Source organism: Oncorhynchus kisutch, linkage group LG2, assembly GCF_002021735.2.
Source record: "Oncorhynchus kisutch isolate 150728-3 linkage group LG2, Okis_V2, whole genome shotgun sequence".
NCBI classification, from domain to species: Eukaryota; Metazoa; Chordata; class Actinopteri; order Salmoniformes; family Salmonidae; genus Oncorhynchus; species Oncorhynchus kisutch.
In genome coordinates, this window is record NC_034175.2 from 39,394,787 (window position 1) to 39,526,593 (window position 131,807).

Below are 131,807 nucleotides of genomic sequence, written 5' to 3' on the forward strand. Positions count from 1 at the left end.
AGAAATTCTTCCCTCTCTAAAGGGCAGCCATTCTGTTCACCTGCACACTGTGGTACAAACCCACTGTGAGGGCACAGTGCCTGGCATAATGCCAACGTCAACTGAGGTGACCCATACAGGCACCAACACAACCAGGATTTGAATTTGGAGAAGGCCTTGTGTGCACTTTTCAATCGCAAGGAGAAATAAGGTCACACAAGGACAAGGGGAGGGGAGTAGGCTGAGCTTTCACAGGCATTCATGGTATTCTATACAAACACAGAACACAATATTACAAATATACACATTATAGTACAGATAAAATGTGCAGATGTCATATAAAAAACACTAAAACCAGTGGTTTATTTGAGTTGGAATCTGCTGGAACAGGATCTGGCACCTCTCAAATGTGACCTCTAATAGCATGATTTACACTGAACAAAAATATACAGGCAACATGTAAAGTTGGTCCCATGTTTCATGAGCTGAAATAAAACTATCATAAATGTCCCATGTGTACAAATAGCTTCTCAAATGCACAAATGTGTTTACAATCCGGTTAGTGAGCATTTCTCCTTTGCCAAGATAATCCATCCACTTAACAGGTGTGGCTTATCAAAAAGCTGATTAAAGCCCTAGTGAAGAGGTCCCTACGTAATCACGTAATATAGCCTAGGCTAACTAGCAGTCTCCCTAGTCTACTGTTAATTCTGCATTTGAAAGGTGAGATTGCCTTTTCTTATCATTTTTTTAAGAAGGCTATCTAGTTTAATGACCTTTTTCAAGTCCAGAAATCCACAGAAAGATGAAACATTAACCCGAAACAAGCCAAAGAATTGCCAGATCCAGAGAGGAGTGAGAGGCAAGCTGCTCCTGATGGAGATGCCTTAGCTAACAGCGCTTCTAATGCTGCCAGTTCAGTATCACCACGGCACCGCCACTTGCTATTAGGCCTACTAGCTAGTCAGACTTGGCGGGAACTGGAGACAAGAAGGATAGTGCATCCACCAATGAAGTCCCCGGACCTGGTGCAATTTGGACGGAGGCTCAGTTTTGAGAACAAGCAAAAACTATAACCCTTGGCCTATCATGCAAAATTCGAGGCTGGGCTGTACAACATGCAAAAAGGCAGGGAGCTTGGGTCCAGAAAAGGCTGGGGGGGAGGAAACTCGCAACAGAGTGGGTGGAATGTACACTAACCTCCAATATTACAAGAAAAGAAAGAGCCCTCAGAATGAAAGTTGAACATGCCCGAACCAAGGCCCATTTAGCGGCAGCAAGCATTGTACAAGGCTAAAGAGGACACCTTATCTTCTTATGGCTGGGGGCAGTATTGAGTAGCTTGGATGAATAAGGGGCCCAGAGTAAACGGCCTGCTACTTAGTCCCAGAAGCTAAGATATGCATATTATTAGTATATTTGGATAGAAAACACTCTGGCATTTCTAAAACTGTTTGAATGATGTCTGTGAGTATAACAGAACTTATATGGCAGGCAAAAACCTGAGAAAAAATCCAACCAGGAAGTGGGAAGTCTGAGGTTTGTAGTTTTTCAACTCATTCCCTATTGATGATACAGTGGGATATTGGTCATGTTGCACTTCCTAAGGCTTCTACTGTGAAGGAGGGGGGAATGAGAGGGTAATGAGTCAGAGGTCTGCCAGAGAGCCATGAGCTGGTGACGCTCGTTCACGTGACAGCGAGCTCTGTTCCATTGCATTTCTACAGACAAAGGAATTCTCCGGTTGGAACATTGAAGATTTATGTTAAAAACATCCTAAAGATTGATTCTATACTACGTTTGACATGTTTCTACGACCTGTAATGTAACTTTTTGGACTTTTCATCCGTACTCTCCGCTGGACGTGCACGCTAACAAAAGGAGGTATTTGGACATAAATGAACTTTATCGAACAAATCAAACATTTATTGTGGAACGGGGATTCCCGGGAGTGCATTCTGATGAAGATCATCAAAAGTCGGGTCAAAGGTCATCAAAGGTAAGTGAATATTTCTAATGCTATTTCTGACTTCTGTTGACTACACAACAAAAGTGGTATCTGTTTGGCTTGTTTTGGTCTCCGAGCGCCGTACTCAGATTATTGCATGGTTTGCTTTTTCGGTAAAGCTTTTTTCAAATCTGACACAGCGGTTGCATTAGGGAGAAGTTTATCTAAAGTTCCATGTATAACACTTGTATTTTCATCAACATTTATGATGAGTATTTCTGTAAATTGATGTGGCTCTCTGCAAAATCACCGGATGTTTTTGGAACTACTGAACATAACGCGCCAATGTATACTGAGAATTATTTGTAATAAATATGAACTTTATCGAACAAAACATACATGTATTGTGTAACATGAAGTCCTATGAGTGTCATCTGATGAAGATCATCAAAGGTTAGTGATTAATTTATCTATATTTCTGCTTTTTGTGACTCCTCTCTTTGGCTGGAAAAATGGCTGTGTTTTTCTGTGAATAGGCACTCACCTAACATAATCGTTTGTGGTGCTTTCGCTGTAAAGCCTATTTGTAAAGCCTATTTGAAATCAAACTGTGGTGTATCTTTAAAATGGTGGAAAATACTTGTATGTTTGAGGAATTTTAATTATGAGATTTGTTTGAATTTGGCGCCCTGCACTTTCACTGGCTGTTGTCATAACGATCCCGTTAGCGGGATCTCAGCAATAATAAGTTAAAAAGGGCAATTCGCCTTTTTTTCAACCTCATATTCATTATCTCCAGCACCAAAGCAGGGTCTACATATGTGACCGACCAGCTCAAATCGGTCTTATATCAAATTTGAAGTTTTTTATTTATTTTTTACATTGGATAAAAGCAGAGATTCAGAGCTACAAAATGGTGTATCATACACTACAGTTGAGGAACAAAGGGAAAGTAATGTTGCTCTGAAAGTTGATACACTTTTGAGAAAATTTCCTTTGAATGTTTTGGTACTACTACTGGAGAGCAGTTCTTTATCTGCACCCATTCAGCATCGTGTACACCCTCTTAAGCTTTAGCCCCACCCATCTATTTAAGGGTTGATTAGAGTGTTCTGTACTAACAGCAGCAGTCAAGCACCCAAGCTAACCTGCTAGCAACTTCCAGACACAAATGAGAGAACGGCTCACTGAACATTACTCGTCCAAGCAGAGCTGGTTAGGCTGTTATGTTATCCAGAGCGTTGGTGACTACAACTGTGCTGTCAGATTGTCCATTCGTAAATTCAGAGCGTTTCGCCAGAGCGAACACTGGCCGATGAGTAGGGTTGATCCGAACGGTCTGACCTCACAACGGCAGTCAAGCATCCAAGCTAACTGGCTAACATTGGCTAGCTTGCTAGCTACTTCCAGACAAAAATGTGAGAACACCCCACTCTGACCATATTCCTCACCCTAGCAGAGCTGGTTAGGCTGTTTTCATGTTATCCAGAGCGTTAGTGACTGTAACTGTGTTGCTGGCAACAATTGAATAACGCTTTTTTGCCGACGCTTACTGACACTGCAATATTCAATGGGTGTTGAGCATTCGTATATTCATCAGTTATTCTGTGCTCTGGCACACTCAAACAAGAGAGTCTTTTTGATTAGACATGTAGCTAGCTAGCTAGGTAAACAATGAACTATAATCCCAACTCATGACGTTACTACCCTGCATGAATCTGCAGGTAGCTAACCAACCAGGTTCAATGTTAGCTAGCTAACATTAGGCTATAACTAGTCAAGCAAATGGCTCTGAGATACGAATAATAAGATCATACACGTAACGTTAGCTAGCGAGCTAGCTAACATTAGCTAGCTAGCTAACAGTACAAATTTACCAGCTAGTACGCCTATCAACAGTTGTTGGTGACATTCTATTGAAATGGATACTTGCATAGTGGAGTCCTTTGTTAAGACATGTCATACACGTAACATTAGCAAGCGAGCCAGCCAGCTAACGTTAGCTAGCTAACAGAACACTTTAACTTGAAATAAAACCACTTTCTGTCAAAATTAGAAACGTGTAATATCTGAAAATGTAGCTAGCTGGACTATCTTACCTGTATACATCATGGATGGACGGGTCTCCTGTCGGATGCCATGGTTGCCCTTAGTTTGAAGATATAATCCGGAGACAGATGTTTTCTCCATCTCCTTAGCTATCATACTCGAATTCCACTGATTTCAAAACTTGTGCCTCCAGAAAGTAGAGAGCATACACGTAACGTTAGCTAGCGAGCCAGCCAACTAATGTTAGCTAGCTAACAGTACACTTTAACTTGACATTAGGTTTATGCAGTTATACTATGTGATACATTTTAAAAAAGCCATGTTAAACAGGTTTACCTAGACATACTGACCAGCTCAAATAGACAGAAGCGTATTATATGGCAGACCAATCCAAACTCATCTCTCGGCATGTCCAGCCCACTCATTATTTCAGCCAATCATGGCCAGTGGAAGGTTGCTTACTTTTTCTGCGGCTAAACCAACTGGGCTCGTAATTTAACAATTGTACTCGTATTTACAGATGGCATACATGTTTGTTATTAAGGCACATGAACGTTCACATGTTTGAAAAGGCATTTCTGCCAAAAAAAACATTTTTTTTTTTTTTTAAAGTGACATACGCCTAGTTTCCTGAAACGGGTCACAAATGTGAAAACTGCGTGTTTCTATGACTTGTGGTTAAAAGGGTCCTAAAAAGCGCTTCTCTGTGACATCAAAGGGTCGGATTAAAAGTAAGAAAAAACAGTGATTTTCAAATCCTGCAATGAGTTTCTAGCCAGAGGGTATTTTCTTGCTCCCACATCACTGCGAATCTCATAATGTTTGAATATCACTGTTTATAAAATGTTTAAACTTTTGATGATCTCATCAGGTATAATCAATCAATCCAATTTATTTATAAAGCCCTTTTCTACATCAGCCGATGTCACAAAGTGCTGTACAGTAATCCAGCATAAAATCCCAAACAGCAAGCAAATGGCTAGGAAAAACTCCCTAGAAAGGCCAGAACCTAGGAAGAAACCTAGTGATCGAACTGGGTGGCCAGTCCTCTTCTGGCTGTGCCGGGTGGAGATTATAACAGAACATGGCCAAGATATTCAAACGTTCATAGATGACCAGCAGGGTCAAATAATAATAATCACAGTGGTTGTAGAGGGTGCAACAGGTCAGCACCTCAGGAGTAAATGTCAGTTGGCTTTTCATAGCCGAGCATTCAGAGGTTGAGACAGCAGGTGTGGTAAAGAGAGAGAGAGAGAGAGAGAGAGAGAGAGAGAGAGAGAGTGTGTGTGTGTGAGTGTCAAAAACAGCAGGTCCGGGACAAGGTAGCCGTCGCATTTTATCTTACTATGTATTTTCTACAAAACGCAGAAATGCATGCAGACACTGGTATTGTACTGGAGAAAATTAAAATGAGGTTGAAAAGTGGTGGAGTTGTCCTTTAACAGAGGTCATACTTAACACTCAAAATAAAAAAAATTGGCACTACAGCCAGAGTTTTCCGAACAGCTTACAAAGGAGGCTAAACGTCACAGGCCCGCTCATGGCTTTAAGCAAGAAATCAACTGTCAGGAGTTAAATGGACTTGACATGGGGAGAATTCTCCATTCCAACAACGCTGGCTGCAACACACAGCAACATATTTAATCCGAAATGAAGCGAAAACTATTTGAAAGAATAGTACAGGGTACTCCCAAAATCAGCTTAATGCTGGATGAGGCTACTGGTTTGAATAAGAAAAGTGCCTTGATTGTAAATATTTGACTTCAGCTGGCAAATATGGACATACCTGCAAAAAAATGTTTTGACCTTGTAGAACTGGATGATTTATCTGCAGAGGGATTAGTCCATAATGTGTTATCTGCATTAGAGGGTGTGAAGTTGACTGAGAACTTTCGATCCAAAACGCTCATTGGAATAATGTATGATGGTGTGCCTGTCATGCTGGGACGCAAGAGTGAAGTAGCAACCAAGCGCCAGGCAATGTGGTAAAAGAGATGGGAGCGATCAATCATTTTAAAATAGTGATGAACAAACTATACGCACTTTATAGCGTATCTAACAAAAAACAAATGTAGCTGAGGAAGTGCGTAGATAGTTTAGACATTCAGCTGTGAAACTTGGCAGGATCTTGGACTCTAGATGGGTGGCATCCAGTTTTAGAACTGTAGATACTGTTTGGAAGCATTTCAACACAGCAGCTGAGGATGCCTCCCGCGACAGCGTGACTCGTCAGAGCTATAGTGACCTTGCTATGCTCATATCCTTGCATACGTTTGTTAACAATCTAGGCCTTGTGTAATGTACTTCAAGAACTGAGTTGTCACTCGAGCTGCAAAAGAGAAACTGCACCATTATTAATACACACAAGGATGTCTTCAGAGAGACACGGGTGGTCAGTGCAATGGCACAGCAGCCAGGCTGACACACAACTCAGCAAGACAGGGACTCAGGAGAACTCTTTCCAAGGTGTCAAACTGAATGGGGGAGACCCAGCAAAAGAGTCCTTAATCAAAGGGAGTTTTTTGAGAGCTTGGCGAGGAACTTGGATGCTAGAATGTTCTCTCAAGGACAGGCAGTGGACAATACAGGACATAGCCAGTTCATCGAGGAGCTGAAGGTACTTTGTATGGGGAAACAGAGATAGAATCTCTCTGCCAGCGGTTTGATGCGGGCCTACAGACAGTACAGGGACACCAAAGGTAAAGGAGACATTCCAGATGGATTGAAAGAGTGGTTTGTGACAGTTAGCACCATCCCCAATGCAGAATGCGAGCTGGGATTTTCTCGAATTAACCTGATATGCACCTCACTGCACACCACCAGAAACTGTGGATAGATGGGAGCATTCGCGCAAAACTGAAAGCGCAAACCACCGCAATTAACCAGGGCAAAAAGACTGGGAATATGGGAGAATACAAACAGTGTAGTTATTTCCACCGCAAAGCAATCAAGCAGGTTAAATGTCGGAATAGGGACAAAGTTGACTCCCAGTTCAACAGCTCAGTCATCAGAAGTATGTAGCAGGGTCTACAGACAATCACGGATTATAAAAGGAAAACCAGCCACGTCATGGACACCGACATCTTGCTTCGGGACAGTCTGAACACCTTCTTTTCTCGCTTTGAGGATAATACAGTGCCACCGACGTGGCCCGCTATCAAGGACTGTAGGCTCTCCTTTTCCATGGCCGACGTGAGTAAGACATTTAAGCGTGTTAGCCCTGTTAGCCCAGACGGCATCCCTAGCCACGTCCTCAGAGCATGTGCAGACCAGCTGGCCGGTGTGTTTACGGACATATTCAATCTCTCCCTATTACGGTCTGCTGTCCCCACATGCTTCAAGATGGCCAACATTGTCACTGTACCTAAGAAAGAAAAGGTAATTGAACTAAATGACTATCATCCCGTAGCACTCACCTCTGTCATCATGAAGTGCTTTGAGAGAAAAGTCAAGGATCATATCACCTCCACCTTACCGGTCACCCTAGACCCACTTCAATTGTCTTACCGCCCCAATAGATCCACAGACGATGCAATCGCCACCACACTGCCTTGTCTCATCTGGACAAGAGGCATACCTACCTATGTAAGAATGCTGTTCATTGACTATAGCTCAGCATTCAACACCACAGTACCCTCCAAGCTCATCATAAAGCTCAAGGCCCTGGGTCTGAACCCCGCCCTGTGCAACTGGGTCCTGGACTTCCTGACCGGTTGCCCCAGGTGGTGAAGGTAGGAAACAACAGAAATTTGTAAACTGGGTGGTTTCTTCCCTAAATGCTAATTGACTGACAGCCACGGTATATCAGACCGTATAACACGGGTATGATTATCATTTTTTTACTGCACTTATTACGTTGGTAACTAGTTTTTAATAGCAATAAGGCACCTCGGGGGTTTGTGGTATATGAACAATATACCACGGCTAAGGACTGTATCCAGGCACTCCACGTTGCGTTGTACAGCACATACCGCACACCCTCTGGCCTTATTGCTTAATTATATGAAGTTGGGGCATGTAAAGCTCAGAGCTGAGTATGTGGGCATATGCGTATGGTGAGTGTTCTGCAGTGACGTCTAAAATGCTTGGAATTAATCAGCACCTTGGAGAGCGCTGTCCATTTCAGTACCATTGTACTGAGTGTATTCAGGTAAAAACTATGATCCCATATTAACGTCACTTGTTAAATCCACTTCAATCAGTGTAAATGAAATGGAGGAGACAGGTTAAAGAAGGATTTTTAAGCCTTGAGACAATTGAGACATGGATTGTGTATGTGTGCCATTCACTGAAGGGCAAGACCAGATTTAAGCGCCTTTGAATGGGGTATGGTAGTAGGTGCCAGGAGCGCCGGTTTGTGTCAAGAACTACAACGCTGCTGGGTTTTTCACACTTAACAGTTTCCCATGTGTCTCAAGAATGGTCCAATACCCAAAGCATATCCAGCCAACTTGACACAAATGTGGGAAGCATTTGGGGGGGGGGCCAACTCAAGAATGAGTCCTTAATGTTTTTTACACTCAGTGTGTAGTAGGCTACCTGGCTGTTTCATTTGTCTTCTGTGCTGTTATGCTGGTTGCCATTTTTTCCCCCTCATAAATTCTGGTATTTTGATGTGTGTTCGGTTGCTGTTGTAAGGCAGGTCCTCACAAGACATCACCGGCAACAACGTCGCCTATGGGCACAATCCCACTGTCGCTGGACCAGACAAGACTGGCAAAAAGTGCTCTTCACTGACGGGTTGCGGTTTTGTCTCACCAGGGGTGATGGTCGGATTCGCATTCGCGTTTATCGTCGAAGGAATGAGCGTTACACCGAGGCCTGTACTCTGGAGCGGGATCGATTTGGAGGTGGAGGGTCCGTCATGGTCTGGGGTGGTGTGTCACAGCATCATTGGACTGAGTTTGTTGTCATTGCAGGCACTCTCAACGCTGTGCGTTACATGGAAGACATCCTCCTCCCTCACGTGGTACCCTTCCTGCAGGCTCATCCTGACATGACCTTCCAGCATGACAATGCCACCAGCCATACTACAGACAGGAATGTCAGTGTTTTGCCATGGCCAGCAAAGAGCCCGGATCTCAATCCTATTGAGCACGTCTGGGACCTGTTGGATCGGAGGGTGAGGGCTAGAGCCATTCCCCCCCAGAAATGTCCGGGAACTTGCAGGTGCCTTGGTGGAAGAGTGGGGTAACTTCTCACAGCAAGAACAGGCACACCTGGTGCAGTCCATGAGGAGGAGATGCACTGCAGTAGTTAATGCAGCTGGTGGCCACACCAGATATTGACTGTTACTTTTGATTTTGACCCCCCCCCCCCCCCCTTTGTTCAGGGACACAATATTCTATTTCAGTTAGTCACATGTCTGTGGGACTTGTTCAGTTTCTCTCTCAATTGTTGAATCTTGTTATGTTCATACAAATATTTACACATGTTAAGTTTGCTGAAAATAAACGCAGTTGACAGTGAGATGACGTTCCTTTTCTTGCCGAGTTTATATGGTGTGTTTCTGCAGTGACACTGAACAAAAATATAAACGCAACATGCAACAATTCAAGATTTTCCTGAGTTACAGTTCATATAAGGAAATCAGTCAATTGAAATAAATTAATTAGGCCCTAGACATATAGATATAGATATAACATTACTGGGAATACATATATGCATCTGTTGATCACAGTTACCTTAACTTAAGTAGGGGCATGGATCAGAAAATCAGTCAGTATCTGGTGTGACCACCATTTGCCTCATGCAGCACAACACATTTCCTTTCGCATCAGGCTGTTTATTGTGGACTGTGGAATGTTGTCTCAATACTCTTCAATGGCGACGTTCGAAGTTGCTAGATATTGGTGGGAACTGGAACACGCCGTCATACATGGTGATCCAGAGCATCCCAAAAATGCTCAATTGGTGACGTGTCTGGTGAGTGTGCAGGCCATGGAAGAACTGGGACATTTTCAGCTTCCAGAAATTGTTTACAGATCCTTGCATTATCATAATGAAACATGAGGTGATAGCAGCGGATAAATGCACGGCAATGGGCCTCAGGATTTCATCAATGTATTTCTGTGCATTCAAATTGCAATCAATAAAATGTTTTTTTTGTCCGTAGCTTATGCCTGCCGATACGATAACCCCGCCACCACCATGGAGCTCTCTGTGTACAACGTTGACGTCAGCAAACATCTCGCCCACACAATGACCATCAGCACCGGGCCAGTAGCCATCAAAGGTGAGCATTGAAGTCGGTTACGACACTGAACTGTAGTCAGGTCAAGATCCTGGCGAGGACGGCAAGCATGCAGATGAGCTTCCCTGAGACGGTTTCTGACATTTTGTACAAAAATTCTTTGGTTGCGCAAACCCACAGTTTCATCAGCTGTCCGGATGGCTGGTCTCAGATGATCCCGCAGGTGAAGAAGCCGGATGTGGAGGTCCTGGACTGGCGTGGTTACAAGTGGTCTGCGGTTATGAGGCCGGTTGGACATACTGCCAAACTCTCTAAAATGATGTTGGTGGAGGCTCATGGTAGAGAAATTAACATTAAATTCTCTGCCAACAGCTCTGGTGGACATTCCTGCAGTCAACATGCCAATTGCAGTCAGCATGCTCCCTAAAAAACTGGAGACATCTGTGGCATTGTATTGTGTTACAAAACGGCACATTTTAGAGTGGCCTTTTATTGTCCCCAGCTAAAGGTGCACCTGAGTAATGATTATGCTGTTTAATCAGCTTATTGGTATGCACAGCTATACGGAGCTCTCTGCATTGTTACACAATTTGGATGCGCCGCAATTGCGTCACACCCTCCATACAGAGCTTCCGACCACATTTTCGGATCAAGCATAAATTGGATTTTAAATCAGCACCGGAGAGCGCTGTCCATTTCAGCACAACTATATAGTAGGCTACCTAGCTGTTTGAGCTGCAATGTTGTGTTTGACACTTTTTTTCATGCGATCCAGTACCTCAGAACCCCCGGTTCACCCCCCACTCACGATCAATTTTGCCACCTCACGATTTACAAAAAAAGCCCAGATAAAAGAATACCGGTACACACATATTGACCAAAAAGAGAAACATTGGAACGCTATAAAAAAGCTAATACAAATGGTAAATCTGTGGCCTTTGAATCTTAACTTGAATTTTCCCCTTCCGTAATTGATGGCAAGGGATTACAACTACGACTCATAATAATGGGTTGGATCTATTTAGCGCTTTTCACCAGGGGGAATTTGGTCCCAAGTCAGCACCTAGACAAGATTCTTGTGAGAAAACAAAAATCCCTTCATCAACTCTAACATGTTGCGTATGGTGGAAGCATTTTGGAGGAACATTTGATGTTTTCTGTCTCACCCACCGCTAATCCAATACTGACATAGCAACTCTGTCAGAAATAATTGACCATAATCCTGTTACTCCAGCTCTTATGTTTGACATTTCTAAATGATTTGTGAACTATGACATTAATGATCCAATGGGCCCAACCTTTGTTAAATCGAATTGGACAATCCTTGAGACCTTTAAACAGCTTGAATCAAACAATAATAAAGGCCTATTTTCTCTCGGAAGGAACGGGTGGGCTGTAAACTGTACCGTCTTATTTACCAGCTAAAGAAGGTAAGTTGGATGAAAGTACCATACTAGGAGAACGAGCGAGAAATATTCTAGTGCTTAAATCCTTTTTAACAAGCCAATGAACTTTCACTGCTTGTTCAACTGCAACACCAGGACCAGGGAAATGCTGACATTTTTCTTTCCTCTAAAGCAATTTATCCTCGCAATGTCATCATCATAAGTGTTAATAAGGGGATTTGCTAAAAATGTCAGCTTGTGCAAAGAAAAGTCATGTTTCTTCAAGCTAATTACTGTCTGGAAACCCTCAAAAGGTTCAACAGTTTGTTTTGCTCAAACAAATTATTTGCATCCGCTCTTGTCTATCGCTTAGCTAGGTAACATGGAGAGGGTCGATCTCCTCACCAAACAGCCAAACAAAAGGTGTTCCTTAGGGATCAGTGCTGGGTCCCCTAATGTTGTGAAGGTTTTATTTGTCTTTATTTGTCTTTTTCAACTCAAGATTACATTTGTCAATTTACCTATCACAATGGAGCGATCTATTAATTTCATATTCTACCCTACCTGGAGTGAGTCGGATTTGAAACCCGTTGGCCACAAGCCTGGGATCAGAGAAGGCCACTCCACTCATCTCAGGACTTCCCTTCTCCATGTTCCAGAGAACCTGAGTACACCCACTCGGAAACTAGAAAAACACAAGAGCATATTAATCAAGGATACCAAATCTGTACCTGATACCAAATGGGACATTGTAGTACTTTTTTCAATGAATCTCACAATAATCCAAAAATGAATTATTATGTAATTATAGAAAAACTACACAGTTTTATTTATAAGTATATCAGGTAAATAGCAAACTGTAAAATGAAGTGTAACCAGATACATAAGGGGTGCTACATAATGACCAGATTATAGAATGCGCCATGAAATCGCTCTGAACTTATGAGCTGAGAACAAGATCGTGTCAATGTTCCCCTTTTTTCTGTCAGGTGAGAAATTGGAGTGATATGTCACCCATCTGTTAACTGTATAGGGTTCTTCAGGATCGCTGTGGGAAGTATATTATTCTGCAGAAGTCTCCTAAACAGCAAGGCCTCCTCCACCCGAAGCAGATTTAACAACATGAGCTTTCTACCAAATAAAATGACCCAGGCGCTTTGAGAGGGAGGCCAAGCCGTTTACAAGCCTGAGGCCCCGAAGTCTTGGGACGCTCTGGGACGAAAGGCGATTAAGCCGCTGCCTGAGGGCAACCACACTGAACGGCAGGGGTTGTGAGGGCTTGGGCCTGGGGCTTCTCTTCTTCTGGAGTTGGGAGGAGAAGAGCTGGTCCAGGACCGGCTGGTTAGAAGGCAGGTCCTTGTGTTTCTAGCCCTGGGGCCGACTCAGCGGGGAGCCCAGACTGAGCCCCCTCTCGGGCTCTCTCACACCTCGATCTGAGGCCAGCTTGGTCTGGAGGTCATAGCGTTCCAGGTGTTTCTTTGCCTTATCTTCATACCTGCAAGGACCAGAAACCCTTTAGCCAATTAAGAAATGGTAGCCTGAAAAAAAGGAAAAACAAGTACTCGCTGAAATATTGTCTTTTTTTTTTTTTTACAGCAGCTGCAGCAGAGGTCAGAACAAATGTTTCTGAGGCAGCCTTCATCAGCGTTTGGAGAACTATAGACATCCACCCATATTTATAGTGGACGTCACATTGTAGTACTGCTTTTTTCAGAATTATTATTTATATACATGTTCTACTGTTTTCCCACAAAATAAAAAGAAACAAAGAAAACTGCACATTTCTCAAGGGAAGCAACCTAACACGAGTTCTTCATTAAGGCCTCTAGGGCTCTCTGTTTTGTAAGACATGGATATAATATGCCTCTCTCTGTAACAGTCATTTGTATCTATTACCTCCCCTCTTATGTGGCTGTACAACTTGGAACGTCAGTTTGCACGCGTCTGACCGCATTAAAGTGCCTGGCTACAGGGGGCTTCTCGTCACCAGTTCTGATGTTGCACTTGTGCTCTGTAATACAAACGTTCAATTCCCTCTTAGACTTTCCAACATAATAATAGCCACATGAGCACTTGACAGTAAATGGACCACACGTTTTGTTTTCATTCCCGTATGAGGGTGAAGAAAGAAAACACCATTGGCCATTGCATTACAGTTCACACAATTATGACATCACAGTTCACACAATTATGACAGAAAATTGCCAGGAGGGAGGGTATACAGAAAATGTTGAAGGGGTACATATTAATCTGCTCTTACCAGGCCGTCCCTTAGGTTTCTAGCACGCTTAAAAGCGAATCGAGGGATAGTCTGAAAAGCCCGACCAACAGAGGGGTCCGTAGAGAGAACATGCCAATGCTATTTAATGGAAGATTTAACAGCCAGAGACATAGGGGAATAAGTAATAGGGCTGTCCCCAACTAAAAACAAAATCTTGGTCGACCGAAAGTCTGTTCTTTCGACAAATACCTAGCTGTCTGGCTGGACTGTAAACTCTCCTTCCAGACTCATAAGCATCTCCAATCCAAAATCCAGAATTGGCTTCCTATTTCGCAACAAAGCCTCCTTCACTCACGCTGCCAAACATACCCTCGTAAAAGTGACCATCCTACTGATCCTCAACTTCAGGCAATGTCACTTACAAAATAGCCTCTAACACTCTACTCAGCAAACTGGATGCAGTCTATCACAGTGCCATCCGTTTTGTCAACAAAGCCCCATATACCACCCACCACTACGACCTGTATGCTCTCGTCGTCTGGCCCTCGCTATATATTTGTGGCCAGACCCACTGGCTCCAGGTCTTCTATAATTGTTTGCTAGGTAAAGCTCCGCCTTATCTCAGCTCACAGATCACCATAACAACACCCACCCGTAGCACGCGCTCCAGCAGGTATATCTCACTGGTCATCCCCAAAGCCAACACCTCCTTTGGCCACCTTAAATTCCAGTTCTCTGCTGCCAATGACTGGAACGAATTGCAAAAATTGCTGAAGTTGGAGACTTATATCTCCCTCACTAACTTTAAGCGTCAGCTATCGAAGCAGCTTACCGATCTCTGCAGCTGTACACAGCCCATCTGTAAATACCCCATCCAACTACCTACCTCATCCCCATATTGATTTATTAACTTTCTTTTGTTCCTCTTTTGCACACCAGTATTTCTACTTGCACATCATTTGCAGATTTATCACTCCAGTGTTAATTTGCTAAATTGTAATTACTTTGCTACTATGGCCTATTTTTGCCTTACCTCCTTACTCCATTTGCACACATTGTATATACATTTTTCTTTTGTGTTATTGGTTAAAAAAGGTGAAAAAAATAACAAAAATTATAATAATCGTTTGGTCAAAATATTTAAACGTGTATTTTTCCATATACACAACCTATATGTTTAATAAAATCAACTATATATGCATTGAGCTTGTCTGATGCTATAGAGATTGTAGAGGAATACAAATACCTGGGTGTTCTCTTGGACAATAAGCTTCAGTGGAGTAAATGTACAGACCTGATCGACAAAGAGTCAACAGAGACTGTACTTTCTCAAAAAGCTGGGATCTTTTAATGTTGACTGTACTAACTCTGTTTTTACAAATCTTTCATTGAGAGTATTTTAACTTTTTGTATTGTTTGTTGGTTTGGCAATGCCACTGTCAGGCAGAGAAACATGCTGAGAAGGATTATTACCACAGCAAGCAAGGTGCTTGGAGTCAAACAGACAGGCCTGGATGAGATCTTTTAAGGTCAGGGCCTTCCGCAAGGACCACAAAATCATTTTAGACCCAAGCCACCCCCTGTACCCGGCCTTTGAACTACTTCCCACTCAGCGCAGGTATAGGGCACCCTTCAGCATGAAAAACAGAACAAGACAATAATTTGTGCCAGGCGTGATATCCCTCCTAAATAGCTTGGGCTAATGTTCCTATCGACCCAGTAAGGCCAGCAGGCTAGTCTCTTGTTATTGGTATGTACTGTTGTGGAAGCTGTATTGTCAATTTGTTTTGTATTTAAACACTGCAACAAAATGTCCCCATGTGGACAATAAAGTCAATAAAGTTAAGCTCACTGTTCGATGAAATAAGACACTAATGACTCAAGAGGGAGCCAGAGATAAAGATCAAATAAAAAATTTAAAAAAAAACTTAACCTGTGCAGAACATCCTCCTCCCGCTCCTACTGGCTTTCACAGATTCTGCCGTTATACTCCTGAAGTTGCCGGTGGAATGGCAATTTGTCTGACCATTTCTACCGATCTGGCGTGCCAGTTATGATTTTCATATGGAACAGTTTCGTTTCATTTCTAATAACGTCTTTGTATCTCCAAATCATTGTCATGTGGTTAATCAAAATGCTATCAATCTAAAAAGTAATTTCTATTGCCATTGCCAACTACTGTATGTAAAAATAGCCTATAAAGCCAACAAATAAAAACATTGCAGCCTTCAGGTAGAAAATATCCTGATAAAAATAAATATCCTATAAATCACATTGGCTACGCATGGCCTGTCTGCAACAAACTTGAAACACTGTATCAACTATTAACTTGGGTCTGACCTGAAGCTCCTTGCAACATTTTATAAAATATTCTGGGCCCTCAGTTTCCTGCGCCAGTGAGCTCGGGACAGACTGTAACAAGTGCGCTGAGAGTCGGGAAACAAGTTCAGGGAGTGAGTGTTTTAATAAAAAAACAGACCATAATACAAAGCAAGAAACACTAACAGCACACAGACAAGAAACCTAGAGAGTTCTCATCTATATTATTCATAGCAGTCTATTTACCACCACAACCCGATGCTGGCACTGAGACCGCACTCAACCAACTCTGTAAATGTCACGTTCTGACCTTAGTTCCTTTGTTATGTCTTTGTTTTAGTATGGTCAGGGCGTGAGTTGGGCGGGTTTGTCTATGTTCCGCTTTCTATGTTGTGTTTTGCGTTTGGCCTGGTATGGTTCTCAATCAGAGGCAGGTGTCGTTAGTTGTCTCTGATTGAGAATCATACTTAGGTAGCCTTTTCCCACTTGTGTTTCGTGGGTGTTCATTTTCTGTGTCTGTGTGTTCCACACGGAACTGTTTCGGTTGGTTATTTCACGTGTCGTTTATTGTTTTGTTTTATTGTTCGCTTGTTTTAATAAAGTGCATGAACACGTACCACGCTGCGCATTGGTCCTCTGATCCTTACTACTCCTCGGAGGAGAAGGAGGAGGAATACAGCCGTTACAAAAGGCCATAATCAAACAAGAAAATGCTCATCCAGAAGCGGCGATCCTAGTGGCCGGGGACTTTAACGCAGGCAAATTGAAATCCGTTTTACCTCATTTCTACCAGCATGTCACATCTGCAACCAGAGGGGGAAAAAACTCTAGATCACCTTTTCTCCACATACAGATGCATACAAAGCTCTTCCCCGCCCTCCATTTGGCAAATCTGACCATAATTATATCCTCCTGGTTCCTGCTTACAAGCGAAAACTAAAACAGGAAGTACCAGTGACTCGCTCAATACAGAACTGGTCAGATGATGCAGATGCTACAGAACTGTTTTGCTTGCACAGACTGGAATATGTTCCGGGATTCATCCAATGGCATTGAGGAGTATACCACCTCAGTCACCGGCTTCATCAATAAGTGCATTGATGACATCTTCCCCACAGTGAACGTACGCACATATCCCAACCATAAGCCATGGATTACAGGAAACATCCGCATCGAGATAAAGGCTAGAGCTGCTGCTTTCAAGGAGTGGGACACTAATCTGGGCGCGTATAAGAAATCCCTCAGATGAACCAACAAAAAGGCAAAGCGTCATCCAGACGGATTACAAGGATGTGTACTCAAAGCATGCGCAGACCAACTGGCAAGTGTCTTCACTGACATTTTCAACCTCTCCCAGACTGAGTCTGTAATACCTACATGTTTCAAGCAGACCACCATAGCCCCTGTGCCCAAGGAAGCGAAGGTAACCTGCCTAAATGATTAACGCCCCATGAAGTGATTTGAAAGGCTGGTCATGGCTCACATCAACCAGCATCCTCCCGGATACCCTACACCCACTTCAATTCGCATACTGCCCCAACAGATCCACAGATGACGGAATCTCAATCGCACTCCACACTGCCTTTTCCCGTCTGGACAAAAGGAACACCTATGTGAGAATGCTGTTCATTGACTACAGCTCAGCATTCAACACCATAGTGCCCACGAAGCTCATCACTAAGGACCCTGGGACGCAACACCTCCCTCTGCAACTGGATCCTGGACATCCTGATGGGCCGCCCCCAGGTGCTAAGGGTAGGCAACAACACGTCTGCTATGCTGATCCTCAACACTGGGCCCCCTCAGGGTTGTGTACTTAGTCCCCTCCTGTAATCCCTGTACACCCACGACTGTGTGGCCAAACTACTCCAACACCATCATTAAGGTTGCTGACGACACAAGTGGTAGGCCTGATCACCGACAACGATGAGACCGCCAATAGGAAGGAGGTCAGAGACCTGGCAGTGTGGTACCAGGACAACAACCTCTCCCTCAATGTGAGCAAGACAAAGGAGCTAATCGTGGACTACAAGAACAGGCCCCCATTAACAGCGACGGGACTGTTGTGGAGCGAGTTTCAAATTCCTTGGTGTCCACATCACCAACGAACTGTCATGGTCCAAACAAGCCAAGACAGTCGAAGAGGGCACGACAACACCTTTTCCCCCTCAGGAGATAGAAAAGATTTGGCATGGGTCCCCAAATCCTCAGTTCTACAGCTGCACCATCGAGAGCATCCTGACCGGTTGCATCACTGCCTGGTATGGCAACTGCTCGGCATCTGACTGTAAGGCGCTACAGAGGGTAGTGCGTATGGCCCAGTACATCACTAGGGCCAAGGTTCCTGCCATCCAGGACCTACACTACCGTTCAAAAGTTTGGGGTCACTTAGAAATGTCCTTGTTTTTGAAAGAAAAGCATTATTTGTCCATTTAAAATAACATCAAATTGATTAAATACAGTGTAGACATTGTTAATACATTTCAAAAAACAGTTTTTAATTTGTCATTATGGGGTATTGTGTGTAGATGGATTAAATTGTTTGTTTTCTCATCAATTTTAGAATAAGCCTGTAATGTAACAAAAAGTGGAGTTCTGAATACTTCCCGAATACGCTGTAAAGTTACTGCATGATTGTAGCGGGTTTACTAACGCATTAGATCTCTTAGCTATTTTGACTATGACGTTACTTTGGCTAATATGGTGACAACGATGTAGGCTGTGTGTAGCAGTTATTGTTTGGCTTAGAAAGGTTTTTTCACCTGGTACACATACAGCTGATGTGTTGTGCATTAAAGTCCACAAACAAAGGGAAAAGATCAGAGGAGGAGAGCGCGGATGTGACAAAGAATACAACGTGGCTGTTATGAATGTGAACTGTGTTTACGTGTGACCATGGGTGTATTCATTTTGCCGATTATGTTGAAAAACATTTAAGTGGAAGCAATAGAAACACAGACAAGAAACCTAGAGAGTTCTCATCTATATTATTCATAGCAGTCTATTTACCACCACAACCCGATGCTGGCACTGAGACCGCACTCAACCAACTCTGTAAATGTCACGTTCTGACCTTAGTTCCTTTGTTATGTCTTTGTTTTAGTATGGTCAGGGCGTGAGTTGGGCGGGTTTGTCTATGTTCCGCTTTCTATGTTGTGTTTTGCGTTTGGCCTGGTATGGTTCTCAATCAGAGGCAGGTGTCGTTAGTTGTCTCTGATTGAGAATCATACTTAGGTAGCCTTTTCCCACTTGTGTTTCGTGGGTGTTCATTTTCTGTGTCTGTGTGTTCCACACGGAACTGTTTCGGTTGGTTATTTCACGTGTCGTTTATTGTTTTGTTTTATTGTTCGCTTGTTTTAATAAAGTGCATGAACACGTACCACGCTGCGCATTGGTCCTCTGATCCTTACTACTCCTCGGAGGAGAAGGAGGAGGAATACAGCCGTTACAAAAGGCCATAATCAAACAAGAAAATGCTCATCCAGAAGCGGCGATCCTAGTGGCCGGGGACTTTAACGCAGGCAAATTGAAATCCGTTTTACCTCATTTCTACCAGCATGTCACATCTGCAACCAGAGGGGGAAAAAACTCTAGATCACCTTTTCTCCACATACAGATGCATACAAAGCTCTTCCCCGCCCTCCATTTGGCAAATCTGACCATCATTATATCCTCCTGGTTCCTGCTTACAAGCGAAAACTAAAACAGGAAGTACCAGTGACTCGCTCAATACAGAACTGGTCAGATGATGCAGATGCTACAGAACTGTTTTGCTTGCACAGACTGGAATATGTTCCGGGATTCATCCAATGGCATTGAGGAGTATACCACCTCAGTCACCGGCTTCATCAATAAGTGCATTGATGACATCTTCCCCACAGTGAACGTACGCACATATCCCAACCATAAGCCATGGATTACAGGAAACATCCGCATCGAGATAAAGGCTAGAGCTGCTGCTTTCAAGGAGTGGGACACTAATCTGGGCGCGTATAAGAAATCCCTCAGATGAACCAACAAAAAGGCAAAGCGTCATCCAGACGGATTACAAGGATGTGTACTCAAAGCATGCGCAGACCAACTGGCAAGTGTCTTCACTGACATTTTCAACCTCTCCCAGACTGAGTCTGTAATACCTACATGTTTCAAGCAGACCACCATAGCCCCTGTGCCCAAGGAAGCGAAGGTAACCTGCCTAAATGATTAACGCCCCATGAAGTGATTTGAAAGGCTGGTCATGGCTCACATCAACCAGCATCCTCCCGGATACCCTACACCCACTTCAATTCGCATACTGCCCCAACAGATCCACAGATGACGGAATCTCAATCGCACTCCACACTGCCTTTTCCCGTCTGGACAAAAGGAACACCTATGTGAGAATGCTGTTCATTGACTACAGCTCAGCATTCAACACCATAGTGCCCACGAAGCTCATCACTAAGGACCCTGGGACGCAACACCTCCCTCTGCAACTGGATCCTGGACATCCTGATGGGCCGCCCCCAGGTGCTAAGGGTAGGCAACAACACGTCTGCTATGCTGATCCTCAACACTGGGCCCCCTCAGGGTTGTGTACTTAGTCCCCTCCTGTAATCCCTGTACACCCACGACTGTGTGGCCAAACTACTCCAACACCATCATTAAGGTTGCTGACGACACAAGTGGTAGGCCTGATCACCGACAACGATGAGACCGCCAATAGGAAGGAGGTCAGAGACCTGGCAGTGTGGTACCAGGACAACAACCTCTCCCTCAATGTGAGCAAGACAAAGGAGCTAATCGTGGACTACAAGAACAGGCCCCCATTAACAGCGACGGGACTGTTGTGGAGCGAGTTTCAAATTCCTTGGTGTCCACATCACCAACGAACTGTCATGGTCCAAACAAGCCAAGACAGTCGAAGAGGGCACGACAACACCTTTTCCCCCTCAGGAGATAGAAAAGATTTGGCATGGGTCCCCAAATCCTCAGTTCTACAGCTGCACCATCGAGAGCATCCTGACCGGTTGCATCACTGCCTGGTATGGCAACTGCTCGGCATCTGACTGTAAGGCGCTACAGAGGGTAGTGCGTATGGCCCAGTACATCACTAGGGCCAAGGTTCCTGCCATCCAGGACCTACACTACCGTTCAAAAGTTTGGGGTCACTTAGAAATGTCCTTGTTTTTGAAAGAAAAGCATTATTTGTCCATTTAAAATAACATCAAATTGATTAAATACAGTGTAGACATTGTTAATACATTTCAAAAAACAGTTTTTAATTTGTCATTATGGGGTATTGTGTGTAGATGGATTAAATTGTTTGTTTTCTCATCAATTTTAGAATAAGCCTGTAATGTAACAAAAAGTGGAGTTCTGAATACTTCCCGAATACGCTGTAAAGTTACTGCATGATTGTAGCGGGTTTACTAACGCATTAGATCTCTTAGCTATTTTGACTATGACGTTACTTTGGCTAATATGGTGACAACGATGTAGGCTGTGTGTAGCAGTTATTGTTTGGCTTAGAAAGGTTTTTTCACCTGGTACACATACAGCTGATGTGTTGTGCATTAAAGTCCACAAACAAAGGGAAAAGATCAGAGGAGGAGAGCGCGGATGTGACAAAGAATACAACGTGGCTGTTATGAATGTGAACTGTGTTTACGTGTGACCATGGGTGTATTCATTTTGCCGATTATGTTGAAAAACATTTAAGTGGAAGCAATAGAAACTCTCGTTTGCAACTGTTGGACTATTATAGCCTAGATCAGGTAGATGCAGGCAAGGCGGTATTGAATGTGTCGCTGTCTGTCCACTTAATGTTCTCTCGACCTGTGCACCTATGTTGTAATCTTTCGTTCATAGACTAGGTTGTAGCAACCTCATGATGGGTACAGGGAAAATTAGAGTATCATATAGTAGCCTAAACCTATCAATGTTACATTGAACTGGGTGAAGGGAATATGAATGACAGTCATCCAATATGCTGTAATAGAAATAAGGTCATGCTCATAAACAAATACAATTGTCCTCCCTCATCTGAAACGGCACAGACTGCCATTGATTGAATTTAGTCTTCAAGATCAAATCCAACTTTATTTGTCCCATGTGCCGAATACAACAAGTATAGTAGACCTTACCGTGAAGTGCTTACTTACAAGTCCTTAACCAACAGTGCAGTTCAAGAAAGAGTTAAGAAAATATTTACCAGATAAACTAAAACAAAAACACAAAATAACAATAACGAGGCTATATACAGGGGGTACAGGTTTGTCGAGGTAATTTGTACATGTAGGTAGGGGTAAAGTGACTATGCATAGATAAAATAGTGAGTAGCAGCAGTGTATAAAACTAACGGAGGGGAGGGGGTCTCAATGGAAATAGTCCGGTGGCCATTTGATTAATTGGAGCCTTTTGGTCCTACTATAAACTTGGTGCTCCAGTACCGCTTGCCGTGTGGTAGCAGAGAAAACAGTCTATGACTTGGGTGACTAACCCCACCTAGTATATACACTACCATTCAAAAGTTTGGGGACACTTAGGAACATACTTGTTTTTGAAAAATCGCATTTATTTGTGCATTAAAATAACATCAAATTGTTCAGAAATACAGTGTAGACATTGTTAATGTTGTAAATGACTATTGTAGCTGGAAACGGCAGATTTTTAATGGAATATCTACATAGGCGTACAGAGGCCCATTATCAGCAACAATCACTCCTGTGTTCCAATGGCATGTTGTGTTAGCTAATCCTTGCAATTATGTTAGAACAGCTGAAAACTGTTGATCTGATTTAAAGAAGCTAGTTGAGTATCTGGAGCATCAGCAGTTGTGGGTTCGATTACAGGCTCAAAATGGCCAGAAACAAAGAACTTTCTTCTGATACTCGTCAGTCTATTCTTGTTCTGAGAAATGAAGGCTATTCCATGCCAGAAACTGAAGATCTTGTAAAACACGTTGTACTACTCCTTTCACAGAACAGAGCAATCTGGCCCTAACCAGAATAGGAGTGGGAGGCCCCGGTGCACAACTGAGCAAGAGGACAAGTACATTAGTGTCTAGTTTGAGAAACAGACGCCTCGAAAGTCCTGAACTGGCAGCTTCTTTAAATAGTACTGGCAAAACACCAGTCTCAATGTCAACAGTGAAGAGGTGACTCCGGGATGCTGGCTTTCAATACTTCGCACCTTTGGCAGCGATTACAGCCTTAAGTCTTCTTGGGTATGACGCTACAAGCCTGGCACACCTGTATTTGGGGAGCTTCAACCATTCCTCTCTGCAGATCCTCTCAAGCTCTGTCAGGTTGGATGGGGAGCGTTGCTGCACAGCTGTCTCTCCAGGGATGTTTGTTCGGGTTCAAGTCCAGGCTCTGGCTGGGCCACTCAAGGACATTCAGAGACTTGTCCCGAAGCCACTCCTGCGTTGTCTTTTCTGTGTGCTTAGGGTCGTTCTGTTAGAAGGTGAACCTTCTCCACAGGTGAAGGTCCTGAGCGCTCTGGAGCAGGTTTTCATCAAGGATCTCTCTATACTTTGCTCCGTTCATCTTTCCCTCGATCCTGACTAGTCTCCCAGTCCCTGCTGCTGAAAAACGTCTCCACCACCATGCGTCACCATGGTGCCAGGTTTCCTCCAGAATTGATGCTTGGCATTGAGGCCAAAGAGTTCAATCTTGGTTTCATCAGCCCAGAAAATGTTGTTTCTCATGGTCTGAGAGCCTTTAGGCAAATTTCAAGCGGGCTTTCATGTGCCTTTTAATGTGGAGTGGCTTCCATCTGGCCACTACCATAAAGGCCCGATTGGTGGAGTGCTGCTGAGATGGTTGTCCTTCTGGAAGGTTCTCCCATCTCCACAGAGGAACTCTGGAACTCTGTCAGAGTGAGCATCAGGTTCTTGGTCACCTCCCAAAGGCCTTCTCCCCCGATTGCTGAGTTTGGCCGTGTGGCAAGCTCTAGGAAGAGTCTTGGTGGTTTCAAACTTCTTTCATTTAAGAAGGATGGAGGAATCTGTGTTCTTGGGGACCTTCAATGCAACAGAAATATTTTGGTACCCTTCCCCAGATCTGTGCCTCAACACAAGCCTGTCTTTGAGCTATACAGACAATTCCTTCAACCTCATGGCTTGGTTTATGCTCTGATATGCACTATCAACTGTGAGACCTTATATAGACAGGTGTGCGCCTTTCCAAATCAAGTCCAATCAATTTAATTTACCACAGGTGGAGACCAATCAAGTTGTAGAAACATCAAACATCAAGGATGATCAATGGAAACAGGATGCACCTGAGCTCAATTTCGAGTCTCATAGCAAAGGGTCTGAATACTTTTGTAAATAAGGAATTACTATTTTATTATTTTTAAAAGTAAAACAAAAATGTTCACTTTGTATTTATGGGGTATTGTGTGTAGATTAAGGACTTTTTATTTAATCCTTTGTAGAATAATGCTGTAATGTAACAATGTGGGGAAAAGGCATGTTTTATTTTTAACAAGAAAATCTTAACAAGAACATTTTCTTAACAAGAAAATTTCCCAGGACATCGACATTTCTTATATGGGCAGAAAGCATAAATTCTTGTTAACTTAATCAAACTGCACTGTTGAATTTACAGTAGCTATTACAGTGAAAAATACCATGCTATTGTTTGAGGAGAGTGCACAAAAAAACGTTTATCACGGCAACTGGTTTGATACTGTACATTCACCTCAAAGGTAAATAATGTACTTCCATTCAGTAATCTTGCACTGATTTGTCATCCTGAGGGTCGCAGAGATAAAATGTAGCATAGTTTTGTTTATAAAAAACAATTGTTATATTCAAATGTAGGAACTGGGTTCTAAAGTTTGAACCCCTGTTGTTTCTAAGTCTATGGAAGGGGGTGAGAACCATGAGCCTCCTAGGTTTTGTATTGAAGTCAATGCACCCAGAGGAGGACGGAAGCTAGCTATCCTCCGGCTACACAATGGTTCTACTCTACAGAGTGCTGTTGAGGCTACTGTAGACCTTCATTGCAAAACAGTGTTTTAATAAATTATTTGGGAGATGTGAATATATTTAGTATAGATTTATCTAAAAATAATATTTTAAATGTGTTAAAAAAATATGAAATTCACTGAGGATGGCACTCCCCTTCCTCCTTTGAAGAGCCACCAATGAAAACCATATAGCATCAGATTGACGAGGTGAAAAAACGGATTGTTTGACTATTATTTAGATACTTAAAATATTACCTGAGAAACCACAGGCTCAATCTACAAATTACCTGGCTCCATCTGCACCTTTGTTTAAGAAACTCAATATCTTGTCTATTTATGACATTAATGTACAACAATTATGTACTTTCATCTACAAATACTCCTTCCTCCCAGACTGTTTACATAAACCATTCAATGGACTATTCCAGGTTAATTCTGAAATCCATCTATTGACCACCAGACACTGTGATAACCTTCACCCTCCCCACTGCCGCACCTCACATTGTATCAGATAGAGAATTGACTGAGGTACCATACTCTGGAATTCTTATCTTCACATTGTCAAATCACCGTCATCCCTCAGTAACTACAAGCTTAAACTGGGGGTCAGCCTGATGAACCAAACTACCCAATTTGATTATGTATACTGAGTATATTTTGTACAATTATAATGAATATGCTTTGTTTAACTGTCTGAACAAACTTTTCTTTGTATATATATTTGTGGTGTGGTTTTCATAAGCCCTTTTGCACTTTCAACCTCAACTGCACACCGTTTTTACCAGTTTTTCATCAGTTAGTTTTGTATTTGATTTTTCTTTAGTGCGAATAAATAAAACCTACTTGTTTCCATACTCAAATGGTGAAACACTAAATGTGATGTTCTTTGTTCGACTGTACATGCATGAAACGAACATTATGGAAAACATGCCTCACACTAAGTCATAGTTAGTAGTAGAATAATGTATTGGCAAGAATTTGGCACCGTCAACTTTAAGAAGGTTCCTAAGAAAGTTCCGCCAGACACAAGTCAGTATTCGACGCCCATCCGTGTCTAAGGACGACGGGAGATGACGGGGAAACCGGACACTAGGGATTCATTTCACCTTACTCACTTCGAAATTTGACGTTTGGAACAACTTGGCAATTTGACGTTTGAGAAACATGGATGAACGTCTAATTCTGACGTGAGACTGTGAGAGCTTGTTGGGAAAGTTAGCCTAATCATTTAAACCACCTAAATATATTTCCTTTACATTTAGTATTTGAAACTCAAACATGAATTCCCATCTGCTTTTTCTATAATGCTGCAGAATCTGTATCATTCTCCATACCTTATATTCCAATGCATCAAACATTAGGGGCGGCAGGTAGCCTAGTGGTTCGGTTGCAAGATCGAATCCCCGAGCTGACAAGGTAAAAATCTGTCGTTCTGCCCCTGAACAAGGCAGTTAACCCACTGTTCCTAGGCCATCATTGAAAATAAGAATCTGTTCTCAACTGACTTGCCAAATTAAATAAATGTAAAATAAAATAAAAAAAGTTACACATGCCCACCATGGTGTTGGGTAGCTGCTGACATTTGAGAACTCATCTAGTTTAGAAATCAAACTCTGGTCATGTTATTGCAGAGCACATTGTATACATTTTTTGCCCAGCTGGTTTTAGAGAAGATTGTAATTGTAAGGTAGCTGTAATGTTCGTTTTTAAACCTCCATTCTAGCATACACGACACACACATTTTTCAATCGACATGCTTTTTATTTGGGTTTCTATGCCAATTATATAACTGAAATGTTTCTTTAAGCTAGTTACTTAAAATTGTATAAATATAACCATGCCAACACATGATTCAAACATGTAATTCACCAACAGAGAGGGAACTAATGACACACTGGCTTCGTCAGCAGGCAATTTTACATTTACAGTAGCTTGCTAGGCTAATCAAACTAACATTAGCCAGCCTCAATAAATTGGTTAAGTGGTCAATGGAGTTAGTGCTTCATATGATCAAGACAATGTTCATTGCAAGCTGTATTTTTCAAGTGCACTCAAACAGATATGGATCTTATTTCAGTCATTACACACAGACAGCAGCTCGAGTTTTCATGCGAGGCTGTGTTTCAATGACTGTATATCTGCGTTTACATCTTAGATGGAAGCCGGCCATTGGCTGCCTTCATCACGAGGGGTATGTACAGGAGTTCTGATTGGTTCCAATTTTGGCAAATGTGCCTGTGCAGACAGTGTTGAAATGTACTTTTTATGAAAATGTGCAAGACTTGAAGGTGCCAACAAATTTTATAGTCTTTATAACAATGTTTCACTGATATACCAAAAAAAATCTGCTCCCTCGAAGGAGATCAATCAACTTCACGTTTTTCGGCTTTCTGCCCACCACCTAGAATATTGAGGCATTCCATAATGGATGCCTCAGAAGAATCTGCAGAATTTTCTGGCAAAATAAAAACCACCAAAGACGAACTCTACAGGAAGACCAAAAGCCAGATTATCACATACCAAAATCAATATAAGAAGAATGTGTTTGCTTGGCCATGTTTTCCGGATGGAGCAGGATAGCATCCCAAAATTTGCCCTATGGTGGACCGCCAGGGAAAAGAGAACCTGGAAGACCTAAAACTACTTGGAGCAGAACTGTGACGGACGAGCTGGCCAAGATGAACCTCTCGTGGGGGCGAGGCACAACACGTGGCCAAGGACAGAGAGTGGCTGAAGGAACTCATTGTAGCCTTATGTCCCATAGAGGAAGAAGGAGTAAGTAAGTATAATGTAGATTGTCAATCAATGAAGCCCAAAAGGTTGTAATACTACAATAACATAATATTGCTGCTAATGCCTCTGGACCTTTCATCAGAGGGCAATGAGACGAAATCCCAGGTGTGCCACTGCTGCTATGTCCTAGAGGTAAGGTCAACTAAATTACACTCATAAAAAGCCTGCTTTGGTGTAAGGGGGTAAAGGCATATGCTTCAATGTAAATGATTATTTTGGTATTATGGCACGGCATCCACACATGCAACTGACCTGTGTTACTAGAGTTCACGCGAGAGTGATAACGATTCCTAGAAGTGGCGTGCCCCTTAACTGTGGCGTCGAAAAAGGAGCCAAATATTTGCCTCGTCTTATTTCACGTTTAAGACAGCGGTAACACAAGGTGGGATTCTAAACAGATGTCTTTTTCCATACACTCGTCCATACCTTACATAAGTTCCACACGTAGGCTAGCGCTGAGACACATTTTCCGTCCTTTTAATGACTTTAAACTGGTATGCAGTGATCCACGATAATTGGGTGGAGTGCTTTCGGTAGAGGGTAATGATGCTATTCCATGATGCTGGTTGAGTTGTTCAGTCTCAGTGGATGTAGATCAGAAGATGATGCCATGTATGATTTGCTTTACTGGCATGTGAATGTACATCTGGATGTTGTTAGAAAAGAAAAGGAAAGGGGGATACCTAGTCAGTCCGTTGTACAACTGAAGGCATTCAACTGAATTGTGTCTTCCGCTTTTAACCCAACCCCTCTGAATCAGAGGTGCGGGGGGCTGACTTAATCGACATTCACGTCTTCGGCGACCCGGGGAACAGTGGGTTAACTGACTTGCTCGGGGGCAGAGCAATAGATTTTTACCTTGTCAGCTCTGGGATTCGATTTTTACCGAAAGTCCCTAATGGCAGTACGACGTGCATTGCATATCTTTAATATGGTAGCAGGTAGCCTAGTGGTTAGAGCGTTGGACTAGTAACCGAAAGGTTGCAAGATCGAATCCCAGAGCTGACAATCTGTCGTTCTGCCTCTGAACAAGGCAGTTAACCCACTGTTCCTAGGCCGTCATTGAAAATAAGAATTTGTTCTTAACTGACTTGCCTAGTTAAATAAAGGTAAAAAAAATTAAAATGTCCAATTTAAAACAATTCTTCACTAGTAGGGAAGCACAAAGGTGAGTGACCTCTCTCGTGCTGAATCATGAGTCACGCAGACCCACAATGTGCTGTACTATACAGATACCACTGAAAATCATGGTTGTTGAAAGGCAATTAAGGGTCACAAAATGTAAGGTTTGTGTAACTTCCTAAAGTTTCACATTTTCTTATAAAATGTTCAATTGCATTTTCGTTCTCCTACATCTTATTTTTAATTAAGCAAAATACCCTACTTATTCATAATTTATATACTGAGCAAAAATATAAATGCAACATGTAAAGTGTTGGTCCCATGTTTAACGAGCTGAAATAAAAGATCCCAAACGCAGCAAAGGCTTATTTCTATGTTGTGCACAAATGTGTTTACATCCCTGTTAGTGAGCATTTCTCCTTTGCCAATCCATCCACCTGACAGGTGTGGCATATCAAGAAGCTGATTAAACAGCATGATCATTAAACAGGTGTACCTTGCACTGGGGGCAATAAAAGGAGACTCTAAAATGTGCAGTTTTGTCACACAATCCAATGCCACAGAAGGTGCAATTGGCAAGCTAAATGCAGGAATGTCCACGAGCTATTGCCAGAGAATTGAATGTTCATTTCTCTACCATAAGCCGCCTCCAACATCATTTAAAAGAATTTGTCAGTACAGACCTCCACATCCAGCTTCTTCACCTGCGGGATCGTCTGAGACCAGCCACCCGGACAGCTGACGACACTGAGGAGTATTTCTGTCTTTAATAAAGCACTTTTATGGGGAAAACCCATTCTGATTGGCTGGGCCTGGCAACCAAGTGGGTGGGCCTATGGCTGGGCCTTGCCCAATCATGTGAGACCCATAGATTAGGGCCTAATGAATTTATTTCAAATCGTTGAAATTGTTGCGTTTATATATTTGTTCAGTATAATTCAAGAAATGTGGCCCATCTTATGTAATTGCTGATTTCCCTTACAACATCTTGATTACGAACAAGCCGCACCAGACGGGCAAGACAAAGGAGAGGGTTAGTGTGTGTCCACATACAGAATATTAAATTTATTAACCGTCTGACCAGCAAAATACCTTTGAGTGCTCAAGATGCATGGCATACTTTGGAAAAAGGAGATATTTCATGCAGAATACCTGTTTAACAGTGGAAAATATTGACCATGTAACCTAGTAATCAGATGCAGTCTGGAAAATATAAACATAGCTCATATTAACAATTCTGTCTGGGTAGCAACATGAATAAGCCAAGCAAAATTTCCAGGGCCATATTTTACACATGCAAGTGACAGGTCAATCTTTCTTTTTTTTTGCCTTGCTAATAATAACAAATGGAAACTGCTTCGAAGGTGAAGTCTGGAAACTCACTTCTTTCGGTCCTCCTCCCCCAGGTTTTTCCATCTCTCCTGCACGGCAGAGGTGATGTCCTGGAGGCTTGCTGCGGGCTTCTCCTGGAGAACCTCTGCCCGGGTCTCCCTCTCAAACAGGCAGCGGGGGACAGGGGGGGGGGGTCCTCATGGTACGGCTACTGATCAGGTTGTAGGCCTTCAGTGACGCACGTTTCTCCGTTATAGCGTTGGACACCTTTTTGCCAGGGCTGCTCTGATCCTTGGCCTGGACCAGGCCCAGGTCACTGCTGCATCCGGTGGGCAGGTGGACCTTGACGGACTGCAGTGGCTCTCCTGTGGAGGGGTCCGTCAGAGCCGTGCCTCGGCTCCAACTCACTGCTGATAACTGCTCAACGTTTTGGTCAGGACCTTGGTCACGGCGGTTGAGCCTCTCCAGGTCTTTGGCTGGGCCTGGATTTGTTATCTCGCTGCAGGTCAAAGCAATTTCATCTTCCAATAGTGGAAAAGTCAAAGTCCCCTGGGATTTGGTTGACTATCCCGTCTTCAGAGGAAGAGGAGGAGCTAGTGTTTACTGTCTGGTCACCAGCCACTACCCTGGATGGAGAGCCATCACTGCAGCCAAATGGCGCTTTGTCCACCGTGACACTGTGCTCCATAAGACTGTCCTCTACGTCAGCGTTTCCCCTACAGTTGCCCAGTGATGGGCAACTGTAGGCATCTTCTCCAGTGACTGGTGGAGCCTCAGCAGGAGACCCCGAACCAGGGCTATATAAGGAAACCAACAGTGTCTCCAATGCTGCCAGCACAGCCTCCTAACAGTCACAGTCTCTGTGAGAAATAATGTAACACACTAATGCCCATGCTGTTCACTTTCCCTTCTTTACAGGCAGTGGCTGTGCACACAGGTAACTGCACATTTAGTTAATGTGGTTAATTACAGCACTGGTCAGCTCCTCCTATTTCAAATGGTGGTGGCTAAGGAACTGATTGGCAACTTATTGTTTACTGTCAGCGCTTTCTATTTTTTTATCACAGAAAATCAATCAAGTTCTTTTGAGGAGAGAAACGAGATAGTTGGACAAAGGGTAAAGGGACAGTAACGTTAGCTAGCCAAAGCAAGTGAATGGATTCCTTGCTGTACCGTAGAAGCTACATGTAGGGAAATCATACATTTGCTAACTGGATCTTGCATCGCATATATGCAGCTGAATCGGTCAGAAAGCTGAGAAGGATAAATTGACTGGAAACTAGTTCTGCAGCTACTGTCCGTTTTTATACATCTTTTGAACATCCTCAATCATATTTAGTTTCCCCTAAGTGTTGTATTCTTTCAACCAAAGATCATAGAAAGAGAGTGGTAGTGTGGAACATGAATCTGTCCGCAAGGAAATTGAGAAAAAAAAAGGAGAAAACGGAAACCCTGTTCTGCTGCAGAATCTGGGTCTTCTTGGGGGGTCAGGTTGATGCCTACAGTGGATGCGGGAACAGCGATGTTGAGCATCATAGTGGGATAACGGCTGCAGGCAGAGTCTGCCGGGTACTTGAGCCAGGTAGTGCTGCCGGACCACCTGATGGTCAAGCAGAGAGAACGTATCAGAACTGCAGCGGTGATCCTATGGGCAATGCTTCACAGTGACAGTGTTGTAAGCATTTACATAACAAAGTGACTTCATCAATGACAGAGAGAGCTACATTTGGGATAACAGACAGGCCTATGTGAGGACAAAGTGATACTTGAGAGGACCACAATGGAAATAAGCCTGCGTTGCTGTCTTCAGCTGGAGCGGCATCACATATGTATTTTTAATCTTCAGGTAAATAAAACACTGTTTTTATTTTTTTTTATGTATAATTATAAATGTCTTCCTTGGACGACTTGTGTGAACGTAGGGTAAACGAAGAGTGAATGTAACACGTGAATACTCCCTGTACAACTAAGAGAACAAATATCCACATCTAAAATACTTTTGTCCAAGCAATTTGAGAAGCTATTGTTTGTTGAACACCTCTATCATATTTGGCAGCATATTTCCTTCACCCAAACCACAACAAACATCTGAGACGCATGTACATTTCATGAACACAAAAAGCATGTTTTTAACTTCATGATATTTTTCTGGTGGAAAAGGTCGATCATTCAAAGATAGATGTTTTGCTGGGGTTACCGGAGCTTGATAAAGAGCCATCCATACCAGGTTTGGGAAAGAATCCATCTATCACAATCTGTTAAAATAAATCAAATCAACATAATAACTGGGGAACCATTTCAGTGAAAAACAAAATGATATTTTCTATATTTGTCTTTTCGGTCCCACTTCATTCCAAGTGGCTCTGCCTATTAACATGCATAGTACACAGGCAGGTAGAATGTTATGTAGACATTTTTACATAGCTACTGTAGTTACAAACGTGCTTTTTACATCATTTGTAACAATATGTAGCTATCCACACTGTACTTACAAGGCATCTGTCATTTAAACACCATGTAAAAATACAGAATGCTAAAGGTATAGTTCACCCAAATTTCAAAATTACTTATTTGTTTCCTTCTATGGACAAGGAGAGACAATTCTCTATGCTTTCATTGTTTACCTAGGCACTGCACTGTCACCAACCGCTTACAATAATGTTTTCTTACCAAAAACCAGACACCCAATATTAACGTGTTTAAAATTTCACAGCCAAACCATGTTCACTTCAAACCAAGTTATTGAAATATACAAACTCATGGACTTTGAGATTTTAGAAAGTACACTATCAAATCGATTCATGTCGGATCCTCAAGGGTTTTAAATCTTAAAAGGATTCACGCTTGCTTTTCTCCCCAACACAAACACATCACACGCTGTAGACACTTTGAAAAAGTTTGAACAACCAATGACATCTAAATGCTGTTGCCTTCTAAAACTCGAAGAAAACAGTTTACGTTGACAAGTGTTGGTGAAAAGAGAAACTGCTCCAAATTACTTAATTAGCTAATCTCTCACTGCATGACTCGGGCAAACAATTCTAAAATAAACAAGCTTCGCAGTTGACGAGCATCAGGGTCATACAACTGGAGTTTTTTAAACCCTCTAATTACTGCCATTGAGACCTTGATAATAGCTGTGTACATTACATATACTTTGCCATTACAACATTTGTCAATTACTGTGATACAGTTGGTCCTGCCTGCTGACTGCCTGGCCATGAATGAGCCCTATTATTCCCATTCTGAGTTGTGTAGAGGCATCTGGGCCTCATTGGCAGCAGTGTTCACTGCCACAGGACCCTGTTCTGGTAATTAGAAAAGCAGCACAGAAAAACTGACCAAGGTTCACTGTCAATAAATTTAAAGCTAAGTCTCTTAAACTCTCGATTTGTCCACTCAATCAAGGAGTGATTACGAGTATGGACTTTTTCCCCCCCAATAATATTTTTTATACAAAATTTGTTAAACAATTCTATCTTGCCTAAAGTGATAAAATACTTCAGAAAGATAATAGGCACGAGAAGAAAAGGAAAATAATAAAACAAACCAAGTCAGAACTCTGAGGCTTGTGAAATCTGAAAGAAGATCTACCTAAATCTGCAAAACAGAGGTCCTTAGGTTTGACACAAAGTCCTAAGATTGATGCAAACGTTTCTCAGGTGACATGAGCAATAGGCCGAGGCTGTGTTCCCCAGTCTGTCTGCACACGTCTTCATTTGTCACACCCATGAGCCCGGAACTGGAACACATCTCGGCTTGGCGTCCTACCTGATGACTGATCATCTTTTCCTGGCTAATGACTGATTATTCAAGCAGATCTCTCACCGCATAAATTAAGAGGGTGGGACATTCTAAGAATTGTTGAGAGAAAAGTACAATAAATTGGTACACAAAAACATTTCCTTATCTGGCAAATGATGTTCATGAGCCAGACCTTTGGCTAATATTATATAACAGGCAAGAGAGGAACAAATTGCAAAGCAATCACTGTGGCTGGGCTATATATAGTGCTGTACCACAAAACCAAGCACTATCCTCACACATGGAAGAAGTAGTTCCAGGGACACATAGCTTTGTTTTAGGATTGACACACTGATCATTTTAATGAGCAAATCAAAACTTCTCATAACTTTTAAAACACATAGTAAATGGAAAGCCAGTTCATTGATGCAACACTGTTTGAGGTTTTGCGGGTACATGTGGTTTCCTCTCGTTCAGCTCATTATCTACTCATTAGGTCAGGTTATGAGAGAACCAATGGCACCTTTGCTCAAAAGGGCATGGTTGTGGGTTGACACGTTGCCAAAATAAGTGTAACATTTTGTTCCACAAGGGGCATGGCTCCTCCATCAACTTGCCAGAGTTGTGTGTGGAATCTTTGAACTGGATTCCGTGATCGCTAAGCTTCGGCCAGAGAAGGGGGAGGCAATAAGTGTTCTTTCATTGCTACAGGGAGTAGAGGACAAAGGCCAAAGGTCCTTGTCATAACTGGGCTCCAGAGTCCTGCTGCAAAATAACAACAAAGGAAACGGGGGAAAAGGGACTTGCGCTCCATATCTGTCAGGCCACATTAGCCGGGAGATGCACGGCAGGTAGCAGCCACACAACGCCTACCGTGACCAAGCAGAAACTTAACGCTCCACAGCCAACTCAATTACCAGCAGCAAAGCAAATCTCTCTCGCACAGAAGGAGAAAAGGGCATGGACATAGCTGCCCAACAGCCAGCCAACATCACATACTGGCTTGAAATCAAGAGTTCTTGATGCAGCCATTTTACAAGCTTGCTGTCTAGTATTTCTCTTGGGTTTTTCACTTTGCAGTCAGTCACACAGACTGTGGTGGACCAGTTTGTTTTGCAGCTCAACCACCACCTTCCAGAGAAAGGTTCATGCAGACTGTGGAACACACCCAGGGTATGGGGAGAGGGTCTCTGGGACCCCTGGTGTTGGCCAAGACTGGAGGGCAGTGGGAGGACGAGTGGCTGGGTGCCAGTGCAGCCGTGCTATGTCTCTCTATGACGCTAGGCCATCCACATGCACCACGGGCCACAAATTAGACACACCCTATCTTTAATGGTGCCCAGTTTTGCATCACTCATTGTACTCCTGGTTAGGAGAAAATGCCAATCTCAGGGCACTTATTGTAAAGTAAAACAGTGTGACATGTACTTTTGTGAGATATGGAAGTCTGAATTGAATCAGTAAAATAGAAATTGGTGTCATTGAGCACTGCAGGAAAGGACAGAACTGCAAGAGCAGCAATATTTAAGTCAAGCTTCGTGTGGACACCTCCAAGAACAGCTGCCATCAATGTAATAGTCTGCATCATTTCCAATCGCCATAAAAAAAGATTATGTCAACATATATATTTTTATATATTTTCCTTTATTATTTTACCTTAACCCTACTACCCCTCCCCTAACTGGAGTAAACTTATGGACATCTGCACCTAGGCTTCTACTTGCAGCTTATACATACTATATACACTTTATAGACACGGTATAGTTCACAATAGTTATCTTTTGTTTGTATTTAGTCTCATCCTTCAGCTACCCTCAACCTCTCCCATCTATCTCTGAAGACCACCCAGTTTTGATTTTTATTTGCCATATATATTTAAACTGTACTGTTTCACAAAAGTTCTGGACCTCCATGCATTTTACAGACACAGTATATTTTAAATGATTTATGTTCTTTCTAGTTCCAACCTTCAGCTCCACTCAACCACTCCCATCTATCTCTGAACACCATCCAGTTTCGATTTCTTTTTGAAATATGTTTTTCAACTGTGCTGTTTCACAAAAGTTCAAAAGTGAACCTGCGACCAAAGACAAGCTACATGTGGACAGTATCAAAACAAATGATCTAACGTTTGTCTCTTCGCAGGCAAAACCTGCAATAAAATACAAATCGTTGTGCTTCACTTATTTAGCATTGTTACGTGACATTTCTGCGGTATAAGAGTGTTGTTTTATCTCTGATGACTGGTTTGGATGGACCAGGGCCATGGCTGAGTGATGCTGGTGTTTGACTGACCTCTGGTTGTTCTTGTTGATGGTGGACTGAAAAGCAGGTGGGCCACAGCGTTGGGCCCCAGCGTAGCCATGAGAGCAATCCTGTGATCGGACACCTTGGCCTTCTGCCACACCACCACCTGCAACAACACGCAGCAGCTTATTTTCAGTCCGCCTAAAAAAAGACCACCTGCCGGATCTCGCATTCAAAACAGCAGACCCTGATGACCAATCAAAGCCTCTTCTCTAGCACTTCCCGTACCTGTGTGGATTGCTCGGAGAGAGGTTCAACAATAGTCCTACTCGCACGGGACTTGCATTACTATAGAACGTAGGTTATGTAATTATTAACCCCCAGTATGTCTGTTTTTCCCAGAGGATGATTCGGACGGGATTCGTTTTCACCAAACTGCCCCCTGTAATTATTTTTTCCCCCATTATGACGGAAGCCTGGAGGCTGTTCTAGGCATGAGGATATTTCAACTTGTCTAAAGATAGCCTAATAATGGCTTTCAGTTGGGAGAATGTCAAAATAACATCAATAAGAACCGTGAACTAACTGCGTGCAGACATTTAATTAACTGACGTTTTTGGCAATTTATCAATTCATTGGCACAATATCATCCGCTTCATCTTTAAAAAGAGTAAAAAGCTGATGAGACAAAACAGATCATTAATCTGTAGGGTATGTGCATAGCATTACATTTTAAGCATCCATTTGTTCCCATGTTCTAACCCAAACTGCAAGCAGCACCTGCTAAACACAGTAATACCCCTAAGTATTATCAGAGGACCTTGGAGTCTGCATGCCAAAAAAAACAGTAGGTTATTCTGGCTGGAATTATCACTCTCCTGTCACGTGAAAATGATTGACATGGCATATTCGCACGGGTGTGGTGTTTTGTGCTGTGCACATAATTACATTACCCGACCTCCCCCAGTAAAACTAATCCCGTCCGAATAGGGCTTATGTGTCATCTGTTCTAAAAAGGCCTAAACCAGACCAGAGGGGTTTGGGGATGACTAGAGAACAAGCTACTGTCACAAACTGTGAGAGCAGTTCGACTGAATAAACGGACCGTACTTCACACCATTCCCAAATCAGCATGTTGTCCGAACATATTATTCAACCCACTGGATCAATGTACACTACATAATGAAAGCAGATACACAGTGACCACAAGGTTACACAATCTTCCTCATCTCTGTGCAACCTCCACCGAGGCTTGGAATCCTCTACTTTTCCTTCATGTCCGATATATGTGAGAGAAAATTAGTCCAACACTAAATGAGAACACATATTTTCACACCCACGGGTGGGCTTGTCGTTGACGTGTCCACCAGCGAGTATATCTCCTGGGTGTTGATTTCTGAAAGTATGCTGTCCGCAGCAGCACACGTCTCCGCTATGAAATATGCAATTTGGTGACTGTAAACGGATCACACACAGCACTTGGAGAAGCCATGAAACCCAACACAGGCCGAAGTGCAAAGTTCGGGATACAGATATGCCTCCCATGTGCTGATGCCATGAAATGGGGGCACGCTCCTCCCTTGATGATGTCAGAGTGATTTCAGTGAAAAGTATACAGTGGTGTTATACCTCTGACCCCTTCCCTTAATGTTTCACTCCAAGTGGCCACTGACTGAAACTGAATCTGGGGTTAAGTCTGCAGCCCAGTGTTCTACAGCTTTCTCTGACGGTCTTCCTTTCTTCCATAACTCAGCTCCAAAGGCATCCACAGTTCACTAAATATGACTACGGGAGGGAGTGGGTTCAGGTCATGGGAAATTGCGCATCTTTTCACTGGCACCACAAAATAATCTCTGTCGTCTGGACAGCGTGCCCGGCAAGAACTAAATGGATTCCTGCACAGCATAAACATGTCAAATTCCCACACAAATGTGGTATACTAATTGGTGTGCTATTAAGTGAGAACCTGTGTAAAAAGAACTTGAATTCTCAAGATACTGCAGTGACAGCATAAGCAATGTGTTACTAGTTTTAAAAAAAACTATAATTCCTTATTTCTCTGCAATACTTTGTCTCCCATTTTATCTCCTGGAAAGTTGTGATAAATGATGGAAAAACGACATCTTTACATCGATGCCATATCTAATGAGACTTTACTTCGACAAGCAGAAACCTAGGCGAAATCACACATTTTCCACAAAATCAATCTCATTCACAAAATAAACCCACCTGTGCTCAATATATGGACATTTTTTGGGTGAAAAGAAGGTAAACGCCCAAGAAATGTTGGAGGAAGGCTTTTTGACATAGATATGAGTTGTGTGGCGTGTTAAATACACTGGAACTACTCCAATGCCATATAACTTTTGAAAGACATGGCCCATTGATGAAGCTCTAACTAATAGCTGAGAGCAGTGGCAGTGTTCGAGAGAATGAAAGAGGCGTATGACTAAAGAAAAATGTTTGCTTCACGTTTAAGCCCTATCAACGACAACACTAAAGTATTAAATCATTGATGGCATTAATGACGCTTAAGCAGTGATTAATGGAGTTGGAATGCGGGGATTGGGTTTCACCCACGGAAATGCAGACAGATGAGGACACCTTGTGGTAAGAAGTGTTATTGTGTGCAAAAAGATTAATAAACAGTGAGAACGAAGTTGTACCTTACTGTGAGTGAGGGTGAGTCTCGGCTCTGGTTTTACAGTGGCATACGCCATGAGAAGGTCCTGCACCTTCTTCTGCTCCTCCTTGCACTTTTTCATGTTGGCGCAATACTGCCTCCTCAGTGGGAGATTCTTAAAAAAAGCTTCAGTGCACAGACTGTGGTACCTGAAAAGACATCAAAGCCCATGTCTACCTATAAAATGTTTCTCTGTGACGTATACATGATAAATACCATCAGAAACTGACTCCAATTTCAGTAAAAACCTTTCCCTGGGTGAGGGCTTCTGGGAAACGACCCTGCCCGTGAGGTCAAGCGTGTACTGGGTGCCGACGTCGTCCTCGGCAGTCTTTGTCTTGACAGCTACCTGGTGGGAGACCACGGGGAAAATCTATCACAGCTGCTTATTACCACTTTGGACTTTTTCAAGCAGAATTTAGTGTAAAAGAGAGCTGCTTCTGACCTCTGCCACAGCGCATATGGAGCCCTGGGCCTTTCCTCTGAAGCCATATGTCTCCAGGCGCTCCAGGCCATCGTGGCTGCAGATTTTAGAGGGGTAGTATTTCACAGCCATCACAGCAGTATTAGCAGCTTTTATGCCTGAGCCATTGTCTATGATTTCTATTTGATCCAGACCATAATTCTCCTAAGACACATGAAATACATAAAATAGAGAATGTTCAGTATTGTCCCTTCAAAGAGCCTTGAAAGCAGATTAGATTTTTTTTGTGTGTCATATTAACAGCTATGTGTTCTAAGTTCTTAAAGCCTCTTTTGTGGATTGATCTGATTATTATATACACTGAGTGTACAAAACATTAAGAACACCTGCTCTTTCCATGAAAGACTGACCAGGTGAATGCTATAATCCCTTACTGATGTCACTTGTTAAATCCACTTCAGTGTAGATGAAGGGGAGGAGATAGGTTAAAGAAGGATTTTTAAGCCTTGAGACATGGGTTGAGTGTGTGTGTGGGGGGGGGGGGGGTGTTCCTATTAGGAAGGTGTTCCTAATGTTTGGTATACTCAGTGTATGTTAGTGTCCACTCCAGCTCCGTTTCCAATTGAATGAGGTGTAAGTACAAGAAATTATAAATTGGGCTTCAAATAAATTGGGCTCCCCAGTGGCACAGCGGTCTAAGGCACTGCATCTCAGTGCTAGAGGCATCACTACAGACCGTGGTTTGATCCCGGGCTGTATCACAACCAGCCGTGATCGGGAGTCCCATAGGGTGGCGCACCATTGGCCCAGAATTGTGCGGGTTAGTGGAGGGGTAGGCCGTCATTGCCTAGTTAAATGAAGGTTAAATAAATACAAAATAAAAAACATTTGCTTCCTTCCATACAGGCAGGTTTATGTGCTAGAGATACTTGGAGGTCGTTTGATATTGATCATGTGGTGTTCAGTTCCGGGAAAATGTTTTCCTCTTGATAAGTGGATTTGCTTTCCTCTTGGCAATATAGGAGAAGTGTTGGAAATATTAGTCCAATCAAAAAGCTTCACTATGTCCTCAGAGGCTGGCTGTGCTGCCTGAAAGGATTACCGCTGACAGCTCATTAAGAAATGGCTCTGAAGTGGGCAAAGAGTGCACTCATGAGAGAGAACTCAAGTATTCCCCCATGCCAAGAAAAACAAATTCACAGAGAGAGCAGGTGAGCCGAGCCCACTCGAAATGGGAAAATATCTGAGGAATTCAGATGACATGACCATATGAGTACACTATAACCATTTCTGACAGCATTGGGAGTTGGAGAGGGTGTGTGTATAGTTACATACATTTTATCAGGACATGTTTAACAGGATACCTTTAAGTAGGCCTAATTCCAACCAGGGAAAACAAGTACAATAGCTATGTGCTTTACAATGTGACAATTTCAACATGCCATGAGTGATTTGCATGTGCTTCACTGGCCACACTAAAGAGTGAACACACATTTTTTTTTTTACCAGTTTAATGTAAATTCTCAAGGCACCAGCACCAGGAGTTCCTTCACCACGTTTACCAAAGAGGTGATGACCTCACAGTTGGACAGAATGTGCACAGTTTCTGCAGGCAGCGGTTTCATGATTAGCTACTGTTTATGGACACCTGCAATATGGAGAAAGAAAACGTTGATGTGACATTGTTGTGCAATGAGCTGTCATTCACAACTGGAGGTTCTAGTCTGGAGTGTCCGGTTAAATTGTGGTTGAGGGCATTTTTAAACTCTCTAAAATTGTTCAATGAGTGAGAAATAGATGTCATTGTTGCAATAGTTTGTGAGTGGGCAACATATACTATCATCTTAAATGGGCATGTTTCATTATTTTGCCATATTAAAATAAAGTACATTGTGCTAATTTACCTAATGTGGACAGTTTGTGATACTACCTTACACAAGCTTGCATTTTCACCCATAAAATTGAGTGGAATTACACATCCTTTTTATCTCAGATTGGTGGTTTTAGTATAAAAGTTTAGTCATTACGATGACATAAGACTGATTGCTTCAAACGGTTCAATATCTTTGGTTTTGCACGTCACGCGCGCTGGGCTGTGCAGGATTTAGAACGCGGAGTTAATAAAATTGCCAGGAAATGACACAGAATATTGGGGGTGGCCACACACCAATACATGGATTTGACAGTCAATATTTCACTTAAATTATCCAACAGAAAAAGTGTTTTGTTCTCTTTTCCATGGTGGCAGCCTCCCGAAATCAACATCCGACATGGCAAAATATAGATATAAGCCTTCTACAGGTCATGAGTGACGTGCATGTGCTTCACTGGCCACACTAAAGGGTGAAATACCAACCATCTATAGGTAATTTCTACCATGTATAGGTTATTTACTTACTTAACGAACCATGTATATATTATTCCAAGTTTCCGTGTGGTCTTTGACTAGTGTTAGTTTAAACAGCGCTACACCCCAAACGTTTTACCCTGTATTCAGCGTGATATCCATAGAAGTTATTAAAGTGTTGCGTTTAAACGTACAGCTTTGGCGACCCACTTGAATCAAAAGGTAGCTAAGCTGTTCGATACAAATTGTCCTCTAACCAGTGACATCAAATTGTATTTGTCACTTGTGCCGAATACAAGTGTAGACTTCACCGTGAAATGCTTAATTACGAGCCCTTTCCCAATAATGCAGTTAAAAAGTACTAACATTAACAAATAGATAAATATTTTTTTAAATAACACAATACCTATATACAAGGAGTACCGGTACGAATCAGTGTACTGGGGTACGAGGTAGTTGGGGTGATTGATTGCGGTAATATACACATTCCCAGATTCCATGTATTTTTTTCCAGCTCTGTTAGACCGTGGAACCTCATCTCCCCCTCTCCCGCAATTGATTTCAACGTGATATCGATGTGTGATTGACAAATAAATGTTGCGTTTCTCTTCCCATTTTGGCGAACCCCTACTCAAAATACATCTAACTGATTGTCTGCAGGTTATGTTCCCCATTCATAGACTGGTTTTGCGCCTATTGACGGTAGAATCTTCTGACCAGTTTTGTTAGGAGTCGCGATACTTGCTCTAAACATTAAAACGCATCGCTTGCGGTAGGTTACGTTTTTTGGAAACATAAGAAACGCATCTTTCATATCAGCGAGGAATAATTTTCAAAAAACGAATGGTTAAATTACTACACACCTTTATTGTGTTAGTGTTCCCACACCGCCAACATCGCTTGTTTACTGAAGACAGATGGAAGACATTGGCAGCTATTTTGCGAGCAACGAACATCTGTGTAAGCGTAACATGGGAGGATGTCTAGCTTGTGGATCTGTGCAAAACTGCGACAGTAAGTTTATTTTTTTTAAGAGTCCATGTTGATACGAGAGATAAACGGCATATCACCATGTTTCGAAAACCGGGTTGAAAGTGATGATTGTTTACTTTTCTAAACGTTAAAACGCACCGCGTCGGAATTGTAGTGGAGTCAAAATATGGGCGGATGTAACCGCTGAAAATCTTACATTGTTGTGTTAGTTTCAACAGCGTATTACCCGATTTCCCCTCTAATCGATAGTTTTATTACCACTTGTCAAAACAGGGTTTGTTTCTGCATACTGGATATTGATTTGGATACGTTACAACTGTGTTTTGTCATTGGGCTACTTATCAAAATGTCTAGTCAACAGGAAGCAGCGACGAAAAAATAATTGATGTTAAAAAACAACATTTAACTTAAGTTTTAGGAATATGAATTAAACTTAATTTCTAATGGTATTTAATCAGGTAAAAACGGCCGCCGGAGTTCAAAAACTGCTACGATGAATTTACTTGTATAATATACCAGAAATCTCCAAAACATGCCTAGGCTGAGTAGGGTTTAATTAGTTAATTAACTAACGTTACAGCTAACGTTAGTTATAACCTTACCTGCCAATCATTAACTCTTGAAACGAAGAACACATTTACAATACATTATGAATAGTGATTCACTGGTGAGCTGTGTAGTTATTAAACAATATTTATTTGAATTGACAAGGTTATTGCATTTTGCATGATAGCTGTCTCCTCTGCACTTCTTCTTCGGTTGAGTTTGATGGCGGTTGGCATCCAATATGGTGCATTACCGCCCCCAACTGAACTATAGTATAAATTAATTACACTTTGTGATACCAAAGGGAAAATTTTAATATTTTTAATTACCCTACCAACTAACAATACACACATTAAAACCCACCACCATATTCCACTACTTTAACCCGATCTGATCCTACCCCAGGCCATGATCTGACAAGATCACACTACCACTCAACACACCCTGTAACTCTACTGAAGTCAAATCTCGTACCCCCAAATACTTCTCTGTAAGCTGCCACCACAACATCTATTTTCTGTGAAGTACGTTTCCTTTCTGTGATCCAGATAACCGTTGCTATGAACGCTAAGAAGACAACCTTACTGAAACATACACTGTACCACTTATTGGCTTATTCCTCTGTTCTGGCACAGATCTACTCTTCACAGAGATCCTCTCAGAATCCCTCACCCTTAATCCACCCTCCTACATTCTTCACTGCCTCAGCATACGACATCTTCTGCACTACTCTGACCCTGGCCACCTCAATATGCCTCTCTTGCAAAGGACACCTCCGATGCCCAGCAAAATGGGCACCCCTACAGTTGACAACTTTTTCCACCAAAACGACACATTCTTCTGTCCCATGTCCTCCTGCACACTTCCCACATTTTGGAATCTCCATCCTACACACTGCTGTGACATTCCCATAAACATGACACCAATAACAGTGTATTCAGCACAAAAGCTCTAACAGCATAACTTATATATATATATATATATATATATATATCCTAACATTACTTTGTCAGGTAAAGACTCTCAATTAAAGATCAAAAGAACAGACTGTCACCTCTGTTTCACCACGCTCCCCACCGGATCTGTGTCGCACCGAACAGCAGGCGTCACAAACACCATGAATCTTCAACTTAAATTGCTCCACCTCCACACTTAACCCTACCCCAGAAATCACTCCTTTCAATGGTGCCCTGTACCTAAGCGCAAAGCAAGATACAGGTCTTTCCCCAAGTTGTGTCGCACGGAGCACCTGCTCGCTCTGATCTGAAGAAACACAAACATACATCACAAGTCCACTTTGGGTTACCTTCACCGACTCAAAGGCACCCACCATCTTTTCCACCCAACATGAAACCACCCTTAGATCTGCCGAAAGGCCTGGTTCCACCCTCTTCAAAAATCTCACTTCCATTGGACCAAACTTATCTTTATCATAACCATGTCCATCAATGCAAGGCACTGAGCTCCTCACAACACCTTCCACCCCTTCTATTTCACCTCCAGGGGCCTGTTGCACAAAACTAGGATAAGGGATTAAGCCAGGATATCTTGGTGATCCTGGCTCAATTGATCCGTAATCCGGTTGCACTAAAGATGGATAGGGGGCAGGAGGATATGTTATGGTATAAATTACCATGGAGATTTATTCTGTGGAGCTAGCCTGCTCCAGACCAGGCTAAATTCCAGGATCTATTTAATCTCATCCCTAATGTCAGTCAGCAGTCACCACAAATGGAAACCAATAGTTATTTCACTGCTCACTATACATAGTTATCACATAACTAGACCCACTGTTATTATTTAAACATTTGTGATCATTAATTTCAATGATTTTGGATAAAAAATGATTTTTAGATGATGTTGCTATCATTAGATAATTTACAGTTTCCCATAGACTATAAGGCTATATATAAAATGATAGAATATTAGGGCCACAGAGTGGGAAAAAAACACAAGTCATAATATTGTAACCAGTTGTTTTAAAGGAGGACAGTTGTTAAAATGACAGATGTGGGGCATTTCGTGAAATTGTACTTCAGTATGGTTTCATAAACAAAGACATGCTGATGTGCCAGAATATTAAGTATCACATTGTCATAAGTATCAAAACAATATGTAGCTTTTCTGCAGAAAGAACCAGCCTCATAAATTTATGACTTTATCCTTTTTCTTCAGTGTGGCCCTAGTACTGTCATAAACAAATACACATTCCATATGAATATAAAAACACAATGTGTAACATTATGTTCCTTTATTGAATAAGGACAAAACAAAGCAGGTAAACCATCAGCTCCTTTCGAAACTGAAGTCACAGTGACTCTACAAGATGGAAAGCACAGAATCCAAGCATATTATACAAAATGATACATACACATTCAAAGGTCTGTATATAACACACCCTGCATGTCTGCACACTAAAATAAATGCAGGACAAATCCATACACATCAACTGAACAGACAAATGAATGGATGCAGTAGCCTCCCTGCAGCCTTGTATTACACACAGTATACCGCACAAACATCATAAGAGGCCAAATTCGTCAAAAAACGAACCCAAAAAACCAAATTCCTCTGCCACCGCAGGACATATTTAACCAAAATTGAAAGCACACATACTAACTAAAATAATTCAACACATATTGGTCCCTCAGCAGCCGACCACTGTCGTCATCAGGGAAGATTGCCGGATTGTCCCAGTCCATGGCTGGTGGCACTCTGGGGGCCCTCTCCTTCCTCAGGCAGGCCACATTGTGGAGGACAGCACAAGCCACAGTAATATCACATGCCCTAACAGGGCTGACCCTTAATTTGTGAAGGCAGTGAAAGCGTGCCTTCAGGAGGCCAAAGGTCATTTCAACTCTGGCCCTGGTCCTGGCATGGGCATGGTTGTAGGCCTGCTGTGCTTCCTGGGGGTCTGTGAAAGGTGTCAGGAGAAAAGGCTGGCAGCCATACCCCCTGTCTCCCAGCAACACACCAGAGAATTCACCTGTCAACACAAAATCTCATCATTACTACCTCATAAACACAGTGATATTCTTGACACAGCCATGATGGTTATAAATAGGGGTTGTGTGGCTTACCTTGTGATAGGCACTGATAGATTTCAGAGGCCCGAAAGATTCTGGAGTCATGGACTGAGCCAGGCCATTTTGCCACAACATTGCTGATCACACAGTCAGCATTGCAGACCATCTAAAATCATAAGATGAGGAATATTACACCAATCAATGCACATCACTGGCAATGCAGAGTGTTCGTCAATGGACAATATCAAAAAGTTATGTTCACCTGAACATTAATGCTGTGAAAGGATTTCCTATTCACAAAATCGGCCTCATGGGCACCTGAGGGGGCTTTTATCCTTATGTGTGTGCAGTCCACTGCACCAATGACATTGGGGAAACCTGTCACACAAAGTAATGAGTATCCTACTATGTGTTAACAGTTGTCCTGTAATTTGTAGATCCTCTTACCTGCAATCCTATAGAACTCCTCTTTGATGTCACAGAGTCTTCTGTGGCCAGGGAAGGAGATGAAGACATCTGCTAATGCTTTGATAGCCAGACACACACTCCTTATTGTGCGGCAAATTGTGGCCTTGTTCAGCTGTTCTGCATCCCCCACTGAGTACAGGAAGGCTCCACTAGCAAAAAAGCGCAAGGCCACACAAACCATTTGCTCCACACTCAGTGCATGGCTCCGTGCAGTGCGGTGCTTAATCCTGGGACCCAGTAGTCTGCATAGATACCTGATGCCATCTGCAGAAAACCTGTATCTTTCATATAGATGGTCATCAGGGAAGGCCAGTGGGTCCAACCGGTCCCTGAAGACCCTTTCTCGCCTGAAGGCTCTCCTCAGCACAAGTGCTTCTTCATCCACCACATCTCGCACGAATGGGCATGCCATTGTCAGAGCAGAAAGGAACACACAATTTTGGGCCTTCATATAGGCTAGTGGCCACACCTGGTGCTGGGGGGGTGGGCAAAAGAGGGCGATGCCTTATAACGATGACTTGGTTGTACTGATTGCTGGGAAAATAAAAAAAACCTTAGAAAGATGCCACCGTCCTGTGTGCTCACAATAAGAGCTCATATGTCATGGCTCACTTGACTTTACGAGAATATACCTCATTTTTATTTTGAGCTGTGTCATCTTCTTGGAGCTGGGGGAGGAAAGAAAAATAATGATTAATACATTTGTGTTACAGTTAGCATACAGTGTACATTGAAGGCATATCTCACCTCCCTCTCAAGTTTTTTTATTTCAAGGTCCAGTTTCCTAATTGTCCTCTTTTTTATTTCGAACTCCAGTGCAAGATTTTCCATCTTTTTCTTCTTGTACTGAATGTCTATGTCTGCCAGTTCTATTTGGCGCCGGAGGTGGTTGCCATACAACTTTCTGATAGCTTGTGAGCTCTGTGAACACAATACAATTAGCGCAGCTGGAATTTGGCAGGATGTGGTGTCCTTTTATTAATACGCACTGTTGCCAGGCTGGTTTTCCCACTGTATAGCATCTGGGTCCTGTAAAAGAAATTAGATTTTTTGATTTTGATGAGGACTCCTCACCATTGTAGAGTAAATAGTACTTTCACAGTCTTAACATGATACCTCATGCCTTCTGGAATCCAGAGAGATGGTCTCCTCCTCATCATCGTCTCCATCATGTGCTGTTGCTGCTGCACTGGGGCCTTCACCCTATCACATTTAATCGGATTCATATTGAAGCTAGTAGACAAGACATGCCAGGCCTACAGTATGCCTTTGATGGAGTACTCACTGGATCAGCATCGTCTGGTGCTTGTGCTGGTGGCTCTAACAGGAACACAGTGCTGCCAGACACTGCAAGGCAATAGGTAAACCAAAGTCAGACAGTCCAAATTGATTCAATATGAATGTGGTTGTATCCCATGTAGAGATGGAAGGACATACCTTGAATGAAGCGGGTGGCATCTTGGGAGGAACCTATGCTCGTCTCTTTCCCCCCAGGGATCCCCTCTAAGACGGGCCTGCCTTTATTTAGCTCCGAGGCCATGTCCTCTGCTGGGGTAAGGTCAGCCTTTGGTGACCCACCACCCGTGCCTTGTCTGTGGGTATTCTTTTTCACTGCTAAAACAGTACAGACAATGTGTGAGCAGGCACCTTCTGGGTACAATATATGCTTGTGCTTTGTTAAATATTAGTCAGGGACCATACCATTCTGCAGAATGTTCTTGTATTTGATTTTGACCTGCTGCCATGTCCGTTTTGGCCCGTTCATGTTTAATCCACACACACACACACACACACACACACACACTTAATGGAGTCACACTGCAAAAAATTACTTGGTATTTTTGTCTTGTTTTCAGTAAAAATATCAAAAAATTTATCATAGCTTTATACAGTGTGATGGAGTTACTTTACACAATTTCACTCATATCTGCAGTGCATTTCAATAAAAAATTTAACCGTTTCATAATTACAGTACAACTGCATTTTTGGAGATGTGAATTAAATATTTGAATTGTAATTGTGATGTTTCAGCGGAGCGGTGAGTGTGTAATTGTGCACTACTTACGCATTCAGGCGGTCTGCAATACTTTGCCACGCTTTTTCTCTTTGCTTTATCACTGTGGCGGTGTTGCCTTTCTTCTTAATTATATCTTTTACCTCCTCGTATGCCTCCATGAGGATTTGTGCTTCCGACGGGGAAAAGTACGCGGCTCTAGTTGCCATGGTAAATCAGTTAATCTGTGATCTGTGCCGGGGTCTATTTGAGTGAGCCGTGAGCGCGCACCTATCCAGGATTGGTTTCACCTGGCTTAATGAATCCGTGTCTGCTCATCCTGGCTTGGTCTTTGTGCAACCAATTAAGCCTGGACGCACATGTTTTGGCTTCATTGAGCTCAGCTGAGTCATTTATCCCGGATGTCTTAATTCTACTTTAGTGCAACAGGCCCCAGGACTCAAACTGGGGTCCGCAACATACCCTCTCCCTTGTTATTGCTAGCGTCAACAGATTCAAACCCATCCTCTACTTCCCTCAGTCTTTTCAACCTCCTCCTTCTGAAAATATTCAACATTTCCAAGCCGAAAACTTTTTGAGAGAGAGAGTTAGGGCATTTCTGATTCAGGAAATCCATACAAACTGTTTACCGTATGACTAATTATTACTACTACCAATATTCTTGATACAGATCTCTGAGACAAATGTCAAAGAAAAAAAACAACACACAGATCTTGGCGAGAGTTATAGGGTAAGGGAGTCAGAGGGCCAATCCTTAGGGAGAAATCCCGAACATTCAGCAGACCCAATCAGGTGAGATGTGTATCGAAACAAGACAAAAAACAAAACAAATTACAACAATACACACAAAACAAATAAAACGACAACAACAATACACTTCTTTCCTTTTGATACGAATCACTTCATGATTCATGCGTCCAAAAAAAACACTGCTAGGTAAATCAAAATACCAAATTAGAATTACAACCCTTTATCTCCGTCTTAAAAATAATTGTATCCCATAGGGTAATTCAAGGAATAGTCAAATAAATTAGAGACAGGTATCCCTCATTCAGGGACAGCTTGAGGGAGATCAGGCCTCACCACAAAGTCAGAACAGAGGTCAGAAGTTATTCCACCCCATTTAAGTGAGCTTTTCTTTCCCTTTACTGTACCTCCGACTCATTATTTAAAGACATTTCAAACATTCCAAACATTTTGTGTACCAGGTTTACATTGGATTTTTCAGTACATTTATTATCAAGAGAATGTACATGTGTGTACCTAAAACTTGGAAAATAGGTAGAAAATGTCAGTTGTGTGCCATTTAATGTGCATCCTTTCTAACCTGTGAAAAACCCCACTAAAACCAAAATAAATAGACCTCACACACAAAATCAAACAGTGTTAACACCACTAACAGATATTCATAACAGGTGGGTTGTGTGGGTGCTGGCATGTGAGGTAAAACATGAGGTAACAAAATGGCCAGGTCTTACTTAACGTGGGAGCTCCCTTAACAGCCCGATCAGGGTACTATAGTTACGTATAGTACACTGTCGTGTCTTTACTATCATTAAATTGAAGACTTCGTTTTTATCAAAGATTCCTGTAATTAGTATCACGTGATTAAACTGAATAATCATGTAACTGTAATTAACTAGGAAGTCGGGGCACCAAGGAAAGTATTCAGATTACAAAGTTATAATTTCCCAATATAACCTTTCAGATATTTTCATATCTGATCAATAGTCTTCTGATTAATGATTTATTTATTTTACCTCGCGTAAGTCTCATTCCAAACGTCGTAAATTGTTGGTTATCTGCACGAACCCAGTCTACACTATGAGTCATCCATTCATCAATTGTCTTAAATCATTTTATTTACTACTAACTAAGTAATTCACAGAAATGCATAAACAAACAAACAAACATGGTAAATGTGGTTACATGAAATGATAGTAAAATGGGCCCTAGTGGGCTGAACCGCATGGCAGCTTGTTAGACAAGAGGAGGAGTGGGGGTCGACTAAGAAGTTACTACAAAGTGATAACTATAACAATTGAAATGCTAATCCTTACACATGAACGCTCACTCAGTTGGGAACAATTGCAATCAATATATATATTTACGCTCAGTGTGTCGTCTTGATCGCTGGTGAAAAGTTTATTTATTTTGTAGAATTGTCTGTCTCTCTCCCTCTCTCGGTTGCGGTTAGAGGGGATTGTTCAGAGTGACATTCGTTATAGAATGGATGCTTCGGCGGTTGTCGTTCTTCGCGTTCAATGATACCGAATTCCTAGCTGCAGACTAGTAATCAATATCAAAGACTTGTTCTTATTCTGTCGGTATCGATAGTCTAAGAGTTTAACCACATGGTATGGTTAAAAAGATTCAGCAATGGTCTACACCTTTAGCCATCTCGTAATTGAGGTAAGCTTGGTCTGGGGATAATTTCTCAAAGTTGTGTTTTATTCGGAATGGCAGAAAAGGGCTGTCCCGGGATGTCTGACCCTAACTGGGCTCAGGGGCGGTCCTCTGATTTAGTTCAAATCCAATTCCCTTTTCGAGTTTTCCTTCATTAAACAGTCCAAAATCACATTGTAAAATTGTGTAAACAGTATCATACTCACTCATTCATCTTATACAACAATTAGATGTAAACCTTATATCTGGGGATATTATATAAACAGCGTTATGGTAATGTGGCCACACTGTCTCCCATGAGCTTCCCAAGTTGTGACAAACGGACCAGTTCATAACTGGATTCTTCACCGATCTTTTACACTTTCTCCGGAACATGAAATTTGTTCATACCTCAAGTTCTGTGAGGTGGAAGGATTTCCTTTGTCTCCATGAAAAACTACTCTCTATAACTGTGTCCATGAGGTCTTCTCAGGAATTTACGACCTCTGACCACAGCAGCCTAGTTGAAGGAGGCAGGGAGAGGGGGATGGGCTTGCTATACCCAAAGAGGCCAACATCAAGACAACACAGTTTCAATAACTGCTCTCCTAAAGCACCTGCCTCAGGAAGCCTTTCAAAGGGAGAGATAGAGAATCATTGGTAAACTTGTCAAAAAAAACTTTGTAGCGGACATTCCATCAGTCCTGGAAGAAAGAAAATAAATATGTACTTACAGTGCCTTGCGAAAGTATTCGACCCCCTTGAACTTTGCGACCTTTTGCCACATTTCAGGCTTCAAACATAAAGATATAAAACTGTATTTTTTGTGAAGAATCAACAACAAGTGGGACACAATCATGAAGTGGAACGACATTTATTGGATATTTCAAACTTTTTTAACAAATCAAAAACTGAAAAATTGGGCGTGCAAAATTATTCAGCCCCTTTACTTTCAGTGCAGCAAACTCTCTCCAGAAGTTCAGTGAGGATCTCTGGATGATCCAATGTTGACCTAAATGACTAATGATGATAAATACAACCCACCTGTGTGTAATCAAGTCTCCGTATAAATGCACCTGCACTGTGATAGTCTCAGAGTTCCGTTAAAAGCGCAGAGAGCATCATGAAGAACAAGGAACACACCAGGCAGGTCCGAGATACTGTTGTGAAGAAGTTTAAAGCCGGATTTGGATACAAAAAGATTTCCCAAGCTTTAAACATCCCAAGGAGCACTGTGCAAGCGATAATATTGAAATGGAAGGAGTATCAGACCACTGCAAATCTACCAAGACCTGGCCATCCCTCTAAACTTTCAGCTCATACAAGGAGAAGACTGCTCAGAGATGCAGCCAAGAGGCCCATGATCACTCTGGATGAACTGCAGAGATCTACAGCTGAGGTGGGAGACTCTGTCCATAGGACAACAATCAGTCGTATATTGCACAAATCTGTCCTTTATGGAAGAGTGGCAAGAAGAAAGCCATTTCTTAAAGATATCCATAAAAAGTGTTGTTTCAAGTTTGCCACAAGCCACCTGGGAGACACACCAAACATGTGGAAGAAGGTGCTCTGGTCAGATGAAACCAAAATTGAACGTTTTGGCAACAATGCAAAACGTTATGTTTGGCGTAAAAGCAACACAGCTCATCACCCTGAACACACCCATCCCCACTGTCAAACATGGTGGTGGCAGCATCATGGTTTGGGCCTGCTTTTCTTCAGCAGGGACAGGGAAGATGGTTAAAATTTATGGGAAGATGGATGGAGCCAAATACAGGACCATTCTGGAAGAGAACCTGATGGAGTCTGCAAAAGACCTGAGACTGATTTGTCTTCCAACAAGACAATGATCCAAAACATAAAGCAAAATCTACAATGGAATGGTTCAAAAATAAACATATCCAGGTGTTAGAATGGCCAAGTCAAAGTCCAGACCTGAATCCAATCGAGAATCTGTGGAAAGAACTGAAAACTGCTGTTCACAATTGCTCTCCATCCAACCTCACTGAGCTCGAGCTGTTTTGCAAGGAGGAATGGGAAAAAATGTCAGTCTCTCGATGTGCAAAACTGATAGAGACATACCCCAAGCGACTTACAGCTGTAATCGCAGCAAAAGGTGGCGCTACAAAGTATTAACTTAAGGGGGCTGAATAATTTTGCACGCCCAATTTTTCAGTTTTTGAGTTGTTAAAAAAGTTTGAAATATCCAATAAATGTCGTTCCTCTTCATGATTGTGTCCCACTTGTTGATTCTTCACAAAAAAATACAGTTTTATATCTTTATGTTTGAAGCCTGAAATGTGGCAAAAGGTCGCAAAGTTCAAGGGGGCCGAATACTTTCGCAAGTTTAGTAGTTTTCACTATGTTACATTTGAATCATTCCTAAAATTCTTCATCTTAATCGAGTTTTCTGCAGGAAGGTCTTGAGAAAAGCATGGGAGACGAGTTAGGATCGAGGGAAAGATGAATGGAGTAAAGTACAGAGAGATCCTTGATGAAAACCTGCTCCAGAGCACTCAGGACCTCAGACTGGGGTGAAGGTTCACCTTCCAACAGTACAACGACCCTAAGTAGACAGCCAAGACAACGCAGGAATGGCTTCTGGACAAGTCTCTGAATGTCCTTGAGTGGCCCAGCTAGAACCCGGACTTGAACCCAATCTAACATCTCTGGAGAGACCTGAAAATAGCTGTGCAGCGACACTCCCCAACCTGACAGAGCTTGAGAGGATCTGCAAAGAAGAATGAAAGAAGCTCGCCAAATATAGTTGTGCCAAGCTTGTAGCGTCATAAACAAGAAGACTCAAGGCTGTAATCGCTTCTGTGGGTGAGAGAGGGTCTGGTTGAAATCATCCATTGCAAAGCTGATCCGACACATCTGGATCCTCACAGGACAGTCATGACAGCATGGTTCATAGGGTTGGTTCCTGCATGTGTCTGGCACAGTCTCCTATCTTAACTTAGAACATATTCTGGGCATTCTGCCAAAAGGTCTGAGGAGGGGTCATGACCATCTCCCCCTCATATTTCTACCCAGTACCTACAGGAACCAATGATTGTATGAAACAAGCTGTACAATTCAAGGCTGTCCCTTCAGACTAAACACTTTTCCTCCACAACCTTTAAACAGGTTCACATTCACAAGGTAACCAGATGGTAACCACATTCATAACCAGATGGAATACCAGGACGCGTACTCAGATCATACGCTGACCACCATTTTCAACCTCTCCCTGACCCAGTCTGTAATACCTACATGTTTCAAGTAGACCACCATAACCCCTGTGCCCAAGAACGCCAAGGTAACCTGTCTAAATGACTATCGCCCTATAGCACTCACATCTTTAGCCATGAAATGCTTTGAATGGCTGGTCATAGCTCACATCAACACCATCGTCCCAGACACACTGGACCCACTCCAATTCGCATACCGCCTCAACAGATCCACAGATGATGCAATCTCTATTGCACTCCACACTGCCCTCTCCCACCTGGACAAGAGGAATACCTATGTGAGAATGGTGTTAATCGATTACAGCTCCATGTTCAACACCATAGTGCCCTCCAAGCTCATCACTAAGCTCAGGACCCTGGGACTGAACACTTCCCTCTTCAACTGGATCCTAGACTTCCTGACGGGCCGCCCCCGGGTGGTGAGGATAGGCAACAACACTTCCCCCATGCTGATCCTCAACACGGGGGCCCTTCAAGGGTGCGTGCTTAGTCCCCTCCTGTACTCCCTGTCCACCCATGACTGCATGGCCGTGCATGACTCCAACCCCATTATTAAGTTTGCTGACAACACGACAATGGTAGGCCTGATTACCGATGACGATAAGACAGCCTATAGGGGAAAAGTTAGTGACCTGGCAGTGTGATGCCAGGACAACAACCATGCCCCCATCGACATTGACGGGGCTATAGTGGAGCGGATTGAGAGCTTCAAGTTCCTCAGCTTCCACATAACTAAGGAATAAACATGGTTCACACACACCAACACAGTCGTGAATATGGCACGACAACGCCTTTTCCCTCTCAGGAGGCTGAAAAGATTTGGCACGGGCCCTCAGATCCTCAAAACATTATACAGCTGCACCATTGAGAGCATCTTGACTGGCTGCATCATCGCTTGGTATGGCAACTGCTTGGCATCTTACCGCAAGGAGCTACAGAAGGTAGTGCATACGGCCCAGTACATCACTGGAGCAAAGCTCCCTGCCATCAAGGACCTCTATACAAGGTGGTGTCAGAGTAAGGTGCCTTAGGACCAACACTTTACATATGTTTTATGAGCTGAAATAAAATATCCCCGAAATTGTCCATACGCACAAAAATATTATTTACTCTCATATTTTGTCCACAAATTTGTTTCCATCCCTGATAGTAAGCATTTCTCCATTGCCAAGATAATCCATCCACCTGGCAGGTGTGGCATATCAAGAAGCTGATTAAACAGCGTGATCATTACACAGGTGTACCTTGTGCTGGGGACTAAGGCCACTCTAAAATATGCAGTTTTGTCACACAACTCAATGACATGTATGTCTCAAGTTTTGATGGAGCGTGCAATTTGCATACTGACTGCAGGAATGTCTACCAGAGCTGTTGCCAGAGAATGTAATGTGTATTTATCTACCTTAAGCTGCCTCCAATGTCGTTTTAGAGAATTTAGCAGTACGTCCAACCAACCTCACAACCAAAGACCACGTGTATGGCCTCATGTGGGTGAGTGGTTTGCTGATGTCAACGTTGTGAACAGAGTGCCTCGTGGTGGTTGTAGGGTTATGGTATGGGCAGGCATAAGCTACGGACAATGAACACAACTGCATACTCACCAGACATGTCACCCATTGAGCATGTTTGGGATTCTCTGGATCGATGTGTACGACAGCCTGTTTCAGTTCCCACCAATATCCAGCAACTTCGCACAGCCATTGAAGAGGAGTGGGACAACGTTCCACAGGTCACAATCAACAGCCTGATCAACTCTATGCGAAGGAAATGTGTCGCGCTGCATGAGGAAAATGGTGGTCACACCAGATACTGACTGGTTTTTATGATCCCGGCCCTACCTTTTTTCTTTTTAAGGTATCTGTGACCAACAGATACATATCTGTATTGTATTCCCAGTCATGTGACATCCATAGTTTAGGGCCTAAGGAATTTATTTAAATTGACTGATTTCCTTATATGAACTGTAACTCAGTAAAATTCTTGTGTGTTGCGTTTATATTTTTGTTCGGTATACATACAGTGCCTTCAAAAAGCATTCAGACCCCTTGAATTTTTCCACATTTTGTTACGTTACAGCCTTGTTCTACAATGGATTAAATAAAACATTGCCCTCATCAATCTCCACACAATACCCCATAATGACAAAGCCAAAACAGCGGTCTAAGGCACTGCATCTCAGTGCTTGAGGAATCACTACAGACCCAGGTTTGATTCCAGACTGTATCACAACCAGCCGTGATTGGGAGTCCCATAGGGCGGCGCACATTTGGCCCAGTGCCGTCATTGTAAATAAGAATTTGTTCTTAACTGACTTGCCTAGTTAAATTAAGGTAAATATATATATATATATTTTAGATCAGGTCCCCAAGAACAGTGGCCTCCATTATTCTTAAATGGAAGAAGTATGGAATCACCAAGACTCTTCCTCGAGCTGGCCTCCCGGTCAAATGGAGCAATCGGGGGAGAAGGTCCTTGGTCAGGGAGGTGACCAAGAACCCAGTGGTCACTCTGATAGAGGTCCAGAGTTCCTCTGTGGAGATGGGAGAACATTCCAGAAGGACAACCATCCCTTCAGCACTCCACCAATTACGCTTTTATGGTAGAGTGGCCAGAGGGAAACCACTCCTCAGTAAAAGGCACATAACAGCCCGCTTGAAGTTTTCCAAAAGGCACCTAAAGACTCTCAGACCATGAGAAACTAGATTATCTGGTCTGATGAAACCAGATTGAACTATTTGTGCAGATGTAAAACCTGTGGAAGTAGATAGAGTGGTGGGTGCACGTGGTTGACTGGCCCGTATGGTAGATTAAGTGAAGAAATTCTGTTCATCCATACTTAGTTTCTTTGATGAAGAGTCTCTCCCTTCTCATGTCAAGTTGGGCTATGTGAGATAACCTGTAAGAGACTTTGCACAAACCCCTTCGGTGCCATAAATGCAAAAGATTTGGTCATGTGTCAAGCGTATGCATATGGGAAGAGTAATGAATTGTGGTGGCGAACATGCCCTCGAATTTCTGGATTGCTCTGTTGGGTTTAGGAGACAGAGGTGGCAAGAATAAGAGCTGTCCAGCGTGTCTCCTATCTGAAGGATGTGAGAAGAGTTGAAGGAGCAAGTGGCGTTGAAGATGCAGTGGTAATTCGGGCTGCACCAGTGAAGGTGTATCTGCAATCAAGGGATCCTGATATATTACATGTGGAAAAAGGTGGACTTTGTAGCATTTATTGCAATGGTCATTAACTGCATAGCGCAAACAAAGAAGAAATCCTGAAATCCTCTGAGTTTACAGCAGAGGTATTGCAAGAAATCCTGTTAAAGGAGGATCCGCCCTCACATGCCCCTGAGCCTTTGTAGGGATGTGACTTGAATTGGAATGTGACTGAAGGAGTGTGATGTTTTTTTTCTTCTTTTTTTCTACAATAGATTTTTTTCAACAATAGATGTTTTCCTATAGTGTACCACCCATACAGTAGGTGGCGACATGCACCAATTTTGGTGGACCGCCATAATACCATAGAAGAAGAACTGCGCCAAAGTTAGCTAGATAGCTCACTAGTCGCTACCGAACAGGTTCAGTCAACAACAGCACGTTTGATTAGAGGAGACTGGCCTTCTGCACTGCCACGTTTAAAAACAGATTCATAACAAGGTACTCCAGTAAGTATATTGCCATATCTATGTGTTGACTGTTCAAGTATTTGATAACACTAGCTATTGGTATGCAAATGTTGTCACCTAACTATCTAACGTTACAGTAACTAGATATTCCTAGCTTGTCACCAAAATGGCTAGCTAGGAAGTTAGCTATTCAACTGGTGTTTCAAGCAAACATGACTTACTAACATTAGCTGGAGTTTGGCTGAATCATTAATAGCTGGGACTTATACAAATGTGAACATAATGCAAAGTAAGCTAACTAACTAGCTAGCTAGAAATATGATAAATGAATGTCAATGAATTACAAGGCATCTCACTTAGCATAGGTAACTAGCAAGCCCAATTTTAAGAGCATAGTTCATGTTGAATTCACCTTTTTTAAAGAATCACACTTATCTAGGGAAAGTTGTAGTTAACTTCTGATCACACAGGCTTGGCTCGGGAAAGTTGTTTTAATGTTGACGCTGCTGTCTGCTACCTGAGGTTAGTGAGTTGCTTTTCGTGCCTTGATCTTTTCTGTCTCAAACGAAGTTCGCAACTGTTGCCTAGCATTGCTGCTGCACTTTTCTGAGCCTCCGTGCAGCTGCTTATGAATGCATTCCCTTCTTAGGACAGTTGCACGTGAATAGCTTGGTTTACCATTATAGGCTTGAAAACGAACATGCCACACGCTTTCACGAAACAGCTGAGATACAAGCTAACCAGCAAAGGAGTTACATAAACATGCATTACTTGCCCACAGGCGTATTTATTTTCCCAGCATTATCAAGAGCTTGAGAAATCTTAGACTGTATGACGCAACCTCGAACTTTCAATCTCATGCCAAGCAATTGGTCTGAAAAGCAACTCTAAGACAAGTGAAGTCCAAATCGGTTACTCATGTCATGTTGTGAAAAGCTTTCTTTGATTTGCCTGTAAACAGCGGTAGGTATTGTTGTGCAAGAAAGGTGAAAGTGTACTACATAAGCAGATCATGTTCATAATATTTGCGTAATAATTTCTTGTACCTCCAGGCTATGACCTTTTTTTGTGTATTGCAATGCAGCAAGTAATTATTTTATAGTCCTGAAGCAAATGGCTCCCTGTTGGGGTTCATTTTGAATGACTTGTTTTTGTGTTATGTTTTTCAAAGGACTAATGCATGTTCCTCAATAACATAATCCACTTGTTCACAGAAACAAAATGAATGTTGGTGTAGCCCACAGTGAGGTGAACCCAAACACTCGGGTCATGAACAGTCGAGGGATCTGGCTGACCTATGCCCTCGGTGTTGGAATGCTTCACATTGTGCTCTTGAGCATACCCTTCTTCGGTGTACCTGTGGTGTGGACTCTCACAAATGTTATACACAATTTTGTAAGTAATTTTTCTTCTCATGAATACATTTGTGTTGACCCCATTTTGAGTGCCTTTATCACCTATTATTACTTGGGACAATATCGGTATTGCAATTAAAACATGAAAAAAACCAAATTTTGGTCCTTTTTAAAAACCTGCTGTATGTCAAATATTGTGTGCTATGGCTTGGAAAATAAATGAAATGTGACTCTGGATGACACTGTTTGTTTCCAACATTAGGGCTGTTTTCCTAAAGAAGTTCAATCTGTTTTGTTTCCTTGCCACAATACTAACGAGTGTTGCGGTATTTTCCCAGCCCTAATTATTCTAATGTATTTATTATGGATCCCTATTAGCTGCTGCCTTCCTGGGGTCCTGCAAAATCTAAGGAATGACCTCATGTCCACAGTGCCAGGTGTTATAAAGAAACTAAGTGAATACCCAGAACATACTAACTCCCATTTTCCCACTTATGAGAAAGTAGTTTATGTATCAGTCCTGTGTTGTGGTAATTATGACATGCTTTGGTCAGCAGTTTTCACACGCGCTCAGCTTCTTATCATAAATACAGTTCAGGTTCTATCGCAGCTATGTCTTTTAAATGTGTACATTTAAGTCATTTAACAGATGCTCTTATCCAGAGCGATTTAGTCGTTAGTGCATACTTTTCATACTTTTTCCCCCTTCTTCTCCGTACTGGTCCCCCATAACCCTGGCGCTGCAAGTGCCTTGCTCTACCAACTCAGCCACACGGGACCATGGAAGGATGAATTCTCTATTCTTGAAAGAAAAAGACGCGTAACCGAAAAGACACATAGCTGTGCTGCAACATCTACCCTCAGTCCCACCATTTGCTACTTTAAAATGTGTTTGTCTTGTCTTAGTGGACTGTCACTCACCATTGAGACTTGGACTCATTCCCTGTATGTCTGTGCCTTCCAGGGGATGTATGTCTTCATGCATGCAGTGAAAGGCACTCCGTTTGAGACCCCAGACCAAGGCAAAGCCCGGCTCCTGACACATTGGGAACAGTTGGACTACGGCGTGCAGTTCACATCATCCAGAAAATTCTTCACTATCTCCCCAATCATTTTGTACGTAGCCTTCCATCATTTAGAACAAGAGGTTACATTTTTGTACATTTAGCTTTAGATACCCACTTAGCATCCAGTGCAAAAGTAATTGTAAACTGTATGGGCGGTTTCCTGAACACAGATTAAGCCAAGTATTGGACTGAAAAGCACTTAAACGGAGGTCTTCCATTGAGATTGTGTTTTAGTCCCGGACTAGGCTTCATATGTGACTGGGAAAACGGCCCTATAAATGCTAATTGTTGACCATGTTGCAGATATCTTTTAATTGACACATTTGCTAACTTTTTTTTATTTTTTTATCCCCCTAGATATTTTCTTGCAAGCTTCTACACAAAGTACGACACAACACACTTTGTCATAAACACTGCGTCCCTTTTGAGCGTGCTGATCCCCAAATTGCCACAACTACATGGAGTCCGAATCTTTGGCATCAACAAGTATTAATCTGAGTGTTAAGAGGGTCAGTGGTGTGTGACCAACTCTCAAAGGAGCTCTTGCATCATAGCAAGATGAATAGTTAACCCTATGTGCTCTGTACCACTGGAGTGTGTACTAAGCAGTTTTGTACAGTACGTGCAATTATCACTCATTGTTTAGATGCGTCAGGTTAAACTGTAGTGGGAGAATGAGAGAGAATACCATGTGCATTACTAACTTAAGTAAATATTTAATGTTGTATTTTTTTGATCTGCATAGACCTGGGCTGGCCCAGTGTTCAAACGTGGGCCTTTTTTTGTTCTCTTCTGTTTTTTTGTTATTTGCCCTCACTTCACACAGTGACATGGACTGCATTCCTTGTCACAATGTATTTTTCTGTTCTTAACCGGAAGCCTTAAAAATACCAGATGTATTTTCAAAGATGATTTCTTCATAAAGGTAGGGGCCTATGGTTCATTGTTTGACACACACTTAAGATTGACACCCTTCTAAAAATGATTACTGGATAAAAACTGGGGCCTTAGAACCGTTGAGTAAATTTTACACTAAATCTGCATGCGCCATTTCTGAAGTTTGTGCACGCACAAATATTGAGATTTATATACCTTGCACGTGCCAATCATATGCATGTTTCCCCTTAGAAATCAGAACTGTCGTAGAACTGCGTGCGTGAACAAGCATTATAACTTCGCCTGAAAAACGCCCCATCGTTCACCTTTTATGGTGACAATAGCGCCCTTACTTTGGAAGTATTGGAATTAGGCCAAGACCATATCTGGAAATGGCGAACGTGATCAAATGTTTTTGGAGGTGTTGGCAGACTGTTTTCTTTTGCAGTGACAGTTGCGGTAGCCTATCTGACCGTTTCTGGAAGACAAACATTTGCTAATTGTCGTGGACCTGTAAACAGATTTGAATTAATTCAATCATGTTTGGCATTTTACTTTTTACTTTTTCCCCTAATCTAAATATGGTGCACTGCCCCCTTGTTCTGAAACTGACTCCTTGAAATAGAAATAAGCTAGTAGGCCTAATTAGTGGTAGCTGAGACGCACTTCAATGCAAAATATCAACTTGTCTGCTCACCTGTTTAAATTCAGCTGTATGTTATAAACCACGCTCCCTTTCAGATGAATAGAGCAAAAAACTTTAATTCTACTCACCTATATTAATAGCCTATATTAATAGGCCCAATGAAATGAGATGCGCGTTGGTCATTTGTTGTATGGCTGCTTCAGGAAAATGAACTCATGGCCAGAAAAGGTGAGAAATTTAATTTGCAATAGTTGTCTATAAATGCAATGTTTGTCTCGGAATTTGACATTACAGTGTTCAGACGTGTGTCTCACAAATGTCAACGGGAAGAGGTGAACCCTCTGCTCTTCCGTTAACCTGCACTTAAGAGCAGATCACAGAGCAAAATACTTAAAGTAGCTTATCTATTTACTACTGTGAAGTGGGTCCAATTAAATGAGAGATGGGATGAATGGTAGCCTATCCTAACTTGTATGAAACCATCAGTCAGAAAGGGTGAGGAATTTATTCTACAATGGTCATGTAATTGAGGTAAAGAATAAATCTATTTCTATAATTATTTTAGATCAAATAAAGGGATTTTTGCTCTTCTCACTAATGGTAAATGATTGCATCTTATTATATTTAGCTAGGCCTACCTGTTTTTTTTGTGTGTTTAAAAAAACAACCTTTTTTATAAGAATGTCATTATGTATTCCTGCACAAGGCCACTACTAGGCTACTTCTGCCTTCTTACAATGCAATACTGAAACCACTAGCATTTGGTTTTCAATGAGTTCCAGAGGGCTACACTGAAAATGTTATATTGATCCTTGCCATCAAAATTAGCACACAAAAAAGTCCTATATTCAGTTTTTGGAATTTTCAATGCTCCCTGACTGTCTTGTGATTTATTAGTGAGATGAACAGTCAAGAAACTATGACTGTAGGTCCATTGACTGCACAGTGATTAGTGAGCTGGACAGTCAAACTATATAAATATAGGTTAATTTTAAAGTATATTGAGTTGTTTTTACTGGGACCACCTTTGTGAGCTGTATGTTTGACACCCCTGGTCTAAGGTTTGCGGGAGGATAAGCACATCAAGTTACATTTTTATTAATGCCAACTTGTGTGAATACTGGCACATGCATGTTTTGGGCATATTTTGTGTGTATGTGACACTTGAGGCCCCTGAACAATATGAAATACTAATTTAGCATGATTTCCTTTGTATATTAATAATTTATCCTTGTTACTCAATCATATAGGGCAGGCATTTTTGCAGTGTATATAGCTTGTCTGTATAGGTTCATGTCTTATGTGAAGATCAGATGATTTGTCATAAGATGTTAAGTGTTGTCAGATAATTGTTTACTGAGACAGGTCTATGGTATGGCTATGTACCTACACATGACTGCCAAAATAAAATAAACACTTGAGTAAATGAGGGATGTAAAGTATATTGAAAGTGGGTGCTTCTGTGCAGCTGTGGTTCCGGAGTTAATTAAGCAATTAAAATCTCATCATGATAGGGTCATATAAAATGCCCAGTTTCCCATTATTTCAGCTACCATGGCTAGAAGAGATCGGTGACTTTAAAGAGGGGTCTCAAAGGAGCATAGGTGGTTTAAAGTGTGTGTGTCACCAGCTCTCAACTTAATTGAACACTTCTGGGAGAGTCTGGAGTGGTGCCTGAGACAACAATTTCCACCATCAAAACACCAAATGGTGGAATTTCTCAGGAAGAATGGTGCCGCGTCTCAATCCTCGTGGTGATGTTAAATATTAGTGATGACGATATTACTGTGCAATGTAGATGTTCTGTTTTCACCTGAGATTGCATAACAACTCATATGTTGATGTAGTGTCCATCGGTTATGAATGTTTCAACCTGTGTTGAAGTTGTGCTTTTATGTCAGTTCCTGGCTTCAAAGGGCACCAAAAACAACACTAAACATGAGTTTTGGCGGTTCTGCTGCCACAGAAACAGACCCTGGGTCTGTTCTAATGTGTCTAATCTCGGTTAACCCAGAGGTAAAACATCATGTAGTTTGGGCAACTGATCGTCACACGGGAGAGTATAACACACCAAATTCAGTTCCTGTGATTTTACTAACAGATCTCAGTTTATTTTAGTACTATGTATGGCAACTCCGGTAGCTAACAGAAATTGTTAAATGAAACACCTCGCCAAACAACCAGCATGTTTATCAAATTTCCAAGGAAAGATTCCAGTGGTCATGTGAATTTCATCTGCTCCGATTGGATGAAACAGGCCGCACTGCCATATGGGATGAATAGTTTGTTTGTCCCCTAACTGGTATGTTGTCTTGTACCCTTAACTTTTCTTCCATATCACTTTGTTACAATTTCTAGTCTTTTGGATGAATGGTTCACCCTGGAGATTTTTGTACCTATTCCACTTGACAAGCATTTTGAAATTTGCATGCTAAAAACAAGTGGGTGTGTCAGTTAAGGAAACCATAACTGTGTAAAGAGCGGCATGGTGGCACAACGCCCTTTTAAGACACTTTATGTTGGTGTTTCCTTTTATTTTGTCAGTTGCCTGTATATTCATGTAGATGTACTTGTTTAGGATATGAATATCTCCTGGAGGCTACTATTAAGACAACCAAACAAAAACAGGACTACCTATGTCTTATCCACGGTATTCTTGGAGCTTTGTCAGCCCTTGTACCTAACATCATTAAAACATTTATGCCCCGAAAGCAGCATGTGTGTCTTAACTGGATGAAATCTCATGGGAAATGGATGGGAACCATATTGACGATAAGCAATAAAACAGGTTGTGAATGCTTGATGTCACAGTGGCCAAAACTTTATTGCATTGAATTTTACATAGTAACAAAGTAAAACATTAAAATGTGGTTATGTAATTCAAAATCTTCCAGAAGTAAAATGTTACTTATGTAATTCACACGTTGATCTAGTCTCGCTCATCAACCGCGTGTGCCTAGTAGTCTGACACGAGATTAATCCGTTTATAAGGGTCTATCGTTCCTGTAACAATTATGTGAACCTTTAAGAATTCATTTTGATATAGTGTATAGGCCTGTTAAGGTCTTCACACTGTTGGTCCAAGACTCCTTTGAAAACTTCAAAGCGGTGATTCAGATCTTTTTGAGCGTGGATTTTATATTTAGTCCCAAATGCCCCATCGGTAGAGGCTGTCCCATAGAAGACTCTGCCTATCCTAGAATGGACTAGCGCCATGGCACACATAACACAAGGCTCTCGAGTAACATACAGGTCGTACCCGGTGCAGATGTATGGCTCAACTCTCTCCTCTGCACTGTCCCCGTCCAGCACGACCCCACAGGTTGTCATGGTGGTGGCGCCCTGTTTTTGAGAGGGTGAGGAATAGGGTAAAACAGACTGGCAGGCGGGGTACTTGTCATAGGTGTAGGCCCCACCCCCCTGCCCATGTGCCACAAGGTCAATGCAGACCATGATGGCGTGATGAAGTGGGTGACCGCCTTGCTGGCAGTCATGTCCCACAGCGAGGATCCTCTCTGCCTCTGGGTCAACGACCGCAGCCCCCACAGCCTCCATGCCACTCTCCTTCCCCGCTCTGGCTGCAGCCACAGCAGCCATCATGTACTCCTGCATCTTTGATTTCTGAGAGGAGGTGAACAGCTGGCCCCTCAGGGCCACAGTCACCTGTTTGTCCTCGTGAAAGGAGGTGGGCCAGTGTTTGCTGGCCTGCTCAAACTGCGGTCTGGTCAAAGGAGGGCATGCTGGTATCTTGACCAGGAAAGGGTATCCTAGACCTTCACAGTTTAATCTACCGGATGACGACAGATCAGATATGTGCAGCTCCTTACTGTGGTCAATGACTGGTCCATCACTGGCAAGGCATACAATGACCTCCAGAGGGTGAGGGCTGCCCTTATCCTTGCATGAACGTACTCTCTTGATGTGCTGAAGTCCAGGTAATGGGTATACTTTGGCCAACTCCTTGATCAAACGAGAGGTTTCTTTCTTGTTGATGATGGGAGCTGCAAAGGCCTCGATTAGCTCAATGTCTTGTGACTGCTCGTTGGACAGCACAGGGTAAGCAACCCAGGAGTCGATGTCACACTCATATTCTTTTCTGCGTTTGGGTTGTGGCTCCATTTCAAAGCAACTCTGTTAAAAATCAGGATGAAACAACTCGGATACAGACCAAATGTTTACAAGAAGACAAACATTGGATGTAGTGGCGCAGAGCTGTAAGGTTGTTTCAGAGCATGCGGAAAAAAATACTGTCAGTGTATACTTAACATTACCGATTGATGAATTAAAATTACCTTGTTGACCAGCTTTGATTAGAAGTGTGAAACGTGACAGATTTCAGATACGTGGAGCTAGCTCTCCGTTTCCATCCATGCTTGTTGATGTCCGACTGCATATAATATCCCCCTGAAACAAAGGCTATCACTCTTCATAGACACCCATAGATTTGTTTCCTAGATTCATAAAATGCACTGATTTTAAATTAAAACAATCCCTTTGATATCAGAAAAACCTTTTAACATTTTCTTCATATTTCTCAAATCATAAAAATGAAACCACCTAACGTTAGATTAGTGTTATTTGTGGTTTCATGGAGGAATTGTTTTCATGTGACACAAACCTCCTCTTAAGTATAATAAGTACACGGTCGTAGCAGGTTAGAATTTACGCAGCAGGTTAGGAGAAGTGGGTTAAAGGTTAATAAAAAGAGTTAGGGTTAGCTTAAATACATTGATTTGACAAAAGCTGGATACCGTCTAGCCATGACCAAAGTACACGGGACGTCACTAGCTTCTATGAAGGGGTCAGCGTCCGGTCTAGAAGCGAAAAGGGTGACCTTTCCTGTTACTGGAATAATAATTGGATAATTTATTTCGGCATGTCAACGCAAAGTCGTGACAAAAATAGAAAGGAAGAAGTTAGCCGTTCTATTGCTAATCAACAAGAGAGAAACATGCTTATAGACAACTGCCATAACTACGCTTGACTTATGGATAATATCATGCTTTCGAATGCTGTTGAAGATGACGAATTCCCCTCTTTACAGGTTACTCCGTGCAAACCTCCACCCTCCGAAAAACCCAACATGAACTCTGACATCGTAGCTACCCTCTCCTTACTCCTCAACTCCAGGTCTGACGCTATTGAGAAAATGGTAGACGCGAACGACATGGTTATCGAAGGCTTGAAAAAGACTGTGGGGTTTGCATGCGGTGAAATCAAGGATGTGAAACCGAGAGTGGCTAAATTGGAAAAGAATAACAATGTACCATAGACGTCTCACTGATCTGGAACAATACACAAGAAGATGGAACCTGAGACTACGGCTTGTCAGAGGTGGAGCATGAAGATGTGCGAGGAGAGGCTATCCGTATCTGCCAAGACGTTATGCCTGCAGAGAAGAACAAAGTTGGTGATACCATCGACGTTGTGCATCGCCTCGGCAAGAAGCAACAGCAAAACGATTCAAGAACAATGGGTATCATCATCCTCTTCACTGCCAGATTCTACAGGGATGCTGTCTGGAAAGCTGCTAGGAAGAACGCCTTCCTTCAGAGCCATGGTATGCGTTTCGCCGAGCATCTCAGCCCGGAGGACATAGAAAGAAGGAACAAGTTGTGGCCAAAGATGGCACGAAATGAGGGAAAGGCTGCTTACTTCGTCGAAGGACGGGGCTTCATCAACGGTTCAGAAATCCATATTCCTCCCTAAAATCTCACCAGAAGGAACAGGTTGATGGTTTCAGCCATGGTATTCTAATTTTCCTTATGTTGTTTACCTAACAAGCATCAGGTGACTATTTTTCAAGAATACTCAGGTACTTCAATTTATTAGTTTGTTCTTGTATGACCAGAAGACCTATTTTGTTTACAAACTTACGAAGAAGATTGAAAGTTGTATTTTTTTTTTTTTATGTATACAGTAACTAAGATACTGTTTTAAATGGCATACAGGTCTGCTCTGACTTTACACGTTTATTGTTCTATTTAGTTATTAATACTCATTTTCAAAAAATGGTCTTAGGAACGTGTATATGTAAAACATTTTTTTATGATCAGTTTTCATATGCACTTAAAATAGTAGGTACCTTTTTTATTTATTTTTATTAATTTGTATTTTCTCAGAACAGTTCCTGGTTTAGTCTCTCTTACCACAAGAACCCTAGGTCTGGTCTTGAACATAATTTTCAGTTGAGTTGAATTTCAAAGCCGGGTAACGTCCAGCTCAAAGTTTATGGAATAAGCTATTTTCACTTTAAATGGACATACATGGTGCAGATCTCGGTTCCTTATCGTTTACGTTCACTGCTCCTACGTCTTTGACTCATCCTACTACAGTTTATACTTTTATATAATCTTTGTTGCTTTGTCTTTGTCTATAGTTTCTCTTAATGCTAGGGGGTTACAAAACAATGTGAAGCGCAAGGCCTTATTTTTATTTGCTAAACAATTTCGAACAGATTTTTGCTTTTTTCAAGAGTCTCACTCAATTTTGGCTGGTGCCAACTTCTGGAGGTCACAGTGGGGCAACGATATTTGGCTTTCCCATGGATCTGAACGCTCTGCTGGTGTCACTACAATGAAAAATACCTTTGGTGGTAATATTCTACACTCTGAATGTGACCCCTTTGGTCACTTAATTTGTCTTGTGATCAGTTACAATGACATTATGCTCATTACTGTAAACTTCTATGGGTACACCAAACATGAGAATGATGAGTCACTTGAATCTATAGAGAAACATATACTTCATTGGTTATCTAAATTTCCCAATTCGTTATTATTGATAGGAGGGGACTTTAATATTACTATAGATAATTCAAATGATAGATGGCCCCCTGGTAGGCCAACCAATCATAATTTGGTTTAATACTTTTTATGGAAAAGTTTGATCTTGATACATGGAGAGGTTTCTGGCTGACAGATCATTCACTTGGAGTAACAAAACAGGTTCCAGACAATCCAGAATAGATTTTTGGCTTATATCCAAATGTATTGATAGTGAGTGTGTTTAAGTGTGTGTATTTTAAGACAATTAAATACTCTACTAACAAAAAAGCTGTTAGAATTATAAGTGTATGTATGTCCCTTAAGGTCCTTGTGTAATTGTAATGTGATATTGTACCCCCTAGCTCGATTGTCCATTGTATTTAATCTATGTATACTTGTGTTCCCTCATGTACTTTCTGTATTGATTTGTTGTTAATAAATGTAATGTCCAGTCTAGAAGCATGTTTTCCACTGCTCCTATAGTTATGCTTTGGTTCTACAGTTTAACTGGAGACTGACCCAGAAAGAACATTTCCATACACCGCCACATAGCGAAGTCAGATTTGAAAAATCCTAATAAGACACTTTAGTCATCACCTTTTGTGCACAAAGCATCCATTGAATTATTCAAATAACTGTTGCTGAGGCCATTTATTTTATCACTCACAGCTGAAGCCAATGGCAGTGTCCGAGAGAACCAAAACGACTGAATGCGACTGCAGACTGATACAAATCACCTTACATCATAAATAACTACTAATTTATTATTTGTTGACCAGTCAGTCACAATTTATCCAATGTACATTGTGGTTTTGATCCTTTAACATGTTCATTAACATTTTATATTCATCCAATGTCTGATTTTTTTGGATGACATGATGACGTTGTTGCTCCCTGTGCGCACTGAATGCTAGTGTGGATGTGATGTTGGTCCATATAAACCGGATGCAACCCGATATAGACAGTCCATGAATTGACATGCGAACGAACGTGAGTAAATTACCTTTAAAAAAATACACAGACATCTTGGAAGTAATCTTCAGTTCTTATTATACCTCAATGGCTTCTATAGCCACTAAGTCATATACCCCAGCCATTTCTACAATTTTATCTTGTTAAAATGGGATTTTAACCTTAACCTTATGCCTAACCTTATATTAAGACCACAATTTGTGGCTATAGAAGCTAGTGGAAACCAGTACAAGTGTCAAGAGACAGAAGAGGAAGCGAGACATACTGTACCACTCCTTTGTTTTTTTCTGTATCTATGGGAAATTCTCATTTGGGCAAAAGACCGTATTCCGTCCTCTCTCCCATGACCCGGAATCCAGTAAGTGGTCAAGGAGTGTTTAATTTCATTAGTAGGCAAATGGAAGAGTGTTCTCCCCTCCTCCATATCCACGTTTGATCGAAGAGTTAAATCTGTCACACCCATTTTGAATCAGCTTTTGTTTTGTCAGGAGAAAAACATGCACATGTTTAAAACAATAACTAGCATTTTGCTTTTATCTATAAAATGTATTGCACAACTAACTTAATTTGTTTTAATCACTTTACACATTTGTTTTGAAATCCACCCCTGTAAACGTCCTTTGCCTAAGGATGTGTGAATGGAGAAGGACCATCTAATTTCAAACAAGCACATTTCCTTCCACGTTCACTCTCCTTGATTACCTTTGACCTTTTTCAAAAGGGGGAGAGAGAGGAAGGAGTGAAGACCCAGGAGTCGGGGAAATCTAATTGATAAAAGGCCAATGGCCTTTTCTCATTTGGGCCAAAGTCCGTCCTCCGCCCTCCTCCAAAAACCTCTCCTCCGTGACCCAGAAACCGGTATGTGGTCCCGGAGTGTCAATCCGTTAGTAGGCAAACGGAAGATGCTCATCCCCTCCTCAATAGCCTCCTTTTGGCGAGGAAGCACAAGTGTATCCTACCAGAGTCATTCATGGAAGAGTTTTGAAATCTACCACTGTTTTCTCGAAGGAGAAAAGCATGCTAACATTTAAAAACTTGTCCTTTTATATATAAAATGTATTGCACAACTATCTATATTTGTCTTTATAACTGTAATTTACTGATGATGCACGATTGGAGAATAGTCTCATTTCATTCAAGTGCATTTTTGTCTACTCCCTCTCCTTGCAGCCTCCCCTCAATTACCTTTGACCTATTTCAAAAGGAGGCCAGAGAGTATGCAGGAGTTAAGCAAATCCAATTGAGAAAAGGCAAATTAACCAAGTATGCGTTTAGACAGGCATCACAATTTGGATATTTTTTCCACTAATTGGTCTTTTGACCAATCACATCAGATCTTTTTCAGAGCTGATCTGATTGGGGGATAAAAATTAAATATCGGAATTGGGCTGCCTGTCTAAACGCAGCCAAAGTAGACCAGACCCAACTGCGATTGCATTGGTGTCTATTGGAGCCACAGGAACTGACCCTTTTTTTCCCCTCATGGTAAACTATTTCACTATCTTAAAAGTCGTGGAGCTCCATGCAAAAACCATTTCTCAGCATTGCAACTTCAGCTTTTGGTACAACGGTATTGTTGTCAGACTTCAATAATCAAGTTTTTAATACAGTACCTTTCAAAAATAGTCATGGTAGCTGGTACCCACTGGGCACAGATGTCAATTCAACGTCTATTCCACGTTGGTTCAACGTAATTGAATTGAAATGACGTGGAAACAAAATTGATTCAACTAGTGTGTGTGTGTCCAGTGGGTAGCTACACTGCTTCCATTTTTGCTGAGAGGAAGAGGCGAAGCGAGAGGCTCAATTCAGCCAAAAATCTGTCTTCTCCAGCAGATGGCGTGGAGTTGAGTTTTTGTATGGAGGTCAATGAGTGTCGAATTTGGTCAGCCAAAAAATGTATGGGTTATGTGCTACAATCCAAAGAGTGTTTAATTGCTATATTGTAATTACTTTGCCACCATGGCCTATTTATTACCTTACCTCTCTTATCCTACCTCATTTGCACATGCTGTATATACATTTTTCTACTGTATTATTGATTGCATGTTTGTTAATTCCATGTGTAACTCCGTGTTGTTGTATGTGTCGAACGGCTTTGCTTTATCTTGTCCAGGTCGCAGTTGCAAATGAGAACTTGTTCTCAACTAGCCTACCTGGTTAAATAAAAGTGAAATAAAAATGTAAAATTAAAATAGAGAGGAATAGGCAGGAGTTTGACAGTCCACGTGCCACTGTGGACAACATCTCCCTTTGTCTCGGCGTAGAGACGAGTATCTTGTCAGTATTATCCATAATCTTAGATTTAGGTGATTTGCTATGGAAATGTATTTTGGCTAATGCAGGAACTTCTGTTTTAGTCAAAAATGTTTGAATTTAAAAATTCAGCTCCACAGGGTCCACCTATGTTTATACTCAAGCATTTATGGAAATGTGCTTTTAGAGTAGCAATGAGTTCCAGGCTTGTTCATGGCATGTGACAGGTGCGGCTGTAGTGGATAAAAAAAGGCTTAATCCTTGGAGAATCTCTTCATTCACAAAAAGAGGTGGGTATAATTTTGTTAATTTGTTCATGTTAGACCATATTGTAGGTCATGTTGTACAGGAGGCCATGGAGCGGTCTGCTGTAGCCACCACTGAAGCCGGGCCCTGAGTCTGGGGATAGGTCTGGACTTCAGCCTGAGCTTTGTAAAGCAACAGCAGAAGCACTTCATACCCATCCACCACATGGAGGACCATGCCCTGATGGTCAGGATGCTCCAACCAGTGGTCTTCCCCTTCCTTGTCCTCCTGGTCTCTGGTCACTCTCCTGGCTCTGGCCCAAGGAATCAGCGACTTTCTTCTACTGGGTCAAACACTGGATGGCGCTCCAGGGGACACTATAGACAAGGTCATGAGTCTACCTTTAAGAAAACACTTGTCAAAGGCCGGTGGGTTTTCTTGGCCTTGAATTTGTGACCTTTGTTAATTCACAGGAGGCAAGATGTCTGTCACTCATCAAACACCCAAAGTGATCCACGATAAGTGGGGTCAAGCAATACAGCTTCTGGCTTAAGCTGGAGACAGGTTGATGTTTCTCTTCAAGCCACCAATGGGAGCAGACTATGACTGTAACTTGTCCTTTGCTCTTCTGCAAAATCAGGTGACAATGTCAATACAGAAAAAAGAGGAAGGTAATAAATAAGTCAAATATATAATATGCATTAATATCATGACCTTTCCTTGGTCGACACATTGAATCAGGTCATTTAAATTAAGTGTGAATAATGCATCAATTGTGTTTTTTTTGTTTCATCCAAGGTGTGGAGCAGGGGACTTTGTTGCATGTGTGAATGATACAGCTGCCGCTACACAGTGGCCTCTCACATTGCCAAGTGCACACATCGTGCCATTTTCTTCTGTAAGGCCTTCTGCCTTCCTGCAATCCAACCCTGGTTGATTTTATTTTATTTTATTAGGATCTCTTTTAGTCCCCATTTGGACTAATCTTCCAAGAGTCCTTAACATTAAAATACAATTTATAATACAAACACACTTTCACATATAACACACTATTACAAACATACATAATACACTAGCATAATGACCCAATAAATACTCAATCTAAAAATTAAAAATAATAAAAAATATATATATATATTGATTCTTCATCTACTATAGTCCCACAACATTTCTATATACTATATTTAAATTGTTTTTAAATAATGTTTAAACTTATATATTGAAAGGTTTCTAGTTTGCTCAGTTAATGTATTCAATTTCTTTATTGCTCTAAATCGAAATGTTCTTTTGCCCATTTCTTTTTTCTGTCTGGATAACGCATAGATGGTGGACAATCTATTCCTAGTGTTTACGGAATGTCTGTCTCTTACCAACTGAATACAATTGTGAATAGAACTTGGCCGTTTTAAATGTAAATTATAAAATAAGATAAGCATGTTTTTTTCAATTATCTTGTCGATTGATGACCAACCAAGAACACTGCGCATGACTGCAACAGAAGAACCATATCTCTGCCTTAAAACAATCCTTGCTGCGTTATTCTGTGCATTCTGCAGCCTCCTAACTTCACTAGATGATGCATTTCCCCAGCCCACCGAACAATAGTTCACTTGACTCTCAACCAATGCCTGTGTTATTTGCTGAAGGATTTTCCCTGGTAAATATTTAGCTATCCTTCTGATTATGCATGCTGTTTTAATATATATTTTTTTACATAGATTAGTTATTTGAGACAACCATGATAAGCAGTTGTCTAGCTGCACTCCCAGTAGTTTGGTTTCTGCCACTTCTTCAATTTGTACTCCTCCCATACTTAATTGTATCCCATGCTGTTTTGGCCTTTTCCTAGTTGAACAGACCAACATAACTTTGGTTTTCTTGGTGTTTAAAGCAAGTTTGTTTTGGCAAACCCATTTCCTGATAATCTCCAAATCTCCTTGCAAAGCTTGCTGTACCTGTTGAACCGATTGTTTTGCTGCATAAATTGTAGTATCATCTGCAAATATAGTAGCTTGAGTTTCAACCAAGGCATAGGGAAGGTCGTTGGTGTATATTAAGTAGAGAAGTGGCCCAAGGCAGCTGCCCTGCGGTATTCCACAGTTTAACACATTAGGGGAAGAAAATGAACCATTGATATAGGTGGACTGTTTCCTGTCAGTTAGAACCCTGGTGAGTGAATTCATCCCATAATTGGATAGTGGGTTCATAGCTCTCAAGATGATCTAATTCACCATATTTTACTGATGATCTCCTTTTGGACCAAAGGTATATTTCTACAAACACTCAAGTCTGTTTTCCTAAAGGTTTTGCTCTGTTAGGTGATGTCAGGAGGACTTGCCAGTAACCAGTACATCATTATGGCTTTGAAGATGGCCTCAGACGCCACTGAATTACATTTGCTTTGTCCTCCATCCAAGTTATGTACTAAAAATGGAGTCATGGTTGCATGGTATGTAGAAGACTATTTGTTATTTTGGATATGAAAATATGGCTTTGGAGTCCAAGGCATGCACCTACTCTTTATTTGATTTTTTTTCAGGAATGCAATTGAGACTGAAGGAAGGAAAGGGCATCCTATCTAGAGGTCAGCCGATTCATTAGGGCCGATTTCAAGTTTTCATAACAATCGGAAATCGGTATTTTTGGGCACCGATTTCCGAATTATATATATTTTTTAAACTTTTTAAAAACATTTTTATACCTTTTATTTAACTAGGCAAGTCAGTTAAGAACACATTCTTATTTTCAATGACTGCCTAGGAACTGTGGGTTAACTGCCTTGTTCAGGGGCAGAACGACAGATTTTCACCTTGTCAGCTCAGGGGTCCAATCTTGCTACCGCACAGTTAACTGGTCCAACGCTCTAACCATTGCACTCCATGAGTAGCCTGCCTGTTACACGAATGCAGTAGAAGCCAAGGTAAATTGCTAGCTAGCATTAAACTTATCTTATAACAAACAATAAATCATAACCACTAGTTATAACTACTAATCCAGTTTAGCAGGCAATATTAACCAGGTGAAACTGTGTAATTTCTCTTGCGTTCATTGCACGCAGAGTCAGAGTATATGCAACATTTTGGGCTGCCTGGCTCATTTGCGAACTAATTTGCCAGAATTTTACGTAATTATGACATACATTGAATGTTGTGCAATGTAACAAGAATATGTAGGGATGCCACCCGTTAGATAAAATACCGAACGGTTCCGTATTTCACTGAAATAATAAACGTTTTGTTTTCGAAATGATAGTTTCCGGATTCTATCATATTTATGAGCAAAGGCTCGTATTTCTGCGTGTTTTTATGTTATAATTAAGTCTGATTTGATAGAGCAGTCTGACTGAGCAGCAGCAGGCTCGTAATCATTCATTCAAACAGCACTTTCGTGTGTGAAATGACTCCATACTATGTTAATGGTTGTTTCATTTTGTTTTATTATTCAAACTACATCCTATATATTAGACCATTAAGTCACTCTTTCCCATTAATAATATAATGTAATATATTCATCTTGAACATAAATAGAATGGTTCTCTGAGTTCAGATCCTGAGTCACAAGATCACTACGTTAAGCTGGTTCCCAGTCAGGTTAGATCCCAGACTGACCACCAGGGTCACTGTCTTTGCTGGCTGTCTTCATCCAGCCTTAATGAATCCAGGGTGGGCTGTCCCACACAACCTCACCTTGGGGTTGGCTGTCCAGCTCCTCTGGCGTTGGAGCTGGAGCCGAGCTGGTCCGCCCAAAGTGACCTACAGACACCAGCTGGCCATTAGTGCAGCTCGTCATTTTGGACACACCTGATGTACATAGGAGTCAAAGCCAATCATGAAAAACATTGAGATTTATCATGAAACCAAATGTAGGGCATTTTTACTACAAAACAAAATGTACCTTTTTATTGTTGCACTGAGGAACAGGTGGGCCACCATTTATCTCCAAACTGTGTTGAAAAGGACATACATTATTGATGTTATCCCAACCAGAAATGTGTGAAAGCATTAGAATGGCTTGCTCCTCAGCTATGACCCTCTGGCCGTTTGGGTTATTGGTTTGTGTCAATCCTAAAATTAGATGTACGAAACATGCACTCAAAAACACATGTACAGCACAGGAGGCTGCTGAGGGGAGAACGGCTCATCATAATGGCCAGAACGGAACAAATGGAATAGCATCAAACACCTGGACACCATGTGTTTGATGTATTGATGCCATTCCACTGATTCTGCTCCAGTCATTACCACAAGCCTGTCCTCCCCAATGAAGGTGGCACCAACCTCCTGTGATGTGCAGTATAAACCAGAAGTCATGGTATATTATTAGATTGTATACTGTGACCTGTTTCCAAGTCAACTCTGAAAGCCATGTTACTACTCTAACAGTGTTACAACAGTAATGGGCAAAATAGTCAAGTAATAACATGACAAACGGTTGCTCAAATCTCCCATTGATACCAATGCATGACTTCTGCAAGCCTTTGAGTGAATGTACTGTTTCTCAAAAAAAGATTTGAGCCTTGCTGAGGATGTACAGTTGAAGTCGGAAGTTTACATACACCTTAGCCAAATACATTTAAACTCAGTTTTTCACAATTCCTGACATTCAATCCAAGTAAAAATTCCCTGTCTTAGGTCAGTTAGGATCACCACTTTATTTTAAGAATGTGAAATGTCAGAATAATAGTAGAGAAAATTATTTATTTCAGCTTGTATTTCTTCATCACATTCCCAGTGGGTCAGAAGTTTACATACACTCAATTAGTATTTGGTAGCATTGCCTTTAAATTGTTTAACTTGGGTCAAACGTTTCGGGTAGCCTTCCACAAGCTGTGAATTTTGGCCCATTCCTCCTGACAGAGCTGGTGTAACTGAGTCAGGTTTGAAGGCCTTCTTGCTCGCACACGCTTTTTCAGTTCTGCCCACAAATTCTCTAGAGGATTGAGGAGCGGGGTTTGGTGTTGGCCACTCCAGTACCTTGACTTTGTTGTCCTTAAGCCATTTTGCCACAACTTTGGAAGTATGCTTGGGGTCATTGTCATTTGGAAGATCCATTTGTGACCAAGCTTTAACTTCCTGACTGATGTTTTGAGATGTTGCTTCAATATGTCCACATAATTTTCCTCCCTCATGATGCCAACTATTTTGTGAAGTGCACCAGTCCCTCCTGCAGCAAAGCTCCCCCAAAACATGATGCTGTCACCCCCGTGCTTCACGGTTGGAATGGTGTTCTTTGGCTTGCAAGCCTTCCCCTTTTTCCTCCAAACATAACAATGGTCATTATGGCCAAACAGTTCTATTTTTGTTTCATCAGACCAGAGGACATTTCTCCAAAAAGTACGATCTTTGTCCCCATGTGCAGTTGCAAACCGTAGTCTGGCTTTTTACGGCGGTTTTGGAGCAGTGGCTTCTTCCTTGCTGTCGATATAGGACTCGTTTTACTGTGGATATAGATACTTTTGTATCCACAAAGTCCTTTGCTGTTGTTCTGGGATTGATTTTCACTTTTCGCACTAAAGTACGTTCATCTCTAGGAGACAGAAAGTGTCTCCTTCCTGAGCAGTATGATGGCTACGTGGTCCCATGGTGTTTATACTTGCGTACTATTGTTTGTACAGATGACTGTGGTACCTTCAGGCGTTTGGAAATTTCTCCCAAGGATGAACCAGATTGTGGAGGTCTTGTTCTGAGGTCTTGGCTGATTTCTTTAGATTTTCCCATGATGTCAAGCAAAGAGGCACTGAGTTTGAAGGTAGGCCTTGAAATACATACACAGGTACACCTCCAATTGATTTTATTTTACCTTTATTTAACCGGGCAGGTCAGTTAAGAACAAATTCTTATTTTCAATGACAGCCTAGGAACAGTGGGTTAACTGCTTGTTCAGGGGCAGAACGACAGATTTATACCTTGTCAGCTCGGGGGTTTGAACTTGCAACCTTCCGGTCACTAGCCTATCAGAGGCTTCTAAAGCCATGACATCATTTTCTGGAATTCTCCAAGCTGTTTAAAGGCACAGTCAACTTAGTGCGTGTAAACCTCTGACCCACTGGAATTGTGATAGTGAATTTTTTGAGTCTGTAAATAATTGTTGCAAAAATGACTTGTCATGCACAAGTAGATGTCCTAAATGACTTGCCAAAACTATAGTTTGTTTACAAGAAATTTGTGGAGTAGTTGAAAAACGAGTTTTAATGACTCCAACCTAAGTGTAAACTTCCGACTTCAACTGTACGTACCAACACACAGGATGCCCAGGGCTCGTATAACACTGAGGAGGGTTCTCTTAGTTGTCCGGGACACCCGTAGTAGATGAACCAGTGGTGGAACTCTGTTCTCTTTACACATCCCATCCAGGTGGCTCAGATTGCGCTATAACTGCCTGGCAGCTTGAAACACAATACTATTTGGTTACACTTTACCAACATGAATCGTAGGTAAATCTTGACTTGAATCATAAGGGCTACGTAAGGGCCATCTCTGGCCTGACTATATCTAACACCTCCACACAACATTTGACAATTGGCAGTTGCGGGATGTGAGTGATGCCTTTGTTGCATATCGGCCAGCAGTGGTGACCGTGTGAAGATCCGTGTGAAGATGACAGGATGAGGGCATAAGTTGATGCCAGCTGTCACCTCATGAAATTGTCAAGGAAAATATGACCAGGGTAAGCTAGTTCGCTAGTGTATTGCCTTGCCAATTACCTGACCCTAATAACAATGGGTTAGCATAGTGTAAAGTTAGTCGCTAGGCCAATAAGATGACATCACCTGTCGTGACTGTTCTGTCATTACTAGGATGGCGTTATGTAGAACTTGTGTAAGAGGGTTCAAGTAAAGTGTTACATATAATTCAAGCTGTACATTAAAAGGTGTAATATGTCACTTTTTGGACAACCTGACTAAATTTACGTAGAAATGTAAGTTACCATTTCCACATCGTTAACCTAATTTTGTCTCTCTAATTAAGAGAACAACAGACATTTATCGTGAAAAAGAAGGCTGGAATAAAAATAACCATCTGTTGTCTTGTCTGGACAGTTACTATTTCAGATGCTGCTGTGCAGATTCTCTGTAGACGTGTGTGACAGACAGGGGACCTGAGGGAAGACTAGAGGCTGTTGCCATGTTAAAGGAAAAAGAAAACAGGAACACATCTATTCAGGGAGTCAGAAGTAAGCATTTGGAAACACAACAAAACAGTGAACACCCATCCCCTTTCAATTGATACCCCAGTTCTTCCAAATCAACTTTAGGATATCGAAACATTTGGAACAGTCAGTATTGTTTAGGATTGTGATCCTCTTCTTTTCAAGGTAGACATTCCTGGCTACATGCCTTCCTGTGCTCTGGCTGGGGGTGATGAGTCTAGCAGAGGAAAGCCGTCTGGGGGCAGGAGGTGGCTTGACTTGCGGTGACAGAGGCAGACCTCGCTCCAGCACAAATCTCAGGGTGCATGTCCACAGTACAGTCAATCATTAATCTGCATTGCCTGTCAACGGCACATGGAAGTAGCGTTGTTTTACGACGCTCTGTGTTTAGTTTCATCGATCCCTAGAGAGGGCATCCCCCTGAACGAATTAAATGTGGTCTGGAAAAGCTTGACGTTAGCTTGTTAGCGAGCCAACTCTGTCCATGAACTGATGAGTGTCATTTAACCTTTGCTCTGCTGAGGAGTCCTCTTTTAAGAAAGATTACCTTGGTGTAAGGGACTTATTTTGCGTGAAAATTCTGGCAAGTACAGAGGGGTGGCATTTAAAACAAAAGTGTTGGAATTGGAGTTTAAGGAACGTACCGACATATTGCACCCTGTCGCGAGGAGGAGAGGATGAGCTCCAGGATAGAGTTGTAGCCGATATGCTCTGCCATTTCATAGTGTGTCTTACCAAGGTCCACAGAGAGACGGCACCCTGCTACCTCACCTCCACCTGGGTCACATTTAGTAGGGAGAAAACGTTTAGAAACAAATTAAAACAGGGAGGTACTACCTGAATTTGTCTCATAATAACATATTTTCATTTTCTGTGACCAAACTGTTTGATACTGTGTGCCCTACTGAACTCAACCCTGAACACTGCAGAGGGGACACAACTTAAAGTACATGCTGAAGTGCTACCAGAGTGTTAATAAATACATTATATGTTAATTTGGGCATTGTTACCTGCCTACAATATCCACCGTAGAGTGCATAGGTTACAAGCCCATTGTAAGTCAATAGAGCTAACTGTCTGGCTACTATTGTTAGCTAGCCACAAATAATTGTGAGCTAGCTACCCACAAATAATTTACATCTACCTTGGATAACATTGGTTTTAGGTCATTTTTGCCTGTTATACTATCTGGTTAGCTACATTATTACGATTCACGTATAGCTAGCTGATAGGAATGAAATAAAACATTTGCTTTGTGTATTTGTTGTTTAATCTCTACTGCCATTGTCCTGGCTAGAAATTTTTTTTATTTTTTTTTATTTAACCTTTATTTAACCAGGCAAGTCAGTTAAGAACACATTCTTATTTTCAATGACGGCCTGGGAACAGTGGGTTAACTGCCTGTTCAGGGGCAGAACGACAGATTTGTACCTTGTCAGCTCGGGGGTTTGAACTCGCAACCTTCCGGTTACTAATCCAACGCTCTAACCACTAGGCTACGCTGCCGCCCCCTAGAAGAAGGAAGGTTCAGATAATGGGTGAGTTGGCTAGCCACAAATAATTATAAACTAGGGGGTTGCCTGTTTTGCATGTTATTTTGACATTAATGTGTGTCAAATATCAGTTTGTACCCACAGATAATTGACATCTACTGTACCTTGCTTAACATTAGTTTTAGGTCATTTTTGCTTGTTTAAGTAGCTAGCTGGCTAGCTAGATTACAGTGACTCACTTATAACTAGCTGATAATTATGAAGTAAAACAATTGCTTGTTTCGTTTCTATTGTTGCCATTGTCCTAGCTGGAAGAAGTTTCAGTGAATGGGCAGATGCAGTGTGAGGTAATACAGTAGGGGGAGAACAAGTGCTTCTCAAATGTAAGGTTTTATATGTTCTCCACCCTCTTGTCCTCTCAAGAACGTACTCAAGAGAGTCCTCTGAAAATGCACTTGGAGCATGAGAGTGTGAAGCACAGTAGTATGCATATTGAGGATCATCCCATTACCCATCATTCAGGGCAGGTGTTTATTTTCTTTTGGGGGGCGGGGGTTTCCTGTTTTGCATGTTATTTTGACATTAATATGTGTCACATATCAGTTTCTAAACAATATTTTTTTTTAAATAAAAAAAATAATTGAGTTAATAAAGCCATGGTCGCTTTCTTGAGTAAGGCAGCTCCTAAATGCAGCTGTTTCAGCCCAGTTCAGTGCTTTCTGTGGTGGTTGAGCAGCCAGCGGAAAATACAGAGCGTAGAGGTTGGTAATGTTCTCTAGTTGCGCCGTGATTGGGTAATGTTTTCTAGTTGTGCCGGGACACTACAGTGTTCTGTCACTCATGGGGACACTACATCACCGCTAAATCGAAAGGTAGAGCTCGAAAATTCAAGCCCCTTGGGTGCTGCATTAGAGTTACATTAGAAGTGCCCATCCAAGAAGCCTCAAGGTCATTGGCCACAGATAGAATTGTCAAATCATGTTATATCTACACTAGCTTTGATTGGACTGATCATGTCAACATCATACTTTCAAAATCTTAGCTAGCAGTCATCATCATGAATCAAGTTTACAATCTACAGGAAATGCTTTTTCATCCGTGTCATATAAAGAGAATTACAGATAAAACATATCGGTACTCATGGGCCATTGGACATAAACATTACACAACAAGTAGGAAATCGCAAATTCAACAATGAGTGGTTTGGAAGGAATTAGTGGCTAACTGGAAGCATTGCAAAGCAATCCCTAGCCTGCTATTCAGTGGAGTGGGTTTGTAGTTCCAAGTCTGGGTTTAAGGGTCTCTTTTCCAAACTTAAAAGGATAAACATTCAACATTGGCCATGCTGTCAATTCAGCATGACTTCTGCCATCAAAACAACTGGAAACTCAGAACCTTGAAATCTGACTTCAGAGAGTTCAAGACAGCTGGGAACTCTGAATTGAACGGTCATCCAAATCGGTATTGCAAGTCGGGAACTCAGGCCTCTTTCTAGTGCTCCAACGTCATCGTAATTTGACCTTGTTTTTTCCCCCAGAGTTCCCAGTCATCTTGGACGCACCATCAATCCAGAGAATGCCAGACTTTTGCTCACGAAGGGCCTGTTCAAGTGAACACAGCAAGGTGAGTCCAAAACTGTATGATGCTTCATGAATTATGTAATATTATGTAATATACCAGGGAGATATGTATACAGTAGCTAATAAAGTAATACTAAGTGTATGTTGTGTAGTAAGCTGATTGTAGCCCATGTGCCTCACCCTAGTAATTTGGTCCCTTTTCCCCCCTCTTAATTTCAACTACCGTTCTGACTTGGTGGTGCACATGTAGCCTATAGGCTGTTTTAGAGAAATGTAATCATTGAATATTGTAAGAGCGTTCCTTCTCTGCTCATATGCCCCTTTTATTTATCCTATGGTTCTGACTTGGTGTACAGGGAGAATAGTGTAAGAACTGTCGTGGAAATTAAGTACTGAGAGACGTGGTCATTTCGTCAAACAATCATCTTTATTTAATATCAATTAATTATTGCAATAATGAGACCGGCGTTATCTTAACCCCCAACCCTGGCCTATTTTCCCAGGCCAGGATGTCTAAGAACCAGAGGCCTTTGTTCTACTCCTCTCTCCGTGTTACAACCACCCCACATCCTGTCACTGGAATGATATCTGTAGGTTTTATCACCAGGAAACTAGAGTGGACAACATAAAACTCAGCACTAGCAGGACAGAAATATCTCACTGTTTAGGTGAATAATTGTTACATATCCAACAAATAAGGTGAATACATAATTTTTCTGTCACAGAACAGCACATGCTCTGAATTCTGTCGCTGTACATTTAAAAAATGCTGAACAAATAGTTAAATTAGCTACATCCGTCCTAACTCGCTCGTTAATGTCTTCATCAAAATGACAGATTGCCTCTTAGCCGCTCGTCGTCCCCTTATGCTATAGTTTGTACATCTCAATTGTCAATAGAAACCACATTTGTTTAAGCACGTCAGCCATATCAGCTATGTTTTTTTTAAAGGAAGTAAATGAGGCTGAATTAACTGTTTCGCTGCCAGGAGCCTCACCAATGGAGCCACCCACCCTAGATACACACACAAACAAGCACACAGGAATTGTCAAACATGCAAACACACACACAAGACATTGGTTAAACAGTACTAACCTGCTGGGCTATGAGGGACTAGTACTGATCGCTGTTCCTGACCAGGCACAGCGGAAGTGGAGCATGGCCTGCTGGCTGCCAAGGAGATTGACCAGCACCGGCATGGCACTGTAGCGCATCAGGGGCCTCATTTATCAAGCTTTAGAGTATTTTTTTGTGCACATGCACCTTTGAAAAACGAGGCCCCATGGCCTCAAACACAAGCGTATTTTCAAATGCGACACCACCAAGGTAGCAGCCATACACTGCAGTGCTGGCCTTGCACTACGCATCAGCTCCAGCAGGGCCAGGATTCCTCCTGAATAGGGTTGCAAAGCTACCAATAATTTACCAAAGTCACCGTAATTTTGGTAATTTTGGTAATATATACTTGAATAACTTTCCTTTTTTATATATCTGTGTCCATATTGTCCATGAGTTTCTAGTAGATAAACCATATGGTTCAAGAGAAAAATAGCCTAATTCATGAAAAAAAAGCATCTAAATCAACAATGGCACTATTTTCAATTACCTCTGCACCTCGTCCAGCTATTGACTTTTTTCACAACTGCCACCAGTTTGACGCCAAAACAATTAACAATAACATATTGATATAGAAAAATGTTGAAGAAAAAAGGATACTCATATTAAACACCAATGGTATTCACAACGTAGATGGTTTATGTGTTGTTATGTGTTAATAACATATAGACTACTTTACCCAGCAGGCTATGCGGGAGGCGGATGGTTAAAGAATGCCTTGCATGGCTAAACATGGAGTTTTCTAGCTGAAGTATATGTAGTTAAACCTACGCCCCAGTTTGTCATTATACAAGGAACAAACATAACAGTTTATATTTAGGATAATGTTTTACAGCTTTGTAATTGTATCATTTCATTTCATTATTTGACGTTACACCTGACAGAGGGCCAGAGATAATTACAGACACCTGTGATAATCTGAAGTACCTAAAAGGGCCACTAGATGTCTTTTGATATATTCTGGTAGTTTACTTGGAATTTCCAATATTATACCCTCCCTTTGCAACTCTACTCCTGAAGTATAGGAAAGCTACTTTAGGGTCTGTCGATATTTAGATTCTATTGCAGAATTAGTTTACCTTTAACACTCATTACGTGCTCCATTGTGGCTAAAACACCCCATGGCTAAGGTACGAATACAGTGCCTTCAGAAAGTATTCACACCACTTGACTTTTTCCAAATGTGGTTGTTTCAGCCCGAATTAAGCCATTATTAAAAGTAAATGTTGTGTCACTGATCTACTACACACAATACCCCATAATATAAAAAGGGGAATTCTGTTTTTAGAGATCTTTACAAGTTAATTAAAAAAAAATATATGTCTTGAGTCAATAAGTAGATAAGTATTTTCAGTGGCTTGCGACGGCTCACTCGTAAATTTTAAGTGAATCCAAACCTTACCTTTGTTTCCTCAGAGACTTCCTCTAGCTGACGGCTTTCGACGTCAAACTTCAATACCACCGTGTTATTGGAAATACCCATCTGGCAAGTACGGGAAATGTTTATAGGCGAATGCAGGTCCTAAGAGCAATGGTGTTAAATCCGCTCTGGAACTAAAGCTGATCGATATCTCACGCATCCCGTTGTCTCGTGACAGATCTACGGCACCTTATGTTTACGTAGTCTGTCCACGAGAGATGATGTACACTTAAACCTTTATAACTTTGCATCAATCACACATTACTTGTTTGAAGCATATCTCCATCGGGATAAGATTTGTGAATGATTTATTACATGTAATAATATTACATATAAGCCTACATGTAGCCAACTTTATTTAAGAACAAAATCGGTCTTTGCTCCCATAGACACACAGAAGCATGGTATTTTTGAGGTGAATGGAAACCTTCAGGTGCTCTATATGAAGGAGAAACCCCTTCCCTCTGGGACCAAATCTAGAAGAGTAGTAAGTGCATTCTAACACTTTACTGTCCCTCTCTACAATATAACCAAATTCCTAGCTATGACTTGTTTTGCCCTCGGAAGGTTTATAATTGCAACATTAAAAAGACAGAAGTCACAGATAAACCTTTGTGTCACGATCGTCGTAGTTAGGAGACCAAAGCACAGGGTGATGTGAATACATCTTTTTTATGAAAGACGAAAAACCACGAAGTACACTAAACAAACAAAATAACAAGACGAACGTGACCGCTATCAAAACTGAGTGCAAACATGCAACATCACATAGACAATAACCCACGAAATACCCAAAGAAGATGGCTGCCTAAATATGGTTCCCAATCAGAGACAACAATAAACAGCTGCCTCTAATTGAGAAACAATCTAGGCAACCATAGACATACATAAACACCTACATGGTAAACCCCATAAACCTACATAACCCCTAGACAGTACCAAACACATACATCACCCATGTCACACCCTGACCTAACCAAAATATATAAAGAAAACAAAGAATACTCAGGTCAGGGCGTGACACTTTGGCTAATGTTATAAGGGATCAAACTGGGATCGAGTAATCTTTTTGCTGATAAGAGCAAACCGCATTCTACTTGATAAATATATAACCCTCCTAATTTTCTACAGTGTGTACATATTCATCTGTATGGAATGTGGCCGCCCTCATTATTAAGTTAGGCCTTTTCTTTCTTTTTTGCAGTGTCCTTGTTTCTACATGTTTTCCAAGAAAAGCCTTTATTGGAGGATGCTTTTCTTGACGGAAAGAAGGTAAACAGTTTGTAATTTCCTTAATTTGTGCTGGTAATCAATCCATAACTTGATGGATTTGAAACTTTTTTGTCAAGGCTCATTTCAAGGTACTATTTAAGATTGATGGTCAACATTCATGGCTGTAAAAACAATGCATTCTCTAAGCACACATTTCCTTTTCCCTCTACAGAAAGCCTGTGTATATTCATCAGATTTCTGGCCGTTTTGATGTGGGAAACCTTGCTTCCTATGTTTAACGTGACTGGTACTTCAGAGAAGATCTTCAAGGTGTGGGAAACCTTCCTTCCTATGTTTAATGTGACTGGTACTTCAGAGAAGACCTTTAAGATGTGAAGTCTTACACAATATAGCTTACTCAGGTGCATGTGTGAGATTGACAATGTGAAGAAAACAGCAACTTTGACTATTACAAAAACATATCAAGAGTAAATGTATTCAAATGAATTAAAACATGTCTGTTGATACTGTGACCCGAATTACAAGCATGACTTAGTTGGCTTATGTCAATACAGTGAACAAAGATAACATTCCTGATTAAATGTTCTGCTGACCTAAGTTGTGAGGAGTCTCTTGCACTTGTCTGACGCCTTCCCATGGCTGTTTTTTTCTCTTTGTGATGCGGGAACCAAACTGCATGGCTCTCTTAGGGAGTAGAGCAAAGGTCCCAAGGCCCAGCTCCTTGGCAGCCAGCCTGAGTAGTAGTTCCTCCCGACAAATCTGCCTTCTCGGGCCGTGGCAGGGCATTCAGGAAACACACCACATCCTCGTCCAAATAGGGAAGCCTATACAAAACCAACAAATAAATATAGCATGTGCGATTGCTTCAGTTCCTCAATGGCAATGCTAATAGAGCAACAACAAAAAAAGTACCTTTTAGTTGAACTCTTTCCTTGAGTAAATCAAGTGCATTGAAATTACTTAGGAACTGTGGCCACTTGGAGACACGAGTTAGTCCTCTCACTCAAACCCTTGTAAATGTTTTGTCTTGTGTTGCATCTATACCACATTTTCCAGTAATAGTCTTAAAGTTACTGAATGTATCCAGAGTATTTTCTGATTTCGTCATCAACAAATGCGGCGAAAAGCACAGTAAATTAAAAATGCACATAAAATCAACAGTGTAGTGTTTGGATTCAGACTTGTCAGGTGAACGGTTGTGTACTCACCTTTGGTCTAATAATTTTCCCATTATCTCTAAACTGTTCCCTTTCAATTGCTACGATGGTTATGCATATGTTTTTCATATTTCTTCTGTAAGAAACATTTAAATGCAGCCCCATCCATATAGGCCAATTTCCACAAGTGTAAAGGGTTAAACAAAAACTCTTTCTCTGAGCAATTGTATTCGTATAAAATAATATGAATTCCCTTTTTAACCCTAACCCTTTTTGATCAAGTTACTCATGGCCTCTTTCTGTGTTCCTATTTTTTTAATAATGGAAAATCTGCTTGCCACTGAAGAAGGACAGAAACTGTGACGACAGACTGGTGTGACTCAAATCAACATTTAAATTGGTGGTAATAAATGGGCATTAATCACTAAAACGAAAACAAATGTTATTGCTTAGTGTCCTATTCAGTACTTGCCTAGCCTCCTTCCCATGGTCCGCTATGATTCTGTCATCTCGAAATTAGATTCCTTGTAGAAATTCTGCCCAGCTCCATGGCCAGCTCTTGGACCAGACCCTAATGCCCAGAGGTCTTGAAGCGGACTCTGTGTCTGGAGTACCCTGCCTTCTGCTCATTGGCTACAAAACCTGTCAAAACCACTTGCAGACAGAGCAGTGGTTCGATTAGGCCTACATACTGTTGATCGAATTTACACCACGACCAAGCTAGCATAATTTTCTCAAAAAAGGAAAATACTTTATTCACATCTAAATGGCATGTTCCTTATTACTTTACCCATGTGATCTACAAAGGGGCGGCAGGTAGCCTAGTGGTTAGAGTGTTGAACTAGTAACCGGAAGGTTGCAAGAATCCCCGAGCTGACAAGGTAAAAATCTGTCGTTCTGCCCCTGAACAAGGCATTTAACCCACTGTTCCTAGGTCGTCATAAGAATTTGTTCTTAACTGACTTGCCTAGTTAAATAAAGGTAGAATAAAAAATAAATAAAAAGGACAAGACAAACACATCAGTAATACTGTACCTTGGCAGATGAAGGGCACCCCCCTCGGTTTGTTGCCTTCTGTGAGGAAGCCAGTTCCTTTCGCTGCAAACCACACAGCACATCCAATGCTGTCATCAAGCACAGTATCCAATGGGTGCACCAGGTGACAGATGAGATCCTGGCGAGTTTTCTGCAACTCCTTCTGGGGGACGTTGATTTCAACATAATTCAATTTTCTCTCAAGTGCTGAAGCTCTTGCAGGCCTGCTCTGCCAGTGATCATGTCTGGAATGTCAAAGGGGCTATACACATGGGAATCAGCAACATCCGTTTTAGAATCCATGGGCTTTGATTTGTGCATTTTGCTTTTCTTGGTAGACTCCTTCAGCACCTTTGGTTCTTGCAGTTTGAATGCCACATTCAGAAGGTCAATTGGTTGGTGGGTTGGGATGTGGCGGTCAGCCAAAATCATGGAATCAAGGAAATGATGGCAATTGCCGCTTCGTCATTGGTCGGTGGTGATGTCACCAGTGTATCAAAGAGAAGACACTGCACATGCCTCCATACTAGAGGTCGACTGATTAATCGGTATGGCCGATTTCAAGTTTTCATAACAATCGGTAATCGGCATTTTTGGACACCGATCATGGCAGATTACATTGCACTCCACGAGGAGACTGCTTGGCACACTGACTACCTGTTATGCGCGTACAGCAAGGAGCCAAGGTAAGGTGCTAGCTAGCATTAAATGTATCTTATAAAAAACGATCAATCTTAACATAATCACTAGTTAACTACACATGGTTGATGATATTACAAGTTTATCTAGCTTGTCCTGCGTTGCATATAATCGATGCGGTGCCTGTTAATTTATCATTTATCATCGCCAAACGGGTGATTTAACAAGCGCATTAGCGAAAAAAGCACTGTCGTTGCACCAATGTGTACCTAACCATAAACATCAACGCCTTTCTTAAAATCAATACACAAGTATATATTTTTAAACCTGCATATTTAGTTTAGTTTTAACTAGGGAAATTGTGTCACTTCTCTTGCGTTCTGTGCAACAGAGTCAAGGTATATGCAGCAGTTTGGGCCGCCTGGCTCATTGCGAACTGTGTGAAGACTATTTTTTCCTAACAAAGACAGAAAACTTCGCCAAACGGGAGGATTTAACAAAAGCGCAAGGTTTATATTTTTTTTAAACCTGCATATTTAGTTAAAAGAAATTCAGGTTAGCAGGCAATGTTAAACTAGGGAAATTGTGTCACTTCTCTTGCGTAATTATGACATAACATTGAAGGTTGTGCAATGTAACAGCAATATTTAGACTTATAGATGCCACCCGGTAGATAAAATATGGAACAGTTCTGTATTTCACTGAAAGAATAAACGCTTTGTTTTCTAAATGATAGTTTCCGGATTTGACCATATTAATGACCTAAGGCTCGTATTTCTGTGTGTTATTATATTATAATTAAGTTTATCATTTGATAGAGCAGTCTGACTGAGAGGTGGTAGGCAGCAGCAGGCTCGTAAGCATTCATTCAAACGGCACTTTACAGCGTTTGCCAGCAGCTCTATGACTTCAAGCCTATCAACTCCCAAGATTAGGTTGGCAATACTAAAGTGCCTATTAGAACATCCAATAGTCAAAGGTATATGAAATACAAATTGTATAGAGAGAAATAGTCCTATAATAACTACAACCTAAAACTTCTTACCTGGGAATATTGAAGACTCGTGTTATAAGGAACCACCAGCTTTCATATGTTCTCATGTTCTGAGCAAGGAACTTAAACGTTAGCTTTTTTACATGGCACATATTTCACTTTTACTTTCTTCTCCAACACTTTGTTTTTGCATTATTAAACCAAATGGAACATGTTACATTATTTATTTGAGGCTAAATTTATGTTATTGGTGTATTATAATAAGTTAAAATAAAAGTGTTCATTCAGTATTGTTGTAATTGTCATTATTACAAATATATAGATAGAAATCGGCCGGTTAATCGTTATCAGCTTTTTTTGGTCCTCCAATAATCGGTATCGGCGTTGACAAATCATAATCGGTCGACCTCTACTCTGTACTGCCTCACTGAAAACATCAATAAGACTATTCACCACAAAAGTTCTCTCATCAGACTCCAGCAACACCTCCAGGTCTTTAACTGAGGCTTGTGAGCTCGGATCATGTTCTTCCTCCTTTGACAACTGAGGGATTATCTTGTTCAGTGAGCAAACTGGAGAGGTTAGGGAGAATTAATTAGGGAGAGACCTGAATTGTTCATCACTGCTGAGGTGTTCCTGGGGATACGCTCCAACTTGGATTCCTGACTAATAGATGACAGACTCTCACCTGCGTGAACCCATGGATAAACTTCAAAGGTCAAAGAGCCAGACTCTGCAAAGGTAAATTCTGTAAACACCTACTGCTGGAACCTCTTGCCACTATGGTGGTCTGTCAGAGCCAGGGAGATGGGCAGCCACAGATGTCATAGTGAAAGACTTCTCCTCAGCGGCATATTGCCAAAGCAAGCTTCGCCGGCCAAAGTCGTCTCTCCTAAACCAGAGATAGTGTCCGGCCTGTTGGTAATAGGTAAAAGTCCAGGGTCCACAAAGTTTGGCCAGGACAGACAGGATCTCTGTAGGGCTGTCACAGGCTGTGAGATGGTGGCCAATAACATCAGTGTCATTATCTTCTGGTCTCAATGACAGTCCACCAAAAACCTCTCCGTTCCACATCAATACATTCCTGTTACTGTCTTGTGCTGGCTGAGGTGAAAGTCCATCTCATGTGAAGTACACGAGCAGAGAACAGACACTGGTAGTGGGGATTTTAAGCTTTTTTGGTGATACGACTGGAGTTAAGCCCTCTATTCCTTAGGTGTTCCTGCATACTCTTCTCCAGCATACAACAGATATCACACATATTTATAGCTAGTGTAACAGTATAACTTTAGACCGTCCCCTCGCCCATACCCGGGCGCGAACCAGGGACCCTCTGCACACATCAACAACAGTCACCCACGAAGCATCGTTACCCATCGCTCCACAGAGCAAGGGGAACCACTACTTCAAGGTCTCAGAGCAAGTGACGTCACTGATTGAAACGCTATTTAGCGCGCACCACCGCTAACTAGCTAGCTATTTCACATCCGTTACATTCACCCCCCTTTTGACCACCTCCTTTTCCGCAGCAACCAGTGATCCGGGTCACGGCACCAATGTAACAGTATAACTTTAGACCGTCCCCTCGCCCATACCCGGGCGCGAACCAGGGACCCTCTACACACATCAACAACAGTCACCCTCGAAGCATCGTTACCCATCGCTCCACAAAAGCCGCGGCCCTTGCAGAGCAAGGGGAACCACTACTTCAAGGTCTCAGAGCAAGTGACGTCACCGATTGAAACGCTATTTAGCGCGCACCACCGCTAAAAAAGCTAGCGTTTCATATCCGTTTCACTAGGAAGGCTTCATTTGTATTCCCCTCCCAGATTGTGTAGAGTTCGACATATCCTGGACCTTCTTCATGTTGACCAGTTCCTCTGAGGGAAGAAAAGTTCACAGGTTAGTCTATCTATGGCTAAGAGAAAACTAAACTTGTAAAATAATATGAAACTTGTATGCACTTTGGCCTACTTTTGCATGAACCAAGAGTCTGCACTCTGTCTGCCAAGAAGAATAGGTTACTGTTGGGCTGTTGGACATAGACGCTCTGAAATAAATATGGATGAAGATTAGCAAATGTCCGTAAATTATGGTCTGACAATAGCATATTTGTTAGAGCAATCAGTGGGTTTTAAACTAATTAAATTAGTTAACCCTGTTTTACCCTATTTTTACGCAGATTGGAGCTCATCAATCACCATTTTATGTGCCTTGATCTACAGAAACATTTCACTTTCAGTGAGAAAACCTTATATAGCTAGCTACAGACATGAAGTCAATTCAGAGAACCTTTATAAGATGGCATAGCCAACGTTTGCCAAAGAGCTAGCTAGCTACTGTAGCTAGATGCTCAGACATTTGACAAGTCAACAACCCATTATACCTTGTAGTTTATTTCCTCCTTCAGCGTAGACTCTTCCTCAGTAAAGTTTTCGTTCTCTTTCTGGTTCTTTGCAGACATTTTGATGAGGGAGCTAATATACAAAGATAGTAGCGAATATAGTAGCTAAATTGATTATTTATTAGTTAGCTTGCAGAGACCAAAAAAATGGTTGTCACTAGTTACTAGTTAAAGCCACAAAGTCAAAATTGTCTATATCATAAAAATTCATGAAAACAGCGCCTCCAGAGAGGTGCGAGTTGCTGCCTTTCGGGACCCTTTGCTTGGGACGTCCCAACGATCCTGGATAGCACCAGAGAGGAAGAGGCGAAGTGAGAGGGATAACTGGTGCCACAATCTGTCTTTGCCAGCAGGTGTAGTTTTCTTTTCGCTCACCAAGCGAGTTGTTTTTGTATCAAGGTCAATGAGAGTGTCGAATTTGGTTAACAAAACATGTAATGGCTTATTTGAACTAATATAATTTTCTTAATGAGTTGGTTGTTACCAATGGCGATTTTATCATGTACATCTTGGTGGGGCAAAAAAAAAAAAAAAAACATGTGGGATGCATGCCAGCAAAGCCACTACACAACACTAAACAATACATGAATTGCATTATAACGGTGACAAACAGTGCCCACAAACTGTTAGGGCCTACATAAATCTGTCCCAACAGCAGAGTCCCAACACCTTACCACTGCTACAGTTCATTCAGACTAATTTACAGTTCATTCAGACTTGCTTAAACAAATGTGGTATCTACTGACAATTGAGATGTACAAATACGTCCGACAAGCGGATAAGATGCAATCCGTAATTTCGATTAAGACTTTGAGCGAGCGACAACGGACGTGGTCAATATAACTATTTGTTAAGCACTTTTGAAATGTACAGCATCATAATTCAGAACATGGGCTGTTCTTAAAGTGTACGCACTGTACCAGTCAGAACAGTAGGATAAATAAAGGGGGCATATAAACAGACAATGAAAGCTCTTACAATATTCAATTATTACATTTCTCTAAAACAGGTTATAGGCTATTTGTGCACCACCAAGTTAGAACAGTCGGTGAAATTATGAGGTGAAAATAGACTAAATTATTAGGGTAAAGCACATTGAATGGCGTTTGGGTCTTCGTGTGTCAAAAAATATACGTCATATAACACTATTTCCCGCATTAAATTAAGCCTTTAATTTGACACGTGAAATAACAACATTCTATTCAAGAATGTTGTGTGTGCTGAATTTGCACGTGCAAACCAAGCACCACAACTACTAACATTATGTTTACAATACTGTGTTGGTGAAAATAGACCAAATTATTAGGGTGAGGTACTAACAGTTTACTACACAACATACACTTAGTATTACTTTCTTAGCTACAGTACACATTTCTCCCTTGCATATGACATTTATGCAGAAGAATTCAATACATTTTTGGACACTTGTGCAAGTGGCGTAGCGGGCCTTTGTAGGCAAATTTTGTCATCAAAGTCTGGCATTCTCTGGATTAATGGCGGGAACTTGGAAGAGAAAAAAAACAGCCACTCCATTGAATAGCAGGCTAACGTTGGTGGTTTCTTTGCAACGCTTGCAGTTAGCCACTGATTCCTTCCAAACAACTCATTGCTGAATTTGCGATTTCCAACTTGTGTAATCTTTATGTACAACGGCCGATGAGCACCGATACATTTTTATCTATAATTTCTCTTCATTATTTCTCTTCATATGACATGAATTAAAAATGATTGTCGATTTGATGACAGAAAGCACTGAGCTAGGCTGAAACACCTGCATAGGAGTTGCCTTACTGAAGAAAGCAAAAACAATACCATGTTTGTATGCAGCTTTATTAACTCAATAACATTTTTTTTTTTTTTTTGACATTGTTTGCAAACTGATATGTGACATATTAATGCCAAAATTACAAGCGAACAGGCAAGCCCCCCCCAAAAATAAACAGTTTTTAAAAATATAATGAATCTTAAGGTTTATATAACAGCTTCATAAGACCAATCAGTATAGGCAATTATAGGCTATCCCAAATATCAAGACGCTATAGCTGGTTTCCCTGTAGGTAACTACAGTAGCAACAGCAATAATTAGCACGGAAATAATGCATAAGAGATGTATTTTTGCTGGAACAAACCCACTGATGAAGAAATAAACAAATGTCACAAATAGTCTTCTTGATTCAATTTAATGCCTTGAGCAGTCAACTTTTTTTATCACACCAGTTTTTAAAAACCCTCTGGAACAAGTAAACACTGTCCAAAATAAAAATATATTAATTTTTTTGAAAATGTTTATACAAAGATATTCAAAAGAAATAGACAAAGATAGTTTTAAATAAAATGGAGATACTTATGATGAATTAAAACCCATTGTTCATGGACCATGGTTCACCAATGAGAAAAAAGGTCCTGTCAATCATCTCCGCTCTCTTTTGGAGTCTTCTTCAGCTTGTTCTTCAGCTCATTCATCATCAGGGGATTTCCAAATCTGGTGGATATATATTTAACAAAAGGTGTTATAATAAAAAGAGAGTGACATTCATGTAGGAGATATCTCCATATAAAAGTGATTTCAAACAAGAAATTAAGAGAATCTTGTAGAAAATAGTTCAATTGATTCCCTACCCTGGATGCCTAGGCGGTGTCCATTTAGTTTTGCGCTCCTCTTGCGTCTCGTCTTTCTTGGGAGATTCATCCCTTACATCTGGCTCGAGCTCAGATTTCTGTTGAATAGATGACATTGCCAAATTAAATTAAGAGTCAGAATAATAAACATACTACTAGACCTATTCAAAGGTTGAGCTCAAAAAGTGCAAGTATCTGATTGGTACCTGAGGGATATTTTCGGTGTTATTTTCACCTATCACCCCCTTTCCGGTCTTTCTTAAGATGGGGGGCCCTGCACCGAGTCCTGAACAACGTCATAGCAACACAAACAACAAAGAAAGATATCCATTCACACTTAAATCTGGGCATCATCCATTATCTGTCATAGAACATTGTGTCACCAACGATAACAGAATGAAAGAACACATATACATTAAATTCCTCTTTTCTCTGTTAAACTTACCAGGTAGTTTGATTCCGATGCCGCCCATGCCCCTCATTGGTATTCCTGTTGGGCCTCTGACTGGAATGTGTACGGTGGGTTTTGAAGGGGAGGGGGTCAAAGATGGCATCTCTAGAAGAGTACGGGGATCCCTGGGTGGACGGGCATGTGGATTCTTGAGGGCAATGCGAGACTTTTGAGCAGTGAAGTCCAAAGCGGAGGCGTCAAACTGCAATGGTATGATAAACAACTGATTTACTAACAAGTTTTCAAATTCATAACATCCTTTTAAGATTAAGCTATCAAGCTTAATTTCGATAACATAAAAATAAGCGAAACAAATCCAATAAAATATATGAAATGGACTAACATTTGCTTTATCTCTTATGATTAGACATCACAATCGTGATGTATTTCATAGCATTCTTTTAAAGGGATACTTCAGGATTTTGGCAATGAGGCCCTTTATCTACTTCCCCAGAGTCAGATGAACTTGTGGATACCATTTTAAAAAATGAGGAAGTTGTGGATTTTGGCCTCATTGCCAAAAATCCTGAAGTATCCCTTTAATAGGGAAAGTATTATCATTACCTGAAGCTGAAGACTTTGGTCTACATTTTTGGTTCCGGACGGGGAACTGAATCCTGCTTTTGCACCCTCCCCTCTGTTTTCCTCTGGTAATCCTGCATCTGTTTCCACAGTTTCCCCAGACTGCCCAACCTGGGATTTCTCTATTATTCCATCCTCGATCTCCGGTAGTTGACCCTGTGATCCAAAATCTGTCTGCCTCGATAAAACAGGCCCTGTCTTCACAACTTCCTCTGTTACCAAAGCCTCGGTCTCATCGTTTTCCCAAAATAATCCTACCTCAATTTCCAGTGATTTGTTTTCCGTGTTATCTCCTGCCTTCTCTTTTAACACAGCCTCTGTCGCCTCTGAAAGTTCAGCCTCTAGCATTATCAGAGCCGTTGTATTTTTCACTAATTCTGTGTCTGACACATCTGTTTCCTCTGATAATCCAGCATCTACGGTCTCCTCTGATAATCCAGACTCTTTCTCCACATCTGGTATTTCTGTGTAAATATCCTTTAATCCAGCCTCACTGTCCACTGATTCTTCAGATAATCCAGCCTCTGATATTTCATGTGATCTGGACTCCAGTGACTTGTCTGATGAGTCCGTATCCATCTCTACTGTTTCCACCGACAGCACAGACTCTGTTCTCACATGTAGTATGTCTTCTTCTATGTTCTTCTGTAACCCATACTTGGTCTCTACTAAATCAGTCTCTATCTCCTCTGAAAATCTGACCTCTGTCACATCTGTGTCCTCTGATGAATCAGCACCTGTTCTATTCATTTTTTCCAATTGCTCTATCTTTGGCCTAACTTCCTCTGGTAATTCGGCTTCTGTCCTCACTAATCCAATTTCTGCCTCCACCGTATCCTCAGCCTCAGATTCCACTAAATCCTCTATATCTGTCTCCACCGTTGGCTCTGTCTCAATACTCTGTATTTTTGTCTCTTTGTCCTTCTGTGATCCAGACTCAGTCTCAGATAATTCCTCCAATAATTCAGACCCAATCGCTGTCGTTTCCAGAAAAATTCTGGCCTCTGTGTCAACTATTCCAGACTCTGTTTCCTCTGATGGTGATTCCTCAATCTTCATATCAAGTATTGCTGCTTCTGTCTCATTCATGATTCCCTTTTCGGGCTCCAATGTTTCCCCAGCCCCTGGCTCCACTAATTCTTTCATTAATGTAGCTTTTATATTATATTTTTCCTCTGATAATTCATCTTCTGTGTCCTGTGATAGTACAACTTCTCCACAAACCATTTCCTCAAATAATTTGGCCTCTATTTCTGTCGAATCTGGTAATCCAGCCTCTACCATTCCCTGTGATTTAGTCCCAGCCTCAGATGATTTGTCTGATAATCCATTGTCTGTTTCCAGTGACTCATTAGATGACACAGCCTTTGTCTCTGTGAGAAACACAGCCTCTGTGTGAATTGATGATGGGTACAATGTCATGTTCATTGATAATCCTGCCTCTGTCGTCACAGTTCTTTCTGATGATGCAGTTTCAGTTCTCACATCTGGTATTTCTGCCTCATGTTTTTTCACTAATCCAGATTCTGTTTCCAACATGACCCGAGCCTCAGATTCCACTAATTCCTCTGTGTTTGTCTCCATTGACAGCACAGTCACTGTCCTCACCTCTGGTGTGTCTACCTCGGTCCCCTTTTGTAACCCTTCCGCCACAGTTTCTCTTAGCAATCCAAAATTGGTATCTGCTGATTCCTGCATTGATCCAGACTCTGTCTCATCTTTGTCCTCTGATGGCACAACCCCGGTCCTCACTTCTGGTATTTCTGCCTGTGTCTCCTTCACTGATTCAAATTCTGTCCCCACTGTCTCCCCTGCCTTTGACTCCATCCATCCCTCTCTAAACTCGGCCTTTATCTCCTCTGTCTCTTTGTATAATCCAGCCTCTGTTCTCAGTGTCTCATCTGATAAACAAACATATGTCTCTGCGGCTTCCTCTGACAGTCCTAACTCAATCTCCATCGGTTTGTGTGATTCAGCCTTTGTCTTCGCTAGGTCCTCTAGTATTTGAGTATCTGTTTCATTCAGAGATACGGAATCTGTTCTCTCCGTTTCCCCCAGTGATTTCGCTGCTTTCGTGACTGTGTGCTCGTCTACCACTGTATCAGAGGCATTCTCAATATCCTCACTTTCAAATAATCCTTCAACAGTTTTCGGGTCTTCTTTCCCTTCCATGAGTTCACTCACTGGTGAATTATCCGATTTAAAACTAGTTCCAGTGTTCTCTACACCTTCTAACCCTTTGGTATCACTTTCGGTGTGTGCTTCTTGTAAACGGGTGGTGTTGACTTCAGCGCCGCCAACTTCCAGGATCTTCGGTGCCGTATTCTCGTCTAACTCTTTGCCATTGTTGATTTCAGGAATTTCCTCTCGAGTTTCTTCACACGCTACACGTTTTGGCTCCTGAGCCACAACAAGGTCCTCACATAGCCCAGGGGAAATGTATTTTGCCACGCCTCTGATTTCCACTCTATTGTCAACCACTGAAATACGTTTTCCCTCCACTTCATTAAGGGGGTCTTCGTCTTCCTTTGAAATCTTGTCTTCCTGTAGTTTATTTTTCTCCACTACAACATTTCTCTCCTGATAAAAGAAAGTGTCCAGCCCAGTCACTTTATCTTTCACATCCTCTGCCTCTGTATCCGTCTTCGTCCCAATACCGATTGCAACATCTTCTATCTTGTTACTGCCCCCGTCCTCAAACACTTTGGATCCATCCTCTGATACCTCTTCTTTTCTTTCCTCTAACACTGTGCTGTCAATTCTTTCAGTGTTGCCCTCCATTCTCTGCTCGTCTCTAACAATAGTTATCTCATCATTTGACACAAAGACTCTTTTGTCATAGGCCATTGGCAATTCCAACTCTGCCTCTGAAACAAAGATGTCCTGGCCTCTTCCCAATGTTCTGTCTTCGTCTGATAATCCTCCACAAAGTGGTCGTGGGTTGGGGTCATTTTCTTGATCAAACCTCTCTACAGTTCCTTCATCAAACTTCAAACGATTGTCACCATATTCATGTTTGTTATTGTTTTCTGAGACTTGGAAATCATTGTACGGTCCAAAGCCCCTGTCCAATATCTCTTCCTGTTCTCTTCTGCCCATCTCTTCTATTGCTCTATTCTCTTCCTCTCTCTCCTCCTTCCTCCCAAATTCTTCCATGTCCATGTCATTCTTCGCTTCATTACCATCTCGACTCAGTTTGTCTTTGATTACACACAGATCATCGCTATTCTCCCCTCCCGCTGAGAATTCTACTATTTCTGCTACTTTCCACCCTTCTTTGCCTGTCTCCATGAAGAGTACTTCCGTTTCTTTCTCTCCATCGTTTTCATTTAATTTGACCATGGTTTCATCCTCTGTACATTGCACATCGTGTTTCATTAATCTGTCCTTATTTTCCTTGTCTCCATTCTTATCCAAAAGTGTGGCAGGTTCAGCACAGGCTGATGTAAGGTTTGGGGACTCTATATCAAAATGTATTTCTCCATCTCTATTGTTTTCATGTTCTTCTGTTTTGGTTCCTTCTTCACCATAGGGGAATTCTTCAGTAACTTCTTCAGGGATTTCTTCTTCCTCCGCTTTTCTTTCTGCCACTGCACCTCTTAATCTATTTGCTTCAGCACAGTTGTAACTGTCAGTCTGTCCTTGTGCTCCCTGGCCCTCTGACCTTTCAGATGTCGGCTCTCTAAATAAGATCGGGATCCCAGTGACTACCACTGATTGGACCCCTTTCCCCATATTTAATTCTTCTTTAGTAACATGCTGGATTGTGCCTTTATTTTCTGTTCGGTCCACATGCTCTTGTTTTATATCATGCCCCTCCGGGGATGATTTGCTATCACTCCCTCTGTTGGATTGTCCAGTGTATTGCACATTGTCTTTGCCGAGGCCTGGACCAATGATGACATTGCACTGTTCCCAGGCAACAACAGATCTTGGTTTCTTAACCTCAGAGCCTGTTTCAAAAGTGACCTCAGTTTCCTTTATCTCATTTTTCGCACCATATCCATGGTCGTCTGTTTGTTGTGCAGCAGTGGCTTCCTGTCTTGAGCTTGTGTCATTGTTAATGGACTCTGGGCTTAGATACCTCCCCACAACTTCCGTAAAGTAGTTCTGTTTGTATGTGTGAGTGTGAGTGTGAGTGTGAGTGTGTGTGTGTGTGTGTGTGTGTGTGCGCGCATGTGTGTGTGTGTGTGTGTGCGTGCGCGCATGTGTGTGTGTGTGTGTGTGTGTGTGTGTGTGTGTGTGTGTGTGTGTGTGTGTGAGTGTGTGTGAAAGAGAGAGAGAGAGAGAGAGAGAGAGAGAATTACTCTGTTAATGTCATTTACTTCCTTGTCCAAATATGATAACATATAACATAACATTACATCAATCCAGGTACAGTGAAATAGAGTTAATGCAATCATTGTGTTTTTCTCCTCATTGGGGAAGTTCTCAATTCAAACTAATTGTTCATCAACAAATTATTAAGTAGTCTAAAATATATCTATTGTAATTATAACAATAGGAAATAATGAACCAATCACGGTAGGCTATAAAAATAGTGCCCTGTAGTAAATTATTTCAGCGCAGAAACTCACCCAAACTGTCCAGAAAGTCCTCCCAGCACGAGTGAGGGGGCTTGCTGGTGAGTCCATCTTTTGGTGTTTCAGTGGCTTTTTTCGATAAGATAATACACTTCTCTTCAGAGTAGACTACAACAAAGTAACTGCAACCTGAGGTAGCCTACTTCTTCTTGATAGGCCTATTAATTATTTTGTCAAACGAGGACAAAAAAAAAATCCCATTAGTAAATTGTCAAATAGACCTATTAACTTTTCCAGAGGTCTAAACGCGAGCAAATGTAAATGAGAATTTTGGTAACAGCTCTTATGTAGTTCCTGACGCTGAGATGTCCGGTTACGCGTCATTGCGTTAGTGGAAACCAAGACTGTTCTCAGGGCAGGCCTGGTTGCAGTTAGATATGTTCCAGTCACACCAGGGACAATTTTAGCTAACCCTACACCTTTTCCTATCCTTAACTTAATTATCCTAACCTGTCACGTTAAAATGATCCTAAACTGCCATGAGAACAAGTCTTGGTTTCAACTAATGTGATACAGGTATACAGCAGGAAGATGATAAAGTCGCGTTCAAATGCTACTCTAAACTTGGAAACTCGTATGACAAGTTTAAGCAAAGATGATCTATTATATTGACAAGATGGTCGAGTGACTTCTCTAACAATGGAAATATATGTATTCAAATATGGAAGAGAGGCGCGATCAGGTGGGACCATTCTAGCCAACTGGCAGATAGGCGTGTGAAGACTGGCACAACTCCGATACAAGGTAGTTTTTTTCAAAGTTGTCGAAATGCCACGTGCGTCCATTTATATCAGTGCATTTTAAACAAACTAACCATTACGAAACTTATATTTGATCAAATAAGCATCATGTAGAATATTAGCAATTACATTTATTCTTAACCAAATTTGCCGCTGTCATTGACCAAAAATAAGAATTTGTATATGGAGTAAACCCTCTCTCCTCTCCTCTCTGGTTTAGTCACGTCGCACCCTCATCATTGCAGGAAGCGCAATAGTCAGGCACTGTGGTTTCCTCATAATACACGTACAACCTAACGTTAGCGGTAAAACCTGATAATGGTTCCGATTGTTTTGACCATGTAATTCTCGCTCAGACAAGGTGAGTTCGCAATATATTCGCCTCAATTTACTCTCCATATTCTAACTGGAAATTAGCAACAGAGAAGACCTCAGCAAGACAACACATTCCTGCAGGAAGCTCCTGAACCTCATCTCTAGCACACTGTCAGCTACACTTCACCAGCGCGATCTGTGCCCAAGCCATGAATTTGTCCCCTTTTTCTGTCTAGCTAGCCACTGACTACACTCTAGTTAGCAGAATATTTAAAAAATAATTTTGTTTTACTTCGCCTCAATAATTGTTTGTACAGGATGTTGACTTTGGTGTCTATTTCAGACCTTATGGCATAAGAGCATTAAAAGGGTAAGTCTGCCATGTTGAGAAGTGCAGCTATAGTGAAAGACAATTTACTGGTTTGGTGTGGGCCAGCATGAGAGATACAGTTTATCCTGTGTCAGTGAGTGTAGCTATTAAGTTAAGTTTGAGCATCTTAGCAATACAATGTCTTCTATACAGCTGTCAACATTCTACAAGGAAAGAGCCAATTAATCAGTGGTATAATCATTAACCAGATTACCCCGGATACCAGAATTTGATGAGTGATAACTCAGTTTTAGAATGAATCTAAAAACCTATTGACATTCAAAATAGACTTTGTTTAGACATTCAGACTCTATTATAGTTTTATAACCAGAGACAAATCTTCAAAGGCACAGAATTTATTTATTCGGAGTGGTACATGCATTCACACAGTCTTGATTTATGGGATCCTTCCCAATATATGATTGATATGTCATAAAATCCCAAGTTCTTACTTAAAAGTTTATGGAAAAACTGTACTTGTCCTCATATTCTACAGCTGTAATGTCATCAATCAAATCAAACGTATTTATATAGCACATTTCTTACAACAAATGCATTTCAAGGTGTTCAGTCGTTGGATGCGGTGTTGTCTATAAAGTGGGGCACATATAACGAAAAGGAGGGCATCAAGGCATTCAAAATGTCTACAGGGATGGATGTGCTGGAGTCATGGCTTTGGGTCACTGAGTCTGGGATCCTGGGAGCCTCACCGGATGGTCACAGCAGTGGTGAAGGTCAAGTGTCCCTATGGTGCAAGCAAGGGACCTTACTGTTTCAGTATGATATGTTGGATAAATGAATAAAGACAGACACCAATGTCAAGTTCAATAGCCTTGTTCAAGCATTGTACAAATTCCTACACGCGGAGTCCAGGGAACAGTCCGGCTAGTCGATTACCTATCAACTAGACTCCGTAAAATCATCCTATTCAATAGAAAGTGCAAACATAACGGCATAACATTCAGTTATTAACAGTCAAGTCATAACAATTGAAAAAGCAAGACATTTTCTTTTTACTTCAGTTATCATCTCTTTTTTTAATTTAAGTTTATTTTGATTTATTTTTATAAAACAGAGGACAAGTTAACACAGTCTCTTGCTTACAGAGTAAGCCTGTCCTATGGCTTGCACAGCCAACCCTCCCATGAGTAAGTATTTGCTCTGACAGGGGTAAGATTAGGGCCACGAGCTGGAGAGCATGGTGGGGTAGATCCCTCACCTTCAGTTGGCTCATGTTTCAATTCTGTGCCCCTTGCCCTTAGGCCTGGACTCTGATACAGCTCATCTAGGTGAGTGTATGGTGTGTTCTGGTTTGTCTGTTCTGCTATGCGCAGATCCACCCGATTGCGACAATAGAGGGAGCCACCAACATCCACCAGGTAATAACGTGGTGCAACTCTGTAGGCACGTGCCCAGCTTCCAAAGTCCTGTGTGGTCTCCCGTCAGTGGTTTCATCCTTATCGTTTCACCCACCTCCAGCTCTGGTAGGTCTCGCACAGTCTGGTCGTAGAAGCACTTAGCGGGCTGCTTTTTGTGACGCAGTTGTCCGTGACGCCAACCATGACGCAGGGCTCAAGTAGCTTGTTAGCTGCGGGGATAGTAGTCTTCAGACATCTGGACAGAAGGTGTTGTGCTGGGCTGCTGTTCATGTTTTCGGTGGGTGTGTTCCTCCACTGTAAGATCACTTTCCATGGGTCGTTGCAGTCATGCAATTTTTTTTTTTTGCAATCTTGACAGCTGACTCTGCCTTGCCATTTGCTTTTGGGTGTCTTGGAGAGAAGGTCACGTGGTCAAACACCCATTCTGAGGCGAAACTCTTGAACTGTGCAGTGAATTGTGGGCCATTGTCCGTGATGACCTTGTCAGGCTGACCTTGCCTTGCAAACTACGCCTTGCAGCGCTTTATGACCGCCTCTGCAGACAAGTCAGGGAGCAGTTAGGCGGTGATCTGTGACGTTTAAGTAGTTTATGCCTTTATTGATCTGTTGAACATCTTCTTGTTCCTGCTGTAGCGAACAGATGGCATGCTGCTGATAGGCAGTGCCTCTGCCTGTACATTGTGCTGTTGCCCTGCTCAGTGTGTCGCTGATGTACATCTCTGGTCCTGGCTTGTAGATGACCTTCAGGCTGTAGTTTTGCAGAGTCAGGAGCATGCTTTGAAGCCTCTTGGGCGCGTTGAGGAGAGGTTTACTGAATATGGCAATGAGTGGTCTGTGGTCAGTTTCAGCGGTTACCAGCTCTCGACTATACAAGTAGTGATGGAAGTGCTGGCAGGAGAAGACGATGCTGAGGCACTCTTTCTCAATTTGTGCATAGTTTTGTTCGGTGGGGGTGAGCGCTCGAGGCAAACGCAACAGGCTGGCCTGCATAAGGCAGCACCCAAGTCCCCTTTGGCTGGAGTCACTCTGGGTTGTGACAGGATTCGTGACTTCGTAGTAGCGCAACACTGGCATAGATGAAGCCAGAGATTTCATCTCCTTTACTGCGGCCTCATGTTTGGGTAGCCAGTGCCATGATGTGTCTTTGTCCAGCAACCGGCATAGAGGCTCACAGACTGCTGAGAAGTGTGGCATGAACTTTGCAAGATAGTTTGCAAATCTGATGAGACACTGTACTCCTTTTGCATCAGACGGGTTTGGCATGTCGTGGATCGCTCTGACTTTGTCTGGGTCCGGCTTCAGGCCTTTGGCCGAGAGAATGTGGCCATGGAAGTGGACGTCTTTCACCTTGAACTGCAGCCTCATCAGGCCAAGATGAAGCTTAACCGTTCAGCAGCGCTCCATCAGTGCCAGGAGCTTCACATCACGGTCGCGTTCTGCTTCTTCATCTGTGTCACCACAGCCTATGATCAGGACATCATCGGCGATGGGTTCAATGCCAGTAACTCGTACTGCTTACGTTGGTATACCTCAGGCGCCACTGAGACACCAAACGGGAGCTTGAGCCAGCGTTTCTGACCCCAGGGGGTCCAGAAGGTAGTCATGAAGTAAGCTTTCTTCGTCCAGCTTGCATTGAAAGAATGCATCTCGGGCATCTAGCAAGGTGAAAATCCTGGCCTTGGGAAGCTTGTAGAGGACATCCTCTAGTGTCGGCATGATATAGTGGGATCGTTTCAGTTGCTTGGTTCAGATGCTTTGGGTCGATGAAGACCCTCAGCTTCTCAGTTTTTTTCACTATGACCATATGGCTGTTGGATCAGTCAGTTGGTTCAGTCACAGATGTCATGTGGCCATCGGCCTCATACTTGTCCAGCTGGGCCTTCAAAGCCACTTTCATTGCAATGGGCACATTGCGAGGAGCACACTGGACTGGAATGACGCTCTCATCCAATTCAACGTGTATCTCCCCAGGCACTGATTCAACGGGCCTGTTGAAAACATTGTCATATCTGCTGAGTAGTTGTTCTTTGGAGAGGGTTCCATGCTGGACATGCTCCATAATGTGCAGGTCATTTGGTACGGTGAACTGCATCAGTCCCAGGCTTTCGCATGTAGAGCCTGAGAGGAGAGGATGTTGACTTGTTTCCACAATCTCAAACTACAGCTTGTGTTTGCATCCCCGAATTACACATTTGGTCTCAAAGATGCCCATAGAGCTCATTAGCTCTCCTGAGTACAGCTTTAGTCTAGTATCGCTGGGCAATAGATGTGTGTCAGGTGCCATATTGATTTTGTCTTTGTAGCTCATTACGTTGCATGTAGCACCGGAATCCAGTTGACATTGTTGTGTAATCGTAGTTTCACAAACCATTTCTTCCCTCGAGTGTACAGCCCCAATGGATTCATGCATGTAAATGTCACGTTCACTGTTCTGCTCTGAACATTGAGTGACATCATCAACACAGTGAATCTTGCCCTCACTCACCCTTCTTTTGCCTTTGAGACACACTTTTGCAAAGTGATTATTAGTTCCACAAGCTCTGCATGGTTTTCCGTAGGCAGGGCAGTGCTCTTTGCCTCGTGCGTGTGTATTTACATTCTATGGGGCTCTCTGTGTTCACCGTTCGTGGTGAATTACTCTGCCTCGGTTAGTTTTGTGTGAATGCCTGCCTGGCAACAGCGTGAACAGTATCAACGTCAGTGCGTGGGGTTTTGATTTCCATTGCTTTCATTCTCATGTCAGTGACTTCAGCAGTGCGGCACATTTCAATGGAAATTACTCATGTTAAGCCTCTCTCTTAGTAGACGCCGGCGTGTATCCTCATTTGCAATTCCCAGTACTATTTTGTCACAAATCAATTAATCTTTCAATCTCCCGTATTCACAAGTAGGGGATGTTTAAAAAAAATTTCAATCTCTGGTTACAAAGTTGTGTACGGACTCACCCTCTTGCTGTTTGCAGCTTCCGAAAACGAACCACTCGAAATTACGTTCCTGGCGGGTTTGAAGTAATTCACCAATATAGCCTTTGCATCGCATTGTTGCCGTGCTGTGAGGGTGAGATTGTGCCGGTAGATATGCCTGCAATCGCTGCCCATTACACTCCTCAGAGTTGCGGCTTGGACCTCGTTGGGTTTCTCATGTAGACAGGTCGCCAGCGCCTAGTCCTCGAATTCATCCCTGAAGTTGTCCCAATTAGTATTCCAGTCCCCTGTGAGAACCATGGGATTTGGTGGCGGAATGTTCGCTGCCATAGCGATGGAATAGGAGATTTCTTTGCCTTCAGCCATCTAGGTAGGTAGGTGATTCTAGCTAGCCAGCTAACAACGTGTTGATCAGTGTTGTGACTAGGAGTAGGAAATGGCGTGTGTGTTCGCATATGGAACGTAACTGAGCATATACTGTACTTAACTACAAAAATAACAAACGTGTGGTTTTCGAGCCCCCTCTGATACCATGTTTCAGTATAATATGTTGGATAAAGGAATAAAGACAGACACCAATGTCAAGTTCAATAGCCTTGTTCATGCATTGTACAAATCCCTACACGCGGAGTCCGGAGAACAGTCCAGCTAGTCGATTACCTATCAACTAGACTCCGTAACACTTACCATTGAAGAGGCAGTGAAGTCAGGATTTCTATATCAAGGAGGGAGGGTCTTACCACTTCCGTGAAGACCATCCTTACTGGCACCAGGTCCAAGGACAGCTCCACATCACTGGAAGGAATACATGCTTCTTTGTTGTGTGGACCACCAAAGCCTCCATCACCATGCCCATTAGCATGACGACCTCTTCGACTCATATTGCTCCTCCTGTCAGTGCCTATTTTCAGGGAAGCCAATGGCCCAAAAATATTCCACATTGTTCATACACACACACACACACACAATAGGCTCCCAGAATATATGTTATATTCAGTGGCGACCCGTCATTCAGGGTCGATACTGTGAGGATTCTGTGTTATGCACTATAGCCCTTACCATGTCATATGTGATGGAATATTATTTGCTGTTGACTTGTGTGGGTATATGTGTTATGCAACATAGCTGACTTGAGACATTGTTAACAGTTTCAGGGCCATGGGCCTTTCTCGTGATGGAAAAATACAGAATAACATGAAGACAGGAACTGTGCAATGAGTTGTGGGGGCACATTCAGAACGTAGTGTTGCTAGAACAAACACTCTTTTGTTAGATAACAGGAGAAAGGTGTGAGATAACTGTATTGAGTGTGTGAGCGCATAGATATTCTACACAACTACAACGACTGACCGCTGAAGCGCTTAGGGGGCTGGGACCAGCTCGGGCGCCAACAATCAACGATAGGCTGAGTGAGTTTAAACCACGCCCAGTCTCTACTCTGACAGGCCGGCTCGGAAGCAGGAACTACTTCTGTCAAGAGTATATTATAATATCTTTGTCAGGAACAAGTCAGTTCTCTGTTTGCCCTGCGAGGTGGGACAGAGAGCCCGTATATACGAAAATTGCATTTACCACTTATTGCTTAGCTAATAAAAAATACATAGCATAAAATCGGTGACTCAGTGTCATACTTATCCTGAAACCAGATTTGATTGACGCAACTCTAACACTACCGACCTATTTTAAGTCCCACACTTTCAAGTATTTTTTTAAAATATTGCCTGTTTTGCTTGTTATTTTGGCATTAATATGTGTCATTGAGTTAATAAAGCCCCATACAAACATGGTCTCTTTTTTGCTTTCTTGAGTAAGCAGGTCTAAAATGCAGGTGTTTCAGCCTAGCTCAGTGCTTTCTGTGGTGGTGGGGCTGAAAATTGAATCAATTTTCTCTCACTCATGGGACAGTACATCATCCCCAATTATAAGGTTAGAGCTAAAGAAATGTAGCCCCTTGTGTGCTGCCATAGAATTATATTAGAAGTGCCCATCAAAGAAGGATCAAGATCATTGGCCACAGATATAACGTGATTTGATATCATTCTTTCTACAGTAGCTTTGATTGGACTCATGTCAACATCTTACTTTCAAAGTCTTAGTTAGCAGTCATCATCAGTTGTCATCAAGTCCACAATCATTTTTAATCCTTGTCATATGAAGAGAAATAATGAAGAGAAATTATAGATAAAACGTATCGGTGGACATCGTCCATTGTACATAAAGATTACACAACAAGTTGGAAATCGCAAATTCAACGATGAGTCGTTTGGAAGGAATCAGTGGCTAACTGCAAGTGTTGCAAAGAAACCACCATGTCAACATCATACTTTCAAAATCTTATCTAGCAAGCTAGCAGTTGTCGCCATGAATCAAGACGACAATCAAATCCTTTTCAACCCTTGTCATATGAAGAGAAATTAGAGATAAAACGTCTTGATTCTCATTGGCCATTGCACATAAACATTCAACAATGAGTGGTTTGGGAAGGAATCAGTGGCTAACTGCGAGTTCAAGACAACAGGGAACTCTGAGAAAAAACAAGCTACTACTGGGAAAATACGTTTTGAATGGTCATTCAAACCTGTATTGTAAATCCGGCATCTTTCTCTTTGATGACAAAATTTGCGCACGAAGAACCGCCGCACCACTTTCCTGTTCAAGCACATCACAACGTGAGTCCAAAAATGTCTTATGCTGCTTCATACATTATATAGGATGCCAGATAGTATTACTTTAGCTACAGTATACATATCTAAGTGTATGTTGTGTAGTAGAGGTTGACCGATTTAATCGTCATGACCGATTTAATTAGGGCCGATTTCAAGTTTTCATACCAATTGGTAATCAGCATTTTTGGATGCCGATTATGGAACGGTTCCGTATTTCACTGAAAGAATAAACATTTTGTTTCCATATTTGACCATATTAATGACCAAAGACTTGTAGTTCTGTGTTTATTATATTATAATTAAGTCTATGATTTGATATTTGATAGAGCAGTCTGACTGAGCGGTGGTAGGCAGCAGCAGGCTCGTAAGCATTCATTCAAACTTAACTGCGTTTCCAGCAGCTCTTCGCAATGCTTGAAGCACAGCGCTGTTTATGACTTCAAGCCTATCAACTCCTGAGATTAGGCTGGCAATACTGAAATGCCTATTAGAACATCCAGTAGTCAAAGGTTTATGAAAAACAAATGGTATAGAGAGAAATAGTTGACGCGTCATAATTCATATAATAACTACAACCTAAAACTTCTTAAGTAGGAATATTGAAGAACTGGGAATATTGAACCACCAGCTTTCATATGTTCTGAGCAAGGAACTTAAACGTTAGCTTTTTTACATGGCACATATTGCACTTTTACTTTCTTCTCCAATACTGTGTTTTTGCATTGTTTAAACCAAATTGAGCATGTTTCATTATTTATTTGAGACTAAATAGAATTTATGTATTATAGTAAGTTAAAATAAGTGTTCATTGTCCATTCAGTATTGTTGTAATTGTCATTACATATACATATACACATATATATACACATACATATACACATTATACACATGTATACATACATATACACATATATATACATACATATATATACATATATATACACACATATATATACATATATATACACATCGGCCGATTAATCGATATCTGCTTTTTTTGGTCCTCCGATGATCGGTATCGGTGTTGAAAAATCATAATCGGTCGACCTCTATTGTGTAGTAAGCTGTTAGTAGTAAATGTGCCTCACCCTAATAATTTGGTCTATTTTCACCAAGGTGGTATTGTGAACACATCGTTAGTGGCCGGTGTGTACTCGTTTGCCTATAACCTGTTTTAGAGAAATGTAATCATCGAATATTGTTAGAGCTTTCATTGTCTGTTTATATGTAAGAACGGACCATGTTCTGAATTCTGTCGCTGTACATTTCAAAAGTGCTGAACAGAGAGTTATATTGACTACCTCCGTCGTCTCTCGCTCATTGATGTCTTGATCGAAATTATAGATGGCCTCTTATCCGCTTGTCGTCCCCTTATGCCATAGTTTGTGTTACATCTCAATTGTCAGTAGAAACCACAGTTTAAGCAAGGCAGTCATATCTGCTATGTTTTTTTGAAAGGCAGTAAATGAGGCTGAATGAACTGTAGCGGTAGTAAGGTGTTGGGACTTCTGTTGGGACTCTGCCGTTGGGACAGCTTTATGTAGGCCCTAACAGTTTGTGGGCACAGTTTGTTACCGTTATAGTGCAATTCATGTGTTTTTTAGTGTTGTGTTGTTGCTTTGCTGGCATGCATCCCACATTTCTGGGGGTTTGCCCCACCAAGATTTACATGCTAAAATCGCCACTGGTTATATTACATACAAGTTTTGCTCAAAGCAGCCAACTAAAGAAATGTAGTTAACTTTATCATGGGCACAGTGGGAATTTAAATCTGTGATGTTCAAATTCTTTTCTAGTCCCTGTGTCTTCCTTGCTGGAGACCCCAGTCATCCCTGCCTGTACCTGACATTGTTGAAAAACGAGTGAACAATGAATAAAGATCATACACAAACAATAGGTTATAGTGTATTACATTCCAGTTTTGCCAACTAAAATAATGTAGTTAAAAGTCAATTCAATCACAAAGGCTGGTCTGAGTGCATCTCCTCAGTTTCATTCAGTATTATAACACAATTCACATTGCATTTTATCATGGGCACAGTGGAATTTATATCTGTGATGTTGAAATGATGTCTTACCCCCAGAGTGAGAGAGTACATCACATTCTAGGAGATCTCCTTGCTGAGGTTGGCGTTGATCATAAACTGCTTCTCATGGGGTGAGCCTGATATTCCGCATGTCACGACTCAAAGTCTATTTTAAATGCCTCTACAAATTCAATGTTTTACTCAATATTGTATCATATTTGATGAGTTACTGACCTGTTTGTCCACAGGCTTGATTTGCTGTTGTCTCCACAACCGGAACACACTGGCACAGGGTGTCCATGCACCGGATGGACTGGAAAACAAAGAGACATTTCAAATCAAATTTTATTAGTCACATGCGCCGAGTACAACAGGTGTAGTAGACCTTACAGTGAAATGCTTACTGACGAGCCCCTAACCAACAGTGCAGTTTCAAAAAAATATGGATAAGACATCTGGTTGGTTGGTCAGTGGTAGGTCTTTTCAATGGTGTAACACCATCTTTATCTGGACAGAAAACACTTCTTTTTAATCATACTTAACACCCGATCCTCATGCCTCATTGTTTGTTCTGGTTTCCCAATCAACCGTCTGGATCTTCCTCTTCTGCCATGATGGATGAGCTACCTTTTCTGGTAAATGCAGGGCCATTTCTCTTTCCCACCGGAAAATGGCAGCTGCAGCCCCGAGTGTTGTCACCGGGTTTCCGGTCTGCCCATCTGAAAGACACACAGGTAAAGTTACTTTTACTAGCTAGCTAAGTTGATTACTAAAATGGTAACATCTATATTAAAATACAATAACCCACAGACTTGACTATAGTAACGGTAAAATAGACTGGGCTTTGGTCTATCTGCACATCTAAAATCCTAATTGGTAGATGGGACATTTCTGCTGGGATGGAGGAAATATCTGGAACGCTCAACCAGGTGATCGGGACAGTCAAGAGTACTATTTGCCCGAAGAGATATAGTATTGCGATGAGCTATAGGGATGTACTTCTGATTCTAAATCTCATGAGGAAAGTTAAAACCCTTAGCCGTAAGGTCACTGAGGAGGACCAACAGTGATAGGTGGATGATCTTAAAGGGAATGACATGCAGGGAGGTAACATCAGGATTTTGGGCACTGGTTAGCAGACCACGATTTCTACATTCAGCTCTTAAATATGCGTCATGCAATGTTTGTAAAGTCAACATTTCAATGCTGTGCCAGGCTAGTTTGGCACGTTCTCTACTAGCCCAGTCTGAAAAGTACTAGCCTCGGGCTAGCTTAATTTCCATCCCTGCTGATTTCTGGTCATATTTTTGTCATAAATAAAGACGTCTCAAAAAATACAATTATCAGATGTCATAATGACGTTATGTGCCTATTGGGCAGTTTGTAGCAGTGTGTCGCTGGCAACGACGAGGTTGTGTGTTCAATTCCCGCAGCGATCATACACACAAAACATGTTTTACCACTCACCGTTTTAAGTTGCTTTGTATGGAAATGGTTGCTGTATTGTCATGACTGTTAAAAGGGCAATTTGTGGAGTTGAAATGGGATGGACTGCAATCCTGATATGCAATGTACTGTCATGTGTGTTGCATTTAAGAAAAACAAGCACTTAAACTTGAGTTAATATTACCGGAGTCATCGCCTACCTATGTGAGCTGAATCTCTGAGACCTAAGGGGGAGCTGAAGAAAAGTAAGGGAAGACAGGACAAGTAATTTGAATACAATTATTACAAATACACTGAGTCAAAAGGAAGAGGAAAAGCACAAAGAATGAGAGGGTTTCTGTAAGAAAGACATGGTTGTGTTCAATTCCATTTAAATTAAACATCCAAAATTAAATTGAAATCGACCCCATTCCAGGTGCGAGAGCTGTCCCTTACCTAATATAGTGAACTTGTCCGACATCCTCTCCATCACCACCTTGTCTTTCCCCACATAGGAAACCTGGCACATGAACACCACCCCCTTGTGGATGGAGATCTGGGAGATGGAGTGCGAGGACAGCAGTCTGCTTGCTGCCGTCCCCTGTCAACTACAGTCGTGGCCAAAAGTTTTGAGAATGACAAATATTAATTTTCACAAAGTCTGCTGCCTCAGTTTGTATGATGGCAATTTGCATATACTCTAGAATGTTATGAAGCGTGATCAGATGAATTGCAATTAATTGAAAAGTCCCTCTTTGCCATGCAAATGAACTGAATCCCCCAAAAACATTTCCACTGCATTTCTGCCCTGCCACAAAAGGACCAGCTGACATCATGTCAGTGATTGTCTCGTTAACACAGGTGTGCGTGTTGACGAGGACAAGGCTGGAGATCAGTCTGTCATGCTGATTGAGTTCGAATAACAGACTGGAAGCTTCAAAAGGAGGGTGGTGCTTGGAATCATTGTTCTTCCTCTGTCAACCATGGTTACCTGCAAGGAAACACGTGCCGTCATCATTGCCTTGCACTAAAAGGGCTTCACAGGAACGGATATTACTGCCAGTAAGATTGCACCTAAATCAACCATTTATCGGATCATCAAGAGCTTCAAGGAGAGCGGTTCAATTGTTGTGAATAAGGCTTCAGGGCGCCCAAGAAAGTCCAGCAAGCGCCAGGACCGTCTCCTAAAGTTGATTCAGCTGTGGGATCGGGGCACCACCAGTACAGAGCTTGCTCAGGAATGGCAGCAGGCAGGTGTGAGTGCATCTGCACGCACAGTGAGGCGAAGACTTTTGGAGGATGGCCTGGTGTCAAGAAGGGCAGCAAAGAAGCCCCTTCTCTACAGGAAAAACATCAGGGACAGACTGATATTCTGCAAAAGGTACAGGGATTGGACTGCTGAGGACTAGTGTAAATTCATTTTCTCTGATGAATTCCCTTTCCGATTGTTTGGGGCATCTGGAAAAAAGCTTGTCCGGAGAAGACAAGGTGAGCACTACCATCAGTCCTGTGTCATGCCAACAGTAAAGCATCCTGAGACCATTCATGTGTGGGGTTGCTTCTCAGCCAAGGGAGTGGGCTCACTCACAATTTTGCCTAAGAACACAGTCACGAATAAAGAATGGTACAAACACATCCTCCGAGAGCAACTTCTCCCAACCATCCAGGAACAGTTTGGTGACGAACAATGCCTTTTTCAGCATGATGGACAACTAAGTGGCTCTGGGAACAAAACATCAATATTTTGGGTCCATGGCCAGGAAACTCCCCAGACCTTAATCCCACTGAGAACTTGTGGTCAATCCTCAAGAGGCAGGTGCACCAACAAAAACCCACAAATTCTGACAAACTCCAAGCATTGATTAGGCAAGAATGGGCTGCCATCAGTCAGGATGTGGCCCAGAAGTTAATTGACAGGATGCCAGGGCGGATTGCAGAGGTCTTGAAAAAGAAGGGTCAACACTGCAAATATTGACTCTTTGCATCAACTTCATGTAATTGTCAATAAAATCCTTTGACACTTATGAAATGCTTGTAATTATACTTCAGTGTTCCATAGTAACATCTGACACTAAAGCAGCAAACTTTGTAGAAATTAATATTTGTGTCATTCTCAAAACTTTTGGCCATGACTGTACAGTGGGCCCTGGGTGTGCAGCTTGTAATAGCCCCATGGTGTTTATACTTGAGTACTATTGTTTGTACAGATAAACATGGTACCTTCGGGGGTTTGAAAATTTCTCTCAATGATGAACCAGACTTGTGGAGGTCTACGATTATTTTCTGAGGTCTTGGCTGATTCCTTTTGATTTTCCAATGATGTCAAGCAAAGAGGCACTGAGTTTGAAGGTAGGCCTTGAAATACATCCACAGGTACACCTCCAATTGACTCAAATGATGTCAATTAGCCTATCAGAAGCTTCTAAAGCCATTACATCATTTTCTGTTTAAAAGGCACAGTCAACAGTGTATGTAAACTTCTGACCCACTGGAATTGTGAATTATAAGTTAAATAATATGTTATCAATTGTTGGAAAACAATACTTGTCTCATGCACAAAGTACATGTCCTAACCGACTTGCCAAAACTATAGTTTGTTAACAAGACATTTGTGGAGTGGTTGAAAAACTAGTTTTAATGACTCCAACCTAAATGTATGTAAACTTCTGACTTCAACTGTATGTAAGAATGCTGTTCAATGACTACAGCTCAGCATTCAACACCATAGTACCCTCCAAGCTCATCATCAAGCCGGAGGCCCTGGGTCTCAACCCCGCCCTGTGCAATTGGGTCCTGAACTTTCTGACGGGCCGCCCCCAGGTGGCGCCCCAAGTTAGGAAACAACATCTCCACTTCGCTGACCCTCAACACTGGGGCCCCACAAGGGTGCATGCTCATCCCCCTCCTGTACTCCCTATTCACCCACGACTGTGTGGCCATGCACGCCTCCAACTCAAATCATCAAGTTTGCAGACGACACAACAGTAGTGGGCTTGATTACTAACAACAACGAGACAGCCTACAGGGAGGAGGTGAGGGCACTCGGAGTGTGGTGTCAGGAAAACAACCTCTCACTCAACGTCAACAAAACAAAGGAGATGATTGTGGACTTCAGGACACAGCAGAGGGAGCACCCCCCCTATCCACATCGAAGGGACAGCAGTGGAGAAGGTGGAAAGTTTTAAGTTCCTCGGCGTACACATCACAGACAAACTGAAATGGTCCACCCACAAAGACAGTGTGGTGAAGAATGCGCAACAGCCCCTCTTCAACCTCGGAAGCTGATGAAATTTGGCTTGTCACTCAAAAAAGAAAACCCTGACTAACCTTTACAGATGCACAATCAAGAGCATCCTGTTGGGTATGAGAACTGCACCGCCCTCAACCGTAAGGCTCTCCAGAGGGTGTTTCAGTCTGCACAACGCATCACCGGGGGCAAACTACCTGCCCTCCATGACACCTACAGCATCCGATGTCACAGGAAGGCCAAAAAGATCATCAAGAATAACAACCCCCCGAGCCACTGTCTGTTCACACCGCTACCATCCAGAAGGTGAGGTAAGTACAGGTGCATCAAAGCTGGGACCCAGAGACTGAAAAACAGCTTCTATCTCAAGGCCATTAGACTGCTAAACAACAATCACTAACTCAGAGAGGCTGCTGCCTACAGTGAGACCCAATCACTGGCCACTTTAATAAATGGATCACTAGTCACTAAAACAATGCCATTTTAAATAATCAATCAATCAAATGTATTTATAAAGCCCTTCTTACATCAGCTGATGTTACAAAGTGCTGTACAGAAAACCAGCCTAAAACTCCAAACAGCAAGCAATGCAGGTGTAGAAGCACAGTGACTAGGAAAAACTCCCTAGAAAGGCCAGAACCTAGGAAGAAACCTAGAGAGGAATCAGGCTATGAGGGGTGCCAGTCCTCTTCTGGCTGTGCCGGGTGGAGATTATAACAGAACATGGCCAAGATGTTCAAATGTTCATAGATGACCAGCAGGGTCAAATAATAATAATCAGTGATTGTCGAGGGTGCAACAGGTCAGAACCCCAGGAGTAAATAATGTAACTTTAATGTTGACATATCTTACATTACTCATATCACATGGATATACTGTATTTTATACCATCTATTGCACCTTGCCCTCTCGGCCATCACTCATCCATATATTTATGTGTACATATTCCCATTCAACCCTTTAGATTTGTGTGTATTAGGTAGTTGTTGGGGAATTGTTAGATTACTTGTTAGATATTACTGTACTGTCGGAACTAGAAGCACAAGCATTTCACTACACTCGCATTAATATCTGCTAACCATGTGTATGTGGCCAATAAAATTTGATTTGATATAGGCCATTTTGACTTTGTGGCTGTGGTAACTAGTGTAAACCGTTGTTCCTATTGTTCACACGCGTATCTGAGTTGCAGCGATGAGACAAGACTGTAACTACTACCAATTGGATACCACGAAATTGGGGAGAAAAAAGGGGTGAAAAATTCAACAACAAAAAAACATTTAAAAAAAAATATGAACAGAGACTGTTCCTACCTCTTACCGACTTGCCTTCCATTTTTGAAGACATTTATTTTCATTGTTAGAGCAGCCACTAGAGTATCTGGTGAATATAATTGGAGAAGAAGAGAGGCCCAACTCAGCATAAAAACTGTCTCCCTCCAGCAGGTGGCGTTTTCTCACCCACCAAGAAATGAGTTTTTGTATGGAGATTAATTAGAGAATGCAGAATTTTGTCAACAAAAATTATGGCATTTTTGCTAGGTGAGGTTTATTTTATTTTATCGAATAGTTTTGTAACGCTAAAGGTTTTACGTGTACTGACATAAGCAGGACACTTGACATCCCGGCAACTTTGAGAAAAAACACTTTATATTGGAGTTGTCTCGAGATCGCTATGCATATTCGTGGCATGATCTAGTAGCATAGCATCTCTCTCCATTGAATACAGGCGGTTGACGTCAACAACCATCATTGAATATTCAAAACCTTACAGTGAAATGCATACTTACAAGCCCTTAAATCAACAATGCAGTTTAAGTAAGAGTTCAGAAAATATTTACCAAATAAACTCAATTAAAAAAATATATAAAAAGTAAACCCAATAAAATAACAATAACGAAGCTATATACAGGGGGTACCAGTACCGAGTCAATGTGCGTGGGTACAGGTTAGTTGAGGTAATTTGTACATGTCGGGTTGACCGCGAACCCCAAGAGGTCGAGTACCTGGGTTATTTGATTGAACAGGGGAACGTCACGCCCCAGAGACAGAAGCGGCGTTCAGCCGTCTGAAGGAAGCGCTGTGCTCCCATCCGATTCTCGTAACACCCAATTTCCAGGTGCCGATGGTGGTCCAGACGGATGCATGTGATACGGGACTAGGGGCCGTTCAGTCCCAGATACACAATGGGGAGGAGCACCCCATCATGTACATCAGCCGAAAGCTGATACCTAGAGAAAAAAGTACTCTATTGTTGAGAAAGAGTGTCTAGCGGTGAAGTGGACGCTAGAGAAACTCTCAAGTATTACCTGTTAGGTATCCACTTCACCCTGGTCACGGACCATGCTCCCCTGGTCTGGATGGCCATTCAAAATTGACTTTGTTTAGACATCCAGCCTGTATTGTAGTTTCATGAGCAGAGACAAATCTTCAAAGGCACAATATGTATTTATTTGGAGTGGTACATGCATTCACAGAGACTTAAAGGATCCTTCCCAATATATGATTGATTTGTCAACTGATAAAATCCCAAGTTATAAATGAAATGTTCATGAAAAACTGAACTTGTCCTCATGTACAAATTACAGTTAATTAAATATTGTACAGCTTTAATGTCATCAATCAAATCAAACTTCATTTATATAGCACATAGCTTACAATGAATGCATTTCAAGGTGTTCAGTGTCGTTGGGTGTGTCTGTAAGTAGGGCACAGACAACGAAGAGGAGGACATTATAAGGCATTCAAAATGGCTACAGGGATGAATGTGCAGGAGTCAGGGCTTTGGGTCACAGGGTCTTGGATCCTGGGAGCCTCACCGGATGGTCTGGTGTGCACCACAGCAGTGGTGGAGGTCAAGTGTCATTATGGTGCAAGGGACCTGACCATTCAAGAGGCAGTGAAGTCTAAGATTTCTATATCAAGGAGGGAGGGTCTTACAGCCTCTGTAAATACCATCCTTACTGGCACCAGGTCCAAGGTCAACTCCACATCACTGGAAGGGACACCTGCTTCTTCGTTGTGTGGACCACCAAAGCCTCCATCTCCATCCAGTGTGACGACCTCTGGCAGAGAATACAACCAAGGGATGCTCTGAAAGCACATTACTGATACTGTCATCGGGTCTTAAAATGTGCCAATATTTGTGAAAGATTCCCTTAATTAAATATTTTTTTTACCCCTTTTTCTCCCCAATTTCGTGGTATCCAATTGGTAGTTACAGTCTTGTCTCATCGCTGCAACTCCCGTACAGACTCGGGAGAGGCGAAGGTCAAGAGCTGTGCAACCCCCGAAACACAACCCAACCAAGCCGCACTGCTTCTTGACACAATGCCCACTTAACCCGGAAGCCAAACCAATGTGTCGGAGGAAACACCGTACACCTGGCGTCCGTATCAGTGTGCATGCACCTGGCCTGCCACAGGAGTCGCATGAGCGTGATGGGACAAGGATATACCTGCCGCCCCAAGGATCTCCCGGTCGCAGCCGGCTGCGACCGCCTGGACTCGAACCAGGATCTCTAGTGGCACAGCTAGCACTGCAAGTTCTGGGCACCTTGAATAGCGTGTAGTAAGAACGCATGACCGCTTCTTTTTGCGAGACTGTCCTTGAAAGAGATCATGTCTCAATTTGTTTTGGATTTTCTCAATGGCAATATCAATCTGATCATTTTTGTAACCCCTCTCATTGAATTTACTTTGCATCTCAGCCATGTTTCTGTCAAAATCTGATAGTTTTTTGCAAATTCTTTTGATTCGACAGAATTGGCTGTAGGGCAAACTATTTTTCAAGGGAAACGGGTGACAGCTATCAGCCCTCAACAAACTGTTATGATCAGTAGGTTTCCTATAAAGATCAGTGTATAGATCATTATCCTCACACAAAATCAAAAGATCAAGGAAACTGATTTCACGTGTGTCAGATTACATAGTAAATCTCAGATGCTCAGAACAAGAGTTAAGAAAAGCATGGAACGTTTTGCATCCCCTCTCCATAGAACTAAAATATAATCAATGTACCGTTTCCCAATAATAATGTCAGGCAAAAAAACATTTTTGAGAGGATTAAGAGTGTATACGGAGGGTGCGGGGCAACAGAAGACGAACAGCAGAGCAGCTGAGAATCTTAGAGATGGGGAAAGAGCCCATAAAATGGGGGGAAGGTTTACGGGACTCCACCCTCTGCCTGAGACGATAGCGGGAAGCAGGAGTCCGGTGGCGGTCCACCTGTCGCCGATACCTGGAGGTGGTCTTGAGGGCTCTCTTCCAGGAATGGTGACAGAGTCGGACGAACATCTGGGCCGAGGATATGCTGACCTCTTCCTCTTGTACAGGGAAGAGTGGGGGCTGATATCCCATGGAACACTTGAAAGGCGAGAGACCAGTGGCCGAGCAGGGAAGGGTATTGTAGGCGTATTCCACCCATACGAGTTGCTGGCTCCAGGTGGTTGCCGTATTCCAAGTATACGTCTCCTTATGATAATACTGCACTTCTCCTAACATACATCTTATTCTTGCCCTCTGAAGGGACGCCATTTTCCTTATATCTAGCACATCCAGTCCAGACACACCAATGCCTCCCATCCCACAGAGATAAAATGTCAAGAGCAAATTCCGTGCACTGCATACAAGGAATATCTGGTCACAAATGACACTACACAGTGGTACCACAAGGTGGTGTCAATGAACCGGATAATCTGCCAATCTACTACACTTTCCTTCAGCATCTTGAGAGAATGCAAATGTGCAGTTAGATACTGCCTGTAGAGGTGCAATCTTTTTTAGCATCATAAAAGCTGAAAGTACACAGTGCCTTCAGAAAGTATTCATACCCCTTGACTTATTCCACATTGTGTTTTGTGTTACAGCCTGAATTCAAAATGTATTATATTGATTTTCTTTCTCACTGTTTTTAAATCTACACACAATACCCCATAATGATAAAGTGAAAACATATTTTTTTAATTATTGAAAATTAAACATTTTTGCAAATGTATTGAAAATTAAGTACAGAAATATCTAATTTACATAAATATTCACACCCGTGAGTCAATACTTTGTAGAAGCACCTTTCGCAGTGATTACAGCTGTGAGTCTTTATGGGTAAGTCTCTAAGAGCTTTGACCATCATTATTGACCAACATTTCACCTTAAAACTGTAAAGTGTAAGGTTAAAACTGTAACTCTGCCAGGAATATTCCCTGTCATCTTGGTAAGTAACTCCAGCGTAGATTTGGCCTTGTGTTTTAGGTTATTGTCCTGCAGAAAGGTGAATTCATCTTCCAGTGTCTGGTGGATAGCAGAATGAACCAGGTTTTCCTCTAGGATTTTGCCTGTGCTTAGCTTCATTCCATTTATTTTTTATACTGAAAAACTCCCCAGTCCTTAACAATGACAAGCATACCCATAACATGATGCAGCCACCACTATGCTTGAAAATATGGAGAGTGGTACTCTGTAATGTATTGTATTGTATTTGCCCTAAACATAACACTTTGTATTCAGGACAAAAAGTGAATTTCTTTGCCACATTTTTGCAGTATTACATTAGTAGCATACAGATAATTGTATGTATGTGGTAAAGAGATTAGGTAGTCATTAAAAAATAATTTTAAACACTATTATTGGACGCAGAGTGAGTCCATGCAACTTATTATGTGACTTGTTAAGCTAATTTTTACTCCTGAACTTATTAGGCTTGCCATAACAAAAGGGGTTGAGCTTTTGATTTTTTTATACATTTTTAAAAGAAATTGAAAAACGTAATTCCACTTTGACAATATGGAGTATTGTGTGTAGACCAGTGACAAAAAAATATAAATGTAATACATTTTATATTCAGGCTATAACAAAATGTGGAAAAAGTAAAGGGATGTAAATACTTTCTGAAGGCACTGTATTTCAACCACATAACATATTCATCCAAGCCGGACTGAAATCCGAAAGCATGTTGGGTCACTTTCACAGCATTCTATTTCCTTACAATTTTTACATTTTGCACAGAAATTCGTTCCCGTTTTTTTTTTGTTATTGCATTTTCTCCCTGGTCCCTAAACGTCTTTCCTCTGCGAAAAAAACAGAGATGACAGAAAAAACTTTACCGGCATCAACTAGATTCAAGCCTTCATTCTATCGATTTATAGCATTATCCTTTTATTCGATTTTTTAAATATTTTTTTTTATTTCATCTTTATTTAACCAGGTAGGCTAGTTGAGAACAAGTTCTCATTTACAACTGCGACCTGGCCAAGATAAAGCAGATCCTGGTTATCAAGGGTTTATTTAGTCTTCTAGGGCAACATATGATGACAGAAGAGAAGCTGCATGTATCTAATTAGACATGTTGACTAACAAATAGAATACCAAAATGTAGGAAATTATAAGCAGAGACATCTAAATCGGGGGAAAAATCCTGCACCCCTTGTCAACAAATTTTTTTTCTCCGGTCATCTCATGACTGTAGCCTTAAGACATTTTCTATATTAGTTGGTTAGGTACGGGTCTCAGATTTTCATTTAATCACATATAGTCAGGCTGTTGTGGATAGGTCATTAGGGGTTATTAGCAATTGCGGGCAGGTGCGGGTGAACAAGCAGTGGACCCGTGCACCACACCCTTTAAATCCCCTAGGCTCCTTGAGACCCCTCTTTCAAAATCACTAAGATCTCCTCTTTTAGTCATGGTAGCCAAAATAATGAGCAACTGGGCATTTTTAATAAATGACCCTAAGCATGATGGGATATAAATTAACTCAGGAACTACACCTGTGTTGAAGCACCTGCTTTCGATATACTTTGTATCCCTCATTTACTCAAGTGTTTCCTTAATTTTCACAGTTGTAGATCTCACTAGACATATATTACTAATGTAAACCACCCCTTAGTTCAAAGTCAAATCATGCGGAAACAGCAATAGGTGGTCTGCTTTTGCTGTGCTGCTTACTCAAAAATGTCTGATTGTGATTGTTTGCTCTGTAATTACTTACAGACAAATGTTAATTTTGATCCACATGTAAAAGCATGAGAGGCCAGGCAAGCAACCAGGGGTGGACTGGGACCAAAACTCGGCCGTTGCATTTCTAATACACCAGCTCATTATTTTCTTTGAGCCCCCCCCCCCCCCCCATACCGGCCCATTTTGTTCCTCGGTGCCCCCACACTGGCATTTATTTTCCCTCAAGGCCCCCATTATTAGCCAGATAATTTGGTGCAAAAAAAACAAAATACAATTTAGATAGGCCCACTGGGCTAAAAATGTAACAGCACATCTGGCATTTGCCCCTGCACACAAACCACACTCTCAGCTGCCAGTAATGTGACAGACAAACAGTTTGGCTTCACGTGTCTTCTGAACTCTGATATTTTTGTTTGTTTTTGTATTTCCTTGGATATATCCTTTGTTAGAGGTTAGGATGACTTGTCTGTTTAACTCCATGTGCTGTCTGATCACCCAACCAACATAAATGGTGGAATAGGTGTGTAAAGATGTAACTTCAGCAACTCAAAAAAGAGGGAAGGATAGAATTACACAGCGAGAGCTGTAATGAGTAAGACATGCAGTACCCAGGTCACCAACTACAAACATTCAGGCATGAAGAGAGGGAGGGAAAATTGAATAAACTGTGCAAACATGTTTCAAATATAAGGGACACTCTTACTTGTCACAATAACCTGCTCTGAGTCGATTGTGAAGTGTGAAGCAGAACGATTGAAGACACTCGCAAGTCATAGTTTCTTTGTGTTCCTACCAGGGGTGTGAATTTAGATGTAAACAGAGATGTTGTTCCACTGTTAGCCTGGGAGAAGATCTCAGTGAGGCGTACCTCCAAGTCATGTGACCACAAAATGACACAGCAAAAGCCTGACCACTGATCATATACACCTCAGCCAGCTGACAATAACAGCCCACTAATAAGGATAGGTCAGATGTTTTTACCGCTTCAATAGGGCCAGGTAAAATCTCTCCCCCCTCTGACTTAACCATGAATAGATCAATCTATGTGAGGGATTCCTTCTGTGACCGCACAGCACAAAAGTAATTGCTTGTAAACACAGTGTGAGGTTGGAGTCCTATATACCCCACACAATGAGACTGAGCAGCATACTTGTTACTGGTGGTCAAAGATGTAACCAAGTGTTTGACCATAAATACCTTCTATTGAAAACTTGAAGCTTTCTGAAAAAACAATGTTATGTTACTCATGCTACTAATTTTGATGAATCCAAGTATGTTATTGGATGGCAAAAGAGATAGGGAGGCCATAATTTTAAGGAAAGTTGAAAGGAAGATATCACTGATAAACTGACTCTAATGTTTTGATTCGTTGTAAACTGTAACTACTGAAGAAAATAAGAGTACTGAACTGCCTTAATAGTTTCATCGGATCAGCATTTGCATAGAATCTAGGTCTTGGCCCTCAATCAAAATGTCTCCCATTGGAGCAATGACAGGCTGAGTTTCAACATCATGATTTTATTTATTACAAAGAATACTATTAGAGTTACACAATAAAACATCATGGAGAAATGGGCTGTTTTCAGAAAGTAGGTCACTGATTAGAAACATTTGCACAGAGAAATATGCTGATTAATGGCAGGAACACTAAGAGGATAAACAATGTGAAGCGCAAACAATAGCATAGTCCTTCATTCCTTTGCCCACTTCAACTTCTCCTATAAAAACTCACACAGCAAATTTTCCACTCAGGGCCTCCCGGGTGGCGCAGTGGTTAAGGGTGCTGTACTGCAGCGCCAGCTGTGCCACCAGAGGGGTTCACACCCAGGCTCTGTCAAACCAGCCGCGACAGGGAGGTCCGTGGGGCGATGCACAATTGGCCTAGCGTCGTCCGGGTTAGGGACGGTTTGGCCGGTAGGGAAATCCTTGTCTTATCATGCACCAGCGACTCCTGTGGCGGGCCGGGCGCAGTGCGTGCTAACCAAGGTTGCCAGGTGCACGGTGTTTCCTCCGACACATTGGTGCAGCTGGCTTCCAGGTTGGATGGCGCTGTGTTAAGAAGCAGTGCGGCTTGGTTGGGTTGTGTATCGGAGGACGCATGACTTTCAACCTTCATCTCTCCCGAGATGAGACAAGATAGTAGCTACTAAAAACAATTGGATACCACGAAATTAGGGAGAAAACAGGGTAAAATTCAAAAAAGTAAAATAATAATTCCACTCAGGTCTTCTTCATTGACAATATATCGGGATCTTATTAGGAACAATAAAACAGACGTTATTTTTCCAAATATCTTTGTGGCAACACAAAAACAACAATACAAATCATATCAAATCAAATGGTATTGGTCACATACAAATGTTTAGTAGATGTTATGCGGGTGTAGCTCCATCAGTGCAGTAATATATAACAATTCACAACAATACACACAAACCTAAAAGTAAATTAACGTAATTAAGAAATATATAAATATTACGATGAGCAATGTCGAAGTGGCATAGACTAAAATAGAGTATACTAGAATACAGTATATACATATTAGATGAGTACAGCAAAAATATGTAAACATTATTAAAGTGACTTGTGTTCCATCATTAAAGTAGCGAGTGATTTAAAGTCTATGTACATAGGGCAGCAGCCTCTAAGGTGCAGGGTTACGTAACCGGGTGGAAGCCACCTAGTGATGGCTATTGAACAGTCTGATGGCCTTGAGATAGAAATTGTTTTCCAGTTTCTTTGTCCCAGCTTTGATGCATCTGTACTGACCTCGCCTTCTGGATGATAATGGGGTGAACAGGTGGTGGCTCGGGTGGTTGTTGTCCTTGATGATCTTTTTGGCCTTCCTGTGACATCGGGTGCTGTAGGTGTCCTGGAGGGCAGGTGGTTTGTACCCGGTGATGCGTTGGGCAGACAGCACCACCCTCTGGAGAGCCCTGCGGTTGCAGGTGGTACAGTTGCCGTACCAGGTGGTGATACAGCCCGACAGGATGCTCTCAATTGTGCATCTGTTAAAGTTTGTGAGGGTTTTAGGTGCCAGCCTCCTGAGGTTGAAGAGGTGCTGTTGCACCTTCTTTACCATACGGTATGTGTGGGTGGACCATTTCAGATCGTCAGTGATGTGTATGCCAAGGAACTTAGCTTTCCACCTGCTCCACTGTGGTCTTGTCGATGGAGGCGTGCGTGGCCACACAGTCATGGGTGAACAGGGAGTACAGGAGGGTGCTGAGCACGCACCCTTGTGGGGACCCAGTGTTGAGGATCAGCAAAGTGAAGGTGTTGTTTCCTACCTTCACTACCTGGGGGTGGCCTGTCAGAAAGTCCAGGACCCAGTTGCACAGGGTGGGGTTCAGACCCAGGGCCCCAAGATGAATGATGTGCTTGGAGGGTACTATGGTGTTGAATGCTGAGCTATAGTCAATGAACAGCATTCTTACATAGGTATGTATGCCTCTTGTCCAGGTGGGATAGGGAAGTGCGATGGCGATTGCATCGTCTGTGGATCTATTGGGGCAGTAAGCAAATTGAAGTGGGTCTAGGGTGTCAGTTAAGGTAGAGGTGATATAATCCTTAACTAGCCTCTTAAAGCACTTCATGATGACAGAAGTGAGTGCTATGGGGCGATAGTCATTTAGTTCAGTTATCTTTGCTTTCTTGGGTACAGGAACAATGGTGGATATCTTGAAGCAAGTAGGGGCAGCAGACTGGGAAAGATTGAATATGTCTGTAAACACTCCAGCCAGCTGGTCTGCGCAAGCTTTGAGGACTTGGCTAGGGATGCTGTCTGGGCCGGCAGCCTTGCGAGGGTTAACCCGCTTAAACGTCTTACTCACGTCGGCCACGGAGAAGGAGAGCTCACAGTCTTTGGTAGTGGGCCACGTCGGTGGCACTGATTTATCCCCAAAGTGGGTGAAGAAGGTGTTTAGTTTGTCCAGAAGCAAGACATCGGTGTATGTGACGTCTTGACCAAACTATAGGATTATTCAGAACTTTTGGAGATTGTATGTCGGTGATATTACAATATAGCTTTTGCCAACTCCGTTGTTGCTGTCTTGCCAAGAGTTAAGAGTGAAGCGTTGTTGAATGCCGAAACAGTCCACCCAGAAATGTGTCACAAATTACTATGTATTTCTATGCAGTCACGGCGACATAAAACCCATAAATTCAAATGATGTAGGGTGATCCAAAAATATTTTGTGGAAACTTTATGAACAAAGCATATTGACTTTTGGACCGTATACAATGAAGTTCACATCGTACTTATAGCCAGTGTTGCAAAAGGTACAGAGTATTGGGTGACAGCCACACATTGTTTTTTATGGTTGTCACAAATACACCGTGCTTGACTTGGACTGAAATAGGTGCCGGTACTCATTTTGAATGCCAGTACTGTTTGTATTTGAGTGCAGGAGCTCCAAAATACATTTGAGCTAATATTCTATATTACTCAACTCCGGTGAGCTCCTGCCCAGGTCGAGGTAAAAGATTTTAAAAAAGGTTAAAAAAAGAGATACAGTACAAGGAACTATTGTCACAGAAAAAGCCTGAGTAGGTATACATTTATGCATACAGAGTATGTATATACTGACCAGCCCAACATTTTCCAAAACTCAAAACTCAACTTCTTGAAGTATTTTCACATACAATAGTTCATCAATAATTTACAGTACATATAATGCATGTTTATTTTTTTTCAATTCATCTAGACTATAAATGGATTCAGTTTTAAGGTGGAGATAAGCCACCCAGAGCTGAATCCATTTCCAAATAGGAAATAATAAAAATAAAAATGTTGTACCTCATCACGTTGGTTGAGAGCCCTCCACTTCTTTCCAAGTAGGAAATCAATCATAAAACAGAAGACTGTGGGACGCCAGATCTGCCACACAGTATTTCTAAACTCTTCTCAAAGATGACAGGGTCTGGATTGATCACCCTCTATCCCTGTGATTTTCTAGTGCTTATCAGCAGTGTGGTTTCCATGAAATCTTGACAATATAATCAGTTTATGACCATAGCCTGCAGAATAACCCCACAGAATATGGCATCTTGACTAAAATCATCAGTTTATGACAATGAGATTGCCTGGACAAAATGTGATAGTGTTCTTGGAGAGAATGTGGGTTCTGTCTAGGCCACTATTGCTGCTTTTACATACTGATCATAGAACAGAAACATGCAGGGATGTTTTTAACACTCCATATAGACTACTTACACATGCTACACAACATGATGACTGTCACTGTAGGCTAATGTCATGAGGATGCAATCATACCACAAGCAACTGATTTTTCATCGTCTTTTTGTCTGTTTACTTCCTGACAGGTAAACACATGGATACATTGTAGCCAACTGTGCATTTAACTTGATTAATTTATCTGGGGTTGTCACACCCTGATCTGTTTCACCTGTCTTGTGCTTGTCTCCACCCCCTTCCAGGTGTCACCCATTTTCCCCATTATCCCATGTGCATTTATACCTGTGTTTTCTGTTTGTCTGTTGCCAGTTCTCCTTGTCTCGTCAAGTGTACCAGCGGTTTTCCCGTACTCCTGGTTCTCGTTAGTTCTTGTTTTCTAGTTCTCCCAGTTTTTGACCATTCTGCCTGCCCTGACCCTGAGCCTGCCTGCCATTCTGAACCTCTTGACACTGCCCTGGATTACTGACCCCTACCTGTGCTGACCCTGAGCCTGCCTGCCGTTCTGTACCTTACGGACTCTGCTCTGGATTACTGACTTCTGCCTGCCCTTGACCTGTCGTTTGCCTGCCCCCTGTTTTCGAACTGTCTGCATCTGGGTTTTATCCTGAGGTCTGACAGTACGAACGGGCCATGACTGACCCAGCAGACTCGGCCCAGTTCCGCAATGCTGTCTCCTCCCAAGGAGCCACCATTGGGAGACACGAGGAGTTACTTTGAGGTCTTAAGGAAGGATTCTAGACCTTGGCAGAATGCCATGACTGTGCCCTGAATGCATTGCTGGAGCAATTCCATAGATTATCTGTGAGGCAGCCGGCCACAATAGTAACCTCCAAGCCCCTCAGTAACACCGCTGTCAGCAGTGCGTCTCTCCCAGCCACCCGGCTTCCCGAGAACCCCGTTTACCTCCAGAACGCTTCGCTGGATGGTCAGGAACCTGTCGGGCGTTTCTCTCCCAGTGTTCCCTTATCTAGGAGCTGAAACCCTCGTCCTTCCCCCTCGGACCACTCGACGATAGCATATGTCATAACGCTAACGTCTGGGAGGGCTCCCGCCTGGGCTACGGCAGTGTGGGAACAACAATCTGCCGTGTGTTTCAGCTTGGAGGAGCTCGTGGCTGAGGTAAAAAAGGTTTAGATTCTCCATTGTTCGGAAGAGAGGCTGCCCGGAAGTTACTCCAGCTTCACCAAGATCCTGCAGTGTGGCGGACTATGCGGTTGATTTCCGCACGTTGGCTGCCGAGAATCCCTGCTCCTTAATGGGTTATCGGAGTAAGTTAAGGACAAACTCGCAGCCCGGGAGCTGCCTACGGATCTCGACTCGCAGATCTCGACTTGCTCATCACCTTGACCATCCGGATCGATGGGCGGCTATGGGAACGTAGGAGGGAGAGGAGATCTGATTCCGGTCCTAATCTCTCAGCAAAGGATTCCACCTTGCCTCCGAGGAACCCCTGAAGTCCCCGGTGTCTACGTCCCAAGACAATCGAGCTCACCCGAGTTCCCCCAAGAGTCTCCGAGGTCTGCCGAGTTGTATCGGCTCACCTTTTCCGGAGCCGATACAACTCGGCAGAGCTAGACTGTCTCTAGCTGAACGCTTACGCAGACGTAACACTCAGAGTTGTCTGTATTGCAGAACTGCTGGTCATTATGTGTCTACCTGTCCATTAAAAGACCAGGCTCATCAGTAGGTACACGTACTCAGGTGGGCCAAATCTCTCCTGGTTCTCATTGACTTTGGGGCTGACGCGAGTTTCATGGACGCCACCCTGGTGTCTGAGCGGGGCATTCCCACTTAGCCCCTCTCCATTACCATGGACATTTGAGCACTGGATGGACACTCTATAGACAGGATCACCCACAATACTACTCCTATCCACCTGTGTGTGTCCTGGAACCACAGTGAGTCTATACAGTTTATGTTCATCAAGTCTCTTCAGGTTCCTGTGGTATTGGGGTTTTCTTGGCTCCAGCGCCACAATCCCCTTAACAACTGGACTATCATGGGCAGGAGCCCGTACTGCCACGCCCATTCCCTTTAGTTGGCGCGTCCTGCCCTGGGACGTCTTCCTGTGGGCTCAGAAGAAGCCTCTGACCTCTCCGTCATTCCCGCTGAGTATCCGGACCTCCGGGAGGTTTTCAGCAAGAATCGGACCACTTCGCTTCCTCCGCATCGACCCTATGACTGCGGGATCAACCTTCTGTATTCACTGTCGGGTCCGTAGACCAAGGCTATGGAGACGTACATCGAGGACTCTCTGGCTGCAGGGGGTATCAGTCCTTCTGCCTCCCCCGCCGGCGCAGGGTCCTTCTTTGTGGAGGAAAAAGAACAAAACCCTGCATCGATTACCGGAGGCCTCAATGACATCACGGTTAAGAACCGAACCACTCATCGCCTCTGCTTTCGAGCCACTCCAGGGGGCCACTATCTTCTCTAAGTTGGACCTGAGGAACGCCTACCATCTGGTTTGGATACAGGAAGGTGGTGAGTGGAAGACAGCCTTCAACACTGCTAGTGGACACTATGAGTACCTGGTGATGCCATTCAGTCTGACCAATGCTCCTGCTGTGTTCCAGACCTTGGTTGACATTCTCTGCAACATGTTGAACTGGCTCATGTTCGTCTACCTCGACGACATCCTTGTCTTTTGCCGTTCGGATCAAGAACACGTTCTCCACGTCCAACAGGTCCTCCACCATCTCCTTCCTTGGATACATCATCACTGCTGGGAATGTGCCGATGGATCCCGGAAAGGTGAGAGCGGTGGTGGATTGGCCCCAACCCATGTCCAGAGTGCAGCTGCAACGCTTCTTAGGATTTGCCCATTTCTATTGCCGTTTATCCGGGGTTACAGCACCTTGGCTTCCCCCCCAGTCAGCACTCACCTCTCCCAAGCTCCCGTTCACGTGGTCCCCAGCTGCTGACTGAGCATTCCTGGACCTTTAGCACTGCTTCACCACAGCTCCCATTTTGATCCATCCGGATCCATCCCGTCAGTTCGTTGTGGAGGTAGATGTGGTGGATGTCGGAATGGGGGTCATGCTGTCCCAGCGTTCTGTCCTGGACCTTAAGCTGCATCCTTGCGCCTTCTTCTCCCATCGTCTTAACGCCACGGAGAGGAATTATGATGTGGGGAACCGAGAACTACTCGCAGTGAAGATACCATTGGAAGAGTGGAGACAATGGTTAGAGGGGGTGGAACTTCCATCCATAGTGTGGACGGACCACAAGAACCTGGAATATCTTCACACCGCCAAGCGTATCAACTCCAGGCAAGTTCAATGGGCCCTGTTGTTCACCTGGTTCAACTTCCCCATCTTCTACCGCCCGGGGTCTAAGAATGTTTAGCTTTCACGTCGTTTTAGCCCCGCCTCTACACCCTTGTACCCTGAGACCATCCATCCTACCTCGTGTCTGGCTGCTCGCTACCCGGTCCTGGAATGGGCTCATTCCTCCAGGCTTACCTGCCACCCTGGCTCCCATCGGACCCTGGCCATTGTGCGACAACACTTTTGGTGCCCCACGGTGGTCCCTGATGCGTTCATCGCTGCAACAACTGTCAGTACTCAGAACAATAATCCTCTTCAAGCTCTGGCTGGCCTCATTCAACCTCTTCCTGTCCCTCACCATCCCTGGTCACATATATCCCTGGACTTCGTCACTGGTCTCCCTTCGTCTGATGGCAACACCACTATCCTCAAGGTTGTGGACAGGTTTTCCAAACCGCCCATTTCAATCCCCTCCCCAAGCTACCTTCTGCCAAGGAGACGGCCTAACTGATGGTGCAGCACGTCTTCTGGATCCATGGACATCTGGTGGACATGGTCTCTGATCGTGGTCCTCAGTTCTCGTCCCAGTTCTGGAAGGCGTTCTGCACACTCATTGGGTCATTGGCCAGCCTGTCC

General features: G+C 42.2%; 3 protein-coding genes, 1 long non-coding RNA gene and 3 pseudogenes across 6 annotated transcripts; 2 read left to right on the forward strand and 5 right to left on the reverse strand.

Annotated features, from left to right (window-relative positions):
• Positions 1–12,392: 12,392 nt before the first annotated feature.
• On the reverse strand, positions 12,393–41,240 carry LOC109904126 (PMS1 protein homolog 1-like; annotated as a pseudogene).
• Positions 41,241–42,416: 1,176 nt separating this feature from the next.
• Positions 42,417–63,399, forward strand: LOC109865694 (ORM1-like protein 1). Of its 3 annotated transcripts, none has more exons than XM_031794049.1 (4): positions 42,417–42,758; positions 59,241–59,421; positions 60,346–60,497; positions 60,806–63,399. In XM_031794049.1, exons 1-4 carry the CDS (start codon positions 42,724–42,726, stop codon positions 60,939–60,941), a joined length of 504 nt encoding a protein of 167 aa, XP_031649909.1. In that variant the 5' UTR covers positions 42,417–42,723; the 3' UTR covers positions 60,942–63,399. The 3 variants fall into 3 exon arrangements, with proteins under 3 accessions (XP_031649909.1, XP_020309663.1, XP_020309672.1); XM_020454074.2 differs by lacking the exon at positions 42,417–42,758 and adding an exon at positions 57,938–58,065; XM_020454083.2 differs by lacking the exon at positions 42,417–42,758 and adding an exon at positions 57,948–58,057.
• LOC109865685 (adenosine deaminase tRNA specific 3) lies at positions 62,709–66,412 on the reverse strand. The gene is made up of 2 exons (XM_020454063.2): positions 66,263–66,412; positions 62,709–66,101 (listed from the first exon to the last, which is right to left on the reverse strand). The coding sequence occupies exon 2, from the start codon at positions 66,087–66,089 to the stop codon at positions 64,995–64,997; it is 1,095 nt and encodes a 364-aa protein (XP_020309652.1). The 5' UTR covers positions 66,090–66,101; positions 66,263–66,412; the 3' UTR covers positions 62,709–64,994.
• Positions 66,413–66,969: 557 nt separating this feature from the next.
• LOC109904131 (probable tRNA N6-adenosine threonylcarbamoyltransferase, mitochondrial) lies at positions 66,970–74,793 on the forward strand (annotated as a pseudogene).
• An 842-nt stretch (positions 74,794–75,635) lies between these two features.
• On the reverse strand, positions 75,636–85,164 carry LOC109902427 (uncharacterized). Its single transcript, XR_002256883.2, has 4 exons — positions 84,952–85,164; positions 80,005–80,137; positions 76,106–76,154; positions 75,636–76,011 (listed from the first exon to the last, which is right to left on the reverse strand). It is a non-coding gene; the product is annotated as an uncharacterized LOC109902427 (long non-coding RNA).
• A 772-nt stretch (positions 85,165–85,936) lies between these two features.
• LOC109904138 (asparagine synthetase domain-containing protein 1-like) lies at positions 85,937–90,729 on the reverse strand (annotated as a pseudogene).
• Positions 90,730–94,419: 3,690 nt separating this feature from the next.
• si:ch211-136m16.8 (uncharacterized) lies at positions 94,420–100,948 on the reverse strand. Its single transcript, XM_020454095.2, has 6 exons — positions 100,661–100,948; positions 96,066–100,193; positions 95,496–95,703; positions 95,257–95,336; positions 95,051–95,148; positions 94,420–94,913 (listed from the first exon to the last, which is right to left on the reverse strand). Exons 1-6 carry the CDS (start codon positions 100,715–100,717, stop codon positions 94,838–94,840), a joined length of 4,647 nt encoding a protein of 1,548 aa, XP_020309684.1. The 5' UTR covers positions 100,718–100,948; the 3' UTR covers positions 94,420–94,837.
• Positions 100,949–131,807: the final 30,859 nt, after the last annotated feature.

What these genes read in the sequence shown, in the direction of transcription:
- LOC109865694 (XM_031794049.1), top strand. Translation starts at nt 42,724, where the DNA reads ATGTCTAGCTTGTGGATCTGTGCAAAACTGCGACA. An exon ending in CAAATGTTATACACAATTTT is followed by an intron (nt 59,422 to 60,345) that starts GTAAGTAATTTT and finishes TGTGCCTTCCAG; the next exon opens with GGGATGTATGTCTTCATGCA. An exon ending in ACTATCTCCCCAATCATTTT is followed by an intron (nt 60,498 to 60,805) that starts GTACGTAGCCTT and finishes TTATCCCCCTAG; the next exon opens with ATATTTTCTTGCAAGCTTCT.
- si:ch211-136m16.8 (XM_020454095.2), bottom strand. Translation starts at nt 100,717, where the DNA reads ATGGACTCACCAGCAAGCCCCCTCACTCGTGCTGGGAGGACTTTCTGG. An exon ending in ACCAAAGTCTTCAGCTTCAG is followed by an intron (nt 95,704 to 96,065) that starts GTAATGATAATA and finishes ATACCATTGCAG; the next exon opens with TTTGACGCCTCCGCTTTGGA. An exon ending in ACACCGCCTAGGCATCCAGG is followed by an intron (nt 94,914 to 95,050) that starts GTAGGGAATCAA and finishes TATATCCACCAG; the next exon opens with ATTTGGAAATCCCCTGATGA.
- LOC109865685 (XM_020454063.2), bottom strand. Translation starts at nt 66,089, where the DNA reads ATGGAGCCACAACCCAAACGCAGAAAAGAATATGAGTGTGACATCGAC.